At 41.4% G+C, this 119,096-nt stretch overlaps 5 protein-coding genes across 10 annotated transcripts; 3 read left to right on the plus strand and 2 right to left on the minus strand.

Moving 5' to 3' along the window:
- Window positions 1-59,972: 59,972 nt before the first annotated feature.
- Window positions 59,973-87,428, minus strand: spag9a (sperm associated antigen 9a). Of its 5 annotated transcripts, none has more exons than XM_061699920.1 (31): window positions 86,779-87,428; window positions 82,026-82,146; window positions 79,461-79,531; window positions 79,265-79,353; window positions 78,979-79,132; window positions 77,395-77,481; window positions 75,097-75,232; window positions 74,908-75,001; window positions 74,697-74,818; window positions 73,313-73,327; window positions 73,019-73,076; window positions 72,726-72,878; window positions 72,561-72,612; window positions 72,316-72,446; window positions 72,134-72,190; window positions 69,655-69,819; window positions 69,265-69,394; window positions 69,016-69,105; window positions 68,822-68,938; window positions 68,540-68,717; window positions 67,579-67,794; window positions 67,276-67,480; window positions 66,846-66,950; window positions 66,657-66,737; window positions 66,475-66,542; window positions 66,210-66,358; window positions 65,948-66,119; window positions 65,744-65,857; window positions 65,098-65,274; window positions 63,487-63,624; window positions 59,973-62,567 (listed from the first exon to the last, which is right to left on the minus strand). In XM_061699920.1, the coding sequence occupies exons 1-31, from the start codon at window positions 87,076-87,078 to the stop codon at window positions 62,449-62,451; spliced, it is 3,864 nt and encodes a 1,287-aa protein (XP_061555904.1). In that variant the 5' UTR covers window positions 87,079-87,428; the 3' UTR covers window positions 59,973-62,448. The 5 variants fall into 5 exon arrangements, with proteins under 5 accessions (XP_061555904.1, XP_061555902.1, XP_061555903.1 ...); XM_061699918.1 differs by having other exon boundaries at window positions 67,276-67,489; XM_061699919.1 differs by lacking the exon at window positions 73,313-73,327 and adding an exon at window positions 73,844-73,855 and having other exon boundaries at window positions 67,276-67,489.
- A 577-nt stretch (window positions 87,429-88,005) lies between these two features.
- Window positions 88,006-94,731, minus strand: LOC133415425 (LITAF domain-containing protein-like). 2 transcript variants are annotated; one of them, XM_061701476.1, is made up of 5 exons: window positions 94,564-94,731; window positions 92,955-93,105; window positions 90,574-90,588; window positions 88,476-88,620; window positions 88,006-88,375 (listed from the first exon to the last, which is right to left on the minus strand). In XM_061701476.1, the coding sequence occupies exons 2-5, from the start codon at window positions 93,088-93,090 to the stop codon at window positions 88,270-88,272; spliced, it is 402 nt and encodes a 133-aa protein (XP_061557460.1). In that variant the 5' UTR covers window positions 93,091-93,105; window positions 94,564-94,731; the 3' UTR covers window positions 88,006-88,269. The 2 variants fall into 2 exon arrangements, with proteins under 2 accessions (XP_061557460.1, XP_061557461.1); XM_061701477.1 differs by having other exon boundaries at window positions 94,560-94,731.
- Window positions 94,732-97,695: 2,964 nt separating this feature from the next.
- On the plus strand, window positions 97,696-100,286 carry LOC133415019 (myeloid-associated differentiation marker homolog). The gene is made up of 2 exons (XM_061700804.1): window positions 97,696-98,113; window positions 99,412-100,286. The coding sequence occupies exons 1-2, from the start codon at window positions 97,847-97,849 to the stop codon at window positions 100,003-100,005; spliced, it is 861 nt and encodes a 286-aa protein (XP_061556788.1). The 5' UTR covers window positions 97,696-97,846; the 3' UTR covers window positions 100,006-100,286.
- Window positions 100,287-102,611: 2,325 nt separating this feature from the next.
- LOC133415419 (myeloid-associated differentiation marker-like) lies at window positions 102,612-103,463 on the plus strand. The gene has a single exon (XM_061701466.1). It carries the CDS (start codon window positions 102,612-102,614, stop codon window positions 103,461-103,463), a length of 852 nt encoding a protein of 283 aa, XP_061557450.1.
- Window positions 103,464-109,611: 6,148 nt separating this feature from the next.
- On the plus strand, window positions 109,612-116,905 carry LOC133415316 (somatostatin receptor type 5-like). The gene is given in 5 exon segments (XM_061701281.1): window positions 109,612-109,845; window positions 112,712-113,436; window positions 113,513-113,851; window positions 113,853-113,936; window positions 115,384-116,905. Coding segments are annotated over 4 exon segments (1,182 nt in total). The 5' UTR covers window positions 109,612-109,845; window positions 112,712-112,752; the 3' UTR covers window positions 115,459-116,905.
- The last annotated feature ends 2,191 nt before the right edge of the window (window positions 116,906-119,096 follow it).

Below are 119,096 nucleotides of genomic sequence, written 5' to 3' on the forward strand. Positions count from 1 at the left end.
TATGTTGGCAAATTTGAGGTAGCCGGCCTCCATACATAGATACATAAATACATACATACATACATATCCATACATACATACATACATACAGTACATACAGTGGATGCTCGGGGTCTTGACTATTATTATTTTATTTCCCAGTACAGACCAACAAAGAGACTGTTCTTTATTGGGAATGAAATTGATTCCTAATGTAACCTTGTCTCTTCTTTCCCACAGATTTGTATGAACGACACCACTGTAACTTTGTTGTAAACCATGTTTTCTATAACTTCCTTTTAAATCTATTTATTTGTCAATTGCTATGCCTAATTTGGAACAGGCTGCGTGAGAGTTTTTTTGTGGTCACCGTTGTTTTTCTGCTTGCCGACGGGCAGGGTGGACTTTCAGACATTCTTCGAGCACTTAGTTGTGTCGAGCATAGTCATGTGCTAGTCGTAAAGCTGTAAATACGTGCGAAAAGTCTCCCATGGAAAGCGCAGCGTGGCTCACAGATGATAGATCAGGCAGTAGCTGAGCACAGAGCGAGAGATTAGAAGGTTTGACGAAGCCCCGTGCATTCAGATTAGAGTGGAAGTTAACACTTGGAGCACTCTGCGGCTTGTTTAGACTGTAAACAGCTCAGCCAAACTAATATATGGTGTGTCCTTTAGGGTCAAAGTCATAGCCGCCAGTTTACATTCTATGTGTGATTCTTGTGCTTTTTTTATGCACTACACAATCTGTGTGTGTGCATACCTGTGGTATTTACAGTTATAAAATACAGACATCACCGGACAGAGAAAGGTCAGCAGCCATAACGAAGCATGCTAAAACCGCTATATTGTTTTAGGGTGTAATCCCCAAACATATCCTCTAGTCCAGTGCCATTTCTGTCACATGCTTACCAAGGAGTAGAGAACGCCTCACAACGCACAGATGGGAGATTAGTATGTGTGTGTGTTTTTATTTATTTATTTATTTTAAAATAGATTTCCACGTAAGGAACACCAGCCGCACTAGAAAAGAGAAACACATGATTACGTTGAAAGATAATATTACAAAGCAAGATGTTTGCACTGAACACAGCGGCTGTACTGCTTCATTGTTGACCTCTGACAAACGCACAGGCTCCACTTATAGGTCTAGATAACTGTGAGTTGCCAAGAACAAAATTAATATGGGCTGATTGACAGCGTGTTTTTGAAACACTATTTAAAGACTTGTTTGTCTACACTGTGTTATCAAGCAAGCAGACGATGAGCAGCTGACACACATGCAAGATTCTCACCAACTGCCCTGCCTGCCGCTTCCCATGTTTGCCTGCCCTCCTCCCTTTCCTCCAATCCTCTCTTTGCGCCGCCTCGCCCTCCCTCGCAGCTCAAACGGAGAGCCTTTGACGTCACGGCGTGTTATTACTTAACACAAGTCAGCACAGCGCCCCCGGGCACCACGTAATACACAGATGCCTGGCTTCCCCTTTGAAGAGTAAATGAGTTAGAGGCTGGAATGAGGAAAGGGAATGCTGCTAGTATATGACAAACCCTCAGATTGGAACTCTTATTTTGCCACCGTGACGCAAACATCAAGGCATTTACATTTATGTGAGATGCAAATAGCTCATATTAAACATGTTGACAGCAAAGTTTTTCTATTTGTTGACAACTGGTGGAAAAGCCAAACCAAATGAAAAGCATAGTAGTGTATTGAAATTATATCATCAGTTAAAACATATACATATATTCATACCTTACAATAGTGTTTCCCAACCTTTATGGAGCCAAGGACATATTTTACAATGGAAAAATCTCATAGCACACATACACATATCTACTACTACTACTATTACTAATACTACTACTACTATTACTGGCAGCAATATGAACCTATACATATGTATATATACATGGATACATACACACATACATATATACATGCACTCCCATGTCATGCGTAAATAATTTTATGTTATTTTTCTCAACTGCTGCACAAGTATGCACACTCATCTTCAGCACCTATTGAGGCTGTTACATAATTCATCCAATGGGAGGCCCCTTGGCCAACATCAATAGATCCATCTGCTAAGAAGGGGAAAAAGGAAGTAGAAATGTATACATGTAAAATAAAGAAATCTACGCCAGAACGTGGATTGTGGAATTCTTCTGGAAAACTACAACAGCAATGTGCTTCAGGTTACACACAAACAAGACGAGCAAGACAGGACAGGTGGGCTCGTCACATGAGCGCTTCATTCTACACTTGGCTTGATTGTGTTGCTCCCCCATTAGTCCCAGTCAAACCCACCACTCGGTGTGACCGTGATTTATAAAAGTCCAAAGAGACACAGAGCTTGTCAATTGCAGAGCCGTGCTTGGAGGCACATCCGCACACACAAACACACACAAGTCAACTCCACTACAAACCTTTTTGCACACAAACTGTCTCCAGTGACAAAAACGCCTCCTCCTGTGCCTCAAGGACATAGAGAATCAATTTGGTAATGAGTAATAGATGGTAGATGGAAAGATGAGAGAATGTATATTTGATGATCTTTCCATGTCAATGGCAGGACCAATCACTATGCTGAAGACCCAACATTTGTCATTCCACCATAAAAACAGCAAATCATATCATACATATGGTTTAAAAAGAAGCATAATTAGTCCCACTTGTGGGAAATGTTTCTTTCTACTCGGGATGAGTCTTGACACTTCACGTTTGCGATCAAAATGGTAAACAAGCCCAAAGCATTGCAAGAGGACAATGTCTCATCAATTTCTCGCTGTAGTTTACTGCAGCTCATGCAGGACAGGGTGGCAAATGGTGTTGATCTTTGCAAAACAAAAACAATATTGTTGCTTTAAAGTAATGCATTTAAAATAGCTACAGGAAAAGAAAACAGGAAACAGATAAGGACTGAGGACATTATGAGAGGAGACTGTGAAGAAAGAGATTCACTTTAAAAGGAAACTCACTTAAACTGCTGATGCAGTTGTTGTGCTTATTTCATTATTTGGAACACTTCTATTAATTTGTAACAGTCCTAATCTCAGCACATGTTTGCTTTTATGATGGCAGTATTAAAATGGTATTCCCATAAAAACATGACTTTATTCCTATATAATTATGACTTTATTCTTGTAAGATTATCAATCAGAATATTCCACCACACTGTAAAAAAGAACCTATAGAATTTACCCAACAAATTGAGGGTAACAATTTGAAACAATTTTAATTGGGTAAATTCAAACCACATTTTGGGTGAAAAATACCATGTTTAAATAGCTATAAAGTACTGACAAAACTTGGATCTAGTTTACCGCACATTTGTGATTACATTCCAGCCAGAGTGGCCGAGTTGGTGGGGGGGTTCATGTGGGGAGTACGTGATCACCACATTATAGCTTGTATACTTTGTGTTCCTCAACATCCATGCTCTCTCATAGTATATTTATTTCACTGATCTAAGTCTGCCTATCTTGGCAGTGAAAAGACTTGCAGAGAGTCTCCATTGACCAACCAGTGGGATGTCTGCACAGACAGCTTCCACATTTTGTCAGCATGGCCGAGAAATCACTGCTTTCCATATTTCCATACAATCCACAGCTATAGCCAGCTAACCTTAGCCAACAAACTCACAATACAAGCAGGAACAAATCTAAGTAATGCTCAACGTTTAGCTAAGCTTGTTTTACCATCTAGTGCCTTTGTTGTTTGTTTGCTTTTGTGCTGGTTCGCGAGCTAACAACCAATCAGAGTGATCAATTGTTACTGGCGGGCGACGGCATTTTCCATACTGAATCCGGAGAAAACGCAGCGGACGGAATGTGCGAGCCACACGTAAAAACTGCCACGACGGCTCATTCATTTACTGCTAAAAAAAAAACCGCACAGGCTCACCTGAGTACTTGTATTAGTAGTGTAGGTGAAATGTACCCTATACTTTAGATGACGTTAGATGATTTCACAGTGCAAGTGGCCCACATAGACGAAAGGATCCAGCAAATGTGGCATGAGGAAATCTACACCTGCACATCCCAGCCGGGTTTATTCACACCTGTATGCAGAGTTGATTGTTTGTGGTCGGTTCTCTTTGAGTGGTCAGTGCAGTGTGAACGAGTCCTCCAGAGACATTCAGAGGTGTCTGAGAAGCAATAGTGTGTTCGTTGAAAGAGAGCGGTGTTGTAAGAATGTTAATGGCGTGTAGGAAGGGGAAGCTCAGAGGTATAAAGAACAGCTGTCGGTAAATTAAGAGGGGGAAAAGACTAAGAGTTAAAGGACACTTTTTTTCTTGAGGGCGGGAGTTGACCGGACAGGAAAAAATATAACTTAAAATTCTGTTCATCAGTAGAGAGTAAACGGTATTTTATTCCAAAGGACACATCTAACTGTTTCAAAAAAAAAAAAGGGTTTGAGTTTGTTTCATAGCACATTGAATCCTTTTGCACTGTTGAGCAGTCATGTAGATTTAGTTTGAGTTTAAATATACTGTACATCATGAACTTACTGTACATTATCATGAAAGTGAGAAAGAAATGGGTAAATCCCTTGTTTGTGCAGTTTTCATCTTTGTTGAAAATAGATTTATCACCTATCTGGGCTCCAGCCCACCAGCGACCCAGCTGACAAAAAGGACTATAGAATATGGATGGATGGATGTATAAATGTGTGTATATGTATACACTGTGTACTATGTATAGACTCTAACCATAGGTGTAAATGCAAGTGGTTGTTTGTCTATACAGTTTGTGACAGTCCTGCAATAGTCAGCTGGGTCAGCTGGGATAGGCTGTAGCTCACCTGCGACCCAAATAAGGACAAGCAATACACATCAGAGATGGATGAATAAAACACGCATTGCCAGACTACTTTCGTCATTGTATTAATTAATCAAATAAATAAATAAATAGGTTTGCTTGCAGTGACGGTTCTAGGTGGGGATAGGATGTGACTGGACTAGTCAGTCAAAAATTACCCCCCTTGCCCTCGGTTGACGATTGTAGACCCGCCTCCTGAAAAAGACCCTTGACCCACTCTGAATTCTTGAAATAAGTCACACATTCCTGGTTGTTCCGTATAGTTTTGTGTCCAACTTTTGCATTATCACTACATCAGACTTTTATTTCAGTGAACTAAAACCTTCAGTGTTTATATTATCCGTGTCCAAGTCACCCAGCAAAAGACAGTTATACTGCTGTTTAACCTTATTAAAATACCGGTATTATACTTCGTCTAATATCAGTAGTTGCTAGTTCTTATCATGACCTAGATAAGCGCTCACAAGGAAAGGTTGGAAAATTACCCTGAAAATAGCTTCAAGCTCACAGAGTAAGAAAAATAAAGCAGAATCAGCAGCATGGAGAGCACTTAGTATCATCAGTAGAAAAGTGTTATTGGTGCTTTGGTGGGGTTGGCTGCAAAGTCTGACCTACTCATCATAATTCCAATTAGAAGTGACCCAGTGAAGACACAATTAAGATTCACAGAGAGAAATTAAAAGCAAACAGCAGCCGAAAAGGCCAGATGAAAAATGAGAGGACAGATAGGTGGAGACAGCAGAGGAGGAGGATGGAGGAAAGAAAAGGAACTAAATAACCTGCGATGTTTAACAGATGGCGGCAGATTCCTTTGTCCTTTGGAGAAGAAAAAAATCCTCTGGCTAACTTGTCCATTGGCATTTCCAAACACAGATACGCACACATTCAGACCTCCTGACTAATTGCATCCAGCTGCACTGAACCCACATGTGTACTCTATTGGATGTCTAATTTAGAACTGAATCCACCACCATTCAGTAGATAATCTCATCCTTATTCAAAAGAGATTAATTCTCTCTAAACTACAAATGCAGTATTTGCTTGACATGCTGTGGTTTTGTCTACCCCTCGTGATTGTCACAGGCAACCGGCTGCATTTCATCCTTAACAGTCATCATTTAGATATTTGAACGATATGACGTCACTGAGTTTACCAGCACACAACTACAACATATACTGTTCACTCAGTGTGCTTGCTACCGAAATGCACGATAGCAACAAAAATGAAGGAAGGATGACGGATGGCTGGATAGACGAGGATGCAAGGATCGATGGAGGATACACAGGTGCATGTTGAGTGGTTATGTGTGCATAACAAGCTGTGTAACATCCATGCTGTAAAAAACAAACAAACAACAACAACAACAAAAAAAACAACATCAGAATCAACATACAGTGAATAGAAAGACGGAAAGGTTGTAGGGTCATAAAACATTTGCATGAATGCACACGTCCAATGAACATGTCTGTTGCTCACGCAGATAACCACTGTTTCACAGGTTCATATTCCACATCCACATCACCAGCAGAGTGAGTGAAAACTTCCTTTGCTCCTCCTGCACATGACCTGAATCAGAATCACATAGCCTTACACATTGATAAGAATATGAATACAGTTGACCTTTGCCTTCTATTGATGATGTCATCGGTAGCTCTCCTTTACTGAAATATGAGACATGCTGTTCTGACAGGAGAAACAGTCTCATATAAAATACTTCAGAGCGATGCTTGAGTAAAAGTACACGTATCTGAACAGAAAATAACTTTAGTTGAAGTTTAAGTGACCTTTTAGAGTATTACTTGAGTAAAAGTCCGAAAACATCTTAAATTTGCTCTACTTAAAGGGAGTGTAATGGGAAAAATAAATCTTTTAAATTTTACACACCACAGAGAAGAGAGTTTTTAACAAGCCTGCCAAAATTTGAATGAATAAAAAAAATCGTCAAGTATATAAAATAAGACTCCAAAATCGAGAAAACCAGAGGCCCCCCCTCCCATTTGCAGGACTGTGTGGGCGTGTACCAAGTGTCTGTAGTCACCTACAGGCTGAAAAATGTGTGCGGCTGTTTTCAATAAACAGTTAAGTGCCTTGTCTCTATTATATGGGGACCCACACAATGAGCGAGGCACTGACGTATTGAACGACCCAGTCGCGGTTGAGCGAGCTCGTTAGTGCGTTAACTCACTTGCTTGTTAGCTCATGGGCTAGCGAACGTAATAAAGAGTTACCTTTGCATGAAGTGTCTTCTCTCACGCGCGGCGTACAGAGCGAGCAGTGGGATATTGGACAACCCCGATGCCGGCATGCTAGCTGATACTAGCTACGTAGCTAGTAGCAGCTAGTGGTCCTCACAGCTCGGCATCAAGGCTGTCCAATACACCATCGTAACTACAACACAGACACAGTAGCCCAAATAACATGTAACACTTCAGGGAAGATGCATTTTTCAAGTTGTAGGCATAAGCTTGATGGCTAACTCCACATGGAGTGGTAGAAATGGGCCAAGCTATTATTAATAACTAACTCTCAATTGTGCCAAAGACGGTGCTCGGTACTGATATAGTGGGGGAGGGCCGACTCATGCTGGGGAATGGTTGCGTCAGCGCGCGCTGTTTTAGCCCCGCTCAAAAAAATCCAGACCACTGAGACGATGAAAAACTGTTTAATGCTATAGCTCAAACACTCTAAAATATTGCTGCTGGAAAGGATTATGGGTAACATCTCCTTTTCTTTCGGTCTGGAGTAACCAATGCTAAAGGTGCCTAAAAAGTTGTATTGAGGCAGCTTCTCTTAGCATTTTTAGAATTCAGAATTCATAAAATTTTTCCTCCAAGTACTTCCGTGTCATCCCCCTTGGACAGTAAAGGAAAGGAAAACCTATGCAAAAACCACAATGCGAAGAACCCAGAGACACACACTACTTGTGTGCCAATATAAAGACTTCCTGATCACTGATCTCCACTTAACGGTCTCCCTACCACCTCAGTACAGGCAGAACTAGTCTTCCTGTTTGTGCGTCGCAGTTCAGGCATTTCATCAACTAACAATTGCTTCGGATTATATTTTGTAACGAGTAACAGAGATGGTTAGGGCGAATGTATTGCAATAAAAGTATACATTTTCTTTAGAAACTGTAACGGAGTAAATGTTGCCATAAATATGAATAATGAAATTGAAAGTACAGTAACATTATTTATAGTCTGTGGCATCATAAGACTAATGAGAACACATTGTTTCACAGTGCCAATGTTCAGTGGCACTGTTGTAGTATGTGTTCCCTGAGCCAAGCAATAAGAAAATGTTTGTGCAATGAATCATGTCTAAATTATGATATGTATCAGGTTCTGTTTTTAGAGTAACAAAAACATCTCAATTATTCATAAATGTTTTTTCCTAGATAGATTGTACAAGGACGACGATCCTAAGTGAGGTGGATTTTCATATCTGAAAGTATCCGACTTTTTACACAAGCCTTCATCTCTGGCTACAAACACTTTGCCCTACAGTGCATCTACGCGAATCAGACACCATGTACCACATTCACAGTCCATAAACCGGCTGCTCTGCTGTAAGGTTTCCAGACATCCTGTCTCAGTACAGTTGGTGTGAATATAGGTGTTTGTGTGTGGCAGACCTCCTGCTACCTTATCGGCGAGTCATGTGCAAACATAGTAACACACACACAGACAGATACTGGTAACAGAGTCCTTACAGCTAACTGCTCCATACCTGTTTTGGAAACAGATATGGTATCATGAAGGACTTGATGCATAGCTAAAATGAGTTCAGCACATTATCCTTCTTTATTTAGAGTCTGTCTTGCAGAGCGTGCGAGGTGAGCCAATATCACATTGCCGCAGTCCACTGGTCACGTTTGAGAATGAGGCTCCAAGATTGTGACAGGTAGGAGCTTGATTCATTGTTGTTGGAGGTGGCAGGATGGTATTCTCTTACAGCTATTGTAATATTTTTAAATCTAAGAAATAGATTGAAATGGCAGCATGGTGAAATAGTGGTGAGTTCGTCTGCCACACAGTGCTGAGGTTCGGTGTTCGATAACTGTGTCTGACCTTCCTGTGTAGAGTTTCCATGTTCTCCCAGTTTTTGTGTGTGTGTGTTTTTTCCCGGTATGCCAGCTTCCTCCCGCATTCCAAAAACATGCATGTTAGGTTCTTTGAAGACTAATTTGCCCATAGCAGTGAATGTGAGTGTGAATGAGTTGTTTGTCGATACGCATGTAGCCTGTGATTGGCAGGACACCAGTCCTGAGCGTACCCCTCCTCTCACCCCAAAGTCAACTGGGATAGGCTCCAGCCCACATGCAACCTCATGAGGATAAGCGGCACACAAAACAGATGGATGAAATTGAAATAACAACAACTGCTGCAGTTCTGTGGAGTCTGTAGTTTGATACTTATCCATTTAAGGCAATAAGATGCTGAATAATCAACAGTATCTAATTGTCCTAACTTGAGTAATGTCATATTCAGCATATGCGATAACCATGATGTGGAGTGCAAATCTTTTCGAACTTCTGCTCACTGGAATTTTTCTCCTCTTTCAATCAGTTTTTGTAGGCTCACTTTTAATGTGTCCGAAACAAACAAAAATCACTCGTTCGACACTAGTTCTGAACAAAATGTGTCCATTCATCGTAGTCGTTGTAGTTTTGTATGTTTGTCCGTATTTTTTTTAAGGTAGCAGGATACCTCCTGTTTCAGGGAGGACGACGAATAGACGGACAGCGTCAATGCTGTCTTTGCCGAATTAAAAGTGTTCCAACAATTGTTTTGTATTACTCTTTCAGTGACTTCCTCCTTCTAATAAAAATGTCCATATTTGACTGATTGATTAAAGATCAATTGTTGCCATTTTGAGGGTTCTGGCTGAATTTTTCATCAATTTAGGGTGACGCATGTCCAAATACCATCAATCCATCCATCCATTTTCCTTTTTGGCTTGACGTCATAGGTGAGCTGGAGCCAGACAATCAGCGAGAGCCGAGTTACACCTTGGACTAGTCGCAAGCCAAATATAGACAAACGCTCACATTCACATCATAGCGTCTTCAAAGAATTTAACATGTATGTTTTTGGAATGATGGAGGAAGACAAAATACACAGAAAAATCCCACACAGGCACAGGGGGAACATGTACACTACTCGACCTCAGAGCTGTGAGGCAGACGTGCTAACCACTATTTCACCGCGCTGCCTCACATTTACACAGTTAAACCCAAAATTCCACTGTGATGCCCGTGACGCAAACTGTGAAAATAAATTCTTGTATCCGCACCTTTATCCAGATCCTCATCAAAATATTGTGTTCCTACTGAGCTAACCTTCAACAAAGTTTAATGAAAGTTGGTTTTGTATTTTTTATTTGCATAACTTTATCTGTCCTATTGTTTTTACAATCTTTTACTATGCCAAAATGACTCCTGTGGTAAAGGTAATGGAATCAACATAATCAGTGGTGGCCCAACACCTTTTCACAGTCCTATAAAGGGGATCACTTCAACATGGTCTTCGAGGCAAACGCTGAGTTGTTGATGACCATGCAAATTTAGCAAATAACTGGAGGCCCAAAACAGATCAACCCTTTCACGTGCCTCATGAAATGCATCTTCAATCCCACTTTGTTGACTTCACTTTAACACTTCAGAGTGTCTCCCAAACCGAAGCAATCCCATTTTCCTCAACGTGCTGCTTCATCTTTTCACGGCCCATGAAGAGGAAGTACCCAGCTGCTGCTCTTCACACTTATTTATTGGAAGCTGGTGTCTATGTTTGACTTCAGACACCTTGAAGGGCGCTGCATACCTCACCCAACCAATGTTCTTTGATTCTTCATGAAACGCAAACGGCTTTCCCCAAATATCTACCGTGTCAGTGGGACAGCCGTGTCCCGTCTATTCTCCCCTGACCTTTGACTCACTACACTTATTTAATCACACACACACACCAATCATCTTTTGACATAATGGTGCCAGGGATTGTATATTTGGACTGGCAATGACTGGCGGAGGGAGGACTCGGGCAGCGCGTGACGAGGTCTTGGAGAATTCAGAGAAATTTAAGGAGAGTCACGCACACACCTATTTGAGGGACAATAAACAGTGGACATTTGGAAAGATTCACACACTCTCACCAGAGGTGATAAAGAGCATCATGTTCTTGCATTATCAGGATAAAGGGGAAAGTGGAAGGCCAGACACAAACAACATTTCATTTCATTTTGTTTCAAGGAAAGCTGTTGTGGAATTAGGCTTTAATGACACTTATGGAAATAGTGGTAAACACATCTGCCTCACAGTTCCGAGCATCGGGGTTCAAATCTCACCTCAGGCTCTCGTGTCTGGACTTTTCAATGTTCTCCCTGTGCTTGCGTGGGCTTTCTCTGAGTACTCCGATTTCATTCCACATCCCCAAAATATGCATGTATAGGTTCATTGAAGACTCTAAATTGTCCCTCGGTGTGAATGTGAGCGTGAAAGCTTGCTTGTTTGTATGTGTATCAATATAGTATCGTTTATTCCCAGTTATTCAAGATACCTGGCATAACATATGACTCGAAATAATACACAAACTCGGAAAACACCCACCCACAGTGTACGTCACATAATGTCTGTAATATGAGCTGTTCATGATAACTTCCACTATGCAAAATAGAAATAAACTGTAAAATTGCAAATATTCCACACTCAAAAAAGTCCATACTCAGTCACGAATAGGCACATGCGCACGCACGTGTCATATAATCAATGCGATGGCTCCTGTCGCCAGTTATTAATGATAACCAGAACATTGAGTAATGAAGTCACGGCGCATGTAAATGGGATAGAGCCTACATGGATTTTTATAGAGGAGTGTGGGCGCAGGCCAGCTGAGGACAGGAGAGGCAGGTTAAAGCTACGCCAAGTCCGGCATGGTTCGAATGGCTTAGTATAAGTAATATAGCACTGAGATGTGTTACGTATTGGGTGGCAGAGAAAGGACAAAACAAAAATAATTGTCATTTCATTTTACATGCAGCACATCCACTTACTGTTTTAAGTAGAAATACTACATTGCTGCACTTCAGTAGATTTTTCAGGTATCTGTACTTCGTTGAGCATTTATTTGTCTGATTATTTTTCTCAGAAACCGCAACTGCTTTGCGGTCTGAAACATGCTATTTATGCTATAGTACTAATTTCCTCTTGTCAAGCCGTCCACCTTTGGCAATGGATTTGAAACTAGGAAGCACACTAACTCTTCGCGGCTCACGAAATTGACTCCCCTATGATGAGTATTGTACTTCAACGATGTCACCATTACCAAGCACACCGGCATGGTAAGTTTAGATAAAGTGTGACACTTTCAAACATTTTCAAACTTTTTTTAAATATATATTTACAATAACTTTGTACTGTACTGGGTGTTTTAGGACACACAAGAATCCTACAAAACAATAATTTTGTACTGTACAGTAATATGTGTGCACATGGCCTAAAAAAAGAAGTGCTTCAATTTTTACGGAAAATTGACTATATTTGACGACCCCTTATCCAATCCAGATTTTAGTTCTGCCATGTCAATCTAATTCCATTGCAACATGCTGCCAATTTTTTTGTCTTGAGTTTGTTGTCACATTTCTGTCGGGCCAATTATACATTACTCGTGCACTCACTGTAGTAGTCTCGCCACGCTGCACTATTTGCATATATGTTGTTGACCAATACTGGCCACTCATGCCAGAGTAGCATCTGCACCACTTGCACACTGACTGAGGAATATCTGAAACATTTGCACAATCAACATTGTCCCAGATTATCGCACGACTCGTCACTTTAAACTGCATACACTCCTTGAAGTCTCAGCGCCCTTTGCACAATGGTCATTGCACCGGACTATTGCTATATATTGCTATTGCTTTTTGCACAATTGTCAAAACAATAAAAAATAAATAAATAATTTGTACCGGCATTACCAGATAATTAGCAAACCTTTTATTGCTCAGTGACTGTTTTTGTCAATGTCTTTATGTCTCAAAAAGTGTTCTCTGTCAATTGACTGTCTGTTGTCGTACGAGAGCGGCTCCAACTGCATGAGACAAATTCCTTGTTTGTTTTTTAACATACTTAGCAAAATAAAGATGATTCTGATTCTGGTTCTGATTCTGATTCTGATAAGAACATTTGCATCATGTGTAATTTACATTCCATCTTCAGCCGGCATCAGATTGATGAACAGGAATAGGGTGCTATGACTGACAACAGCCTCCCTCAGTATTACATCCGCATATATCAATTTCATAAAGCGTCACCTTCTGTCACACTGCAACTGTTGTTTGCTTTCACATAAGTGAAAGTCCCAGCGAGCGCACAGGCCTTCAGTCACAATCACCATGGGAACAACAACAATAATGTCGTATGGGGACAACGAGTGATGAGCAGACAAGGAGGTATGTAAGAGAGGAAAGGTTTTATTTAAGAAGGCAATAGCACTCTTACTATTTCCTTTGGGGGCAGGGGGTTGTTTGGTCACTGCTCAATGAAAACTACGTATGTCAATTTTCCATTTGTTTTTTTAATATATGTTTACACCTATGCAAATAATTGTTGTATTAGATATTGACAGTTAATAGAATTTGAATTCATAAGTCATGGCCAATTGTGGCACACAAATATTTAATGTTCCCAGTGGCCTGAAATGTAGTGAACTGTGGGATTTGGGCCATTCCCTCCATATTCAAGTCTTATTAAGTTTTGTCACAGTCCAAGGTATCTGTAACGGGCTGTGGAAGGACGGGGTTGCTGAGTCCCGCAGGCTCAAAGGCGCCCTTCGTTTCGGCCACGCCGGGTAGCTTTGGAGCATGTTTGTGCCCCTATAGAGTATTATTATTATAGCATGGTATAGCATAATAATAATGTAATTATAATGCATTTTAATGTTGCGCTCACCTGTTTTATTCTGACCCAGTAGGATTCCTCATCCACACTGTGACTGCTGTCGCAAATGTTTTGAGAATTGAAATGCTGGGCATTCACCGCAATCGTGGCCTTTCACGTCTGACCATTTCCCACCCCGGTTTGTCTCACGACCATCCAGTTCTATGGTGACCTGAACCGGGAACAGAGTGTAAACGTAGCTTTAGCATGCAACTAATGTGCAGTTTATGTTTGGAAAGTCTTCATGTGTTGAGTGTTAAAAGTAAAGGCAAACTGTAATTTCAATGCAGATTTTCTGCCAAAATAAAAACAACAACAAAAAATCGATTTGGCAAGAAACATTAATTATTAAGGAGACACTTTATTTGCTTTATTTTTCTGGATCTGGCACCTGGGCCTTTGTGTTGTACCTGGTGAGCTTGAAATCTACTTTTTAAAACTACAACAGTCACTCCGGGAGACATTCCTTCGCCTTCTTCCCCAGATATCCACAAAGATCCTTGAACTGTTATTTGGTCTGAGTCCAACAAATGAAGGCCAAGCTTCATCTAGAATTGCAAATATATGACTCAGTCGAGAGTAACCCTCAACAGTAGCCAACATCCCCAATCCACCTCCAACCAAATCGGATGAAAATATGATGGCAGGTTTCTAGATAATATGCAAATGATGATCCTTTTGTTGTTTTTAAATCTGGACTGCAGTTGGATTTTCCTTTTTTTTTTTTTGCAAGTTATAAAAAAAATGCGTGCATAAATCTCTTTATAGAGTTGCAAGTACAGATGGGATGGAATTAATTAATACCTCACTTATGACTGTCCACCAGAGCCCTGAAAGTGCTTGCTCATCATATCACATCCCTGTGTGGACCTGCTGGCGTTGATCAACTTCTCACTCACACACATTTGCTTATTATGTAAGGGCAAAGGTTTATTTTTAGAGAGCGCTATAAGAGGGCACGCCCGCTCCACCCCAAAGCTTTCACTGAATGTTCTGGAAACATAATGGGAGAGAAGGCCAACATCTGGATGACAGTGGGTTCACCATTAATGGTGGGAAACAGTCAAGGAAAACATTAGTATGGTCTACTCTCATGGTCACCTTGACACATTGTCATGAGAGCCAATACAAGAGCTACATCAATTCTACTTTTACAAAGTAGACTGATAAGTGATCGCTCTGTAATGTCTTTTTGGTTCCCCTCAGTCTGCCCAATTTCACCATAATAACTTAGTTTATTATTTAGTTTGAAACTCCAATTTCAATTAATGAAAATTGTAATGTACTGGTGTCATTCTTTTAAAGTACAGAGGTACCTTACGAGTGCCCCAACTAACGAGGTTTTCGTATTACGAGACATCGCTTGGTCAATATTTTTTCTCTGTGTTGCAAGCCAAAATATTTGTTACCAAAAAGTTACAGTAATTCGCTATATGCGGAACATCACGTGACTAAACCTGGACAACAGAACAGCTGACTTCCTGTGTATGCTGTGCTGAAAAGCATAACTACACTTTGTTTACATGGTTCTTTGAAGCTGGACTTTCTAAAATTTTGTTTTCTGTACAGCTGGTGTCTTTCAACAAACGTTAGATACCATTTATTTATACAAATGTGATATGACATATGTAAACACAAAGCCAAAACACTATTGTCAACTTTCTTGGCTCTGTGGTGATATCTTGCATTAAAAAAATACATTTTAGACATTTCAAATGCTCCCTCCTCGTTCCAATTCATCCCTTCCCGCATCTGCAGTTGAGTAAATAAAGAAACTCGGGCTACTATTTGCATTATCCAAATCAGACGAATTCACTGACGAAATGACTCAATTGCAACATCAGCAACACATCACCCAAAACAAGTTTACATCCTAATTTTTTTGTTTGTTTCCTTGTTTGTTTATATGCAAAGCCAAGCACTACAGAGCAGTCATTCAGAGTGCAGGTCACAGTGACTGCACAAGTGTGTTAAGTCATTGTGACAAACATAACCAGGTTATCAATATTTTTGCCACAATAGTCTGTAACTTGACGTGTAGAAAAACAAACTGGTGAGAGGTAGTGAACCTTTCAAAGAGTTAAAGCAACAGTAATGAATAATTGTTTGTGATGGAGTGTAAATTACTTTAAAGTAATTGAGATTTTGTCAAGCAACAGCAAAATACTTACACAATGAATCTGTGTTAACATACCATCATGAAGTAAACATTGGGGCGGCAGTAGCTCATTTGGAAAGACTTGAGCTTCAGAGCCGGAGGGTCATAGGTTAAAGTCCCGCTGCAGACAAAAACATGAAAATAGCAACTATTTTGCCGGAGATGCTAGTCTGCTTACTGTCGAGGTACGCTTGAGCCCTCGAGCAGGGCACCGTCGCCCGAGTTGAAGCGGTGCGACATTATTGTGCGGACTTTTTCCTCACATGCCTGTAAGCGTGTGATCTGGTTCTCTGTGTGGTGTGCAACATACAATCTATATACAGAGAAATGTCATTTTAATTTCGCCTTGAGGGATTCTAATCAATTATATTTGATTAAAACATTAAAATTCAATTAGGTTTTTTTCTAGGCTGGTCCACCAATATTGTAGCCAATCAAAGTAGGTGATCTCTCGCCATGGCAACGACAGCAGCAATATTCTCCTTATTATAATCTATACAACACAAGTTATTTTAAATAAGTGTTGCTTTCGGCCAGGAGAGGAAAAGCCATTAGAGACGAGGAAAGCATGAGGGAGTCAATATGAACACGCACGGAGGCAGAAAATTGAGGTGATGCCCAGCCAAGGGACACGTGAACACAGTCCAGTAATTAAAAACGTTTGGATTAGAACTACAGTATATATAAACTCTTCCAGCTAATAGCTGTTTCTGTCTCAGTGTATTGTGCTTGGGTACAACAAAACAGCTCCCAAAAATCAGTATGGCCAAAATACAATAAAGATTCCAAAAAAGTGAAGAAAACAGTTTGTGTATCCATACTGTCATTCTGACCTTACAGCCCCCTCCAGTGTGGTTCAGTCTCACCCCCTTGTCGAATGGCAGCCTGAATGCCAGACCTGCCCCTCCCCTTACTGCACCGCTCAATAGCCTCCTTGTTTAGAGCTAATGTCCTAGAAGTGAGACAACATTTTAAAACGTGCCCCTTTGTGCATGAGCATGCGGAGATGCGTGTGGAAGTCAGCTCATCCATAACTGCATAACAGGGAAGCAAAAGCCGATGGAGGAGGCGAGGTCACTGGTGAACGCAGAGCATTCATACAAATATGGAAAAGCATTAGCAGCAGCAGAGATTGGATGAGGAAAATGAGAGGGGGAGCCAGTGGAAAAATCATTAAGCGAGCTCGGAGGGTTGTTTCACATCAGATTTTTACTGGCAAAGAAGTCAGGGGGCTCCACTTAAAAGACAAATGGAGGTCTGAAAAATACCCTGGATGTTTGTTTTTTTGTTTGTTTTTTAATACTGTATACTATTTAATGACTAGCTGGCAAATGTATTGGTTCGTGATTGACACAAAATAGGGTAGGCATGGTCATTTCTTGTATATCTGCATCATCGCTGCATTTGGGACACCTACACAAAGGACAAAAGTATTTAGGCACACCTCTTAATGAAGCTAATTAATCAAACAGGGGTTGGACTAGGCTAGAGGTAGCATGGTCCATTGGTTAGAATTCCTGCCTCACGGTTTTAGGATCTGGGTTTGAATCTCTGCTCCAGCATTCCTGGTTGCATGATCCCCATGTTCTTGCATGGGTTAGCTTCATGTTCATTCCAAAAACATTGGAAAAATCGTCCATAGGTGTGAGTCCAAGTGGTTGTTTGTCTTCATGTGCCCTGAAATTGGTTGCTGACCAATCCAGGGTGTACCCCACCTCTTGCCCAAAGACAGCTGGGATAATCTCCAGATCACCTACAACCCTATTGAGAATTAGTGGGATAGAAATTGGATGGATGGATGGGATGGAATTGGAAGTTTAGGGGGAAGAGCCAAACAAAATTATTATTAAGGTACAGAAATCTATCGCGCCAATACATAATAGCCACGTTTTATTTGATTTAACTCACCCAGAGTACGTGGATATTGGATGTATGTGCTTTCCCATAAGCTGGGAAAGTTGGGACAGCATACACGGAATAGTACTCCGAGAGAAGCCAGCACCAATTGTCACAGCTAAAATGACCCTTCTCATGTCCAACATTAGTGATTTTGCTCACAAATGCTGTTCTGGATGAACTATTTTTATTTTATTTTTTTCCATTTTTACTTCCTAGTACATCGAACAGAATTGTACAGTTTTAGTTCATGTAGAGTCCAATCAAAACACTGTATGCCCTACAGATGAACATGTTGTTTAATAAAGGGTGTATCACAACCTTGGGATTGTAATAAATTATATGAGCTGTCAGACTGAATGTCCAGTTCAGAGAAGGCCTCAAGCTGCAACATGAGGAGCCCATTAATGACGCTGCACCCTCAAGGACGATGGACGGCTGCGGGAATGTGGCTCACCTCCAGTTTGTTCCACACACAAAAAAAGAAGAGATACAATCAATAGAAAACTGAGCTTTATTGCTAAAAATATGCTCTGAGAGGCGAGCAGCTGAGAGTTGACTTATGAGGACTGGAAATTGGGGGAAAACAAAGGGGGGGTTAACGATAAAGGTAGCGTTTACTGAACTGACAGCACAAGCTCACATTTCCGATGGACCGCGGATGAGTTTACAACTCAGTATCCACAGGCAACACATGGAAGCCTTGATGCACCGCTGAAACATGAAACTCAAAATTTCCTTGTGGCAGTGTCAGATAAACTGTTAGCCTCAATACTGCTTTCCAGTCTAATTGAATCAGAGACTATTTATGGAGAAACACACACTCGCAGACATTATAGCTGCGGAGCTGAGACATACTTTATGCCAGGTTTACATTGAGCCTCATATTCAAATTAGAATTGTGTTAGAAGCCAAAACAAAATGAAAATGCTCTATATAATTACCTCAATCGGAATAAACAGGCCGAATCTGAATGGAATTTCGTTTCATTTCAGATTCTCTGATATTGTTTCTGCCAAACCGATCAGAAGTGCATTTTCGACACGTGAACTGTGTCTGCGCATACTCTGTCTTGACGTAAATGAGCGGCGACGTAATTGTTTACACACACACTGCAACTACTTGTAACTTGTTTTTAGCAAGTTGTTGGTGAATAAAAGTGTCCAAAAAATTGCAACCACTGTGCTAAATAGACGACTGAGCTCCATTTTGATTACGTGACGTTTCCATCGATCTGCACGTGTCACACATCTTTAAAACGGCTGTTCCAATTAAACGTGTCACATATGTCTCATGTCACACATCTATCTATCTATCTATCTATCTATCTATCTATCTAGCTATCTATCTATCTATCTATCTATCTATCTATCTATATCTAACATGACTGTCGAGAGCAGACATAATGTAACTGTGACTCCATACTTGGACGATGTACTGTAAATCTTACTCAGAATTATGAATGGAGGACTTACACTAATGTCAATAGGTTGTCGTTATCCAACAACAACTTGGACTTGCCAGGTGTTAACAACACCATGATAGTCCTCACGTACAGTCTCTATGTTGAGTTACATTAGCAGGTCGAAGTGAGCTATACCATTTTTTTTAAGTCTTCAGAAATACAAAATAAATCACTTGGCCATTTAGAATCAATGTAATGTAAACTGCAGAACAGCCATTATTGTGTTTTGCCTTCATGCCGGTCTCACAGAGCAGTGATTCTCAATTAGTGGGACACGAATCCATTTTGGGGTGGTCACGGACAGCTAGTAAAAATTATAAGGGTTCCTCAGTTTTATAACGGTACCGACATACGACATTCCAAGGTTCCAGACGGCGTAAGAATACGTTTTAGATGTATGGCATATAAATGTTTTCATAAATATATTTACTGTAATCATGACTATGCTGTTAGCATAGGATACTGATAGACTACGGCGTGTTTCGACTTTCATACAAGGTGGGTAGTCACCATAGGGGCAGTGTAATATTTAACCTCAGTCCGAGGTCAGAGTTCTACAGAAAATAACATTATTTTGACAGGCATGCATCAAAAACGTTATCGTTTGGGATGTAAACACAACTTCCAGTGGCATTTTGACAGCCTCTCGGATAAAAGATGCCATTGGTGTTATTATAGTATTATGTTTTTGTTGTAGTTGCCTTGGTCTGCATCCTTTGTTTCCTAAAAAGAAAAAAAAACTTTTGATGTTGCACTTTTCTAAAAAGATCATGCCACGATATTCAATTTTGTACAAGCAGTTTTCATATTTTGATCATCAGTTTCTTAATCAGGTTTTTATTGTTCTTATCGCCAATTTAAGTTGGTCGCGACTTCGTGACAATAGAAAACTGCGGGTCCCGGTGTGACAAGAGTTGAGAACCAATGCCGTACCTGTAACTGGATGGACACCAAAGTAGAAAGGGAGATGGTCCGAAAACAGACAACGGCTGGTAGAGGTGGAAAAATGTTGAGTCACGATTGCCCTCTAGGAATTCTGAACATATAATCGATATACCCGAGAAGGCTTCAGGCAGCAGATTGCAACTGGGGCCAGTAAGATTCTGCTGTACCATGCACATCTCCTTTCAGGTTGACACAGAGGAGAGAAAGCCTTTATCATTGCATTCACGTTATTTTTGGTGCATTTTTTTTTTTTTTTTACTGTCAAGCCAACATTTGTTACACACGCGAAAGCCGATTTAAAAAAACATGAAAGGCTGCATAAAACACAAAGAGGCATCACAAGATGAAAAGAAATGAAATTATGTTTGCATGCAAAATGATTGTTTCCTTGGTGTGATATGATGCAGGCTTTCACTATCTTAGAGACACTGGTTCTCTTCGTGAAATGTTGGTTTCCATGGTTCCAATTTGACACAAAGGCACTGTGAAATGGCTCACATAAAAATGTGTGTAGAACGTGTGGCAATTTGTACACATTTGAGGAGCATATATGAACGTAATTGAGAACGGGCTCATTCTGGGGTCAAAGATCGGTTTGCAAACGACATTTTCATTCAAGAGTGTCAGATTTTTTTTAGGGACTTCCAGGACAAACCTGTCTGAACACATTATATACGGGCCCTCCTAAACGGATAAACTGAATTTGTCAACCGGTTCAGTGAGGTCACGGCCGCCATTCCTGACAGGCACGCCGCAGCTGCGTGAGAACACGAGGTGCGTTCAGGGACACTGCACAAGACACTAGATGGGAGTGCATGTGTTCTTCAGTGCTGCTTTTGTCATACAATTGAAAAAATTGATCCATCCATCCATTTTCTGAGCCGCTTCTCCTCACTAGGGTCGCGGGCGTGCTGGAGCCTATCCCAGCTGTCATCGGGCAGGAGGAGGGGTACACCCTGAACTGGTTGCCAACCAATAGCAGGGCACATACAAACAAACAACCATTCGCACTCACAGTCACACCTACGGGCAATTTAGAGTCTCCAATTAATGCATGTTTTTGGGATGTGGGTGGAAACCGGAGTGCCCGGAGAAAACCCACGCAGGCACAGAACATGCAAACTCCACACAGGCGGGGCCGGGGATTGAACCCGGGTCCTCAGAACTGTGAGGCTGACGCTCGAACCAGTCGTCCACCGTGCCCACGTAAAAATTGATCACTAGGAAAATGATTATTTGTATCAAAATGCTTTTGTTAAAACTAGGATCACACTGTCATAATATTGAATTTATTTTGTTTTGTAAAATAAGAATAGATAAAATAAAATATTTTTTTAATATAGTCAGCCAGTCATGAGAGAATTGCAAAGTTATCAATGTCCTTTCACCATTGTTTCTGTCATACTGTGTTGCGTGTTTTTGTTTGCACATTAAGGACAAAAGTCGTGTTTTTGTTTTAATTCCTCTTTTTAAAAAAGACCTTTCAAGCAACACATTTTTCCTCATGTTTTTCAGATTGTGGGGGGATCGCTGCAGCTGGCTAATAGTGTCGACTGAATGGGTGGAAACAATGGGAAAATGATGTTATGTTATGTTATGTTATGTTATGTTATGTTATGTTATGCCAGTATGTTAAGGGGACTAGTTCGTCAGCAACATATTGAGAAAAACAAAAAAGAACTATGAACAAGTTGATTTTTGGAATAATCAACTGAGCAACATTTGGAATTATTAACTATGAACTGACCTCGTTCTTTTTTGGAACGGTGAACTGAACTTTGAACTGGTTCACGTAGAAAATAAACTTTCCCAACGCTGTTGTCACCTCAGACAGGAATGTCCAGATTCAGCTCCTGCACGCTCAAGCGTGGTACACGGCCCTGACCCCAGAACACTCGGAAGAAGTGGACTTGAGCATGGTACACTTACGCGGTACATCCTGCAAACTGCTTTCTGCCAATATAATGTAATAATCATAATCATAATAATATCATAAGTACAACAACTCAAATCAATCCACAAAGTCAAAGCCCACTATGCGCACGCACAGATATGCAACGTAAACATGTCGTTGCGTGATACCCGCCAACAGAACGTCTCGAAATAAGTCACAAAGTCAGGAAATTTGCTGTAATACAATGTTGTATCATGACATACAAAAAGGTGATTAGACACAACTGAGTAGCAGGAGACAGGAAAGCGATGTGTAACCGTGCACATCCGAGACAACTGACCCAGTGTGAGCGAAGCCTCAAAGTAACATTACTCTCAGTAAATACAAAATTGATTTTAATAACAAAAGTCAGGAATTTGCAGAAGCCAATTTGTACAATTTGCTGATCTAAATTAGGATTGTTGTTAATTCTAGTTTCCAGTGCGCTGAAAATGCAACAAACGTGTTTGTGTCACATACTGCACTTTTCACTCACTTCCTCCAGTCATGTCGCAACTTAGCTCATTTGTGACCTATAATGTCAAATTGTATGAGGCCTCGCTTGAGGGCAACATGAAGTGCCAGCTTGAGTGTTTACGATGCAAATAAGTCTGTGTGCATGCTGCTCTCTTCGGGGTTTCAGAGGCGTACTCTTAGCGCATGAGAATACAGCACAGCGTTGGCAAGCTAATATGTTAAAGAGTAGAGCAGCCTGAAATGAGAGTTAACAAAGCAGACGAGACACATTAAGTAGGAACATTAAGTCATCCACTGAATTATTGCAAAAAAAAAAAAAAGAACACATCTGTGTCTGAGTCGGGCCACCCTGCACCCCACATCCTGTCTCCTGAAATATTCTGTGTGCGAAAGATGCCAATGTGTTCTGTTTGGATAAGAAGTTACTTGCTTCCTCATTCACACTGCAGAGAATTACAATTAGAGTTGGATTTGATAGCTTCCTCACGTTCTGATTAGGAGCCCAGCGTTGGCTACTTGAGGGTATCTTTGAGGAGGTAAAGCAAATGTTGGCAAAGATTCATTTTGGACTTTATAATGAATTCCCAACTCTGCTGCTGCTGGAAACTTGGAGCCCTGAGGGGTTAATCTGCATCTGCCTATCTTCGTTTGTCCTGCCTGCTGAATTAAAAGTGTTCCAAAAGGTTGAGGTTCTTTTTGTTTTTGTATTACTTTTTCCAGACTTACTTCTTCTAATAGACTGCAGTTGCCATTTGGACGGTTCTGGCTGCATTTTTCATCAGTTTAGGGTGACTCATGTCCAACTACCATCCATCATCCATTCCTCCATTTTATAGGCAAATATAGTGCTGTGTATGTATAGTATATAGTAGTAGTAGTAGTAGTAGTAGTAGTAGTATTAGTAATAGTAGTGTGGTAGTGTTGTTGTGAAAACCAACATAAAAGTATACATGTTTTGCAGTGGCACCATTGTTTCCTTCCTGTTTATGCATAAGTCTTATAATCATGATTACTTTAATCTATATATATAATTGCTCGAAATGAACATAAGGACAAAAAAAATAAAAAATAAAAAATCATGTAATGTGTATCATGTGAAGATCGCAGTGTTCTTAGTGACTGTGTGTGTGCTCAGCAGTTGCTGTTATTGCCTAAACTATTAACAGCCATGCTTACTTAATGAATGATTAACAGTGTGAGCATGAGAGAGGTGTCAACACCCGAAGCAGATGTTCTGGGATATGATGCCGTGTGTACAAAATCCCAGAAATTTTTTCAAGGTCAAAGTGTTCTCTCTGCATTACAACCCCTTTTAATGTGAGAATCTATTAAAAAGTGAAATATAGTGCGTGAAACCCTCCAAGAGAGTCTGCCAAAAAGAGCAGCGTGTCACTGTAACTCTAGAAAAGAGGACGTGAAGGGTGCGCTGGTGTGAGAGTGAACAGAGTAATGTTTGTTTCTTGGTTTCAGATCTTTATTCGTGTGTGTTTACCTGCAGTAAAATATACACACTGACAGAACTGTAGCCGTGACGACCAGTGCCCCTGCCCCTAAAAAAGGTTGCTTGGTATTAATGTGTTGCTCACTATACTGGGTTGCCTGCCAAATTCTTATAAATAAATACACTGTCTGGCCTCAATGCTAACACAAACACATCCTGTTTTTACCTTTTTTGTGACAAAGATTACTCAATTCAGTCATGGGACATTTTATTATGTACAGCTGCACCTCCAATGAGATCCAATAGTTTTATCAAAAGTAAATATGACATTTCAGCGTAGTACTATGTTGTGCTGCAACATGCTGAGCACTAAAGTCGACTTGAAGAGATGCAGCAATTCACAGCAAGAAGAAGAGGACGTCACTTTAGTGCACGGTACCAGTTTTAATAGTCGTTCCCACAGAACAAAACATATGCCAGTGAGTATTGTTGGATGCTCTAGTCGTATGTGTTGCTGCTCCATGTGTGTCAACGTAGCAGTTTATTTTAAGGTTTATAATTATCATGACGTCCATGCTAATTTGCGTTAGCCAGTCTATAGCGTTTCACATTATATGTTAGCATTAAGCTAAGGGACTTCTGGTTAAGGTCCTTGGAGGGGGTGCTGGAGAGCCTTCCCGCTGGGGACTCCATCGTTCTGCTGGGGTACTTCAATGCTCACCATGTTCAAGCATAAGGGTGTCCACACGTGCACTTGGCACCAGGACACCAGTTCGGAGATGAGATCCTGCCCCAAGTGGAGGAGTTCAAGCATCTTGGGGTCTTGTTCACGAGTGAGGGAAGAATGGAACGGGAGATCGACAGGCGGATCGGTGCCGCGTCTGCAGTGGTAAAGAAGGAGCTAAGCCGAAAGGCGAAGCTCTCAATTTACCGGTCGATCTACGTTCCTACCCTCACATATGGTCACGAGCTGTGGGTCGTGAAGAACAAGATCCCGGATACTAGCGTCCGAAATTAGTTTTCTCCGCAGGGTGTCCGGGCTCTCCCTTGGAGATAGGGTGAGAAGCTCGGTCATCCGGGAGGATCTCAGAGTAGAGCCGCTGCTCCTCCACATCGAGAGGAGCCAGATGAGGTGGCTGGGGCATCTGATTCGGCTGCCTCCCGGACGCCTCCCTGGTGAGGTGTTCTGGGGACGTCCCACCGGGACGAGACCCCGGGGACTACCCAGGACACGCTGGAGAGACTACGTCTTTCGGCTGGCCTGGGTATGCCTCGGGATCCCCCCGGAAGAGCTAGATGAAGTGGCTGGGGAGAGGGAAGTCTGGGCGACCTCGGATAAGCAGTAGAAAATGGATCGATGGACTTCTGGTGTTGATGTTTTGGTTGAACATTTGCTATTTAAAATATATAATGTTTAATTCTCCTTTATTTTATGTGTCAGTTTTACAGTAGACTTCAACTGGGGGTGGCAAATGCTGTAAACAGCTAGAAGCAAGCACGCTTTCCCTCTTATTTGGACAACTGTGCGAGCAACTTTTCTTTTTGGTTCCTCAAAGTGATGTTATATGATAGTCTCCAATGTACTAACAGTGAGATAATGAGAACAGGCACCAAGGAATACTTTCAAAAGTGTGTTTTAATAATTTTTTCATAATTATTTTTCAAATGGGCTCTCTATATCGTAGATTTACAACTATGCACAATAAATTAAATAAGTTCACTCTATACCACATGAAACACCAGACAGTGGCAATCAAAATGGAGTGTTATCTATTAACCGTTTTGATACAGCAGGTGTACCTCATAACCAGTGGCTGTATTAACAGTATCTGAGTCATCCTCATTTCTGTACTGTCAACTGTGTCAACACGGATAATGCAATGTGACTCTAAAATCATTCACAGCGTGTGTATGACGATCGGCAGAATGTGGTGAGAAAGCGTCACCCTGCAATAAGTGACTATAGTCTTTGGACCGGGCTGTTCTTTGTTAGCCCACCTATGTACAGCATACTGTAGCTGTTTGGGGAGGAAGCACTCTGGGTCTGTTGCTGGGTAGAAGCACATCTCCACCCCACACTGTGATTGGCCGATGCCTCTTGAAGGCTCCACCTCTTGCAATTCTCTGTGCTGGCCCATCTGTCACAAACAGGCTTGGAAAGTAGGCCTGCAAAAAAGGCTAAATGACCAGGTGTGTGTGATTTGTCGGTGGCTAATACGATAGAATACGAGCCAACATACAAGTTCTGTGGAAGTTTTCAAAGTCATATTAGTTTTTCTTTCTTTGCTCTTTTCGTCTCTGTAAAAGTTGGCTGAACCATTAAAGAGTTTCCCCTGAGGACAGACACTTGTTCTCAATAGTAAGGATGGCTAGGCGGATTCTGTCTTCCAATAAAAAGCACCTGGAAATTACAATTCCCTCAGAAATTGAATATGCTGAAAGATACTGGAGTCGAACAGAAAAACTAATGCGGGGGGGGGGCGTCGGGGGCATATGGGGGTGATGTAGCTACCCCTGGAATAGCAATAGCATCTTCGTAACACTCCCAAGAAATTTGTCATTCATCCATTGTTTTTATTTGCTATTCTTATTGGGAATGCTAACTACTGTGAAAACCTGCACTCAATGAAAACACATTGTAAATGTGGTGAAGCCAGTTGAGGAGAGTGGTGACACAAGGTAGCAGCCAAAGTCGGTCACACAAAGTCATCCCATCGGTACCCGTGGATTCTCGTGAGACCTAAAGAGTCTCCAGTATTTGTCTGAGGTCACTGGTGAATGTCCAGGTCTTGTAGACAAGAAACAAGAATGAAACACCAGGACTCTATAAAGATTTGGACCACCATCCTAGGATGTAACTATCTGGAATACCAAACACTCTGGTTTAGGGACTCCATTACTCCCAATGCTCAGCTCAGATGTCTGTTAACTTCCTGAGCACAGTCACCAGAAGAGTGGATGTCCCTGCCAAAGTAAGTGAACTTATCCAGAAAGTTATTGAATGTCTGAAATATCTGGATTTTTGGTCTACACCAAGGCGCAAACCCGAAACAGGTTCTCCAGTGCAACAACAAAGACAAAGACACCACAATTGCCTCTGCATCATTGGCAAAGTTAACATTTGCGATTTTTGGAAGTACACACTGTAGGAGTAAATCACACTGTTTCTTCGTGTCATTGCTGCTCCAGTGTAGGAGTCGGTCATGCACGTTTCTGTTACAGCCTGCCCAAAGAAATACAAAAAGAATATTCTTCTCAAGAATAAAATCTAACAAAAGCAATTCCCTAATCATTTAATCACCTGACCTGTGCCGAAATCTGTTGCAAATCATGTCTTGTTTCCAAAAATATTGGTGCTCCCATTCCTTGTCTTGATGACTTACAACGCTCCAAGAACTAAAAAATTAGTAGCCAAAACCCTCTTGGACTCCCTTGGACTCACCCTTGAGACCACCTTTTCTAAGTCCTTCCCTGGTGAGTGTCAGGTGAAATTCACTGTGGCAAAGGGGTAAGACCTCACCTTTAAATATAACTTTTCTCAGCAGATTTTGTGTCCCGATATACCAGGAAAAGTGCAGGTTGAACATATTCGGGCGATCTTTTGAGCTGTGTCATGACCCAGCACAGCCAGCTGGAATAGAGACATTAAAGCCGGTATTAGTTACACCGCCGCTTGACACATCCAAATGCTCCGTGACAGGTGTAAAATGTGAAATGTGGGAGCGATTCCGGGGCATGGATCAAGCACTATCAGCTTCAGCGCTAACAGCCCGAGTCGGCAAGAACTGGAGCGCATCCAGTTGTGGGATTGCGCAACGTAACCTTCCCTCAAAGTGCACGGCTCTATGTACGGGACCTTCTGGAACGAGATGACTGCACCCTCTGCCTCGTGCCATCTGCCCGTCCAACATGATACCCTGCCGCCCATCCAGCCTCAAACGAGCTCCGTTTCATCCTAATTCCCCCATCTCTGTCTCTAATTAGTTGGCATGGATGTCTGTGTTGTATCACAGAAAACTGGAGGCTGTTTGTTGATGCCATCCCAAATTCTGATACCACAAAATCAGGACATTTTGATTCAAAGAGCTGATAATCCTGTTACACCATGCCATAAACAGTCAATCTTTCTTTTCCGAAGACTCGTTTTAACTACACTTTCCTCATGGACATGCTAGTTCAGGTCAGGACACAATGATATACACTGAACAAGACCACACAAGCCACGTTCACACTTCCTGTTCACACAAACGCACACAGAACTTAGCCTCTACAGAGCCAAGCCTCTTTGCGATGGGTTGGAGTCAGGAAGGCCACCTGTCTGTAAAACCTATGGAAATTAGCCTCATGCAAATGAAGGAAGAATGAAGAAAAAAACAAGAGGAAGAAGTAATTATAGTCGTCGGCGTCGTTGTCATAGTTGTTGTTGTTGTTCTGTGTGAAAACCCAGCAATTTCCAGCCTTTGGGGGTAGTATCAGAATCTCTTATTGATCATTATTGGTTCCATTTCCAGAGTCATATATTTGTGAAGCAGGATTACATTAGATTTAAGTAACACAAGCATTGTCTCTGATTACACCAAGATAGGATTGGCTATATGAAGAGAAACAAGCACAGGGTTCCTTCTAATTACAGTTACTACATTCAGTGTGTTGGTTATTTTTAATAATTGGGTTTTATTTGTTTCCATGCCAGTCCAAATGTCCAGTGCAAAAATTTTGGGAACTGCTGCTGTCCTGGGTTATCGAAAGATATAAAGGGAACTAAACTTTTTTTTTTTTTAAATAAGCAAAAATACATTGTATGTGCCAGCACTAGTCACAACATTGTTTCTAATTAATATTGCATTTGTGGAATAAGAATTAAACGGAATAATTCATCAATGTAAGGGGGCCGCCATGTTTGGCAAAATCATTATCAGCTGCAGACAGGAAGTGATGTCGCAGCTGCTGTTGTGCCTTGCCTGCTGCTATCCAATTGTGTCAGCTGACAGAGTTTGAGAGTGATGGATTTAATCATTAAATCCTGTGTACACATGGCTGAGATGGAGAACATGCAGCGGCCATCAGAGGAAGTTCAGTGAAGAGAGAGCAAAAGCGTTGCACATCATCAACTTCTTGACGTGAAATAGAGCCGCAAAAAGAAATCCAGATTGGCTCACAACTCTGTAAGTACATGTAGATGATAAGGTTTTTTGAACATGTTTTATTATCTAGCTTTTGTACATGTAATGAAATTGAATATGTAGCTGGTCGTTGCTGTTTAGTTCTGGTTTTATTGTTATGTAAAGGGCAGGAATGAGCTGATAAACATTCACATTCTTGTAAATTTGCACTCTCTCGAGAGTGGGAAAAAAACCTAAACAAGGTGACCCACATAAGCGAGTAGATGCAGTTTTAAACTTATTTTTTAGAATAAATACTTTGTAGGTTTAATTAAAGAGCAGCCTATGAGGAAGATTTCCACATTTAACAACAGTTTTGACATCTTGGGTTTAGTTCCCCTTTAAGCGTTTTACCTTTCACTCAGATTCGAGAACGAAATGTAATGTACTTACTTAGTGGTTAGACTTCAGTATTTTTGAATATGATAGCAATGCAGCAATGTTTCTTCAAACTGGTTAAAAATTGACTTTTTTTTAGAGGACAAAAAAAACTTGCTAGTGCTGCTACCTTTAACATGTAACATGTTACTTACTATATTTAAGAGAGATGAGAGCACCTGTTGATTTTGTGAGAAAAATCTCATTGTTTCTCAGCGTACTTTACAGTCTTGTCTTGACTTGGTCATAATCAGAGTGCAAACCTCATTTTGCCACATATTGGCTGCTAGCGTTCACATGGATAAACATGCTAATCCTCATTTTGCTGTTAGGGAAATCTCAGCAAGCAGACGGGTTGCCAAACAAGACTGCATAAATGGAAGTTGCTCCCTGCTGATGCATCTTCTGTCTCTCTCTGTCGCCCTAATGGCTGACGGCCAAAGTGCTCAGCATCACTTGGCCTTGCTCAGGCACTCCCACCTCCTCAACACAAGTATATGCACGCAGCTAAAATGACACACACACACAGGATGCAATATAAATAACTTCACCTGGAGGGCGACCTTCTGGTTGGCATCTGGGCAACAAAAGCCAAAATGTGAAAGTGTCTGAAGCACCATGGACGAGATGCAATCGTTCTCAGTTAAAGACAGAGTCAGGAAGCTTGCACAGCTCTAACCAAATGCATCACCTTTATCAGTGTAATGCAGAGTGAAGCATGCGATGAGGACACACAGATAACACAGCAGTCACGACGAGAAAAGAAATTGCAGACGACAGTGCGTTGTCGCCCCGAGAATCCATTGCTGCTTGGTAGTCAGAAAAATCAGCTGAAAGCTCAAACAAATACAGAACAGACATGCATCCAGATGAACTTTGACCTCAGGCTTCTTTTAGTGGATAGTATCAGTATAGTGGGCCCATCCCTCTGACAAATAACCACTTAACAGTTGGATGGACATTTGTTACAATCTATGCCTGATGGAAAATTATGACGCACAGTTAAACCCGCGCTACATGGCAGTTCATTTTCACACCCCTGCTGTACCTGTACCTGTACCTACCTCAAATATTAAGTCATCATTTTTACGGGACTATGGACAGGCAAGTCCAAATTTAGATTTGCTCGTCTTTAATGTAGTACCACATTATGCCACAAATCGCTGGGCAGCACTGAGCTCTACTGGATGTAGATGCAGTATAATTAAGAGAAGAAAAGAAGAAGTTTAGCAGGTCCCCTACTAGCAGAAAGAATAGATGTGTGAGAGTAATCTTCTACTGCATCATTTGGTTGAACATTTTGGTGTTTGAATATAATATGTTTAATTTGCTTTACATCTGTCCATTTTCTGAGTCGCTTCTCCTCACTTGGGTCGTGGGCGTGCTGGAGCCTATCCCAGCTGTCATCGGGCAGGAGGCGGGGTACACCCTGAACTGGTTGCTAGCCAATCGCAGGGCACATAGGAACAAACAACCATTCGCACTCACAGTCATGCCTACGGACAATTTAGAGTCTCCAATTCATGCATGTTTTTGGGATGTGGGAGGAAACCAGAGTACCCGGAGAAAACCCATGCAGGCACAGGGAGAACATGCAAACTCCACACAGGCGGGGCCGGGGATCGAACCCGGATCCTCAGAACTGTGAGGCTGATGCTCTAACCAGTCATCCACCGTGCCGCCTTAATTTACTTTTGTTTTACATATTGCTGCTCTGTTTTTTTTTTTTTTAAAGTAGCAGTTTTTTTTTTATGGTTGACAATAACCATAACATCAATGCTAATTTCCATCAGCCCATCAGTGGCGTTGCAGATTTTATGTTAGCATTAAGCTAGATGAGTTTTGGTAGGTCGTTTGTTTAAATGCAAACTCCACACAGAAACTTCAGAACTGAAGTGGATGAAATAATCCAGTCCACAGCCTCATCATTATCCTATGTACAACGTTGCTTTATAAGCCAAAGGCAACTAAATCTGAGCTTCTCCTTGCATATAATAATGTGGAAAACAGCAGAGAAAAACATCAGGGGAATTCTCAGCTATCCACTATGAGCTGGGTCAAAGATGTGGAAAAGTCCACAGCTTTACCAGGGCAGCTAAGGGACGGGTCACTGCTGTCTTATCAGAGGTCAGAGCGGGCTGTCCATGTTCCGTGACCACACGAGTACTTTTTGGCTCCCCCCTCCCATGAGCACCTGGCAGCACGTCCACCCACTTTGCCCTCCATCTGCCGCCAATCTTAAGGCAAGGAAACTCGGAAAACACACGTAGACGGATGTCGGGATCGGAAAAAAAGTAGAGTGGGGAAAATTAAACAGAGTTGCCGCTTTCGATGAACAGGGGGGAAAGAAACAGGGCAAATGATAAAAATATTCCCAGGAAAAACAATCATTTCAGCTATAGGTTTGCAGTTGGGGCTACGTGAGCCGCCCTCTTCGTGTCCAAACACAACTGACCTGAATCAATATTATTAGCAAACTATTTCCTCATGCGTGAAAATGTCAGAAAAAAAAAAAAAAAAAAACATTCAGGCCAGAAGTCACAGGCTGTTAGAATATTGATTGGCTTTGCCTTTTTTTTAATATTAATTCAGATTAAAACACCTTTGTTGTCTGATGGCAATCTGTCATTTTTGTGGCTTTTTTCCATTTTGTAAGGTTGCTGGGCTCCAGATCAGCTTGCGTTGACCTGCTGTAATTAAAAATCTTACATACATGTGTGTCACTGCTGGTGTAGTGGTACACTCGCCTGACTTTGGTGCGGGCAGCGTGGGTTCAGTTCCCACTCAGTGACGGTGTGAATGTGCCCTGTGACTGACCGGCGACCAGTTCAGGGTGTAGTCCACCTTTTGCCCGAAGTCAGCTGGGATAGGCTCCAGCGTCCCGCGACCCTAACCAGGATAAGCGGTGTTGAAAATGGATGGATGGACATACACGTGTGTGTATGTGCGTGAGCGTGTGTGTGTTCGTGCGTGCGCATATGTGCATCTACTGATAAACCAGTGCAACATGGGTTTTTGGTGTCCTTACAAGCTTACCAACAGGAAAGTCCACACAAAGAGGGAACATTTTTCAAATCCCTCAGTGGTTCTCAACTGTTGTCATCATGGGACGCACATTTTCGTATTATCACCAAATTGTGACCCACTTTTAGAGAAGTTAGGAGCAATAAAGAAAATTCATTATTAAACAATGGCCTTTGAAAACATAGTAATGATTTTTTTTTTCTTTCCGCACAGTTTATTAAAAAACTGAGGACATGACAACATGACAATCTAAAATGCACAATGAATATAATAACATAGCAAAACTGCACAAAATACAGCCATAGAATTTCACTTTAAAGTCCACTACCCAAGTAATAACGTTTTTCCACCCATACCTGTAAAAATAGTTATTTTTCCGAATAAAAGACAAGACCACACTTGGATGTACTTCAAATATTTCAGTGGACAGACGGGTTCTCCTTTTAAGATGCAGTTAATCAATATAGAATGACAGGTGTCAACTGATAGCCTAGTAAATGTTTGTGTGTGTGTGTGTGTGTGCGTGTGTGTATGTGTGTGTGTGTTTGCTAAAGTACAACGTGACGCCTGTGTGTGAACCTTACGGTGTGTTTTGCTGTGTTGTTCACTGCTGTGATGGGTTAAAAGCAGTCTTCTTCTTCTGTAAGAGACACAATCTAGCAATTAGCATGTAAAACAGGTGATGTCTGCTGCAGGCCTACATAACACGTCCACACTCTCATATTCTGCAGGAGCCATACACATGTTAATGGCCTTACAAATACACAAAAAAACACAGCCCACACTTCAAGGGATTTAGAATGAACCACCAGAATCTCAAAACACACAAAGAAAATCTCTTCTTTTTTTTTTTTTGCATTGTGAATTCATTATTTCATTTGTTCATTCAACTCCAAGAGGTCATGTTGTGTGTAAATGCATGTAGAAATGTAAATTCATGACAATAAAGGAATCTTATTTTAGTTTAGCCAAATTCAGTGACACTGATCTACAAAAAAAAAAAAAAAAACTCATATTACACTATTTTATTTTGTTGATTATAGGCAAAAATTGTTTGTGGAGGATCAACCAAATTGTGGAGAAACTACTTGATTTTATGATGAAACTATTAAGTAGTTAGTCTTTTGTTGTTGTTTTTTTACAGTAATTTGCAGTTCCCGTATCATGGAGCTCCTTTGATGGGTGCAAAGGGGAACATGCCATTTAAAAGGGACATATTATTGAGAATTGACTTTTTAATTGCTTGTATACACATAGTCTCCGGGGTGCATTCACACCCATCAGGTGTGAAATTAAGCTAATTTCAGCAAGACTAGAACTAGTGTAGCAATTCAGTATATATTCACTACTCTTGATCCTTGGGGTGTTTTGACAAAAGGATGTCACAGGCATGTTATTGAAACACCTAAGAACTGTTTTAAAATGACAAAAAATGCATTATATTTCTCGTTTATTATTAAAAACAATATTCAATTCAGATTCAAAATCAGTCCATCTTGGCTGTTTCTAAACAATAAGATGCAGCCCTCTTGTCTTGGTTGCAAAAATCCGTTCAAAGGCACTCTCCACCACCCAAGCAAAAGAACGAGTGTGGGCTAGTCGTCATAAAACACGAGCGCAAAACCGATGAGCGGCCAGAGTAAATAGTCCAGTGGATCATTGAACATCAGAAACAGTCAAAATCAACTAAAGGTCAGAGGGTTCAAAATTGAAAATATCGCCAGAAAATATTCAAATGACCTCGCTGATCTTTCCATTGTATGCTGTACAGCATTTGTTTCACAGTTAGGGGTACACTCCCTGACCAACATATTGGGTACACTTGCACAATCGAAATAAATAAAGCTAAATTATTTGCACAGGAATTATCCATCCATCTGTCCATGCATTTTCAATAGCGCCCATTCGCATCAGGGTTAGATGAGCTGGAGCTTATCCCAGCTGACTTTGGGCGAGAGGCGGGGACTGGACTGGGCGTCAGCTAGTCGCAGGGCACGTAGAGTCAAACAAGCGATGGATAGTTTCGAGTCTTCAATTAACCTGCATGCATGTTTTTTAAATGTGTGAGGAAGGCGGAGTATTCTGAAAAAAGACACGCACGCAAGCACAGGGTTTTGATGAGTACAATTAGTAGAACATAATGTTTATTCTTGTGGTTTTAGTTGGGTGCCATGTGGCTTTACTCTGCATGAAACTGAGATATCGCTGAAATTGTAGCTATTATTTAGTCCTGATCAGTGTTGCCCTATTCGCACAAGATGATGGCAGTGAGCTGAGCTTAGCTGTCCAAATACAAGGCATGTGAAAATCTTACAAATATTCTTTGCATTGTAGACTGTAGATCTGGTCAGTACATGTACAGAAGCCACTAATTTCATCCGCTGTAACACGTTGTGAGCTCCAGTGGGTGACAGCAGGGAAGCAGAATGATGGAGTAGCTGGATGTGAACAAGCGTGGACATAGATCACATCCCCATGCTGTCCGCACTCCAACTCTGATTCATATTCCAGCCATAAAGCAGCCGAGGGCATTTTCAGACAGCAGCGGTATAAATCCCACTGCCACTGCGCTCATGGAAATAAAAAGCGTTTCGTGCGCAACACAATTCATCAAACGGTCCTGAGCAATCTTTTTACACGTCTGTTTCTATTTGGAAGTGAAACACTCACCAAAGATTTCAGTTTCAGGCACTATGTAACGTGTAATGTTTTTACAGTGACATCCAGTCGGGGTGGCGTGCGACGCTTTGCTCCACCGTGACGACGAGCCGACACGCTGACCTTCATGTTATTAGGGTGTGTCCATGCAATCTTTTAGCCTCGCAGGACAGCATCGTAAAGCATACACAGGCCTGACACCGCAGAGTGAGAGAGTTATGAGCCGCCTTAAAAACGAGTAAAAAAATAAAATAATAAAAAAAAAAAAAAATAGATCTAAGCATGAGCTCGGGTCCACATAATGTATGTGCATCTGGCTCCTCTCAATGCGGAGGAGCAGCGGCTATAATCTGAGCCCCTCTCAGATGACCAAACTTTTCACCCTATCTCTAAGGGAGAGCCCGGACACCCTGTGGAGGAAACTCATTTCGGCCGCTTGTATCCGCGATCTGGTTCTTTCAGTCACGACCCACAGCTCATGACCATAGGTGAGGGTAGGAAAGTAGATCAACTGGTAAATCGAGAGCTTCGCCTTTCGGCTTAGCTCCTTCTTCACCACAACGGACCGATACAAAGCCCGGATCAGTGCATACACTGCACCGATCCGCCTGTCGATCTCCCGTTCCATTCTTCCCTCACTCGTGAACAAGATACTTGAACTCCTCCACTTGCGGCAGAATCTCATCTCGACCTGGAGAGGGCACGCCACCCTTTTCCGACTGAGGACCATGGTCTCAGATTTGGAGGTGCTGATTCTCATTCCAGCCGCTTCACACTCTGCTGTGAACTGCTCCAGTGAGAGGTGGTGATCACGGCCTAATGAAGCCAACAGAACCACATCATCTGCAAAATGCAGAGATGCAATACTGAGGCCACCAAACCGGGGCCCCTCTACGCCTCAGCAGCGCTTTGAAATTCTGTCCACAAAAGTTCTGAACAGAATCGGTGACAAAGGGCAGCCTTGGCGGAGTCCAACCCTTACTGGAAACGAGTCCGACTTACTGCCGGATATGCGGACCAAACTCTGACACCGGTCGTACAGGGTCCGAAAAGCCCATATCAGGGGGTTCGGTACCCCATACTCCCGAAGCACCCCCCACAGGATCCCCCGAGGGATACGGTCGAACCCCTTCTCCAAGTCCACAAAACACATGTAGACTGGTTGGGCGAACTCCCATGCACCCTCGAGGATCCTGCCGAGGGTGTAGAGCTGGGCCACTGTTCCAAGGCCAGGACAAAAACCACACTGCTCCTCCTGAATCTGAGATTCGACTTCCCGACGGACCCTCCTCTCCAGCACCCCTGAATAGACCCAGCCAGGGAGGCTGAGGAGTGTGATCCCCCTGTAGTTGGAACACACCCTCCGGTCCCCCTTCTTAAAGAGGGGGACGACCACCCCAGAAGCACTGTTCCCGATGTCCACGCGATGTTGCAGAGGCGTGTCAACCAGGACGGCCCCACAACATTCAGAGCCTTTAGGAACTCTGGGCGAATCTCATCCACCCCCGTGGCCTTGTCGGTGACCTCAACCCCAGAGATAGGAGAGCCTGCCTCAGATAACCCAGACTCTGCTTCCTCATGGGAAGGCGTGCCGGTGGAATTGAGGAGGTCTTCGAAGTATTCTCCCCACCGGCTCACAATGTCCCGAGTCGAGGTCAAGCAGCGTCCCATCCCCACTATACACAGTGTTGATGGTGCACTGCCTCCCCCTCCTGAGACGCCGGATGGTGGACCAGAATTTCCTCGAAGCCGTCCGGAAGTTTTTCTCCATGGCCTCCCCAAACTCGTACCATACCCGAGTTTTTGCTTCATTCAGCGACCACCAAAGCTGCATTCCGCTTGGCCAGCCGGTACCCATCAGCTGCCTCAGGAGTCCCATAGGCCAAAAAGGCCCGACAGGAGTCCTTCTTCAGCTTGACGGCATCCCTCAACGTTGGTGTCCACCAACGGGTTCGGGGATTGCCGCCACGACAGGCACTGACCACCTTACAGCCACAGCTCCAGTCGGCCGCCTCAGCAATGGAGGCGCGGAACATGGTCCACTCAGACTCAATGTCCCCCGCCTCTCCCGGAACATGAGCATAGTTCTGTCGGAGGTGGGAATTGACAGGGGATTCTGCCAGTCGTTCCCAGCAGACCCTCACAATACGCTTGGGCCTGCCACGTCGGACCAGCATCTTCCCCCACCATCGGAGCCAACTCACCACCAGGTGGTGATCAGTTGACAGCTCTGCCCCTCTCTTCATCCAAGTGTCCAAGACATGCGGCCGCAAGTCCGGTGACACGACCACAAAGTCGATCATTGAACTGCGACCTAGGGTGTCCTGGTGCCAAGTGCACGCGTGGACACCCTTGTGCTTGAACATGCTGTTTGTTATGGACAATCCGGTAATGAGCACAGAAGTCCAATAACAGAACACCGCTAAGGTTCTGATCGGAGGGGCCGTTCCTCCCAATCACGCCCTTCCAGGTCTCACTGTCATTGCCCATGTGAGCATTGAAGTCCCCCAGCAGAACGATAGAACCCCCAGCGGGAGCGCTCTCCAGCACCCCCTCCAAGGACTCCAATAAGGGTGGGTACTTTGAACTGCTGTTTGGTGCATAGGCACAAACAACAGTCAGGATTCGTGCCCCCACCCGAACGTGAAGGGAGGCTACCCTCTCGTCCACCGGGGTGAACCCCAACGTAGAGGCGCTGAGCTGGGTGGCAATAAGTATACCCACACCTGCTTGGCGCCTCTCACCGTGGGCATCTCCAGAGGGGAAGAGAGTCCAACCCCTCTCGAGAGGACTGGTACCAGAGCCAGAGCTGTGTGTGGAGGCGAGTCCGACAATATCTAGTCGGAACTTCTCAATCTCACACACCAGCTCAGGCTCCTTCCATGCCAGAGAGGTGACATTCCACGTCCCAAGAGTCAGCTTCTGTAGCCGGGGATCGGATCACCAAGGTCCCTGCCTTTGGCCACCGCCCAGCTCGCACTGCACCCGACCCCTATGGCCCCTCCCACAGGTGATGAGCCCATGGGAAGGAGGACCCGCGTTACCCTTCCGGGCTGTACCCAGCCGGGCCCCATGGGTGCAGGCCCGGCCACCAGGCGCTCGCCTTCGAGCCCCACTCCAGGCCTGGCTCCAGATGGGGGCCCCAGTGACGCGCGTCCGGGCAAGGGAAACCGAGAGCCATTCATATTTTTCATCACAAGGGTCTTTTAGCCGTGCTTTGTCTGGTCCCTCACCAAGGACCTGTTTGCCATGGGTGACCCTACCAGGGGCGTGAATCCCCAGACAACTTAGCTCCTAAGATCATTGGGACACACAAACCCCTCCACCACGATAAGGTGATGGCTTCCAGGAGGTGTTGTCCTGATATCTTTCCCCAAAAGATTGTCTCATTCCTAGGGGAAGAGTCGGCACGAATGAGTCATTTTGCCATCAGGTGAACGACCAGTTGGTATGCAAGACGCTCATTCACCACACCCGCCATCCCTGGCGACAACAACAACAACCCGATTATAACCACCCCCAGGGGCCGCACCCACTAGAGAAGTAAGTAGGGGGACTTCAAATCTAAAATTTAGAACTGAAGAAGCCTTTTGGTTCCAGTTGCCTCAATTCAACCTTTGCAGATTATGACCTGGATGACTGAAAATCTACAGACATATTCTCTTGACATACAGTACATGCTGCAAAAAGGCCCCAAAAAGGCAAGGAAACAGCAAAACACACATGCAGAGTAGAGTGAAAGTTAAATAAGTCACACAATACTCTTACATCAGCCATCCAAGAGTGTTTCTTCAGTGAGGAAAACATGTTGTGTTTCCTGTTCCCAGGCACTTGTGTCTTAACCTAGTTACGAGTTTTATACAAGTCCCCACAGCGCATCAATTCCCAAATACCTAATACGATTCCAAAACTATTTAATTTGTGTTTTCATCAGCTATTCCTGGCTGCAAAATGCTCATTAAAAAGAGTTTAAGTTTATTTTAGACCACTGCCTGCTTTCTTAAGCAACACCAAGAAGGTATAATCACAAGTAATTGGGCAGAATTAAGAGGGCAACCTAGCAGTGACCCTGTGTGTTTACTTCAGCAGCAGACCTACTTAAAGCAGCCAATCAGCAAACAGGCCTGAGGAAACCAATGCTCTTTTGGAGGTTAATCAGCATACTAGTTGACTGCAAATGTCAAAGCCTTTTTGTGCGGGTCTTAAGATTTATTTTTGAAATGACAGTTGTGGCTTCGCGGCGTCCTCCTTGCATTCCTTCAATCTTCGGCCAAGGAAGGCTGCATGATGGAGTGGAAGAAATAGCCTCACAGCAACAATAGCTATGATAAACAGTCCTTTCACTTCCGATTCCACACTTTCACTTTCACAGTCACGGTGTGACTATTTGCCATTTTGAGATCCTGCTGCTTTCCCTTAAACAGGTTTATAAACGGAAATAAATGGAAAAGGAACTCGGGTAGAAATGAGACTCGAGAGGATAATGCTTAGGATTAATTAGGAGTGCGAGTGAAAGAAGAAAGGAAGAAATGAAGAGAGGAATCCACCTTTTACTCTGCAGCTGATCACTGCTAATCTGAGGATAGAGTTTAGTTAGCTGCTAATAGGTCTTAATTTTGACACCTCCCTGGGTGGAATGACTCCAACTACTCTGAAACCAATCTATCAGCTGACAACTCGGACTTTTAATTACATTGGTCCCTTTACAAATGAACCAAAGCGCTCTGGCAATTATAATACTGGATAAGCACGTTTTAGCAAATATGCATAATCCAAAATCCTGTGGTTATGTATTAAAAACATGTTTTTAATAGAAATAAAAGCTCAACCATTGTGGTCTGTTGATACTGGGCTTAAATCATGCACACTTCAGTGCTTGACCAAATTTTATAGTCGAAATAGTAGCTGATCTGTGATTCACGCTAGTACCTACCCTTCACGAATTTTAACAGGCCCTTCACTTCTAAGAAATATTGACAGCAGAGTCAATACAGAGTGTAAAATTAATGGCTGTGAAGTGGGGGGAGCCAATTGAGGGGTCTGAGATGGAATGCCCTTGTTTCACGTGCAGAGTGACAGATTTAAATTACGGCAATTCCAGGGGTGAACATTGAAGGTCACATGCCATTAGGATTTATTCAGTCCTGAATCTAATCTACACCATTTTTTTAACTGTGGGAATAAACATTCCACACTGGCCCATCAAATAATGAGTTGAATGAATACCTTTCATGTACCCATCCAAAGCATGAACATACACAATATGTGCAATGAACAGAAATATTGTCACTGGCGGGCAAAACCCCCGGATGTCGAAATATGGTTAGTGTCATATTTTTCCCAAATCAATTCTATTCATTCATCCCCACATCATCGAACATTTTTATGCATTACTATCTAATTTAAAGTGTTTAAAATATCCTGAGACCAAATCTATGAACTCTTTTGGACACTTCAACTCAATGGAAAGTGTCGTAAAACTCTAACCTTTCCTCACTCTGCGGGAGCCGTGCAGCATTATGTCCCCCTCAAGATTGAAAGTCTGGATCTTTATGAAGACAATAAAGACTAGAAATGTGTTAGGTCAGATACATTTCAGAAAGCCTGTTTTGTTAAAATGGATAGCTGCAATGCTTTGGTGCAGAAGGAAGCACGTCAGCCACAAATCCGTATATGGGCGTTCCAATTTATTTCCACTTAGTACAATGCTTAGTCAGCTCATCATTTTATTTATTGCATCAATCATGGCTCATTCTTATGCTGCCTGCCAAAATACACACAACACTTATTAATGCCAACACCAATGACAGTATGGCTCTGCAAACATCTTCTTGTTCCCTTTACATTCCGTGTCTGTCATGTACTTCAAAGGTGAGTTTAGTATCATTGTTCATGGTTTTACTTTTATGACATCGAGAAATGTTTCAATGTCACTTAAAACATTGCCTCTGCTGTTGAAAGCTGTTCCTATTAGCGACTTGCTTTAAATAAAGTCTCAAAAGGTAAGTCGTTCTCTTGCTCCCTTTTCCCTCCTTTGTCCACCAACAAAAATAACTCCTTATTGGCGTTGTATAAGCTGGAACTAACTTTGGTACCGACTAAGTGACCTTAATCCTCTCCCCCTCTGGTTCACTGTCCCACTCGGCAGAGGAGGTCTTCAGAATCTTTACTGTCACACCAAGCAGCAATCCGACATATTCTTAGCTCCGTGGCTAGTTGGGGCCGTTGTGATTATCCTCGCTATTCATACCCAACCCAACTATTAAGAGCCGCTAAAGCTCCTGTCAAGGATGTGACAGGACAAATTATCTGGACAACAAATGTACCTTGGTGAAGCAGTGTTGGCCGAGTCCCTTCCAGCTTGTCAAATATTACCAATTAGTCTTTACTATCATTTGAAAGACATTTTATTTAAATATTATTGTATCTGAATTGCAGTGCACTACGTTGCTCCTCACTTTTGGGTAGCTGACAAAAACTAAGGCGGAATTAAAAGGTATGGCCTTTAACTTGACACATTTGGTGGCCTTTAACAAGATGGCAATGCCAAAACAATAAATTACTTTTTCAGGTACATCTGAATAAATTAGAATATAGTAGAAAAATCCATTTCAGCAGTCATACCCTGCCTAATTTCTACATAGAAAAATCATTTACATTTTCTTATGCAATGTACTAGCTTCTAGTGATGGTGAATTTTGGGTTTTCATTTACTGTGTGTGGGGCATCTCTATGAAAAAAGTTTCACTTTTTGAATTGAACTACTTAACTAAATGAAGCTTTTGACACTAATATAATTTATTGAAATTTATCTGTATACATTTAAGTTACTTTTACTTTTACTTTTTCCACAAATTAATTCAAATTAATCACTTGGTTTCTAGGGGGGAATGATAAAGCCAAATAAAAACCTGATAATATATTAAACTTCATTCAATTAAAACTTTTTCTTCTTTTTTTTTGTCTATTAGACATCTGGCCCTGAAATAAAGTAATGCTACCTCAATGGTGGATGCCTATTTTGTACAATAATGCATCAACATTGAGTGAAAGGCCATAAAATGACAATACCATCCAACATGCAGGAAGGCAAGACTTGCACAGAAACCAGAAACAGAAAGTCCAGCAAGAGGAACAATGCAATGTCTGCCCGACTCGCAGATGACTTTAAAATAGCAGCGGGACCATTTTTCTCCAAGTTGCAAATAGAGATAAACATTATGAAAATTTCAGATCGGGATTATAGTGACCAAAAGTTGTCGTTATTATAACTGCATAAACAATAATGTAATAAATCCAAAACCAAGCATTACGAGATGATTATCTTGGATTTCGTTTTCATCTGCATCAAAATATGCTCACATCGTAGGTGAAAAAAATATCACTGCCATCTGGACTGCCTTTAGCCATCTTTTGTATCACCGTAACATTATCGCAGCTTCGTCTTTCTCTGTTTGTGTGCTGTTTCCTTTCTTTTAGACACTGGATGGGAGAAAGCGAAATATAATTAATACTCTCAGAGATGCCTAATACAGTAGTAACGATAATAAAATCGGTAATAATAACCGTTGGAAATATTTCTAAGGTTTGATGCTGTCCTGTCGTCGCAAGGGTTACGGCGAGCTGGAGCGCATCTCTGCTGACAAACAGCCATTTTCTCACTTTTAGACCTACTGTATGGACAATTTAAAGTAGTCAGTGAACCGAACATGCATGTTTTTAGAATGTAGGAGGAAGCTGGAGTGCCCGGAGAAAACGTATGCAAGCGCAACTGAGATCATGCAAACTGCACACTGGAAGGCCAGAGCCAAGATTCAAACACTGAACCTCAGAACTGTGAGGCAGACGTACTAACCAGCAGGTCAGTAAATACTGTGTTAACAGCATAAGTATGTGTGTTATGCATCATTTTATGTAATAATAAAGCTGTGTTAGGAACTCGTGGATTTTTCATGTGACAAAGTGAACAGCAGGGAAACTTGGACGTGGGCTGAAGATTACAAATACCAGCACTGAGATATTTAAAATATGTAGCGATACGACAAAGGATCCGTGATCTCGTCAGAGCCTGCTGGCTTGTGTGACAGGACTATCTGATGGCAGAAGACGTTTGCCTTTATTTCTCTTAGAGTTGCAAAGCTGTTTTGTGTTTAATGACTTTGTGGGAAGTCAAACCACAGTACAGTGATTGTATAGGTTCTCTGACATCCAGGTCGCAGTAATCCACAAACGTTATATGGCAGACGACTGGACTTCTTGGCTGTTGAAGACCAGTTTTAATCCTGGGTGGATTGGTCAGTGCCATAAATACAGTATGAAGCCATTCTGATTAAAGGTGAAACAGCTTCAAGAAGTCCAGTTGCTGTCTAATCAACTTTAGTGGATAACCACAGTAGAACACACTGATTTAAAAAGAAAGAAAAGGGGAGAAAAAAAATTAAAAGCGCACCGCAAATTGCATCATCATAATTAATTGTGCTATTCTTTTTCGACAGTACAGCACTGTAGTCTTTGAAACATAATCCTTGCAAATTTGTACGAGTAGCAAATGAAAATGTAGAAACACAGATTTGAGGTTTGACATCAGCGACTCCAAGCATGTAATATTTATATTCAATGAGAGTAACGTTGTAATCTTAACAGAATACAGTCGGATTTTTTTTACCAAGAATATTTAAAATATTTTTAGTGTTTTCTTTTTTAAATCTTATGAGAATAAAAGTGTGTGAAGAGCAGAAGAAAAAGTGTTAATATTACATGATTAATTAAGGTGAAGTGACTTTTTATCTCGGAAAAAAAGCTTTTTATTAAAAAAAGGTTTTATCTCAAAAAGTATGACTATTAATCTTGAAAAAAGAAAAATTTTACCTTGAAAAAAAAGTATGACTTTTTATCCCAAAAATATGACTTGTTTTCATAAGATTAGGTTGTCTCTCAAAAAATAGGACTTTATTCTCTCTAGAAAATACAAATTAATCTCATTCCTGGAAAATATAAATTAATCTGAAACAATGCACACTTTATCTTGGAATAATACAACTACATAATTAAATACTAAGTAAATAATACTGAATACAAAAATACAACAATGTGACTTATTGTCTCAAAACAAATATTTTTTTCCTAAAATAAATTGTGACTTTATTCTCATGAGATGACAACTTTGTTAAAACAGAAATATGTATTATTTTATTTTATATATATATATATATATATATATATATATATATATATATATATATATATATATATATATATATATATATTAAAATACGTTTTATTTTGAAAAAATATGACTCATGAAAACATTGCAACTTTTTCTTGGAAAGAAAATCTGACATTATTCTCATAAATTTATGAATTGATTCTTCTAGTACATACATTTTTGTAATAGTCCTTCATAAAACTTGGCAGTCATTCAAGTAATGAGGATTCTCGATCAATAGTCTGTCAACACTTCAAGAAGATAAATTGATGTGTGTCAGCAATCGACGTCACAATCGTCCCGCCATCAACCACCCTACTGATGAAGACGGAAGAAAGAAAGTGCGGTTTTGTTTTATTCCGATGCATTTAAAAAGAACAAAAAGAGAGAAGCGACAAGAGAGGACAGATCTTTGCTTGTCAGGAAGTGCTGGCGTTACATCCAAGCTCACGCATCCTTCGGGTATGGCTGTACACTTCGTACATGATCTAACTCGGGAGGAAACTGAATCCAATTATTCTTCCATATTTGGCGCAGCTCCTGATCTGTCATTGTGCTCTATTGATTTCCAGTCCATCATACATCTTTTCTTTGCAATCCTATTAAAACACCTTATGCCCTCGTAAAGACCAAGGCAATATGTCACGTAAAACAGAGAGGCTCCCGCTATCAACCGTGCGAGTATACACTTCTCAAATGTACTGGACGAGTTGCTCCTAGAGAAAAAAACAATTCTTGCAAGGAATTCCAGAAGTCAGACAGCTCCACCACTAAAAGTCAACCTTGGCCAAAGATTAATAAATGTAATCCATTTCTGTCCTCCCCTGTGCACCTCTGTCGGCGAAAGACACCAGAGCATGCCAACAGAAAAAAAAGTCAGAGTTGATTTGGTTTATCAGTTATGACATATATGTTATTTGTGGGGGGCTACGAAGCAGACCTTCCCTTCCGGGCAGCACGTTGTGGAATTAGCCCAAAAAGAGTTTAGGAGGATTCATCTGCACAGTTTTTAGGCGAAATATAATTATTGAGTGCTATGTTACGTTCAAATCCTCAATTTCTCAACCCTTTAAAATGATAACCTATAACAGTAAGTGCCCAAATGAAGATAAATAAGAGTATCTATGTATCACTGAGTCACAAATTTAATAAAATGGCTAATAGGGAAGCAGAATTGGTATTTTTACATGTTGCGAGCTCGTGACATATACAACTTCTGGTGCATTTTTCGAAATCAACTCATCTGTAAGGCATTTATTTTTGAGAGCAATGTTGTAAGATGAGTCTAACATCAAGTGTTCTGGGATCATAGTTTTGGGTATACATGTATTTAGGGTTTAAACTATAAATATAGCCAATCACATTTTTTACGGGGAGGGGGTGCCTACTAATTGCATATTTTTACTGTTCGCTGCTAGTCTTGATCACTTCCCGTGAAAAGCAAGGGTTCCCTGTACATATAAAAGCCCACTAGGTGACAGTATTTCTTAGGCGTCGTCAGAGGGGAAGTAGTTTTACTTTATTTTAACAATAATAACACCTTTGTTAAGCATGTTAAAATGTGCCTGTTAATAATGGATGATGGCAACAGTCTGAGCCTGAAACAAATTCATCCGATTTGGAAGTCAACTAGTAAAACAGAACGGATAGTTTGTTGCACCGTTAGCTTCCACTGTAGAAATAAAATACGATGAAGATAAAGCAAGTGACTACCATGTGGTATGAAACGATAGCTGGCACAACGGAAGCAGTCTCATTGCGTCGGATGACCTATTTATCCAGTTTTCAAAACCATCGGGCATCTCAGTGATGCTATTCAAGGAGCAGTGGGGAAAAGCTGATAACGGATTATTAGTATTATCAGTATAAAGAACATCATCTTCTCTGTCGGCATTAAAAAAAAAAAGTCATTTCAGTACTTTCTCGGCAGCCAGCTACAACACTCCTTGCAGTGTGTGTGTGTGTTCATATTTTGCCAAGAATCTGTTTATACTATTGTACTTTATTTTGAGGACACACATGCATTTTGGGCCTGTAATTGGATGAATGGATGGATGGACAAAACAAAACCTTATTTTATTTTTACATGCACAAACACAGTATATACTCAAATCTTAGTGTTGCTAATGCTGGGGGTTGTCCTAGTCACACATCTTTGACAGAGGAGGTGTAAAAAAATAAAATAAAAATTAAAAAGTGGAGGAGCTGCAACGCAATGAAGAACAGAAGTAACAGTGAATTATAATCTTCTAAATTCTTATGTCTAGTTACTGATCATACAGTAAGTTTAGACCGACTTTCTGCCACCAAACTGTCACGCCGCCAGGCGCATCTCCGAGCGCACACCCTCGCTGCGCCAAAAGGCCCAACTTGGCACAGGCAGGCCTGCCAAATTGGCAAACGCGCAGCAAGGCTTGCGTTTGCATGAAAATCGAGATACGCCGGTGTTTGGGGCTCCGCAGCAGTTCCGCTGCCTACGAAAATGGAGCTCTTAGTGTCGTAGTAACACTCTCTTATGAATAAGTCATGCTACGTTAATATAGTCATTACAAACATTCTTTCAGGAGCATTAATTACTTGGGGTTTTTCGCTATTTGCGAATAATAGGGGTTTACTTTCCTCCATCGCAAGACGTCTATTATACTTCAAATGGCTCAACTTGCACCACCAATCAATGAACCCTACAGACAGTCTGATACCCTTTTAGTAAATATAAGTACCAAAATATGTATGTCAAGGTGTAAACATGTCAGCGCTGTCGATATGCTTCTACGATCACATCGTGCAAGACGACAAAGGTGCCTGTGTGGTTTCCCTTTCTGCGTGTTGTGGGCTCATGTGTCTGTGATCAAATGTTAGTGATGAAATATATCAACACTTTTTCTTTTTACATGTACTTTACCGAGAATGTTTTGTATTTTAGGGTTGATCAAAACCGCAATGTATAACAAGTAACTAAAATATTACACCAACATAGTGTAGTGTCGCTTTAAATGGTGCTTGTAAGTGTGGTGCATGCTAAATGAAGCAGTTACAGTATATGGTTAAGCGTAATCTTTTTTTTCCCCCATTCTCACAAAGAACACAGAGTGTATGTGGAAAAATTCACATAATTACTCAACACTGTCATGTCGTCTTATTAATTATTATGAACACAAAGCTACTACACTCTAAAGGAAAAACTTGAAAAGAACGGTGACAGTGTCAGCATAAGGACATTTTAAGTGTATTTTCTCATTCGGGTCGCGATTGACTCTTTCCCAGCTGACGTTGGGCAAGAAGCGGGCTACACCCTGGACTGGTCGACAACGAATCGCAGGACACGTACGGTAGAGTCCAAAAACCATTCACGTTCGCACTCACTGAATGGTCAGTTTAGCGGTGAAAACTCCACACAGGAAGGCTGGAATTTAGATTTGTACCCCGAACCTTAGAACTGCGAGACAGAGCTAGCGACTAGGCTACCATGCTGCCCAGCATATTTATTTAGAAAATAAGAATTGCACGGGTAGTATAATAAACTGCAAAGGTTAAGTCGCATTTAGGCATGACGCGAGACGTAAGCATGCGAGACCTCGGTTGACAGACCAACAAAGGATTAATCTACCTTTTGCTGCTTCTTTGGCTCTTCTGTTTGTGTCTTATATTTGCCAGACATTTCAAAAGACGGAGTCCTGTCTGCAATGTCTCCAACTATTTTGTCGGAGAGCAAAATGCAGTCAATCAATTGTGCTTCATTATTTTAAAAGGAAGAAACATATCAGCTGAGGGTTTTCTGAACAAGAGAGGGCCAATGCCAGAGATCTGAATCTAGAAACATATTCACAACGTAATAGCTTTTGTGAGCAAAAGCAAGAAAGGAGCGGTCGTCATTATCACACAGCGCACCCTCCGACACTTTGCGTTACCTTGACATCATAATCACAAGGGACCTGGTAACAGTCAGTCGCTTATCTCACTATGGCGCCTGCAAGGACGCACATCACGTGCGGAAGGCTGAACATAAGATGATGGACTGCACTCTCCTTCACGCTGACATCACCATGAACCTCTTTGATTGCGCAAACACAACACTGGGCTGCAGGAGGCCAGGCCAATACAAACCAGAGTCAACACATCAACTCGGCATTGTGTCACTATTGTGATTAGTGATAAAAGGGCAGAGTCCGTTCATGCGTCTGTCATATCTTTACTTTAATGAATTACTTATTTTTCTGATGACTTTATACTTTTACTTACCACGTTTGAAAACAAGTACTTTCTATCTATACTTTCTATTCCTTACTTTGTCTGAATAAGCTTGTATTTTATTTTATTTTTTTAATCCATGACAACACCACATAAATAAGACGTGCATGGAGAGAGGTCAAGTCAACCTCGGTTGAGATCTTGATGTATTGACATCTGATCTTGGGTTCTTGCAAGGGTGGGGTAAAAAAAAAAAAAAAACCAGGTACAGCAGCAACATGTATGAAGTTGAACTTGGGAGCATTAACAATGACAGCAACAGATTCAGAGAAGCAAAATATTTCCTTTCCATTGCCTTATTTGAGAAAATTCTTCCCAGAATTCTCAAATTCTACCCTGAAATCGTCATACATGTAAAGTGTATTTTTTCAGTTGTTATAATTAATTGCTAGCAGAGCTATGTGAGCATGTTGAGTTGAGCCAACACTAGCTAGCTCTTGAATAACGGGTCATGTAACATGATTTTTTTCTTCTTCTCAATACGTTAACAAAGACTTGGCACAATGGGGAGGAAAACATTTCCCACTGTTCCAAGTTATCAAAACGAGTACATTCTTGCATATAATTAACAATAAAAATGAATTTTTACTTTTTACTTTGGTACTTAAGTTTTAGAGTCTGTACTTTTTTGTTTTAGATAAGTACAGGAAGTGAATCCGTTGTTCAACTTTTTTTTGTGGCCTTGTGATACAAGTTTAATTTGTTCGGTGAGCTTGGTCGTAACTTAAAACAGTTGTTTCTCAAATCATATTTCCTCACTGAAATTAATGGAAATACCATTAATCTGTTACACCCTCACCCCTCAAAACTGTTTTTAAATAGCACTTTACAGGATGTATACTTCATAAAAACATACAGTAATGACATAATTAAATTCAATGTAGTTTTTGCCACGATTTTTGCTTCATTTCAATGGACATTGTGCTGCTCCTTCTGGTGTGCACACCATGGCTAGCTGGGGGCTGCATAACACAATCATATGGATATATATATGAAGGAGACGGTCACAATTGCTCAGTAAGCCACAGTAGTATTAGCTGTTCTTTGCAGAGGGTAAAGAATATAAGCCTGTGAGTATTATTATATTGTCAGTACTTTTGTCACCTCTGCTAAATGTGCACAAAGCCGCCACAACATTAAATAGGCGTTGCAAAATCAGATGCAGACACAGCTCTTGTATTTGATTTCAACAAAAGGTGCATGTGTACCTAACGGTGCGGCCAGGAAGCGCACGCCACAAAAAAGATGGTGGCCACAAAAGGGGACCGCCGTAAATAGAATTCAAGCCGGAGGCCGCGTTCAAGGACAGATGCTAAATTAGTTGCTCTTATAAAGGAACACATTTGCATTTTAATGAGCCATCTCTTGGCTATGACTCAGGGAGGAGATTGGACGAGGTCCTTTCACATTCCATTTCTCGTGTGGCCATGCAGCAGAAACATATATATGAGCCATACTTCAAAAGCAGGAGAAATGTTTGACAGAGATGCACTTAAAGACGGTACTTTGTGGGTGCTGCTATATTGAAATGTAAATAAGATAGCAAGTTGCTGATGCTGGCTTTTTCATGTATTCTTTTACTTCATAGACACTTGAATCTCCATACTATTTAGTGTTTCTTTGAGTTGATCTGCTCAAATGCTTACCTTTTGTTGCCCGAATTCAGGGGTGTCAAACTAATTTTTGTCTCGGCCCGCATTGTAGTTATGATTTCCCCCAGAGGGCTGTTAGAACAGTTAAATGTTTAATCACCAAATCATATTATTACCATTACACAACAAATTGAGGGATAACTCGTTTTGAAATCAGAAGACAAGGATAATAGTTTGTTCAAGTATTGTTTAAGTTACTGTAGAAGAAGGGTTTGGTAACAGAAAAATGCAATATCTCAACATTATTGTTTATTATTATGACAATTTGGAATTTGGGTACAGATTTTTGCAAAAATCACAGAAGTTGACGAAGCATGATTTGCTTTCGCGGGCCACATAAAATGATGTGGCGTGCCACATCTGGCCCCCGGGCCTTGAGTTTGACATCGTGCCCTAATTGATCCATCATTGGTACAGAAGCCTATACAGTTGTACCTTGACTTACAAGTTTAATTATTTTTGTGACCACACTCAGACTAAGACTAGTATCGTAAATCATCTTTCAACATTGAAACGCATGGAAATGCTTTTAATCCATTCCAGCCCCCCAAAACACCAACTTTTTTTGGTTACCTGTTTTTAAATAAGACAAATGGGACTTTACATTAGAGTACTTTATAAAAACATACAGTCATAACATAATTGAATAGAATGTAAAGAATTAACCATCATGTTTTCACGCATTAATTCAATATCGGGGAAGAACAAAAGCAACACTGAAATACAATAAAAGAAGAACACAGAACACAAACAAAACAAAACAAAACAAATCTATCAGTTTAATATTTATTTGCACCAAAAATCTGACACATATGCAGCATGCCTATAAATGTTCATGAAAATTGCTGACTTTTTTTTGCATAGTTTAAGGTAAATTCTAGAAAGAATAATAATGTAAAACAATAACAGAAATACGGTCTAATTAAAACTTTGTGGAACGTTAAAGGTCAGTTGCGACGGTGCACAACATTTTTAGTTGTTGCGTATTGTATGCTGTACATGCTAATCATCAATTCTGTACAATTCAATTCAGTCAATTTAAAATAGACTCTATCTACCGCATTCAGCCAACATTATTGCTTTTATAATTGCATTTGGACGTTTTCATAATTAATATCATTTTATAGGCATTTACTTTTTCCTTTATCTCTGCACTGCGGCCCACTTCATTCCATTTCTTTCCCCCTTTGATGCGCTGTATGTGTTTAGACTTGACAAGAATGACTCTTAATACCAGTAGTTTGATAGTCTTTGACTTTTATATTGCCAGGTATCAAAATAACCGCTCTGTTTGGAAAAGAAACTTTATGATTGGTCGTGGATAAAATTATGAATCTCGCTTTCAAAGAATGTAGAGTCTTGCATCGCATTGAGGTATAAAAATATCTTGAATTTATCGAGTCAGTCGATTCCTATTTACATGGGAGATTATATAAAAACCAAGCTGATTCACAGCCGGAGTGACTGAAAGCCAAAAGTGTCTCTTCAGAGAGGAAAAACCGCTGCAAGCCCCATGAATCATGAACGTGAAAAGCTCATCCAGCTGTCCATCCACTTTGAGAGCAAAAAAAAAAAAAGAAAAGAAAGAAAAAAGAGATGACAGGAAGCGAGGGAGAGCAACAACAGCAGAAGGCCTACGTCATCAGCGAAAGAGTAGCGAGGCCCTGGGGAAATGAGGGGATAAATAAAAGAGTGCAGTGAGGTGCACGGGTAATGTTACAATGCGTCTCTCTGCTGCTTGTGGCCTTGCCGCCTGTCATGCGATGCGCTTCTGGCCAGTGATGTCACCCAGACTGCAGAGAAGCTCCATCGCACATCCCATAATAGACACATTCACACAAACGAGAACGCAAAGGGCACAGGGGAACACACGCATCCCTCATACACCGAATCAATTAAAAAAAACATGCGTGTGTTTTAATATGCTCCTCATCAATATGGAACCTATCAATATTCAAATTGACACTCGTCAGCCTCTACGATAGGAACAACAGCACAATCTAATGAGATCCAATTCAAGAGCGAAAGCATACATTCTGCCTGTATAAATGTTATAGTGCCTAATTTTGGTTGATGCTATCAGAGACGTACAACAATTTTTGGGATTCACACTTTGAAGTGTCTAATGTTTTCAAGTAACTAAATGCTAGCTTATTTTTCCAAAATGTACTCTCGTTCTTGGCAGTAAAATGTATTTTCAATTCCATCCGTTTCATTATACAGAAGTGACTAATCCCCGTCAAACAACGAACAAACTGCAAGCTACTAGCTCCACATTTTAGGTATTGAACCTCTTTAATTGGTACCAATGAATTGTGCAGTATGGATAAGTAAATGGAAATGCCAAAAAATAAATCAAAAATACTCATGATGTAGTTACATTTGAAGGGCAACAGGGTGTTGTCACATGCGGTGCAGTTCTACGTGAACGCTAATTATAACCACAATGGAAAATATGTTGTTTAATTAGAATGGCACTCATAGAGGCTGAACAATCGTAATTTGAATCAGCCACAAATGACGTGCCTTCATATACATTCACTCACCTCCTGCATATGTCAGACTATTGTCATGAAGATATTGATAAGATACATGAAGGAAAATGCAGGGGGGTGGGGAAAGTGCCCTGGCGAAGTTTTTAAAAAAAAAAGGACAACAAATTATTATTAGCTCCAATACAATAACAGTAATAGGTTGGCCTGTAACTCACCCGACACAAACGTTTTGCATAACCTTGAAACCAAAGACCAAGGAACTAGATGCCTCTATAACAACAAAAACTGAACATTATCCCTGTAGAGGCAGAACATTTGATACAACTCTTGGATTGCATCTAGCTTGTTCAAGTGTACCTAATGTTTTGGCTGAAGCTGTTGAATGAGCATAGAAACACAAAATAATGCCTTAAAAATAGGAAGTGAAGGAAGAGATCATCCATAAAGAAGTCTCAGCCTGCTCATGGTGTCACATTATTTGTCCCCGCTTTCAACCCCAGTTCAGCCCTCTCAGCACTTTAGCCAGGTGCTATAAATAGACACACCGCCGCCATGGCACCATATTATCTCTCTCCCAACCGCCGTTTACTGTGGAGTAACAAAGATTTAGGTTAGTTATGTGACTTGTCCTGCAGGCTTTTTTTAATTTGCTCAATGGCGTCCTCAGCATGCGGCAAGAATCCCACCACGCTTTGTTGTACTGGCTCGGAAACTGCTTAGGCCAGCCCGTCACGGTGAAATAGTGCACGCCTCCACGCGGTACCAAGGGCACTCTCACCGGGACTAAAGGCGGCTTTTAAAATCACATGTGATCATGCACACAAACCAAGGAAACGGGAACACAGACACACGTGTACACAATTTGAAGCCTGTCCTCTTTTTCCCAGAGTTATGTCATTAATTTGAAACCTTGAAAATGTAGTCTTTCCTCTATCTCCCTTTTGCCAGATGTCTCTCCTGAATTAAAAATTCCTGTGTGCCGATGCCACAAAAGAAGCTGTTGTCTTCCCTACAAAACCCTCCCTACAAACAGCTGAGACAAGATGGTGCATATATGCATTCGTTCATTCATGTATGTGTGGCAAACCAACTACAACAGCACTCAGCGGAGTGCAGACCTCTGCCAGGGTGGATAAAAATCTCTATGTGTGCGTTCACATAGCTGCAGCTGGTTGTCTCATTAACATAATTAGATGCATATTGTTAGCAGAGCAACAGTGAAAATTGCTTTCAATGCAAAGAATCATGGCCAGTGAGTATCTGGTGCATGGGCGGGCAATTATTTTTTGAAAGAGAACGATTGTCGAGGGCCACTCCAACATGATCATATAAAGATGAATTGATAATAATCTTTTTATCATGCAGTAAATTGTATTGTCTTAATAAGCTGTTATTTGTGTAGCCATAATATGTTATGATTAGGAAATTTAAAAATAAAAACTTAAAAAGTACAACCCCAATTCCAATGGAGTTGGTATGTTGTGTTAAACAAAAATAAAAACAAATCCAATGATTTGCAAATCATGTTCAACCTTTATTTAATTGAATACACTACAAAGACAAGATATTTAATGTTCAAACTGATAAACTTTATTGTTTATAGCAAATAATCATTAGCTTGGAATTTTGTGGCTGCAACACGTTCAAAAAAGCTGGGAGAGGGTCATGTTTACACTGTGTTACATCACCTTTTCTTTTAACAACATTCAATAAACATTTGGGAACTGAGGACACTAATTGTTGAAGCTTTGTAGTTGGAATTCTTTCCCATTCTTGCTTGATGTACAGCTTCAGCTGTTCAACAGTCCGGGGTCTCCGTTGTCATATTTTACGCTTCATAATGACAGGTGTGGACTGCAGGCAGGCCATTCTAGTACCCGCACCCTTTTACTACGAACCCGTGTTGTTGTAACACGTGTAGAATGTGGTTTGCCATTGTCTTGCTGAAAAAGACGCTGCTTGGATGGCAGCACATGTTGCTCCAAAACTTGTATGTACCTTTCAGCATTAATGGTGCCTTCACAGATGTGTAATTCCCATGCCGTTGGCACTAACAATGCCCCATACCATCACAGATGCTGGCTTTTGAACTTTGCGTCCATAACAGTCCGGATGGTTCTTTTCCTGTTTGGCCCAGAAGACACGATGTCCACAATTTCCAAAACACAATTTGAAATGTGGACTCATCGGACCATAGAACACTTTTCCACTTTGCATCAGTCCATCTTCGATGAGCTCTGGTCCAGAGAAGCCGGCGGCGTTTCTGGGTGTTGTTGTTAAATGGCTTTTGATTTGTATTTACTGACATTGGTTTTCTGAAGTGTTCCTGAGCCCATGTTGTGATATCCTTTACACATTGATGTTGGTTTTTGATACAATGCCGCCTGAGAGATCGAAGGTCACGGGCATTCAATGTTGGTTTACGGCCTTGCCGCTTACATGCAGTGACTTCTCCAGATTCTCTGAACCTTTTGATATTATGGACCGTAAATTATGAAATCCCTAAATTCCTTGCAATGGTACGTTGAGGAACATCGTCCTTAAACTGTTCGACTATTTTCTCACGCACTTGTTCACAAAGAGGTGAACCTCGCCCCGTCTTTGCTTGTGAATGACTGAGCAATTCAGGGAAGCTCCTTTTATACCCAATCATGTCACCCACCTGTTTCCAATTATCCTGTTCACCTGTGAGATGTTCCAAACAGGTGTTTGATGAGCATTCCTCTTTTTTGCCTTTTGTCTTTTTTTTTTTCTTTTCTACACGTTAACATTACATACACCACTACAATACATTACAACATCACGATTTAATCAACATTTAAAAAATAATAAGTAAACATGTCTACAGAGTCCATCATTTTTCTCTATTTTTAGTGTGCTGGCATTATGAGCACAAAGCACTGACTCATATTAGCCATTCTTAGTTAGGACTGCCAAATCATTACCAGGGCCAATTCCTCTCTTCCCTCCACCGTGCAGGAAATGAGAATGTTGCTAACATGGGGACCACAGCTGGTGTTGGCACTATTCGTTTGGTCGAAAAACCAAATAGATGCGAGAATGGTTGGGAAAAGTCAATTAATACAGCGACAATATTTCTAAGTTGGCAACACTGAAGACAACAAGACAAGCTCTTGTTCGCTTGCACTGCCAAAACATGTGCACATCAAAATAAAAGCAGCGCATACTTTACGTTATATTTTGACTTCACAAAGGCTGTGAGAGACAGTGTGGGACTGCTGACGGGCCGGATGTGGACCACGGGCCCTACTTTGCCCAGGCCTACGCTGGTGTCTGATGTCGAAGGGCTGGAAAAATTCCCAGGTGGCCCTTATTAACGGGACAGCGAGCCGGGGAAATGAAAGGCAAGGCGAGCTTATTTGTATAGCACCGTTCATACATTCATGGTGGGTTACAGAAGCTTAGAAATAATAATTAAAAAGAAGATGAATATCAAGGCAAAATCTCAACATAAAAGCAGGAGAAATGAAGGATCTCAATCGAATCCATTGCAGTTGACTTTACCTCTCGCTATTCGTCTTTTTTTTTATGTTGTGTCGACATCCATCCGCTGAGGTCGAACAAAGTCCTGAGCCTGTTTTGACAAAGAAGTAGGAGGTACTGTATAGGTATCGGTTTCAAATGTACAGAGTAAAAGTAAAAAGTTGCCAAGAAAAAAAAAAAATAATCCAAAATCAAAAGTATTTGTACTTGATTGGATCCCACCGCTGATGGAAATCTGAATGAAAATAGAGTATTTCCTCCGTGGTGGAGGTAATAGAATTTGTGCGCCCATGAGCATGTGAGTGTCCCCCACGCTCACAATGCTGATGCAGATGTATGCAAACACACACACACAAACAAACATGCACACTTCCTGTTTACCAAGACGACAAAGCAGATGTCTCCTCATCTCTGCCATATTTTTCACTTTGTCATCTGGCGAGCCGCTCCTATTTTCTTCTTCTTTTCTCTCCTTTAGACTTGATAGGCTTTCACCATTCCCCACCAGCCAAGCAAATAAGTCCAAACAAGACTAAAAGGGTTGCTTTTAGTGAGGTGTTTTCAAATGAGAGCCATATTGATGTTATAAAGACAGTTGTTGTTGTAAAATGCTCCTGGCCTTGGCTTCCCTCCCATGAATGGCTTTGTTTTGCTCATAACAGATACAGGTGATACCTTCTGCATAGTACAGGACAACTATACAATCCCAAATAAAGGGACATATAAGCATAACTATAATGATGTATGAAGGACGGACACAGAGGATGCTGCCGTGGATGTTATGTAACGGCACAACTTGCATATTTTACTTGTATCTGCGCTCATCATATGCATCATAAAACATCAGTTTGAATACGAAGTGGATTTTTGCTACTAATCCCCAAAGGGAAGCAGCTTTGAAATCTGTTCTCATTTTTCCTTCTATTGCAACTGCAGCATGTCAGCTGTAAATCACTACAATCCTGGCATGTTGTGTTCTCAGAATCCCCTGGATGGGCGACATCACACTCTGTGACGTCAGAAGCGTCAGTGTGTGCGTGCGTGTGTGTGTGTGTGTGTGTGTGTGTGTGTGTATCAGCCCCCGCATGGCTTAAGTAGGGGTGGGTGTGTGATGAGGGGCTAGAGGGAACGCGAGGAGGCGGAAGATGTACGCTGTGATGTAATTTCATATATATATATATATATATATATATATATATATATATATATATATATATATATATATATATATAGTCTGAGCAGCACCGCCCCCTATCGATTCAATCCGGTATTGCACGAACACTAATGAATTCTCGGGAGCTTCCTCATCAACAAACACTCCTAAACCTAAAGTAATTTAGGTTACGAACAAATGCCACCGACACAATAGGTGGCAAAATTACTCATACTCTGTACTTAAGTACATAGTGCACATACTTGTTTAAAAAAAAAACGACTGGTAAAAGCAGGTGTAGATTCAACTCTTGTACTTAGAAAATGTGAAGAAAGTACAAACTGAAATGTATTCAAGTGCAAAAAAGTAAAAAGTAAATGATTTTTTTTTTTTTTTTTTTTTTTTACTACTGTCAATTATACAGAATACTCGGATAACTACAACAGGAAGAAAAAACCTCTCAGCACACAAAATAATTTCCCGCTTGTATAAATTTACACCATAAAAGTCAATTTTGACAAAGAATGGGGTAGAAAGTACACTTTTCAAATTTAAGGGCATAAAAGTAAAAAGTCTACCCAAAAATAAATACTCAAGTATAGATACTGAGAAAAAATAAATAAATCTACTTAATACTTTACAGTAACAAAGTATTTGTTCTTCATTACTTCCCACCACTGTATCCTAAAGAGGCACCAATTATATATGATTAAAAAAAATTATGAAACATAAGTGTAAATGTATTTACTCTGCAACTAGCCACCATTTTAGCCCCCATTGAAGAAAGACAAAATGCTGGTCATATTGTCACTGGAAACAGAGTTGTTGTTTTTAAGGAGCTTTAACCCCATAATGACAAGGTGGATAGCAAGTTCAGGGGCACGTGCAACCTGTTCGATGTTATCATGAAAATAGAATATACTACATGATCAAAATGACTCATTTTATCAAATAACTTGCTGTGGACAATAAACCTATTTTTTAAAGTTGATTTAGTATCATTTAACCACTTGTTACGCACACTGTAGTTAGCAAAACCCAGTGGAAACCAAAATGGTATAACATGAAGGAAACACATTTTAAACCAGACATTGTACTATAAGTGTGTAAATGTTTGGCCACTTATTTAAAAAAAAAAAAAAAACTCAGATTTTCATTGCTGCTACATTTACACGATGACTGGGTGATTCTGATGAGGTCACCAAAGTGATGCTGACCATCTCCGAAAAGTCATAAAACTGGCAAATATGCACCAGTGGAAGGGGGGGGGGGGTATCCTGGTCCTCTTGTCGAACTTGATGGCTCTTTAGAAACCTTGGTTTCCTTTTTAGTTTGGGTTCCTACTATTTAAGCCAATAGTGGAGTGACTTTCTAACACATCTCACAACCGAGGGAGGGGGGAGGTGGGGGGGTCTCAGGGGAGGTACGTGCCTCTTCACTTTTTACGCAGTGTCTTTTTTTTTTTTTAAACCAAAGAGCCCCTATGTGTGCGGCAAAAAGTGCCCTCAAAATGTTCCATCAGCACACCCACGTTTGGATTTAGGAGAAAAAAAACTTCCAAAAGCAATCCCCGTCAATGATTTGTTTCAGTGGAGCAAAAAGTGCCCCAAAAGTACTGTGCCCCCCGCCCCACTTTCCAAGTCCTTCCGCCGCCCCTTTCTCACATTTGACTCTATATGTCTCGCTACCGCACGGTTGCCGACTGGTTTCCTCCCACATCCCAAAAACATGCATTAACTGGAGACTCTAAATTGCCCGTAGGTGTGACTGTGAGTGCGAATGGTTGTTTGTTTGTATGTGCCCTGCGATTGGCTGGCAACCAGTTCAGGGTGTACCCCCCCTCCTGCCCGATGACAGCTAGGATAGGCTCCAGCACGCCCGCGACCCTAGTGAGGAGAAGTGGCTCAGAAAATGGATGGATGGATGTCTCGCTACCAATTAGACACACTTTTAACCATTCAATCTATTGAAAAAAATTTAATGAAAAGGGATTCACAAAGAGATGGGGGGAAAACAGCAGGACCTTGGTGAAATTGAGTTTAATAGATTGTTAAAAATAAGGCTATGATGTTCATTTAGCAAACACTGACCAGGAGGTGAACTATTATGGCATCCAGAGATTTTTGTTTTCCAGATGAAAATACACGCACACGTATGGACGGACAAATGTGTTTTGCATCCAAACTTACATGCACACTTCCTCACTCAAGCCCATGGGCGTGCACGCGCACACACACACACACATACATATGGACGGACAAATGTGTTTTGCACTACAAACTAACATGCACACGCACGCGCGCACACACCTATCCTACCCAAAATGGTGGCACTAAAGAGCCAATAACATTGTAGTGATGTTTTAAAAAACATGCATAGCTTAGTACATTGATGTCAAAACCATTTGTTACTGTTTGAAAAATGTGATCGTGTGACTTGCTTTTTAAAAAAAAAAAAAAAAAAAAAAAAAAATCTGTTACTGCTTTAAAATTAACAATCATGTAAACTCATAGCACTGCATTATCCACAATAGTCTGTTTTGATAAAAAGTTACATTCGGAAGCAAGGTAGGCTCTGTTACAAAGCAAATAAATATTGGAATGGTAAAAACACAAAATAATGCCATCATTTCAAAGGACGAAGAGCAGACTTGGCCTGACCTTTTCAGACATCAAAACAATTCTTGCAAGCATTTTACAGTCATCATCACATACTTCGAAATTTGAGAGATGGATATGAAACAATGCCCAAAGCAGACATACAACAATAATTCCCCTACAGAGGGAATGCGGCACATTAGTCTCTTTCGTGATGTGTGCATTTCCACTATAAGGTGCCACATTCAAATATTACATTTGGCGAAAAAGTCCGATTCAAGTTGATTTGACACAAACAAGCACTCCTTTTAGTTATTCAAGACTGTTTCATTAGATTATTAAATTCCTTTTCACGCTCTTCCTTCAGCCATCATTTGGTTATTGGGATGACACCTTGCTACACCTTATTTTGCACGCAGAGCAGTGGTGTGTACTGTTTGTTTGGCCAAGCAAATAATCTATCATCTATCAGAATAAAGTGCCTGTGAAACAGGAACAGCAAGCACCAAGATTGTGGCACTTTTCCTCTTGCCCAAAAGAAAATGTACGCTGGTTAACTAATAAGTCCACTACCCAAACAGCCCACATGTAAATCCATGAGCAAATAAAATAAAAAAGAAAACTAAAATGGAGTAATCAACAGCCTTACTCTACAACGACAGTGAATAAAAAGAACATTTAACATCAGAGAGTTGACATTTTGTGCACCACTGCTGCGCTTCTAACTTGGAATCTAACTTAACTGCAGTATTAATGACCTTTATATCTCAGGAGACGTTTTGTGAGTATATTCCAATTTAGAAGATATATTTCATGGTGACACACAGCCTAGATGGTGTGATTTATTGTAGGACAATTTTCACAAAGCAGTACAATTTGGTCCTAACCTACTGTCAAAAGTGGTGCCAAAATCTGTTATATACCAAATTTGGTACGCTTCCACAGGGTATCAATTGCAGCATTAGTTAAAAGGTGGAGTTCAGGGGTTCCCAAACTGTTTGTTTGGTTTTTTCTCTCTGAAGACCCCCCAATAATCCTTATGTCAATTAAACATACTGTAACTACCTGGTGTACCCTTAGATGCAATGGGAATTATTTTGAATTTAAACATCCATCCATCCATTATCTGAGCCGCTTATCCCCACAAGGGTCGCGGGCGTGCTGCAGCCTATCCCAGCTATCATCGGGCAGGAGGCGGGGTACACCCTGAACTGGTTGCCAGCCAATCGCAGGGCACATATAAACAAACCACCATTCACACTCACATTCAGACCTACGGGCAATTTAGAGTCTCCAGTTAATGCATGTTTTTGGGATGTGGGAGGAAACCGGAGTGCCTGGAGAAAACCCACGCAGGCACGGGGAGAACATGCAAACTCCACACAGGCGGGGCTCGGGATTGAACCCCGGTCCTCAGAACTGTGAGGCAGAACCTCTAACCAGTCGTCCACCGTGCCGCCACAAAATTTTAACATTTCAATCTAATTATTCTTATTTACAAGATTAGTCAGTGGATTTAACACCACTTAATGTAGAGTATTTAAATATTTATTCATCGTTGGTAGCTATAGGCTGCGTGCCAAGTGACTGATGACACAATCATATGAGAACTTTAAACCGCCTCAGAGCTAATGTAGGGAGGAGTGAAGGGTTTATTATGTTTGTTTTATTGGCATGCCGGTCCTCATTATGCAGGTTTGTACTTTTTACAAACTGATATAATAATTTATTGCAATTTATTTCATGGACCCCAAGCTACGGCTCACCAAGCACAGTTTGAGAACCCCTAAGCTAAATGCACTACTGTCAGTGGACTGAGTTGTAAAGACACACACACACACACACACACACACACACCTGAGCTCTCACACAGAGATTTGTGGTATACAAATGTCAAAAGTCTTAACATGTATAATATGAAATAATAGGTCAGATCAAACAAGAAGTTCCTTCTCCCTTTCTTTCCATGTCTGCAGGAACGTCTTGCGCGTCCTCCAGCGTGACGTCCACAGTTGACCTCATCAAAACGTCCAACCCTGTCATAGCTGTGTGCAACAGCGTTTCCAACCTGCAGCCCCAACGAAGGGAGTTCTTGGACGTATTGCTTAACTTAGTGAACGTCCATACTGATTTTAGGAATAAACTGTACAAAAAAATACTGATAAAAAATAATTGTTGTTGTTTGTTTTTTTTTTTTTTTTTTTTTTTTTTTTTTTTTTACAAAGTAGTGAATGACTCAAGAATGCTATCCAATTAAAAAACTTGAAGTTGCGCATGCGGGCTGTGGTGTGGTAGAAGGGCAATGGATGTCGGGACAGTGGCGTTTTCTCAATCAAGAGAGGTCGCCACCTGCCAGACGATGAGGTGACTTCGCTCAGCCTTGGTCGGCGCCGACTGCTGGCCCGACGTCGGCTCGGACGTGCCGTCCAGCTCTCCGCTTTCGTCACCTGAGGTGTCAGATGGCCAGTGAGACAAAAAAGTTGGGATCCACGCACATGCAGCGGGGTGGGAGGAAGATTCTTTAAAACAGTGCCTGTCACCTTCCAACCCGCATTTTTCTATGCTCGGTAAGTTGCGACCCACTTTTATAGAAGTTAAGAACAATAAAGAACATGTATTGTTTGAAAATAACCTTATTTGTAATCATTTTTAACACATCATTACACATGGACTGTGGTAGTAGGTAATATTGCATGATTCCTTCTGTGACTGGCTCCAAGTCAGCCCTTTGATCATCCAGAAGCTCCAAAATGATATAGCTGAATAGGCGATATGTTGTGATAAATTTAGTTTCTGGCATTTAAAAACTGTTTACACGAGCGGAAAAGATCTGTTCTCCCCGTCGCCTCTCATTTTGCCACCGCCTCCTCCTCACCACATAAACGCAGTCATTAATGCAGGCATTTAAAGACGCAAAATCGCCCACTGCATTTCACCTCAGGTTTGATAAATCACATTACGTGTGCTGAAGGAAATCAATTTGCATACACTCCTCTCAAATCGCACAAAATGAACTGGGCTGCAATGTTGGCCGTTTCGCAGACACTATCCTGAGTGAGCCCGGTCAGTCGATGAGCTGCTGCATCTGTTTGCGTGAGCAACCAAGTTTGCCTCCGTTTTAGCTTGCGCAAACCTTGAGTAAATTAGCCCCTAAGTGTCTTATCCTGGCCAATGCCAAGGTGTCTGATTAAGTTTGGTTTCAGGCGGATTAATGCTTTGGAAAGCATTTTTTTTGCACCGAGAGTAACAAAACGATCACAGAGACTATTCTCCAAGCGCTACCCTTGACATCAAGCCAAAAAAAAAAAATCCTACTGAGTTCAATGTTTCATACTATAATTTACAACTGAAAAACATTGTGCTTACCCATTCTGAAGTCAATGTAGCCCTCTCCTCCACTCATCACCAGGTACGTTTTGGGCTCCGACGCGGCTGTGTCTGAGGATTCAGACGGAGGATCATCAGAGCCCGAATCGGCACTTCCAGGAGGTGGCATAGCCTGACCTGTGAAGAATAAAAGACAAATAAGGAACGCTCAGATGATCATGATAAGAAATGAGGGAGAAGCTCACTGGAGACTTCAGACGTAGAACTGCATCTCTATTTAAAATCCACGAAGGAAGCAGTATCAAAACCTCTACAATTAAGTCCCGCCATATCACACGTCATCATTCACAACCCTGCTCCATGACTGATTTTTAAGCAATTGTGTTTTTACAGTTGGTACAGTATCAGTACCATGTTGTGCCGCAACATGGTGTGTAGCACTGCAGTCTCCTGAAAGAAATGCAGCATCATTAACAGCAAGAAGAGGACACCCCTTCAGAGTATTACAGTACCAGGTTTTGACGTTTTAATATCCGTTGTTCCCACAGAGAGAATATATGCATGCGAGTGGAGTTGGATGCTCTGTTTGTGATAAAGTAGCTGTTGTTGAAGGTTTATAATTACCGTAAATAAGCTAATTTACATTAGCCGGTCTACGGCGTTTCATATTATGTTAGCAATGAGCTAACAGACTTTTGTTAGACCAAATTGTATGATTTAGTTGAACATTTTAGTGGTTAAATACACAATGTCCTATGTCGGTTTTACAGTAAACTACAACTGAACGTGAGAAAAAAAGCAGCTTGAAGCAAGCCAGCTTCTATTTTTGGGAGAACTATGTGAGTGAGAAAGGTGCTAGGTGCTAAGAAATACGTTAGAAAGTGTGTTTCAATAAGTTTAAGTGTGTTTTAATAAGTAAAATGTGTTAAAAGCTGGGGGGTGGTACAACTATATAAAACAATAATATTTTGTAAAGTCTCTTTTATTGTGGCTCTGGAATTTAGACATGCAACAATGAATCGATTCATCAACAGCGAATCAAATTAATCGACAACTATTTTGATAATCCTTTAGAGATGTTCTTTAACCTTTTCAAATTCTCAGAATTTCAGCCTCTTAAAGCCACCAAATATTCTTGCATTTCTGATCTTTACGAAAGCGAACTGATTATCTTTGTGTTTAACCAAAATAAGACATTTGCAAACACCTGCTTTTACTTTGTTTGATCAAGATTTTTGCCCATTTTCTTATCAACATGTTTGCCTATCTTCTAACATTACAGACTAAACCAGAAACCAGGTAATATTCAGTTTATGTTTTTCTGCATTGTCAGTTTTAAATAATGTCCTGTTTTTAAATAAAGGGATGGAATTTAAAAGATGTTTTTTTTGATCGATTTATCCATTCATCTAAAAAAAGAATACACAGATTCATCAATTTTTTTAATTATTGATAGTTGCAGCCCGACTGTAATATATTCCCCACAATAAACAGGGGTTCACTGTATTCTGTTTATAAAGGCAAGATTTAATACAGCTTTTGTACTGGATCTCATTGATTGAGCAGACAATGTGTGTCCAGATTGTGCCACTGACAAGTGTCACATGCTGTAATTAAATTTGTCCAGTCTTCTCAGCACTTGAAACTCACCTGGCACAGTAACAAAGAATTTGACAGCATCTCGATGTCCATGGAAACAGAGCTGGGCGTGGGCCATGGAGCAGTACGGCACGAAGCTAGCTGGCAGGGCGCCCTCTGCACCGTCGTCACTATAAACCCGTACAGCACCGCCAGGCCAATTTGGCACCGTTGCTGAAGTCTTGTTGGCTGCAGGATTAGAGAATACTTGTTAAACTACGTATTATTGATCTATCTTACCCCAAAAGTGGATGACGGGGAAAACGTGTGACGCACAAAATTCAAGACACCGGAACAAACATGTTTTTTTGCTTTGCACAGTGAAATGTTGCTCGTGTTGTTTTTAGACAAACATCCAGAGGATTCTGAATTTGACGGTTGAACGCACAGTGTGTCTGCAAACCCAGTATCCATGGCAACCCAGTCATCTTGTATGCAAGGAGCCTCGGCAGCAACAATTGTTGCATTTAGAGCAGCCCGACACAGGATGTATGCTTAGTGTGTCGTTCACTTTGTTTTAAAGGAGAGAAGTAAATGAGACTGCATCACATGCGGGGACAGGAGCAGAACATAATGCAATATGTGTTCAGTTGTTTCCATCATTTAATCTACACAATGTACGTTTCAATGGTAAGAGAATGTGAGTGACATTCTTTACCTTCAGACAGCGGGATGGAAATTATGACGCCATTTCCAGTCCCCACCCAGAGTCGGCTGCAGGACACCACCAAAGCTGTGATTCTCACAAAAGAGAAACCCAGTTTACCAGTGCCTGAAAAGTAAATCGACATTTTACTTATATTATTTCCAATGGGTGGGGGAACTTTGTTTGATTACCAGGGAAGGTGAGGGGTAGTTATACCGAGCATCTTGCTGACATAGGGCTCGATGTCCACGTCCTGGAGGTGCTGGAAGGTGTGCGCATGAAACAATCGAAGTGTGGAATCCAGTCGGATGGACACCCAGATGCCATCTCCAACCCAGGCCAGCTGTCGAACCTGACTCTCCTTGCGTGGGTGCGCGTCGAACGACTTCTACTCAACCGTTGCGAATCCAAATGTGACATTTGCAGTTATTTATGTGACATGCTTTTTTCCGACAATGAATATGCAGTGTCACGTTACCTCTATCCTCATGGCTTTGGGCTGGATGACATAGATCTTGTTCCTGTAGCCACACCACACCTTGTCGTGGACTATGGTCATGCAGCGGATTGAGTGGTGGGGTCGTCCCAGATCCAACAGGTGGTAGTTGGTAAGGTCCCACTGCCCATCTGCATGGGACATTCAAAATGCAGGCTAATGATCCACTAGATACGGTCTTAAATAAATGACCATGATCAAAATGGTGACAGATTCAACTCAAAATTTCATATAAAAACAGACTCACCAATGCCTCTGTGAAAAATTGCTAATGTTCCATCTGCCAGTGCTACCAGGACTCTGCCTTTAACATGCCTATATCAAATGAAGACACCTTTTATACGTTTAAAACCCAATACTGTTTTTATATTACACTTAGAAAACATTTGGTTGTATCCTGTACGTATGTGTGTGCAGCTGTATACTTACACAATGCTGAGGATGGAGTCTTTAAGTTTGATGGCATGAAGACACTTCCTCCATCGCGCCACGGACGAGTGGACATACAGACTGGAGGAAGACAAGAAAGTTCAGATTCTCGTATGGTACAGCAACTAGGGATTCTTTGGCATCAGTTAACATTTAGCACCCTCTACTGGATGTGAGGTTTCTGCTCACCATCCATTCTGAGCTCCCAGCCACATGGTGGGGAGGTCACTGCTGATCCTCTTGACTTCCAGAGCTGAGGGGTCAGAGTCTTCTGGCAAGGACGTCACAGAGCCGCTGGATCACAAAGAGCAGAGAAATCATTAAAACAGTGGAGATAGATTTTGTGTCCAGGATAAGGCAATTTTCTATTCCAATCTCATCTATTTCTAATACTTGTAAAAAATACCTTTTACATTTTTTAGTTTTGGGGGGGCAGAAGGTCATTTTGTAAGGAATTGACCATAAGAATTTGAGATAAAAGGGACCTGTGTATAGATAGGATCCTGATTGTGCATGTTTAGGTATGAGGTGCATTTCTAAATGTAAACATTCAAGGATTGCTCTTTTTCCATTTTGACACCATAGTTGCAGAAGCCCTGCTCCAGAATAGATCCGTCACCTTTGTACGTAGGTAGGTGAGGTCTCATCAGGCCTAACCCCCAGTGGGTCAGTGAAAACATGCTCTGTGTAGATTCCAGGCTGATTTTGCTCAGGTCCATGGTCCTCCTCTCCTTCTTCGCTCCCGCCAGCATTTGCCTCTGTCGCCTCTGTCGCCTCTTCAGCAGTGGGAACTTCCGCTCGGCTTGTCTGCCTGGACAGCTCAGCTGTGGACACTGAGTATATTATTATTTGTACATTTGGAATAATGTCACACGACCCCTTATATGCAGTTATGACCCTAAAGACTGTAATTGCAAAGTACCAGAGCCAGGGACGGCGCTGTGTTCCGCTGGCTGGTCGAGGCCACCTATGCTGGCTGTCTGGGGGATGGCGGTGGTCCCCTCAGCTGCCAGGGTACCATCGCTGCCTGTTGAGCCCACACTGGCCACGCTGCCGGCCAGTGAGACCACGTCACCCTGGTTTGCATCCATGTCTTGAGGTACTTCCTCACCGGCTGGATAATCGGACTCTGACACACCTGAAAATGAATGTTGACAATGTTCACAGTGCTGAGTGACTTATTTATTTAAAAAAAAACATATGGCTATAGACAAGTACAGTGGTGCCTTGAAATACAAGTGCATTTATTTAACACTTTAACTAGACCATCATGATGCCCGAAGCTCTTTACAGATGCTCACCCATTCACGCACGCATTCATACACCAATGGACGGCTGCTGCCATGAAAGGCATATTGTTTTAAATACACAAGGTGTGATTCTCTTTGTTTTATGTTTAGTTTTACAGGTAATTTCAACTGGGAGTGGCAAAAAAAAAACAGCTTGAAGGCGCTTTTTTTAAGAATTGTTCACTAATTTTATCAACCCAAGTGCTACTTGTTGTGAAGGGTGTTGAATCACTGCCACCATACAGCGCTTATATCAAGTCTAAGCTCGCAAGTCAAACCAAGAAAAGAAAAAAAAAAACATTGTCGCATGACAGCTCTTATCTCCAAAAACTTGTAAATCAAGTCACCCGTATAGCAAGTAATCCACTAGGTATACCCACGTGTTTATGATATATTATTCATATATACTGTAAAGGTTGTTCAACAGAGCAATCAAGTTGTAATCATAAAGGTATTAAGTGTCTAGTGTTTTTCAAAAACGTTGTCGTCATCACCAGTACTGAACTAGTAGTACTTTGTACGAGGAAGAAAAATCCATATCGGTTTTGCCCACAATAAAAAAACAGAAATAAACACTAAGAAACTAAGATCTACCTGGCACACTGGCAATGCAAACGACGTGGGTGTTGCAGGCATAGAAGCTGTCAACAAGGTCAGACGGTTGAGCAGCATCCACCACAAAGACCTTGGTGGAGGAGTGGGTGCTGGTGCACACCCACACCCGACTAGACAATTCATCCTGAAGGATCAACTCGTCAACTTTCTCCTGATCCTGACAGGGTAGAGAAAAAAATTATTATAGGAATTTATTGGACCTACCGGGAGGGAAACACAAACACTGTTGAGAGGAACTAATCTTTAAATCCTCACTCTGACCTTGTTTTCTTGTTCCAAATGGTCCAGGCTACTCTGAGATCCCTTCATCTGCTTTGCAAGCTCAGAGGGGTGTGACGTCCTCCCCCCAAAGAGGTTGACGCCAGCAGCACACCAAAGCTGGGGGGCGGAGGGGAATGTGCTCATACATCAGCACAGTTTTACATATTTTAGTTTGGGTGTTCTGATATATTCACCTTCAAAGAAGCATCTTTCTGTTCCAAAGGTCTCAAATACACGGGCACAGGCAGGTTAATTTTGTTCTCCGTTTGTCCACCATTTGGCCCCTGTCACAGTGTAACATAAAAGTTGAAGGACACATGCAGTTGAAATTAAATAAACAGCATCTTCACAACACAATCACATGAAACATTACCAACAGCACAGATTTGCAATTAGACAACACCTTCTTATTGAGTTCCCTTTCATCCCTGTTGACATCCTACCTTGAACTTGCTTGGCAGACTCCAGCCATGTGCAGTGACTCGACCATCCTCTTTCTGCATGTGAGCTTTCACCTGTCTGTACTGGGCTCGCTTCTGCTCTTTGCGTGACGGTGAACTGCACTGGTCTTTTCTATATTATTGGGAAAGGGCTCAGATGTATTTCAGTATTCATGGGAGTGGAAGAAACCTTAAGAAGCTACACTTCTACAAAACTGTACAGCTCAGTCCAGCATGCCACATCACATGACAGCATTGTAAAAATAAAGAAACTTCTTATTTTAGTATCCTTCACAACTGAAAGAGCAAAAACTGTGTGAAATGAAAAGTATTGTTTTGTGGGGAAACGGGCCAAAATAATTGTCACAAAAATGGCCAGAGTGCATTACTTACTCTTCATTGAGGAAGTCGAATGTTTTGGACTTCTCTGTGGGGAACTGGGAGAATGTGCTGCTTCGCTTCACCATGCTGCCTGGAGTGTTGTATTTTACGTGGGACTGGGGCTCCATCTTCTTTATGGCAGGGGTACTGGAGGAGGAGCTAAAAAGTCTGCTGAAGCTGCAGGCAGGGAAGTCACACAGCCAAGAGGGAAATGGAGCCACCAAGAGTGAAGAGTGCAGGAAAGAGCAACAGGGTGTCACCCAACAACCAAACAGCCACCAGTGATCATTGTCAATGTACTACAGCAAAGCATGCTGGGAGTATGAGACAACCATTGATAAACAATAACAAATGTGAACTTAGATTTTGTTGTTACTGAAACCAAGTACATAATTGATCATTTCAGAGACCTATTTTAAAACACGTCAAGTATATATAATATATTATTATTACACACACACACATTTTTAACTCTCTGCCATAATTTCTACAATCCGTATAAAAACAAAAGCCAAATTATTCAGGACACTGAGCAGGCATGACGTTGGCTCATGCGGCCAAACTTTATATATACTAGACTTTACGCCGATCTGATCGGTGTTATCGGTATCGGTCGATGATTAGCAATTTATGCTGATCGGCTGATCGGCTTTCATGTCATAAATCGCCGATCCGATCAATGACGTCATTGATAGGCTCCGCGTCTTCGTTGCGTATGAATCCAAAAGCTAGTTTATTTTTAGCCTTGTCACGTGTCTTGTTGCGCAGTACTGCAACTATCTGACGGCCAATAAAGTTTTTTCAATCTTGTGGTTGAAAAAACACGTCGTCGGTGTGGGACTATTTTGCGGTGTCTCAGACAAACAACACGTAAATTACTTGCAGTCTGGGCGCAACTCAAGTACGTCGTGGGGAACATCATCTAAATGCTTCAACACAACAAATTTGATTGGGCACATGAAGAATGTACGAGGAGCATGCCGCGTTCAAGCAATGCAGCGTGGTGGGGGGGGAAGTGTCAGACGGACTCAAACTCTGGACAACACCCGTCCATATAGCTGGGACTGAGAAATGTTTGACTAAGTCATTATTAAGCACAGTATTTATTAAAGTTTAATTGCAATAAAGTAATTTAATTGCAGTAAGTTTGCACCCATTATTTCTGTCATGTAATGTTGATTTGACCTAAACTTATGTCAGTGGCCAATCCTTGAATGCCCCCTAGAGGTCATTGGTGTTTTAACTTTGTAATTTGAGCTGGGACGGTGGGCTCCAGCACGCCCGCAACCCTTGTGAGGATAAGCTGTACAGAAAATGGATGGATGGATGGATACAGTATACAGTACACAAGTATATACAATAAATGAACAAGTCATGTAAATAGACACATCGCTCCATCTTATGATCGGATCGGTGATCGGTTATCGTTTTCTTTTTAAACTTGATCAAGGATCGGCCCCAAAAATCCTGATCGTATGAAGCCTAATATATACACATTGTAGCATCACTAATAATTCATGTCAATTAACACTGTGCTTCCTAATAACTCACTTTTAATTGCCCTGGCCTCTTTTATGAGAAAAAAACAACTCTGCAGTTAAAAAAAAATATATATAATTAAAAAAATATATAAGAATATGTAATTCTTACATGAATACCACCCATCCATTAATTTTCCCTTATCGCTTATCCTCACTAGGGTCGTGGGCGTGCTGGAGCCTATCTCAGCTGACTCTGGGCGAGAGGCCGGGTACACCCTGAACTGGTCGCCAGCCAATCACATAAACAAACAGCCACTCACAGTCACACCTACAGGCAGTTTAGAGTTTTCAATTAACCTATCATGCATTTTTGGGGAGATGTGGAAGGAAACCAGAGTAACTTGAGAAAAACCCACACAGGCACGGGGAGAACATCCAAACTCCACAGAGGGGGAGGCCGGATTTGAACCTGGGTCCTCAGAACTGTGAGGCAGATGTGCTCACCAGTCGGATACCGTGCCACACATAAATACCAGGATAAATCAATTTGCAGCAGAAGAAGACTATCTAATATTGTAGCACAACATACTGTAGCTCACTCAAATCATTTCCCATACATGGAGTGTTTAAAGTTCTCTCCTTTGAGTAAACAGAGTAGGAAAAACACCAAAATGGAAAATAGCAGGCAGGAGATAGGACAAACCAGGGGATAAGGAATGCAATGTGAGCAGTTTCTCATGGAAAAACTGATGGAGTTGCATAACGAGACAATATTGTGGATGATGACGCATCAAAGTTAGTAACAAGGGGGCAGTTCTGTTTCAAAAGGTAGGCAGGGGACACTTTAGGTTTGACTGGGAGATTATGTACCGAACCACTTTTACCTAATGCTGCCAATTCAAAAGCATATCCCGAAAAAGATAGGAGAAAAATGTAGTCCAGTAATTGCAGAGAAAAAAGGACTAAAAAATGGAATTGCTGTGTAAAGTCAATACAGTAAATTGACTCACAACTGCCAGATGCTGGATTTCTTCTTCTCTGTAAGAGCAGGATTTTCCCTAGAGGCCCTGAAGAGGACAAAACATTATCACCTTTGAGTATGAGCATGTAAAAGGAGGAGAACCATCTTCAATAGTTTATTATGCAATCGTCAAACTTCTTTGTTTTGTCCTTACAGCACTCGTCTCCCTACCGGATCATCTCTGTCCACCGCACAGCTTCCTGTAGCTCCATCAGTCTCTCTTTGTACTGGTTCCTTTCCATCAACACTCGGGCCATTTCCACCCTGGTGAAGCGTTTCCTCTGGGCTGTAGGTACGTCGCTCTGTGGCAGCAATTACAACCGCATACGAGCGTTTAGAGATGCTTTAATGTCTTAAGTCCAAGCTTTATCTTCACAACGGACCAACAAAAGTGTCGACACAAACACATCACTCACATCTTCCTCTTCTTTTGTTTTCTGTAGCACCTCCTCCATCTCGAGTCGCGCTCTGTAAATCATCATTAAAATTTGAGAAGGATGAACTATATGAACAGCAAATGTAACTGGTTAGGTTGTCGTAAAAAAGTCTGACAATCATAAATGCCGCTTGCGGGGGCTTACTTTTTGAGTTCCTCCTCCAACTCTCGGTTTTTGTCCTCCATCTTTGTCTTGGCCTGCTGCACGGCCTCCAGCTCGCCCTGAAGCATCTCCTTCTCACACGTCAGCTCATCCACTTTCAATATCAAGTCTTTATTCACCACGTTCAGGGCATTCCTGCAGCAGACAGTTATAGTCGACAAATGGTTTCAGCAGAGCACAGGACTGAATCAGTAATTGGGCTTCAAACAGAACAAGACACATGGTCTCAGCTAACAACTGTACAACATATTATAATGTTTTAATTAAGAACTTACTTTCTCTCAAGCAGTTGGGAGTTCTCCTGGATGAGATTTTCCACCTCCCGGCCCATACCTGACAAAAAGAACGGGGCACGTTTGAATTGTATTTCTTTTACACAATTTCACAGCAAGCTCAGTTACTATTCTAGCACTACATATTCAAAGAAAACACATTAAGACTAAAAAATAATTGCCATTTGTCATTATAAGCTTTCACATAACTAGAAGCAGCAAACACACAAGCTCGCACACACAGCACGCATCACATGACTGGCAGGTAAAGGATGGATAGAGCAGGTGAGGTCTTACCAATCAAACTAAGGTCTGAGAAAACCATGCAATCCCAGCCAGGCGGAAAGAATAAGGAGAGAGGGGAAAAAAAGAAATGCAGATATTGTGTGAGACACTGGAATGATTGAAATGATGACGTTTAGCTGTTGAGTCCACAAGCAAATATAAATATATGCTGCTGGGTCTGTATATGGCTACTTTACATTTGGATCAGTACAGCAATCAGAGGGAAGGAACAAAAATTAAAAGATTTTGAAGCTGTAAAAAGAAAAGTTAGACCATCTTTTTATGATTCATCACTATAAAAAGTGATTCAAAGGAAACCGAACACTTCCATGCATCGAACTAAACGTCAGATTGGCTTGAATAAGTCAATCAAAATTTGACAGCCGAGAAGCGCTAAACCTAAGACAGCTGCTGTATGAAATACATACATAATAATGAGTACAACACTGTGAGCTGCTGCTGTGGTGCATATGCAGAAGGTGAGGTTTGAGGACAGAACAAATACAATGGTTGGCTAGGGAAAGGTTTCGAGGTTATACACACCCGAGTACTCCACTGGGATTATGGACAAAAGCAGGGGGATGAGACATGGAGGAAAAAGAGAGGTGACGTTAACACAGGGAGACGGCTAACTGTGCTACTAACTCCTGGACCAATGCCAGCGGTGAAAAAAAACTGCAGCAAACAGCAGGTGCTGCTGTGAATTTCAAACTAATTGTACAATTGCGATATTAGCTCAGCTAAGTCATGTTATAATGTGGAAATATTGGAGGTTTTTCTAGTAAGTAAACCTGTACAATCTATTAACAATATTACAAAGTCTGCCTTTAAAAATATAATAGTACGTTTTGAAAGGTACCTAACAATGTTTATAAATAATGCAGCGGGATTTGGTCGGGTAAAAATTCATGGCATCATAGATGGATGTGTTTTTTGGCTATTATTTTTAAGATTGATTCTACAAGCACAATGACATACAACATAAGTGAACACTTGGCCTTTATTTTTTTACATTTATGACACACCTTTATTGTATTCAGTTTGATTGTACCTACTGAAGTACCTGGTGAGAGAACACAGCTGCAATATTCAAATGAATATTAATAAAATGTTGTACTGTCCCATCCCATTACAACTTTTTATATATGTGTGTGTGTGTGTATAACATTCTATGTAAATGTGTATACAACATTCTGCTTCCATGATTAAAAAAAAATGTCTGCATGAGCAAGAGACGACAAACAGTGTAGATGCTCAAATTCTTTATGTAAAAATGAATATTTCATATAATTAATTTACCGTAATTTGCACGCAATTACACTTAAGCACAGTCTGACAAGTTTACAGCAACACAATGTCAAAGCTTCCTACCAATCAGCATCAAGTTGTAACTCACCCAGCAGGTCGGCACCTTCATCCACATCCCCGATGAGCCCTGTGCCTGCAGACGACAGCTCTTCAAACAGAGAGTCTGTGTTGCGGTCAAACGCCATATTCTCAATCCCTTTGGTCGGAGTACTAGGAAAATTATCAAAGAAGGAAGAGAATTTTTGCTGTCCGATAAAAATGTTTTTCAGTGAATCTGAATTGGATGTTGTTTGTACTACCTGCATCCCTTGTAGCCAGTCAGATCCATGTCCAGCTCAGGTGTGGACTCAATTATGTCCTGCACGTCTGAGCTGTCTTCATTATCAGGTAACCCTAAACGAGTCACAATTCATAAAAAGATAAACCTACATTGGTAACTGTGTAAAAATTTAAAAGAACAATTTTGTCACAAAGAAAAGGTATTTTACCAACTGATACAGATCTGGTCCCTGGTGCAGCTTGCACCTCTGTGCTCTTACTGTTCCCATCTTCCCTCCCAACTTCTGAGGCAGTAGTGGACATCGGAGTGGCCGACTTAGAGCCAGTGAAGTCCGACATCTCATCCTGTAAAGGCGGGAATTTTATTAACGCCAAATTAAGAAGATATCGCCAAATGGCACGGTCGAGATGACCCACGAGCATCTCAGATGTACCAGTTCCTAAAACAAGACGCTCTAATAGACAGAAACTATTAACGCACTAGACACTACAGTGGAAAAGAAAAGACAATGTTATGAAGTGCATAACATGCAGCACAAGACACAAACACACATTTTTTTATCTTGTTATTTGGTGGAGCAGCAATTATGTCAAAATAACATTTGTGGAAGGATATGGGATGGGTCTCGGGAAAACTAAAACTTTAATGTTATGGTATGTAGCTAGAGGATCCACATCAGGACTGTTTAACTCTGGTGAAGATCTGCTTGCTACTGAGTACCAATCTGGTTTTGATAACGGCTTGGGATGGCTATTTGCAACTGGTTGAACTTGACTGCTGATAATGACATCGACTGATGAGGGAACAAGCCCAATAAAATGTTTAAATGTGAGAAATGATTTGAAAATGATTTGTCTGTTTGTTAAAAGGAAGACCATTGGAACCACATTAAGGAAGGTTTACATTATGCACCCGGCGGCCACGGCAATCACATTTCACGGCCTCTTGGACAAAACGAGACAGATAAGATACCGCATGGGCCAGGATGAGCAAACATGAGGTGCCGCGACTGCCGTGGATGGCGGCCCAGGTTTTTAAACTGTCCAAAAACAATTGCCACGGCAGTCACGGTGCGGTGCTTGTCGGCCGTAGTAAAACGAGGCGAACACCAAAGAAGGTGACAGTGCGAAATAGGCGGCAACAAAACTTGGGAGGTGGTCCGAAATGGGACAGGAAGCATATGTACCTCCCCGGCATCTCGGGGGCCTTTCCAGTTGTGTCATATTCAACCACATTTGGTGACACTTTGTCCCATTTTGCCACAGTTCTCACCAAGGTTGGGTGTCTGGTAGCCGTCACATTTATCACTGCGCATCCCGGCGTGAGACGGTTTATAGGCCCAATGCGATACGGCCCGTTGCATTTTACTACAGTCTGACACGGCGCACACGATCTGGGAGGAGGTAGGCCGGGCCCAGCGGAAGAGCTTCTTTCAAGTTTGCTATGGCCACAAACATGCTCCAAAGCTGCTCGGCATCTACAGTTCATCTATGGAAAGTCTAGAAGATGAAAAATTTGAGGGACACTATCAGAACGGGAACCTACTGGCATTCGTGGTAGACTAGATCTGTTCTAGGCCTCCAAGACTCAGCAGCCACTTCGCCCGACGGCCCATCACTCATAACATGATAGACCGTGTGAAAACCTAGGAAGAGTTGAATAGGGAGGAAAAAAAATTGCCCAAATCCCAGGCCGCACTACATTTCTTGCGCTGCCGAGGCCACCGGGAACATAATGTAAACCAAGCATGAGACAACACCACAAAGGACTTAAAATCACAATGTTTTTAAAGAGGAAAGGTTCAGTCATATGAAAGACGTAAGAGATGATTTACAGGATCACAAGTGTAAAACGGCTTCCAGCGGGAGTACTTAAATTGCAACATAAGCCAGAGTAAAGCCTTCTGTTGATTATGTAAACTTCGGTTATTGAGGTCAATAGAGCAGAAAAAACATTCAGTTTTTACACTACTTAAAAGACAAAACACAACCAAGGTATACTCAGTTCAGCACACAGCACAAACAAAGACACACAAGATCCAAAACAGCATATATCCACCACTAAAATGAGTATAATAGGAGTAGTTATATACCACTAATATTATACACAACCTTCAAAAAATAAATTAAGCTTTTCTATTTTCAAATTAGTGATGTCATTACTGACTAACCTGCAAAAACAAAGCAAAATACAAAAAGGCAAAAATAAATGCAGTAAATGAACATGCAACTTTAGTTGAAATGAAGAAACAAATCGCACCCAGATGCAACCACATTGTTCTCGACTTTGTCAGATAAACAATTTGCATATTTCCAATGCCAAATTTCCCAGCCAAACGCACAACGTGTTTGCATGGGGCACAATCGAGAACATTTGATCCGTGAAGCGATGCTGCCTAAAAGCACAAAGAGTCTACGATTAGCCAACACGCACACACACAAAGTGGCGCCCGCAGAAGATGCGGGGCGTGTCTCCGCTACCCACCACCCGACATTCATTCAACTACCTTGCAGTCGTCAGCCAGTGAACTCCCCCAAGTAGAGTCTCGCGCACTCTTACCCCCCCTTTCCTTTGGGGGGCTGGCAAAGTCCTGCTGCTTGGGGGGAGAGTAAGATTGAAGCTCAATGTGTGCGTTCAGCAGAAATGCAAACACCCCAAAGCAAGTTTGCATGTCTGTCAAGTGAAAGAGCGCGTTTTTGCTGCAAGTACAAGGCAGAATAGGCATACAGTGGCGCCTTGACTTATGACTTTAATTTGTTGCGTGACCATGCTCATAACTCAAATCACTTGTATCGCAAATCAACTTTTCCCAGTGAAATGAATGGAAATGTTATCAATCTGCTCCAGACCCATCAAAAAAGCACCACCATTTTTGTTTTATTTTTAAGACAGAAAAAGATCACTTCATTTTTAAATATACATAAAAACATAATAATAGATAATGTAAATAAATATTTATGGAAGGAAATTAAGCTGAAAGTCAAACACACAAGTTGGTATATTTGTATGTTGTGCCTTTAAATGGGGTGGCTTCAGGACACTGGGAGAACAAAAGGGATATAAGTAAATCAAGGGACTGTTTCCGTACCATTGGTACAAATGTCACATATTGTCAGCTCAAAAAATTATATTCCTAAAATTGCACTTTTATTGAATTTTGTCACTTAAAAATGGTGGATTTGAAATTTAAAAAAAAAAACATGACTATCATATATTTTTGGCATTAAAATGTGATTGAGTTTAAATAATTACAAAGCCTACTAATTTGTTTACAAATTTTAATTCAAACAAAAGGTCATTTCTGACAAATGTCTATATTTTTAGTTTCACATTAAATTGTGTAAGTTTCCTTTGTCCCATGTATCAGGCAAATATGACCAAACAGGTTTTAAATGAACTTACAGGTCTTTATGTAACCCATATTGTTATCGTTAATAACATCTCAATTGTCCAGCAGCATAATCTCTCTGTCATAACAACTTAATATATCCTTGTTGAAGTATCAGAACTTGTCTGCATATCAAAGCTCACTGTGGTTCAAAAGGCCAAGGCGCAACAAGGAGTGTACTGCTGCGCTGATTACATAAGGGACTATTATATTCCGGCGAGTATGCCTCTCCATCAGTGGTTGGCTGCCAGCCATATAGAGGCATAACTCCCATCATGCACTGCAACAGAGCGGATGTCCCAGTTGTAATGAAAATGCAGAAGAATGGGATGAAATAACCTTGCCCCAACTCCTAACAGTTCATTTAGGGCATCTCCCAGACTGAAAATGACATTTGCGCATCACTGTGCTTTATTCACTCATGAGACTGCTTTGCATATTCATGGACGCTTTCAAAAAGGATGTCTGAAAATAGAGAGGTCTTTGTCAGGAGCCTACTAAAACACATGAGCATGCGCACGTCTTATCAAAGGCTCTCTATTTTTTAGGTGACCCAAAGCCAAACCTCTACAAGAAGAGGAATAGCCGGAATGTGTTGTACGCACAGCCGTGCGGGTATGGAATCAATTGACTTCAATATAAGGTTTGTTCTCGGAGTACAAATGGCTGCGGAAATGTGTGCATGTCATCCATGGCACCCACCTGGAGGCTGCTGGTGGACCGAGTTTGTGAGTTTGCATCGGTGAACCTCCAGGCCTCTGCGCTTGGTGTCACTGCACGGGTCTGGGAATCCGGAATTAGCAAAGACCCACCGCCGGATGTTGGAAAGATACCCAAAGAAAGAGGACGCTCTCTCCTGCAGAGAAGTGGAGGAGAAGAGGGGCTTTCCTTATCAGGCCAAGTGGCAGGATGTTTGATATAAACACATTCTGATTAAAAAAAAATAGATAAAACTGAATTGTGAGTGAACATAAAAACGCTTACTTACCGGACTCGGCCGATACCGCTCGGCTCCGACGTCTCACCAGTCTGCTGCATTTTGATCCGCTCAACATGCTCCATATAATTATGGATCATCTGAAAGGGTCAGAGCAAACGACACAGAAATCAAGTTAGGAATGCCATTGAAAGATGTTTTTTTTTTCTATTTTCCCCCATCCTCCTTCCTTTCCCACTTACTGTACCTCTGTGTGCCTCTGATGGAGGGAGTTGTATTCCTTCTTGAGGTCCACCTCTCGCTCTTCTAACCTTCCGACTACAAAAAGGACATAAACCTTGTTAGCCTACTTGGATCATGGATGACAGTGCATCCGTAAAGTATTGACATCATTTAAATTTTTCCACATTTTGTTATGGTAAAACCTTATTCCAAAATTGAATACAAAACACAAACTTCTGACGATGGTAACATGAAAATCCAACCAGATGGCGCTTGAGCACTACTACAAAGACGAATGAGCGAAACTGATGAATATAGGTGTGCCAAGCTTGTAGCATCATTTCCAAAAAGAGGGTAGAATTGCTCCAAAGGTGCAACAAAGTACTGAGCAAAGGCTGTAAATACTTTCAGTGTGTACATGTGATTCCTTAGTTTTTAATTTTAATTAAATTAGCACAAAATATATATATATATATATATATATATATATATATATATAGGCGGACGGTAGCCGACTGGTTAGAGCGTCTGCCTCACAGTTCTGAGGACCGGGGTTCAATACCCAGCCCCGCCTGTGTGGAGTTTGCATGTTCTCCCCGTGCCTGCGTGGGTTTTCTCCGGGCACTCCGGTTTCCTCCCACATCCCAAAAACATGCATGGTAGGTTAATTGACAACTCTAAATTGCCCGTAGGTGTGAATGTGAGTGCGAATGGTTGTTTGTTTGTATGTGCCCTGCGATTGGCTGGCAACCAGTTCAGGGTGTCCCCCGCCTCCTGCCCGATGATAGCTGGGATAGGCTCCAGTACGCCCGCGACCCTAGTGAGGAGAAGCGGCTCAGGAAATGGATGGATGGATGGATGGATGGATATATATATATATATATTCCACCATTGATATTATGTTCTCCCCATTGTGTGTGGGTTTTCTCCATGTATTCTGGCTTCCTCCGACATTCCAAAACCATGCATCTTGGGTTAATTGAAGACTCTAACTTGTCCTAAATTGTCCTTGTCTTAAGGTGTGAACGTGAGTGTGATTGGTTGTTTGTCTATACAGTACAGTATGTGCCCTGCGATTGGCTGGCAACCAGTCCAGGATTTACAATGCCTCTTGCCCAAAGTCAGCTGGAATAGGCTCCCGCTCACCTGCAACCCTTATGAGGATAAGCGGTACAGAAAATGGACAGATGAATAAAACGTGGAAATAGTGAAGTGCTGTGAATACCTTCCGAGTGCATTGTTTTCTGTACAATCCCACTCAAGTAGTGACACCTGCTTTAATAGATGCCATTTCCCAATTAAGATCTGAGTGTGTCATCCACTTGAAAAAATAAATATACCACAACCACCTCAAATAGACTCCTCATTTTATCCTTAAGGGAAAAAAATAGGTGATGGCATGAGCTAGGTTATTCTCTTAACTATGGCATTTCCATCATGGTAGACAGCTTTACACAGCACACACTGCTTGTAGAGCAGACATGGCATCTGTAAAGCTGACGTTTACGGTGGTGTTTAAAGAGAAAGTGCTGCAGTATGCAATGAACATTGCCTTCAGAGTGACAGAGGTGGTAATACAATAATAAACATATACATTTATTCTAACACAATATATTGTAATATATATTATCTGAATTACATATCCTTATTTAGCTGTGAAAATTCTAAAATGTTTTGTAATATTATAAAAATACATGGATTTTCTTTGTGTTGATCCTCTTCAAAAAAAAAGTGACAAAAATTACCTAATCCAATAAGCGCATGCCAGATTTACCCAAAGCTTTATGGAGATGGGCTGCATAACGAAACCTGTTAGTAGGACAGCATTAAGCATGACACAGCAGAGTTAATTTTGTGCTGCTATCATGACTCATCAAATTCAAGGAGACCCATCATGGATTGAAGAGCTACATACAAAGGAGAGGGTCTGTATGAAATCATTTGGTGTGTATGCAAATACATGGTGAAGTATTTATGAGAGGAGATAACGCATCTCAGAGGCACTCGCTTCATCTTGAGCTGTGATTGTTGAGAGAGATTCAAGCAACAGCTATGACTCAGCAATTAAAATGGATACATTGTTGCTGTATTATAAATCATTTACCACCTTTCACTTACAGAAGCAAAGGGGCCATTTCTGTTTTATTTCTAAGAGCAAACTTAACACTGAGTTACTGTCTATTGGTCTACAAGTACCTCATCTAACTCAAATTTGCCATACAGGAAAGGAGGCTTTCATTTTCCTCGCGATGTGAATCAAGGGTGTGAGAACACTTTCCTTAATCCACCAACAAGAAAGGCAGTGAACGATTCTGTCATGCATTAGGATAGGAATAACATAAATCTTATAATCCAATTACACTGGCTCCTCGAAATGTGCAAGAAAGTCGGTGTCTGTGTGTGTGTGTGTGTGTGTGTGTGTGTGTGTGTGTGCTTCTATGGGCGTCTGTGTGCTCACGTGTAAAAATGAGGAATAGCTATTTCTTTAAAATATAAATTATTGGTGTTAATTATACCAAATAAAGAATTATGTCGTGAATTCAATAAAAAGAAGGCATTTGTGCATCTGAGTGCGCATACTGGTGCTTACTCTGGTCAGTGTGGTTCTTGATCTTGAGTTCAAGTTGCCGTGAGTGGGACTCCATTCTGTCCACATGGTTCTGCAGGTCCTTTTTCTCCTGCTCGTGCGTGTCCTCAAACTCAATGAACTTCTACTCACAGACACAGACAGGCAGCAGGATTAGACTCCATGCAACGCATCAGGTGACTCATTTTTGAACTTCTGGTGACCAGTTTCTCTTTGTTAACAAGTGGTCCCACAATAATAGCCAAATTGTATGAGCATGTAAGAAAGCACTATATCCCACTTGAACTGGACTACTCACGCTGAAAAAAATTTAGCTACACCACCCTCAACACTCACAGCATGTGTGCCAGACATATACTGCACTAAATGTTATAATTACCTACTATTTCAACACGAGTGGGCTAAGAAAAAAAAATCCAAGAAATCATAATTGTCGGTTTACAACTATTTTCTTTGCTTTTGCAAAAATCCTACTCATATCTTATGGAAACAGACTTGCGTGCGTCACACATCTTGCAGAATACATGTTGCAGGGTGCAAGGCATTTTACACATTTACAAATGGAAAATAACCACAAGATTATGTCAACATTTTATGTTGTTTGCTGATAAGCGATATACAGTAAGTGGCGAGAGGTTTTTTTTTGTTTTTTTTTTTTGTTTTTTTTTTTAATAACCCCAATCACATTTTCTAGAACAGATTAAACATTAAAGACTTCTAGTAAAAGACAACAAATGAATCAGCACTTGGGCCAAAGTGCAATGATCAGAAACTGAGATTTATTTGTCAAAAAAGCTGACTTTGTATGACTATTTCTTCCACTTCCAAAATAAATAAGAAAACCAGGCAAACGTTGATTATTTGTACTATCTGTGCCTGCTAAGTGACACCAGATGGACCTGAATTGACAAATGAAATCGATACCAAGTTACAGAACAGGAAGTGAAAGATTTAAATACAGTAAGTGAATACATAGCTGGAAGTGTCATTCTTAACAGATAAAATGTGACCACACTCCCACAATATTGGTCCGTCCACCACACCACTATTTAAAAATTCAAGACAGAAAAAGTTGTGATGAGGGGGATGTTCCCTTTCTGTTGCTTCTGTACAAAAAAATCACATGACCTGGAAGTAATATCCTGCCTCTCCAAACTACGGTTGTAGTCATTGGACCCCCGCACCCTCCTTTTCCTCTTCCGTTACAATGCCATGTGTCACATATGCAGATGTACTGTATTTCAATATTGACTGCTCAAGCTGCACTTTTAAACAACGGTGACCATGTCTGGCTGTCACACTGCTTCAGTGCCATTGTTGCTCTGGTTCAAAAGCCCCGAGTCAAAACGTTAGCTGTGGCAGAAGGTCTGAGTCTCACTATATCACTTGTCATGTGGGGAAGTGAGCCAGCAGGAGCGTATTCTCACATTCGAGCCAAAGCACAAGATTTCTGAATGATCAGAAAACTGTCCCTGTACGACCGGAGTCAGAGTTTGGTCCGCATGTCCGGCAGTAAGTCGGACTCGTTTCTGGTGAGGGTTGGACTCCGCCAAGGCTGCCCTTTGTCAGCGATTCTGTTCATAACTTTTATGGACAGAATTTCTAGGCGCAGCCGAGGCGTAGAGGGGGTCCGCTTTGGTGGCCTTAGTATTGCATCTCTGCTTTTTGCAGATGATGGGGTTCTGTTGGCTACATCAAGCCGTGACCTCCAACTCTCACTGGAGCAGTTCGCAGCTGAGTGTGAAGCGGCTGGGATGAGAATCAGCACCTCCAAATCTGAGACCATGGACCTCAGTCGGAAAAGGGTGGCGTGCCCTCTCCGGATCGGGGATGAGATCCTGCCCCAAGTGGAGGAGTTCAAGTATCTTGGGGTCTTGTTCACGAGCGAGGGAAGAATGGAACAGGAGATCGACAGGCGGATCGGTGCAGCGTCCGCAGTGATGCGGACTTTGTATCGATCCGTTGTGGTAAAGAAGGAGCTAAGCCGAAAGGCGAAGCTCTCGATTTACCGGTCGATCTACCTTCCTACCCTCACCTATGGTCACGAGCTGTGGGTCGTGACCGAAAGAACAAGATCGCGGATACAAGCAGCCGAAATGAGTTTCCTCCACAGGGTGTCCGGGCTCTCCCTTAGAGATAGGGTGAGAAGCTCGGTCATCCGGGAGGGGCTCAGAGTAGAGCCGCTGCTACTCCACATCGAGAGGAGCCAGATGAGGTGGCTGGGGCATCTGATTCGGATGCCTCCCGGACATTTTTCTATGGTGGACATTCCTTCACATCCTCTCCACTTGACTCTGCAGCTGCAGAGTGAAGCTCTTTCGCCAGCAGACTTATTCAGCTTCGCTGCAGGAAACAACAGTTTCGAGGAACATCTTTTAAACCGCAAACTATTCACGTGCCTGCGTGGGTTTTCTCCGGGCACTCCGGTTTCCTCCCACATCCCAAAAACATGCATTAATTGGAGACTCTAAATTGCCCGTAGGCATGACAGTGAGTGTGAATGGTTCTTTGTTTCTATGTGCCCTGCGATTGGCTGTCAACCAGTTCAGGGTGTACCCCGCCTCCTGCCCGATGACAGCTGGGATAGGCTCCAGCACGCCCGCGACCCTAGTGAGGAGAAGCGGCTCAGAAAATGGATGGATGGATATTAACATACATCCCTGACTATACACTGTTTATACTATTATACATATTATTCAAGCCTCTTAATTTGTACTCATTGTTGAAATATGACTTCAGTTTGCATGTGTGTAATGTCATACATACATACTTTGTATATTAACAGTTTTTTCATACACTACTTTATACAGAATACAGTGGTTGCATCATAATTCATCAATATGTAATTACATATCACTGTTAATAGTGTACTCCCTCTTTGCACGAACTGTATACATACTGCTGTAGCATAAATGGGCATTACTTACCACAGACTAACAGACAAGACCTTAATCTTCTGTCTCATTCTTCCTAATTAGATTGGATTTATTTTAATTCCTCTCAAATGCTCCTCTCGTATTAGTTTTTTTCACATTGTTGGTTGCTCATACCATCCATCCATCCATCCATCCATTTTCTGAGCCGCTTCTCCTCACTAGGGTCGCGGGCGTGCTGGAGCCTATCCCAGCTATCATCGGCAGGAGGCGGGGTACACCCTGTACTGGTTGCCAGCCAATCGCAGGGCACATATAAACATACAACCAACACCTACAGGCAATTTAGAGTCTCCAATTAATGCATGTTTTGGGGATGTGGGAGGAAACCGGAGTGCCCGGAGAAAACCCACGCAAGGACAGGGAGAACATGCAAACTCCACACAGGCGGGGCCGGGATTTGAACCCTGGTCCTCAGAACTGTGAGGTTGACGCTCTAACCAGTCGGCCACCGTGCCGCCGGTTGCTCATACATTAGTGCATATTTGTAAATATTGCTGCTGTGACAATGTAATTTACGTCACAGGAGGAATAAAGTATCTCACTAAAAAGAAAAAAATAGCTACAGTATTTACAGAATATCGAAGTTGCTTCAAATTATCCATCCATCCATCCATTTTCTGAGCCGCTTCTCCTCACTAGGGTCGCAGGCGTGCTGGAGCCTACCCCAGCTGTCATCGGGCAGGAGGCGGGGGACACCCTGAACTGGTTGCCAGCCAATCGCAGGGCACATACAAACAAACAACCATTCGCACTCACATTCACACCTACGGGCAATTTAGAGTCTCCAATTAATGCATGTTTTTAGGAAGGAAATAACTCGTACATACACTTGCTTCAAATTAATGTAGGAAAAAAGTTTCACAGCTTGTTAGGTATCAGGAGAAATAAAGCAAAAGCTAAACTTTATTTGAATAATGTCATTGGCATATGTTTCTATGATTCTGAAAATGTGGTGCCACTAGTGGTACGTGGACACTCTCTAATATACGTGAAAGAATCACAGAATTTAATACAAATAAAATGTACAACATTTAAACATGCAATACAATCAAACATATTAGACTGATGCCTGTAGCTGTGCATACATCCTCTTCAGACTTTTGTTTAATCCAGCACAGTATTTTATTTTTGTTTTTTTGCTTTTCCTATATTTAGTAATGCATTATATTTGAAATACTGTGCAAGTGCATCTGTTGTATTTAACTTTACATTGTACAGTGTATTTGGCGCGCTAAGCATTTGTCGAGGTGTTACTGAAGGTGTGAAAGGTTTGAGAAACAGCCGCTTTATCTAATCAGCCAAGTGGGGGATCGATTCGAATGGGAAAGTTGATTTTGGTGAGGTTCTTACATGGCCGTATCGCCTTGCCCTAATTCAAATAACACTGAATGGAAGTTGACTTATCAGCCTCTTTGCCACCCTTGGGTGCAACTCATAAGTGGGGGTCCTCTCAGTGATGGCCTAAAGTGCTGAGTCACAGCAGTCCAGGTCTCACAGGGGGGCTCTGACGTGGTGCGTTCACTGACTTACTTGAACGTGAGAAGCGATTAACAGGTGCATTTGTTGGACGCGTGGTTATATTATTGTGGAGAAGTGCCACGCGACGCACACTTTATATAGTGAGCACGTTAGCACTGTGACATTAGCATGACACTGTTTTGTTTACATGTGCGAACATTGCAAGCAAGTGAGCTTGATGCCAGTCAAGTGCATTTCATGGCACAAGCTAACGAAGGCTAGCAGAGTATTTTTTTTGCTGTGTTTTGTTTTTTGTTTTTTTTCTCGAATTTGTGTCTCCGTTACTCCTTGTTGCTGCTCACCTCCTCTGCGTGTTTCCTCAGCGCTTTCTCGCGCTCGTACTGGGTGATGAGCTGCTCGTTGTCCTCTTTGAGCAGCTCCAGCTCCACTTCGTGCTCCTGGTTCTCCGCGAACACCGAGTCGAGGTTTTCGAGGACGGCCACCACCAGCGGCATGAGCTCCTTCACCACGTCCTCGTCGTACTTCCCGATGAGCCTCTCGAACTCGCGGTAGATGGAGTTAGCCAGGCCCGATACCCGCTCAGACATCATCGCTGATGTCCCCGGGTCGTCCTGGTACACAACTCCGTCTTCCAGCTCCATCTTTTTGTTGTTTTTGTTTAGTCCTCTCCGTTTTATCCAAAACAGGAATGTTTGTTATGTCAGTTTTCCCAGCCACTATGAACACATTTACCCGCTTCTTGGAATAAGTGGACACGCCGAGAACATTACTCGACCGGACCAGACCGGACCCGTTACGATGCAGGAGACGACGTGGAGCTCTTCCTCTTTTTTTTCCTTTTTTTCCCCTCTTTTCCCATGGTGCCTTCAGAAGCTACTCCAGAAGCTCCGCTTTTCCAAAACCCAAAAAGGGAACAAACGAACCGCATACGCTATAGGCCGTATGCAAACGCTGGAAACATCAGATCATCTGCCTACAAAATGATACATTACTTTTAGTTTCGTTTAGGTGTCACTTATTAGAAATAGGTGTGACTCATATTGGAATTATGTAGCATTTTGAGAATGGAACATTTTAGGAGTCGAGCGCTATATCCGAAAAAAAATGGGTTCTACTCCTTAAATATATTTATATTTTTCAAATTTGCTTATACGTATGGTCGTTTACGTTGCGCATGCTATTTTCTGAGGTCAGTGAATGCACCATTAAAACAACTGAGTTGTTGACGAGATCACGCAATGACGTCACGGCAATGTCAGTAATAGACTTATCTCAATTATACATATATTCTTTGTTATTTATTTGAAGTCTGGCAATGTATATTAGTTTATTTAAATTCTGACATAATGTTTTTTCTTTACGATGATGTAACTGAACTGGAATGTCCGTTTGTTTGGCTAATTTTTGGTGTGTTTTACATTCATTGTAATACTGACAAAATATGTTGTGTTGTCAACATGAAGAAGTTATGTCAGTTATGGATATTTTGCAGTATAGCAACTTCGTTGAGCACAAGTGAGTGTTTTTATTCTGTACTGTTTTCAGTTTAAGAAATGTGGAAACCTTGGTCATTTATAATTGCATGTGTGTTTATTTTTGTTTATAGAACATAATAACATTGTTAAAATTGTCTTCTTGAGAGACAATGCACATATCATTGAATGAATATTCCTTACATGTTTTTCCACTGACTGATTAATAATGTATTCATGTCATCTGCCATGTCACATACAGACATCACACTACACAGAAGACCTTAGCCCTTACTTTGTCAAATACATTCACTGCTTGAAAATGTCATGATGAGCATCGAATGCCCAATCTGGAGCGATTTATAGTCGCTTGTAAACGTAGATGACTTTGTGGCAGGTTGGACAGTGATGTTCCACATCTTTGCAGGAGTCCATACAGAATGGTATACAGCAGCAGAGAAAACATCTGATGCAGGAAACAAAAAAGTCGTGTTTAGTAGGGAAAAGCAAGAACATAAGCCGTTATCTTTTGGCAGTGTTAGCTTTTGTGTGTTTTCTCTCTTTACCCAAAGATGGCGAGGCCTCCGCAGATGGCCCAGGTCATCAGGCCTGCCGTGCGCTCTAGCTGGGTGACCACTGTCTGCTGACAGTGGGGGCACATGGCATGTCCAGGGGCATCTTCCAGGGCAGGTGTTACTACCATGTGAGTCACTGAAGTTGAAGAAAATACCACACAATTCGACATTTCCTTTTTTGTTTTTGACACAGTGCCATTGTAAGACAACTGAGAAAGAATATCATGAAATCATACTTTTAAAAAGTGTGTGAACCCTTAGGAATTTCTTAAATTTCTGCATAAATTGTTCATAAAATGTTTATGATCTTTATCTAAATCACACGAATAAGCAAACAGTCTGCTTAAAGTAAAATGATGCAAACAATTGAAGTATATGGTTTCATATTTTTATTGAAAATAATGTAAACATTCACAGGACAGGGAGGAAAAAGGACGTCAACATCTAGGCTACGACTTCTCCAAGAGCTAATCAGTCAGGTGTGAGCCAACCTGACGTCCAATCAATGAATTAAGATTAGAGATCTGATTTAAAGCTGCTTTGGGCACTATAAAACACCTACCAGTTTGTAATTGTCTCTTGTCAAGAAGCACTGCTTGATTTGTACCATGCCTAACTCAAAAGAAGCTTTCTGAAGACCTCTGATTAAGAATTGTTGACTTGTATAAAGCTGGAAAGGTTACAAAAGCATCTCTAAAAGTCTTGATTTTCATCAGTCCGCAGTTAGACACATTTTCTCTAAATTGACAAAGTTCAGAGGCTGTTGCCTCTTTTTCAAGGAGGGGCCCTGTAGTGCAATTTTGGTGGAGGGGGGGTCGGGGGGGGGGGGGTAAAAGGTGTCTTTTCCTCAGTAAAAGACATAATATTATGAGAATAAAGTTGTTTAAAAAATACCGTTGTCGTAACATTATAACATTTCTCTTGAAAAAAGGCAACTTTTTAAAATTCTTGTGGAAGTTAGGTGTATCACGTGTTGGTTATGTTAAGATGATAAGAGTTTTTTTTTTAGAATGCCTCTCTAAATGGTCCCTGGACTCCAATAATTAGACAACCTGAAGCCCTGTTTTGGTTTGCATGGATAAGAACTGATATTTATAGAATTGATCCATCCATCCATTTTCTGAGCCGCTTCTCCTCACAAGGGTCGCGGGCGTGCTGGAGCCTATCCCAGCTATCATCGGGCAGGAGGCGGGGTACAGCCTGAACTGGTTGCCAGCCAATCGCAGGGCACATATAGACAAACAACCATTTGCACACACAGTCACACCTACGGGCAATTTAGAGTCTTCAATTAACCTACCATGCATGTTTTTGGGATGTGGGAGAACATGCAAACTCCACACAGGCGGGGACGGGATTTGAACCCATGTTCTCAGAACTGTGAGGCAGACGCTCGAACCAGTCCTCCACCGTGCCGCCTATTTATAGAATTATTTGAAAAAATAAATAAGTTATTAAAACACTGGAAATAAAATAAAAATAGATGTAAGTAGTTTGAGGATGATAATAATTCTCATGTATTTATTTAAACCCTCAAAGCAAGCCACTGAAATTGTGAATTCATCCTTTACTAGAATGTCATAGATTGTACAGCACCGGTTATGTGGTATCAGTCTACAAACCTGTTGGTCACCATCAATCATGCAAGTCTGAACATATCGGCGTATTTTCTATATGGGTTGGTTGGTTCGAACATTAATACGAAGGATACTTGCCACATGTGGTGTTCCCAACAGTGTGCTTGGAGAGTAATTTTAATTTCTCTGTGACTAAAAGCACCTCCTCAATGTGATTGTACACCATGAGGACGACAAACTAAAGTTTCGTTGTGATGCACACGGGCTGCAAATGGAGTATACTTCACAGCAGTTTGCAAGCACGCTCATGTCATTTGCATTGCCCATAAGAACTGACAAATAGTGAAGGTAATCGATTTGGTTAGTCAGTACTGCCAATGATATTTAAATATGTGTGCTGTTGTGATCAGTGTGAGAAATGGCAACCCCCCACAAAATAATAATAATAATACTAATAATACATGCATGGGCATTTACATGGACCAGTGCAGCTTTGTGAAATATTAGCTCACCTGTGGTAGATGTTACTGGGTCCAAAGTGGGAGCAGCACATGGCAGATGAAAAAACAAGCAAACAACACAGCAGGTCCGTTAATTTAATTCAACACAATTTTTCTTGCATACAATACATAAGCGTAGTATAACTTAATGTGTTTTATTGTGTAACTGGTCTGGGTGTGAACATGGGTGTTTATTGCATAAAGTATAACATGTAAATCAGATAAGGGTGTGGGAGTGTGATGCAGGAAAGCTCCCAGCAGGGTGCATGTGGAGGCGACAAAGAACATATGTTGGAGACGACAATGGGTGCGGAGGGTTACTGTAAACTTTGAGAAGCAAGACTGTGGAGACGGCGTCTGAAGCCACCGGCAAATGGCCATCGTTCTGCATAGCGACGATGACGTCAGTGGACCATGGACCAATCAGACGACAATTCCATACTTCCAGTTTGAGACATTGTATAAATCTGGGGGAGGAACAGTTAACTTTGTTCAGTCTGCGCTGTCTCTGCTGAGGCTAGGATAAGCATAGCTGCTGACCCAATCAGATTGCAGCCTCTTTGAGTTGCCATGTCAATATAATCTCCCCAGGGCCTTCAGTAGTGCTGGCCAACACAACCTGCTGCTGCTGAGGGGGTGATGCTGTTGAACTTTTTATTTATTTTTTCCATCCATCCATCCATTTTCTACCGCTTATCCGAGGTCGGGTAGCGCGGGCAGTAGCTTTAGCAGGGAGGCCCAGATTTCCCTCTCCCCAGCCACTTCATCCAGCTCTTCCGGAGGGATCCAGAGGCGTTTGCAGGCCAGCCGAAGGACGTAGTCTCTCCGGCGTGTCCTGGGTCGTCCACAGGGTCTCCTCCCGGTGGGACGTGCCCGGAACACCTCACCAGGGAAGCGTCCGGGAGGCATCCGAATCAGATGCCCCAGCCACCTCATCTGGGTCCTCTCGATGTGGAGTAGCAGCGGCTCTACTCTGAGATCCTCCCGGATGACCGAGCTTTTCACCCTACCTCTAAGGGAGAGCCCGGACGCCCTGTGGAGGAAACTCATTTCGGCCGCTTGTATCCGGGATCTCGTTCTTTCAGTCACGACCCACAGCTCGTGACCATAGGTGAGGGTAGGAATGTAGCTCGACCGGTAAATCGAGAGCTTCGCCTTTCGGCTTAGCTCCTTCTTCACCACAGCGGACCGATACAAAGTCCGCATCACTGCAGACGCTGCACCGATCCGCCTGTCGATCTCCCGTTCCCACCCTTGAGGACTTGCACGCTGCCAGAACTAAGACAAGAGCGTGCAAAATCCTCTCGGACCCTCCACATCCCGGTCACCGGCTCTTCCAGCTCTTTCGCTCAGGTAGGCGCTACCGATCAATGCAAACTAGAACTAGCAGACATTCCAACAGCTTCATCCCTCTTGCAATCAACTTCTTAAACAGCTAACCTACAATTCCATTACAACATGCTGGCAATTTTTTGACTTGGGTTTGTTGTCACATTTCTGTGGGGCCAATTATGTATGACTCGTGCACTCACTGTAGTAGTCTCGCCACACAGCACTATTTGCATATCTGTTGTTGACCAATACTGGCCACTCATGCCAGAGTAGCATCTGCTCCATTTGCACACTGATTGAGGAGTATCTGCAACATTCGCACAATCAACATTGTCCCAGATGATTCGTCTCGGCGCCCTTTGCACAATGGTCATTGCACTGGACTATTGCAATATCAGTCTTTCGAACTGAGGACTCTGCATCTTTTTGCACAATTGTCAAAAAAAATAATAAAAAATAATAATGTACCAGATAACTAGAAACCCTTTATTGCTCAGTGACTGTTTTCTGTCAATGTTTTTATGTCTCAAAAGTGTTCTCTGTCAATTGACTGTCTGTTGTCGTACTAGAGCGGCTCCAACTACCGCAGACAAATTCCTTGTGTGTTTTTTGGACATACTTGGCAAATAAAGATGATTCTGATGCTGATTCTGATGATTTTTTTTTTGGGGGGGGCAACTTCGTCTAAAATATTTGCCCCCACACAGAGTGGCACTTTGCCTAAAATAGGAGCACTGCTCCGAAAAGAGAGAGCGCCCTGCATGTTCCGCCACCTCTGATTAAAATTAATTAAAACATATAGGTTAGGGATGGGCACAGCTATGGATTATTGTAAAATTAGTTTTTAATTAATTGAGGCTTGAAAAAATAATGCAAAATCGAGTCCACTATTTGGCTACTTTGCTGTCTAAAGAAGACCAACAGCTGTAGGAAGTTAAGACAGTAAGCAGTCTTCTGCACAGTACGACACTGGTGTGGAAAAAGGAGTTCAGAACCAGATTCAGATTCTGCCACTCACTGTAATAATAAACAGAAATTTTAGACAGGTGGCATCAACAGACCTCCTTGGTATCCAATCGGTTGGGGTACTGCATTAGGGGATGGGTACAAGCCAGGCGGGGGCGCTGCAACTCCATAGTTCATGGGAGGGCCAGGGTAGGGTGCAGCTGATTCTTGTCCGGGGTATCCTTGTTCCATCTTCGGGAGTCTTTACTAGATGGGAAATATAAAGAGGTTTTTAGCAAAGTGGAGAGTAAACAATCAGATGAATGACAGAAACCTTGGAAGGGCCGTTTCAGTAGAGATGAATTGTGTGGCTGTTTTCCCAAGTGCTGTGGCCACCACCCAGGGAACAAAAGCATACATGAATGCCTGTTTGTCTCTACCTGTATCAGACTTAGCAGGAGTGGTTTAGCTGATAGATGTATAGTCAATATTTGCAGTTCTGGTTATTGTACTGCCAATTCAAAGGAAAATGCCAAGACAACCTAAACAGACAACTTTCCCATAAGTCACATGCAGTATTTGTTGTTATTGTGTGATGGTTGACATTGCTCAGTGTTGTGCTCACTGACCATTTGTCTTTCATCCTAAATAGGCTGGGAAGTAAGACGTAAGCGAAAATAGATAGCATCGTGGCGATCCTTTCGCTTTTTCCTTTTTGTTGATATTGTGTGTCCATGGAGCGTGTGCCGTACAGCCATGCTGATACTTTTTCCAGAATATGACTCATTCTATATTTCACAACTGTAGTTCTTCTAAACACAGCCAACCTTGTCTCGTAAAAGACACTTTGACCCTTTGTAAAAATCCCCCTTAATTATCATTAATTCAACTGTTAATAACTCACATACGTAATCTGGGAACTTTCCAACCGTGTGAACCTGTTGAATCAGTTTAGGAACTAGAGACCTGTGTGTATAGTTACTCAAAGTTTACTACAGGGGAAGCAATTTGACATTTCAAGGGAGTTTTCAGTTCTACATTGTGGTACGTCTTCTTAGCAATGTAGCCCAACGAAGCCCCTTGATGTAATGTGGGCATTTCATGTTTTATGGTGCACTTTTTAAAAGTTAAAATGAGTTGCATGCAAGATTTCCTATTGTGACCAAATAAATGCAGTGCTCAGAGAGTCCATGGACCAGGAATCACGGAGCCACAGCACTTTACTTCAGCTTGTCAATAATGGTGGCTTATGCTTAAAAGCTGCGATCATGCACCGGTCCAGATCCCGTTGTGGTCCAACCGTTGCTCATTGTGTATTCCCAGTCAGTCCCTGCCAGCCATGCTGTCTCACCATAAATCCATACTAAATCGTTTAGGGAAGCAGAAGCCACTCAAGCATTCTTGTTCACCAGTCTTGCACGAGTGCCTCACCCTGTTTTGTACAAACCAGTATTGAGACTTGTTTTGACTTTTTATCTTTTCAACTGACTTTACGTAATGCCCAAATAAGAATACAATTGAACAGCAAATACAATAATCAAATTGAACAGGAAATAAAATCTTAAAATTGCACTTGGTGTCAGCTGTAATTGGGTGTGAAATAATGGCAATATATTGGAAAAATCAACGTTCAAATGTTATACTAATACACCAGGCTTGCATAACATAATAGCAACAGCTGCTCTAAATTTCTTTGAATATGTGATAAAAATATGATTTACCTACCTGTGGCTTTTCACCGGCAAAAAGAGAGAAGAACCTTCCTTACTGGATCTGCTTGAGTCCGAATGAGTTAGGAGAAGAGAGAACAAAATCAATATGCGAGAGGCGATAGAACTAGCAGTTCACCACATAGATAAGTCCATAGAGGATGTATTAGCTCATGTGTTTCAATACCTCAACTTTGCCAAAAAGCCCTCCCATCGTCTCCACCCAGACTCCCATGTGACTGGATACGTCAAAGAAAACAAAATACAAATAGACTGTGAATGTGTGTTTGTGTGAATACAGTTGCAATCAATCAGGAACTCAATGACTAGCAGTGAGCAGGAGGTTGTTTGTTTGTTTTTTTTGTTTGTTTTTGTTGTTGTTGTTTTTTTGTATTTGAAGTTGACATTAGTTGAACTTGGTCAGTATCATTTTTAGTCCAAAATCATGAAATACAATCGCTATGAATATTTACATCATGGTAAATTCATACTGTATGTACTTTTGTACTGACTGATATTTACACAAGCTATACCAGTACTAATGTTATGATTTGAAAATAATGTCATCGAGTGTCTACTTCAGGGCTAAAAGCAATTCCTCTTTCCTGATAGCTCATTTGTTTCTGTGTGCAGCAGATAACAGCGCACCACACTGGAATGCCCAACAGTGTTTTATATTACATATGTAAGTACATCATCATGTGCATGTAAGTAAATCACACTGGTTAACTGTGACAAATTCTGATAGTGCTTGTGATGTATCAGTTTTCTTAAAAAAAAAAAAAAAAATTGAAACTATCGTAATCTGCCATATTTCTCAAGAACATTCCTCGGACACGCGCATTTTGCAACACATGACAGAAGACCTCATGACAGTCAGTTTGGGACCAGGGAGAGGTCACACGAGTGAGTCCTGTGAGAACCATTTGTCAATGCATCAGGCGTGTGGAACTTCATAGCAATGTACATGCATTACAGACCAAAATACTCAAATAGGCACAAATTGTTCCAAAAATTATGCAGGCAAGGAAACTGTTAATAAATACTGTAATAATGAATGATAATTAATTAATAATGAATAACAGTTGAACTTCCAAACTTGAACACAATCCAGTCCGTAATGGCGGTCGACTTCGAAGTTAAAATGAAACTATTTTCTCCGCTGGGTAAGATTTAAAGTGAATGACTGTAATTTGTTGTATTCTTAAACTGCCACCATCATAAAGCGATACTTGACCTCGTGGCATTATTAAATGAATAAATAAAAATATAAATGCATCGCTGGAGTTATGTTGTGTCTGTTTGTTGGCATAGGCTTCGGCATAGGCTTCGTGTTTTTTTTTTTTTCGTTGTTTTAGCAAAATGTACTATTCATGTCATTAATGTTAACATCATTGTAATAATGCTTCTCTGGTCATATTCATGCTAGTCATTAGCCATTATTATTTTGGCAATATGCTATAAGTACAGTAAACATTTGTTTGATAAAGTGTATTTATGTGTGTTATTCATGTTTAAGAAGACAATGCCATTTCTGGAGAAATTACATTTGAATGCTGAAAAGCAGATGCTGTGGACATGTAGACTGGTATGACTTCATGGAGAAACGTGGAAGGAGGTCATTTTGTAAAATATGTCTTAATTTGGGACTTTTGTTGTGGAAATTTAGGAAACCTTGCAAATAGAAATAGTTCCTAAGTTGTCCTGAATGAGTTATATCACACACACACGAAAAAAAAGAAAAGAAAAAGAAAAACACACATGTTTAGGGAGCATCGTGTGACACGATGAAGGTTTAAATTGTCGTTTTGTTTAGTATCTATTCGCCTGAAATTTTTGGGTTGACCTCCTCATTGTACCACTTTCAGTGTGTTCAACTTTGCAGGTTTCGCTGCATGTTCTGACTTTGATTGTTCAGGCTTTAATTTGTATAACCACTAGAGGGCAGCATAATCATAACAACAAAAGCTACATTTTGAACGCCACTTTTTGTTGATGAAATTCTCTAAAGTTCTGCCTTGACCACGATAATAAATAATGTTCAGTGTTGACTGACACTGCACAGGGGTTTTAAATTGTGCAATTTACTTAAAGGGTTCCAAAAGTATTTATTTAGTACAAATAATGTATTTTTACTCATCTATCCATGCCAGCAACATATCATAGTGACTGATAGAAATGTAATGGTCTTCCATCAGATGATGATGTAAAATGCGCCTTGGCTCAGTAAAGGTTGGGAAACTCTGCAAATGACCACCGGCTGCCAGTTGTCGTGTGTCTAAAAGTGTGTTAATGTGTTCATTCATCGCATTCAAACATTAATTGAACTCGTGATAGGCAGCCTAAATAGTGTCAGTTTTCTCTCAACAGCCAAAAGTGAGAGCAGCATCATTTTATCTCATTGTACTCTTTTCAGTCCTGTTGACTTCCCCGGAGAGCACCAGGAAATCTGAAACCATCACCACGCTTATTAGATCAAAACATTACGCCTGCTAAATGTGTATTATTGCATTATTGATCCAACTGTTGCAGATGCACCAGTAAGGCAGGGAGATTACAGTTCACAGTGGAAACGAAAGAGAGAGAAGGATCAGGTGTCAGATGATGTTTCTCCTTAGTTTTTTCTTTTTTTAATATCTGTGCTTTAGTTTTTACATGCCATATATGGGTGCTTATACATGAGGTGGAAGGTGGATTACTTACAGAGAAACACCGGAAAGAAGAACCGAAAGAGGTAAAAGGGGTGTGTCTTCCTCATTTACAAGAAACTAGAAAAAGGAAACAGTGTCAGGGTCACAAAGAGATAAGAACAAATCAGTTTCTTACAGTGGTAAGGAAAATGTCAGTTATTTATCAAAGCTGCATATACAAAGTGTACAGCTTATATCGATTTTTAACTACAGAGCCTGTGGTTACGTAAACTCCCTTCCTGTCTAATACTGATGTTCGTTCTCAATGCTTTCTGTAAAACATTTACAGTTATTAATGGGCCAACATGCCACAAAAATGAACAAAAAGAAACCTGTGAGCTGTGTCATACTGGGTGGGAAACAATAAAAAACATTTAAAAAAAGGGCAACTTTTTATTGGCAGAACCTGGACTGCGGTGATAAGCAAACAGAGGTGATAACCGCCCATGCAAGAGAAACATGTTCACATTGTCTCTGTGTGGCTGCAGATGTTGGCGCAGCACCAGCAGGATGAGAGCTTGTCACTGAGGCTTGTGTAGTCAAATACTTGTAGGCTTATCTAGCAAATTGGACAGGAGATCATTGGATATTTATCACAGAAAAGCAGCTATGGTGACTCTTGACATCAGGGCGCTGACGACGCCCGTGGGCATCGTGCGGATTGTGGAGGTGATCCTAACCTGCATCTCCTTCAGCCTGGCGGCATCGGTGGCCAGCTCAAAGGACTCCTTCTGGACATTGTGCTTGTTCAGCTGGTGTTTCTGCTTCGTCGTCACCATCCTCATACTCTTACTGGAGTTCCTTAGTCTCGGCTCCAAGCTGCCAATTTCCTGGGATGACTTCACCACTGCCTTTGCCATGTTGGCCACGCTCATGGTAGAGGTCCTTTTTTTTCCCCCTGCATGTGTTATTCATATCTGTTTTTATCACCAGTGGAGCCTGCTGGTCACTTGTTGCATGCTACTGGTCAGGTATGCAGTAGTATAGTAACACTACTATCGACTATCAATTTGACCACAAAATTCAACCTTAATACAAGTTTAGTCCAACGTAAGGTCTAGAATGTGTTGTCCAATGTAAGGTCTAGAATGTGTTGTCCAACCAATAATACCTCTTAAACACATCTTTAGTTTATGTCAGTGATACCTGAGCAGGGTGTCGGGGAACACTAGTGTGCCTGGAAATTCACCAATTTCACCTAATTTGCCCGAAAAAGATCATTTATTAATTAGAAATACATCTTTGTTCATTTATCTGTCCCAGTGATGTATAGCGACAGGCAGAACAATTATTTGCTGTTCTATTCGATGCAAGAACATATAATAAACCTGCGTTTCCTGGTTGTTGCCATTCATACGACAGAATAACTCCTGGCTTCCTGCAAGTATATAAGCATTGTGTTCAAGGAGTTTTCACACTTTTACATTTGAGACATGATCATTATTATTTCAGTATTCATATTTTTTGGGACGTTTTTGCGTGGTTTGTGGTGTGCCATGAGATTTTTTTTTTTTTTTTTTTTTAAATGTAAAATGGCTGCCTTGGCCCAGTAAAGGTTGGGGGGGAAACTGGTTTAGGTGACATTGAAAATAATGATTGATTTTGTGGGGCTTCCTCTCTAGGTTTGAACTCCTTTTTATTTAAAACAAATTTCCAGTATGGCAATTATACTGCGTTGCAGATAATGATTTGACTATCCAAAAAATACTGCTTGATTCTCGTAGCATTACGAGTTTTTTACTCCTGCGCAAAACATTTCCAGCCATAAAGCTGCATTGGTTGACAAGCGGACGAAGGTGACAACGGTACAAGAAAAGTGTGAAGACACTCCCTACAGACGCAACCCTTAAAACTGCATAGTAGCTAGCTAGCGTGCCATTCTCTCATAATTCAGTGACCAGTGAATGCTGAATATCCAGTAAAGACCTTGAGCAAATCAACGTGATGACATCATTAAAAAAAAAAAAAAAAAAAAAAAAAAAAAAGCATTTGAGAAAATAAAACTGCTTTGACACTATTAAGCGCTAACACAACTCGAAAAGGCTGTTCCGCCAATGGTCCTACCATGCTCATCACAAACCATTGTACTATCGAAATGATTTGAGAGCTGTTATTTTAACATACATTTACAACATACAGTGTTTACTGATTTTGAAATGTTTTCTTTTTTTCAGGTGCTGAGCGCATCCATCATTTTCGCCAACTACTTCACTTGCTCTTCATGTTCCACACTGATCGCCGCTTGTGTGACTTCCTTTCTGGCCTTCATCTTGTACGCCACCGAGGTTGGCTTGACCCGGGCCAGAGCCGGAGAAATCAGTGGATTTCTTTCCACAGTCCCAGGTCTCCTGAAGGTGCTCGAGGCCTACGTGGCCTGCATCATCTTCGTGTGCTTGCAGTATGTCCCGTACGAATATTTCCCAGGGCTCCAGTGGTGTGTGGCCGTCTACTCCATTTGCTTCATTTTCGCGCTCCTCGTCATCATTTTTACCATCGGCCGACTTCTGTCCCTCTTTCCAGCACCTTTTGACAAAGTTCTTATTGTGTGCAACGTGTTGGCTGTTTTGATGTACATCACTGCTATGGTCATATGGCCCTATTACAGTTTAAAGGATAATCCCAGACCAAGCACCTGCAATCAGTTTCCACATTTGTGTCCGTGGAATTTGTTGGTGGTCATCACTTTTATGACCTGTTTCAACCTTATTGCTTACATCGTTGATACATTTTATTCCTTCCGGCTGGTCTTCTTCATGAGTAGAACCTAATGTCTAGTTTTTACTTCAAGATTGGAAACATGTAATACACAGCCTACTGTGTACCACATGTGAAACAATTCCTGGGAATGTCAAGTGAATTATATGAAGTCCAAAACTATCTAATTTCGAGTGATGTCCAATTCACATATCTTGACATATTGTCCATTTTTTGATGCAGTGTTGTTACCTGTTGGCGCTTTCACTTTATGCCACAAACTCATTCATTGATGTGCTATGAATGTTAGCATGATGTGACATATGCTTCAAATGAATAAAAAGATTTTTGTGCACGTGTCAAATTAGCCGACTGTTTAAGCACATCAGTTAATCATGACAGGCATGACTCTTATTTATGAAATGGTTAAACATAACGCGACCCACCCTTCACCTTTCAAAGTCTGCTTGCGTGGGTGTGTCGCGGGTTTGCATACCATGAAGCAAACATGGCAGCCATGGATTTCGCCACTCCAGTCTCAATAGGAGGGAGCTGTAAAAACAATACATTTTTGTTGAGTTGCCTCGCTTTTTACAATACATTTGAACACTTCAAAGATGTACAGATTTTATTTAGTGTATATTCAGGCTTGCAATAAGGTCAGTCAGTATGGAGAAGGAAAGCAGTAGTTTGTGAGGCAAAACTATCACGTCAACATCCAAACATGGTAGTATTATGGCATGTATGGCTCTCCATATATGTCACATTTAGACATATATGGAGACTACAAAACCGAGAGGTTAGATCAACAATGATGACCCGAAACATACTGTGAAAGCAACTCAAGATTTTGAAGGTTTTGAAGGCAAAGAAATCAAATAGTCTTCAATGGCAAAGTCAGTGGCCTGATCTCAACCGGATAAAGTTTTGACTTGCTGAAGATAAACAGTGAAGGCAGCAAAAATCACAAAAACAACAGGAAGTGAAAGTAGCTGCTGTAAAGGCCTGGAAAACTTTTGTTATTATTATTATTTATATAACCTTTATTTATTCAGGTAAGGCCATTGACCATAAACCGGCAGAGTAAAACACAGCAAAATAAAAGTAAATGCAAATACATAGGCGACAAAGTGTAGAGTTTAATACAGTTCCATAATACATTACATTACATCCATCCATTTTCAACACCGCTTATCCTGGTTAGGGTCACGGGGCGCTGGAGCCTATCCCAGCTGAATTCGGGCGAAAGGCGGACTACACCCTGAACTGGTCGCCAGTCAGTCGCAGGTCACACATAGACACGGACAACCATTCGCACTCACATTCACACCGTCACTGAGTGGGAACTGAACCCACGCTGCCTGCACCAAAGGCAGGCGAGTGTACCACTACACCATCAGTGACTTCCCCATTACATTACAGCAAAGGTGAATTAAAGGTTCGAAACACAGGTGCAGCGATCATGTGCAGTATCCCCCACTAACTTTTGAAATGGTTATACTGGAATGAACGAGGGGAGTTTTGTTATTTGTTGCAGTGAGGACTTTGGGAGCGAAGAAGTTACTAAATCTGTTGAAACAGAGAGTGCGGGTGGTGGTATGGATGGTGAGCAGAGAGCAAAGATTGGGCGGGGTCTTGGCAGTGAGTGTTTTATAGAGAAACATGCGAACCAGCGAATTTGTCTTCATGAGAGTGAAGAAGGCCAATCAACCAGCGAGTAGAGTTCACAATGGTGCACTGTTAGACATTTCATAGGGTCTTTACAGTAACTGTAAAATGTAATTTTGCCATTAGATTGCTGGCAACCTGAATGACAGTAGCCTACTGACAGCAATGTTGTCAGTAAGTTACTGATGATGCAGCGCCTTTAAGATCTTCCAGCTAAACCATGACATCATTGCTAGAGCCTGAATTTTTTCAAACCTGATCTAACCTTTTAGTAGTGAAAACAATGGACACAAATATTACTTGGGTTAGCTCACCCATCAAAGGGGAGCCTTTAATCCCCATTGAATGAGTCTTAATATTGACAAATCAATTACACACCGGTATCTGTCTCCAATTAGCCTTAGTGACACGACATCAATACCTCGCCATTAATAATTCATATTTGATCCTTTTGTATTATTAATTAGGGACTACATTTAGGGTATCACAAAGTTGGTAGCCGACCATGAAAATACACAGTACTGTTATTTTCTTGTGATCCAGCCATAATACAGGCAGAAGCTGCAAATATTTAGCACAGGTCCGCACTGTCCTGAGTGCAATTCGAGTTGTTCGTGTGAATGCTTTCCTCTCAGCATTCGCACAATCCAGGTTGAGATAGGAGTCATTTTTCATGTTCAGGAGCACACAGACCAACTATGTTTAAGATAAGCCTCTGATTGAGGCGACAAGAGCAAAGTCCAGTGTGAGTGTATCTCGATGTGGGCTTGATAACAATCAGCGCAGGTCCAATCAGCTAAAGGCCATAAAGTGCACAGTCAAGCCAAGGTTGCTGTGTTTGACTACACACCCTGACTTTTGGTTTTAAATTACATACATCGTGTTTCTTGTCGACAAGGATTTCTTCACCAGGATCTCCTTTGGTGGGCATTCCAGAGCAAAGACAGGAAATAAGTAGAGAAGATTTGTGAGAGGACAATTTTTGAGGTCTAAGCTATTTGCCGGACCAGCCATGATCCACCTTGACGTTCACTCTCTCACCCAGCCGGTGGGCATCGTGCGGTTGATGGCCATCATCTTCACATGTATATCTTTTAGCCTGGTGGCATCGGTTGGGTACTTCCCCTCTTCGTTCTGGGCCTGGTGCATGTTCACCTGGTGCTTCTGCTTCTTTTTCACCCTCTTAATCGTCATCCTGGAGGTCACCACCTTGAGCACCAAGTTGCCTTTTGCCTGGGATGACTTCACAACTGCCTTCGCCTTGCTGGCAAGCCTCATGTGCCTGACGGCCTGCGTCATCTACCCGACATTTTTCACCTGCAATATCTGCTACCGACAGATCGGCGCTTCTTTGGTGGCCTGTGCGTGTAGCGTGTTGTACGTTCTCGAGGTGAGCCTAACACGGCGTCGGCCGAGCGGGCAAATCCGTGGATTCCTCACCACGTGGCCCGGTATAATGAAGATGCTGGAAACTTTCTTCGCCTGTCTCATCTTCACATCTCTTGAGAAAAGTCAGTACGCCAACACCCCCGAACTGCAGTGGTGTGTGGCCGTGTACTCTTTGTGCTTCATCTTAGCCATGCTCATCATCCTGCTCACTGTTGGACAGGTGACCTCGCTACTCCCATTCTTTGAGAAGATAGTTATCGTCTATGACATTTTAGCAGCAGTGATGTACATGACAGCTATGGTTATCTGGCCACTTTATAGTTTCCGAAACAATCGGAGACCGATACACTGCGGCTACTTGTGTTCATGGGATAAACTGGGGATGGTCACTTTCATGACAATTCTCAACTTCTGTGTTTACATCGTGGACTCCGTCTACTCTATATGGCTCGTGTTTTGTTTCAGCAGGGAGTGAAGCTGTTGTTAAAAACTGAAAAATGGTGCCCGGTGTTTGACTCATTGTGTACACACAACTTTTAGATAAGGTATTATATAGTACAGTAGAATGTGTGTTGTCTCTTTTAAGAATTCTATGTTAATGTATGTTCAAAGAGCTGGAGTACAGTTAATGATTAAAACTGTATTACAGCCTTCAGTTGAGAAATAAATAGCCCATAGAACTTTGGATCCTGATACAATGAAAGGGATCAAACAGCGCAGGTAATAATCTTCCGCTTTTCACGTCACTTTATTACCATTATAAACCACTATATTACCATGATTATGGGTGTGACATTATATTACAATTTTCCTTTTCTGGTTTCAAGAAAGAGCAACAGAAGGCAATATAAGTACACCCTACACCCTAAGACAGTAACAGATGTGTTAGAAAGCCTTCAAATGTATTTCAGAATTCATAATTTTATCAGCAACTTTTACTAGATTTTTCAACGTGCAGATACAAAAAATTTAATTTTCTTAACGAATTCATTTGGCAGATTTAGCAATGTTGAAATAAATTGAAAACACTACTAAAATATTCAAATTCAAAAGAATTCCATAATTAGTCTTTCTTTTCAGAGAGCTATACTACAGCACTCGTTTAGTGTGTGGACCCCTAGTGGTCCGTGGTGTAATTGCAAGGGGTCCGTGAAAATAAAATACCTTTTTAAAAAGAGCACGTGACATTTATAGAGATGGGATGTTTTTGCTCAAGTGTGAGTGAGACCTGGAGCTACCAAAACTACAGAGGGCACAGGACGTTTTTCTTCCCTCTCTGGTTCCATCTGTTTCAATTCATGCAATTTTAATAAGGTGTCTCACCCCCATTTGCAATGTTGAAGTCAGGGGGTCCTCAGGGGCAGTTGCAGGGCGTCCTGGACCCTAAACTGTTGAGAGCCACTGCTCTATCGGTTCTAGTTTTGTCTGCTTTTAGATTGAGGTCGAGAAACGTTTTACATTTGTCAAACTATTGCAAATGACAATGTGTGAAGTGCCTGCAAAGTCTTACAAGTTAGAAGATAAATATATGACTTGTGATTCCAGTGGACTGAAATATAGTTAGCCATTCAACTTTGCTAACAACTAAAAAAACATTTTTAAAAAAACATCCTATTTCCACTCCATGTTCACAATATAGGTGGTCATTCCCCCATCCTGCATCTCTTCTACAAGGGGTCAGAACCATTTCATGAGGCTTTTTTAAAATTAATATTTTGGGGAGCATTGCCACACCACATTCGATGCTGCCTTGTACGGCTCCACATAGGGCCATAGTCTCCCGTCCGTGCTTTGCTTGCACGCTGTCAAGGTGCGCCGATTCTCCCGCAAAAGACTTCTGACATTCTCCCCCCCCCCCCCCCCGAATATGTGCGCAACCGCCCATGACTCATCGAAGTCTCAGGGAGGGAGGCCACATCTGGCAAGTGGAGTTTCCCGGAGAAGTGTTTTTGCCATAGAAATCCATTTGGAAAATATGTATACTTTAAATGTAAAATTAACCCCCATAGCAGATATGATTCTTGGAAGGAGCATCTGTATTTGTATTCTCTAATGTCTATTAAATAAATACTGTACAATATATGCAGGACAGTACAAATTTCGAGGATGCTTTATGACTGGATGGAACCGGCAGACATAGAAAGGCACTTTAAAGAAAGAGGGTCTTGGAGCCAGATGAGGCAATAATTCCCAAGGGGAAGATAAAAACATTTAAATAATGTTCACTCTATTTTGCTATGGGTTCAGGTCATTTCCACTGCCATCCTGTTGTGGGCATAGCAAGTTAATTAGTCAAGAAACCAGATTCCATCATGATTGACAACAGAATAGAACCCCAACATAAAAAAAGAGTACATTTATATATATATATATATATATATATATATATATATATATATATCAGATCCTCAGACTCATCCTCAAGCTTTTCTGCTACCTTGCAACACAATCTCTGGAGTGGCATTTAAGTGAACCTGGGTCAAATGGAACAACTGAAGCGAGGATTCTTTTTTTTCTTTCACTTTTTCTTCTTGTAGTCTTGTAGTCTGCCAGTGAGGCATGTTGAAGTCAATAGTCTTTGTAGGCTAGAGAGATCCGCTGTGATTTGGATTGCACAAGGGACCCTCTGATGTCACGCTCTAAGTTATATGGAGGATGATGGATTTAACACGGAACTCCACTATGGCAGAAAGATACTAAATGTCAATGAAATCAAATGACATTCGTCACATGCTGTGATCTGAAGACTCGGATGACGAGGTCGGGCCAGGCTTGCTGAAATGATCGCCACTGATGTGTTTTGCCGCTCTCTTGATCTTTATGGTAAATGAGAGGAATTTCCATGACAGTTCCATGTAATAGGCCAACTATGATCAAAAATAAATAAAGCAACAAAAATAAATCGGCAGCCTGGGCAGTTGGTCAAATATTTGCAGCCTGTAGCACACCTGGCTCCACGATGCATTATTGAGCCTCAGGGCCACCATACTGTAGTTGCAGCCCATGTTTGACAACATCAAAGTCAACTAAACAAGAATATGTTTTGTTTTTTTGTTTTTTAAGTAACAGTGCTACAGGAGAACCTCTACTATAAAACACTTTAAACCTCAATAATTTTGGAGTGCCACCTAATTATTAACCCTCCATGAGGCTTTGATTTTTGTGTTGGCTTTTTGTAAAACAAGGAGGTTGTCAAGAAAAAGAAAGAAGAACGTGAGACAAGAAGAATATCATCAATCAGACGTTTCCGTGAAGTCGGCGTTTTCTTTTAAAGCAGGGGTGTCAAACTCATTTTTGTCACGTTATGACTGTGAACCCATATAAAATATTGTCTCATATAATCACATATTCACAACAAATTGATGGATAACTAGTTTTAAAATCAGAAGCCAATAAAAAAAAATTTCAACTTTTATTACAGGTGGCACGGTGTAGAGTTTCCCGCCTGTGTAGAGTTTGCATGTTCTCCCCGTGCCTGCGTGGGTTTTCTCCGGGCACTCCGGTTTCCTCCCACATCCCAAAAACGTGCATTAATTGGAGATTCTGAATTGCCCGTAGGCATGACTGTGAGTGCGAATGGTTGTTTGCTTCTATGTGCCCTGCGATTGGCTGGCAACCAGTTCGGGGTGTACCCCGCCTCCTGCCCGATGATAGCTGGGATAGGCTCCAGCACGCCCGCGACCCTACTGAGGAGAAGCGGCTCAGAAAATGAATGGATGAATATTATTACATTTATTTCAAAAAGGTGATTGGTGACATAAAATGCAACAACATTATAAGACACCGATTTTGGTATTTTCACAAGAAACATGAAGTCGACACACATGATTTGCTTTTGCTTTTTTTTTTTTTTTTTTGGGCCACATAATATGATGTTGCGGGCCGGATCTGGCCCCCGGGCCACCGTTTGACACCTGTGTTTTAAAGTGCCATTAAATTAATCGTGTGGATGACTGAGAAGAAGTGTTGCATTTTTAAGTCATATTTAGTTTTTACTTCCTATTTTGTTTGTGTTGGCTTGACACGACTTTCAGTGGGAGTCGGTATGAACCATCGAGTCTACCGTTCGATCTCCCAAGCTAAGCTCCTTACCGAAATGACGGGCAAATGATCTGTTTTTCTTTTTTCTTTTTCAGCTTCACACTACTACAGACTCCATCTATAATGAGGATGCCCTTTAGGGCTATTAATGCCAAGTTACATCAGCCCTGCTTCCATTGAAACTTGGCTTTTGTGTTGTGTTGTAATTATGGTCTTTTAAAATCATAACAATGACCTTTACTTGTAGCACATCACCAGGCCAATCAGCACAGATTTTCCACCCCAGAGCAACCTGCCAAAATGCATATCCAAACACATTTTTGTCACACAGGTCCACTACCATGGCATTCGATAATGAAGAGAATGATAGGGCATCCCCAAGGGCACCTTATTCAGCAGGGGAAGTGACACCTCTGCAGCAATTAGGCCCAACAACCATATTTTGGCATTTGGGTCACAGTGGGTTTCCAGCCTGCCATCAATCTACTACCATTTGTTACAACTTTGCAAAAACTTGCAACAAACACATCACCTCACTTTTTTCTTTCTTTTTTTTTTTACTTTTTCAATCATTTCTGGTCCAATTGAGCTTGTCCTGTTTTGAAGCCGGTGATTCAACTGAGTCTCAACCCCCTCTGGAGCCTTGTGAGGATGTTGTGAAAGTGTGAGGGGGTAGGGGAAATCAATAAAAGCTTACAAATGGCATTGTGGTTATCCTTCCTTTTCAGTGCCCACAAGCAAAACAAATGAAGTTGATTGAATGAGGCACTCACTGGATTCTTGTAAAACCCCTGAATATATTATTTTGTTTATTACTGTTTGTGTGTTTTCCATCATTAATTATGAAGGGTGAAGTCCACCCTGGATTACAGTAATCCCCAGTCAATCCATGGCTATAAATAACAATAATCCTTCTGTTATAAAAATTATTGAATGAAGGAAAAGTGTCATACCAGAGCGATGATCCTGAACTCAGCAGGCAGCACGGTTAAAATCACACTGACACCATGACCTCTGCAAGAGATAAATGCTATTTCAATGTCTTGCACTAGAAGAGGCTAATAAAAAAAATAATAATAATAGTGCCAAATTAGGTCATCTTGGCTCTTGGAGCTCCCAAATTGACTTGTCTAAAGCCCTTCCAACAATTTATTAAAATTGTGAGCATGTATGTACTGTATTCTTTTGTAGCCAAAATGACACATGTATCGGAGTGCAGGTGTTCTAAAAAATTTTCTTTAAAATGTGTAGGTATCGTGAAGCTAATTATTAAACTGGTGATAGAAAGTGGTAAAGGCAGTCTAAGTCTATTGCAGCAATTTATTTCAGAATTGGGAACACACTGTTTTTAAGGTCACATGCATTCAAATTTATAGAAGCGGTCAAACGTAAAACTGCATTATTCATGTACAACACGGGAAATAATTCACTTCCTGGCAACATTCGAAAAATGTTTTTGACAAGGAGTGGGGTTATGAGTTTAGCGGTAAATTGAATTTGAAGGGGAAAAAATTAAAAGTTTTTGTGTACAGGGTTGTGGAGTGGACTGGGTAAGGAACTGAAACAGAGCAAATATTATTTGATTTTAAAAAATGACAAAAAGAAGCAATCTTTGAAGGGTGTATGGAAGAGGAAAACTTCTTTTGGGCTATGTGTTGTCATTTTTTTGTAAAACTAGGGGGTTACGATTTGAATACACTTGGATTGCTATTCCTTTTATGGAGGAAACAAAGTAGGCAAACATTTGTACATATGCGTTGTACTTAATTGTTAACATTGGAATAATTCGGCAACTGACAGAAGAAATTTAATATTATATGGAGGTATGGGTATATAACGTTTTACTTCTTTCGATTCATTTTCGACACCTACATTTATTATACCGTTACCTTATCTTATTTAAATATTTCGTTTAGAAATAAACTCAATCATTAATTCATTCAGTCGTTCATTTAACTATTGGCTTTAAATTGCATTCCTGCGAAGAGCTTAGATGAGCTGAGTGAATATATCTCTTTGAGAGTTTCCCGCACCCGTTGGCCGAGATATAATCCAAATGAGCCATGTCATCACCCACTATGTGCTGTTCAGCAATACACATGCGTGCGGGGCCAGTTTCTATACACAGCTGTGTGTTTACTTACAACCTGGTCCCAACTTGGGACCAGCCAAACAGGTCCTTTCAAACGACGTCAGCAAATGACCATTGTGAACAAAACACCATACGTACAGTATGCTTCCGATGGAAAATACAGAAACAAAAATCCAAATTGCAGTCATCTTCCTAAACCTTTCACCACACTCGTCAAAATCTTATCCCTCCAACCAAAGCAGCCGCAACGTTGCTCTCCATCACATCACACACGCACACACTCATAGTTACAGTTATTAATAGTATGTTTATTTCTAGACGTTGTATAAGCTACCTTGAAAAGCTACATGGAAATGTGCGCTTTTTTCACTGCTGGGCTCTGATGGTAGATACACCCACCCATGGGTGGGACTTTCACATCAGAAGGAGGTGTGACATTTTCCTCACATAAATACTGACCGGGCATCCATCCTTGACACGTTTCCAAACAAGGTGTCAGCGCGGGAGTGAAGCTTCCGACCCAACCCGCAGAAGGCAAACTTCACCGTCAAAGAACGTGCTGACGTCCACAAAGATGACTCTTCAAAGTGACGAGGAAACCGAGCTGGAAAGTTCTTCTTTCTGACCCTAAAAAAATTCCAACACATCGTTCGATGCTGAGAGAGCGCAGCATCACTCCGGACGATGGTGGTGCAGAGAAGATGAAACTCACGGGAAGAAACAGGTAGGATAAGTACCATCCTCACCACTCACTATACAACACAAACAGGAATAATTCTGCAGTAAGTCCAGTTCTATCAACGCTGCTTTATAATACTGTAACGGAAATTGTGGGATTTAATGTAGGGATTCCCAAACTACAGTGCGGACATGAGATTAACGGTGTTTAATTGTGATGCAGTATAATGATTATCCAAAATAATAAGATTAAATATGAACATTTCCTCAAATTAAATTTGTACCTAAAATGAACAATTGTAATGCAAATACAATTGCAATACCTATGTACTATGTTTTGTTTTTTCTTAGTGAGTACTCGGATGTTTAATGGGGTTTGTAGCTTTAAACGTTTGACAAAGGCTTCATTAATGTACCCCTTTGGGCTACATATTGGGTAGTTGTGTTTTTTCATAGCCAAGCTGTGAAAGTCCTGTGTCAAGCGTATAAAAGCAGTACATTTGCAATATACGAAATATCTGAAGTTGTTTTTGTGAGAATTCCCTATAGAAGTGTTGATTGCATTTAATTGGAATCTTTCGAGACAAACATGACCGCAGGCCAAATGAAGATGTAGTCATATGGACAATAATGCCCTAAAAATGACTAATTGCTAGCCCAACATGTCAAGCAGTACGTAGCCTGAAGCAAACGTGGTGTTTGTTTGCTCAACAACACACTGCGGGCTGCACGTCACGTCTCTTGTTTTGGAGCGCGGTTCACTGAATCTTTACATCAAACCAGTTACTGTATTTGTGCAACATGTTTCAACAGCCCCAGGCTGCAAGCTAGCACTTGTCAAATTAGTGTAGGTCCTACGTGGTGAGTATCAATGCAATTCAAGACCATTCCTTAAAGATTATGCCTGCACATACTCACAAAATAAGCATATTATTTTCAAATTCACACGGGCATCCGATATACTGTAAATATAGTAAATTAATGAAACTATGAAAACTTTAATATAAATATGACTGAGTAAAAAAAATTGCCATAATAATTTTTGGGTCAAAATTTCAAGACATGTTTACCCTACATATTTGTAATACCATGTACAGTACAAAGTGCAATAATCAAATTTTGCCAAAGTATTCAGAAGCTAATTAAAATCAGAGAGTTGTTATGGCTTGTCTATAAAAAATCCAAAGATGAGAACAAACATACATTTATGAACCTGAATTGGAAATGTGTGAAAAAATTTTTTTTTTTTAAATCTAGTATTTAAAAAAAATATAATAACTCGCATATAAACATGACAAACTGCAGAAATGTCAGAACTAGCTTGAGTGTGATGAAAATATAGATGTGTATAGATATGTATGCAGGAGTACAACGGGGCGGCACGGTGGACGACTGGTTAGAGCGTCAGCCTCACAGTTCTGAGGACCCGGGTGGGTTCAATCCCCGGCCCCGCCTGTGTGGAGTTTGCATGTTCTCCCCGTTTTCTCCGGGCACTCCGGTTTCCTCCCACATCCCAAAAACGTGCATTAATTGGAGACTCTAAATTGCCCGTAGGTGTGAATGTGAGTGCGAATGGTTGTTTGTTTGTATGTGCCCTGCGATTGGCTGGCAATCAGTTCAGAGTGTACCCCGGCTCCTGCCCGATGATAGCTGGGGTAGGCTCCAGCACGCCCGCGACCCTAGTGAGGAGAAGCGGCTCAGAAAATGGATGGATGGATGGATGTTATGTGTTTAAATGTTCAAAAAAATCAATCAATCAATCTGGCTCTACTTGCTTTTGTTGTTTTTCCATTGAGAAGAGCGGGTTTCTAATACCGGGTAAGCAAAGGTTCCAAGCATGCCCAACCGATACTGTATCGGTGACAAAAAACACTTAAAGACTTAAAGTGAATTTAGAGATTTCTAAATATATTCTACATGGTTGAAGATCATTTTTGAAAACATGAACGAGACCAAGACCAAGAACTATATAGTTTTGAATTGTGGAGATATTGCATTAAACTATTTTTCACAATTTTCCTGATATTTGGGCGTGGCTAAAACGGCACCGAGTGACGCAAAATTCTACCACTACAGCGTGCAGCTAGCTAGCAAGCTATGCTTACACCCCGAAAATGCATCTTCCTTGGATGCCACAATTTATAGAATATCTCGGTGTCAGAATTTAACTGTTAATGTACTTTGTGTTATTCAGGCTACCATAACACGGAAAAGCATTGTGTGTAACTAGCAGGACGTATGCGCTCAAATGTCTGTCATGTAAGTGTGAGCCACAGGCTGACTGACGTGTGCCGCTGTGTTTGATGAACGCTTGACTTTCGACCCACACATTGACACACAACACCAGGCGAGATGACGCCGCGGACTAGAGGCTAGCTTGCGAGCTAGCTGGTGGCTTGCGTCTCTCATCGTGGCGCAGAAGCCCCGCGACGACCCGGCGGGATATATTCCAGCCACTTGAGCCCTCAATCTGATATATTTTCACGGCTCAACCATGAAGGGATGTGTAGGCATAAGAAAGGTGTGTGGTCTCAGATTGACAGTTGACGGTTGAGCAGTGCGTGGTTTCAGCACATTCAGCGGACTTGCAAACAGCGTTTGGGAGCAGAGAGAATGGCTTGATTATTCACGATTTTGATGCCTCATTTTATATACTTGATTTTTTTTTTTAAATTGTTATCATTCAGATTTGTCAGCGTTGTTAACAACACTCTTTTCTGTGGTGTGACAAATTTAGAAGACATCACTTACCCAGATGTCAAGAAGTCAACATAGATGAGCCTTGTTCTCCTCCATGGTTGTTTGTTAGCACATGACTGATGCGCAGCATATGTCACAACAGTTTAAGCATATTGTACACAATGATTTCAAATTTGTGACCATCTTTTTTCTTCTTTTTTTTTCCTTATGAGCTGTCACCAACTATAATCCCTTTGGATAACCCGACGTAAAGATGGCCGAATACAATCTCACGTCAGTATCTGATGGAGTGGACATGTCTTTCCTCCAGACGCACACGACGGGCAACAATACCAGCAGCGTGTCCAATGCGACCGAGCCGCTGCACTTCCGTATGGTCACGGCGGTCGTCTACAGCGTCGTCTTCATTGTGGGTCTCCTGGGCAACTCACTGGCCATCTTCGTGGTGATCCGCTACGCCAAGATGAAGACAGTGACCAATATGTACATCCTCAATTTAGCTGTAGCGGACGAACTCTACATCCTAGGAATCCCCTTCCTAGCCACCAACAGCGTGCTTTACTCTTGGCCCTATGGAGATTTCTTCTGCAAAGTGTGCATGACCGCCGACGCCATGAGCCAGTTCATGTCAACCTTTTGCCTGACGTTGATGAGCATCGATCGGTACCTGGCGGTGGTTCATCCCATCCGCAGCGCACAGTGGAGGAGGCCGCAGGTGGCCAAGATTCTCAGCGGCATGCTGTGGCTTGTGTCTTTTCTGGTCGTGCTGCCCGTCACCATCTACTCGCATGTGCAGGAGGGACTCAACACCTGCAACATCACGTGGCCCGAGATGCAGAACTGGTGGTCTGTCGTCTTTATCCTCTACACATCCATCCTGGGGTTTTTTGGACCGTTGTTCGTCATCAGCATCTGCTACTTGCTCATCGTCATCAAGGTGCACATCTCACTGACTTTAGCCGGTGCTTCTCCATTAAGGTTTTAGTTAAATAATCTTCTTCATGTCTCTCCAGGTCAGGTCAGCAGGCGTGCGTGCAGGTGTGACCAAGCGGCGTAAGTCGGAGCGTAAGGTGACACGTATGGTGGTGATCATAGTCCTGGTCTTTGTGCTTTGTTGGATGCCCTTCTTCACTACCAACATTGTCAACCTGGTTCACATCATCCCAGAGAACAATGCCACAGCAGCGATCTACTTCTTTTTAGTCATCCTCACCTATGTGAACTCCTGCGCCAACCCAATCCTCTACGGCTTCCTCTCGGACAAATTCAGACAGAGCTTCCAAAAGGTGCTCTGTTTCCACAAACCCAACCTGGTTGCCACTGCAGACCGGAGGGAACGGCAACAGGCGGCACCCCAGGGACACACCAATAGACAACCACGATCTTCTTTCCACAGCCACGAATCCTAACCACAATGGAAACATGCAGAACATCCAGGTTGGATCTCGTGTTCTTTCCTCCTTTAGGAACAAATGCTACAGCAGTTGATATACCTGACAAGCCCTCACCGAACTAACCCATTAAAGCAGTTTGAATCTCGGCTCTGAGATTCCTGTGTGGAGTTTGCTGCTTGATTGCGTTTTTCTGCTGGTACTCGGGCTTCCTTCTACATTCCAAAAGCAGGCTACGTTCATTAAAGACTCTAAATTGTCTTTTGGTGGGTGCCTCTCGCCCAAAGTCAGCTGGGATAGGCTCCAGCTTACCTGCGGCCCTAATGAAGACAAGTGGTATTTAAAATGGGTGCATGAAAAATCCAAAAGCTATTTGTCAAGAAACATATAGCATCATGGGTCATAAGCAGCACAGTACAAATTGACAGTAAATTTGTAAAAACCTGCATTTAATCAATAGAATCTATTCCGTAATCAATTATTCCCATGGGAAATAAGCGAAACAGGGAAAAAAAAAAAATGATGCCAGGGTCCAACTATTGGCATTATCAATCTTTGCTAATTGTACAGGCAATGTTCTCTGTAACATTCTTAACGGTCTTCAGGTGTAAAAATAAGTCAACCACTGTTACGTTAAAATGGAAAAACAAATAGTTGGCTTACTCATCAGCTTTGATGGCAAGTGACGTGAAGACGAAAGATTACTGGAAGCTGAGTCGCTTCACATAAAGACTAGATGAATTCACTTTAGCATTTTTATACCGAGTAGCTGTAAGGAAAATAAATAAATAAATAAATACAAATACACACCACTTCCATGGGACAGTCCTTTCATTACGAACATCATCTTCAAGCATGAAAATGCACCACCTCAAAAGAAATTCATGCTGAAAATCTCCAAACAGTCACACAGATGTAAGAATTGTGAAGCTGCTGTCAAATAAAGGGTCCTATGTCAAAATGTAATTTGATTTATTGAAATAGCATTTGATTTCAGTAAATATGACCTCCTGATGCTGCAAATTCAACAAATTTACCATTTTCAGTTCCTTAAACCCTGTCAATTGTCCGTGAAACTGTTGTGTGTAATAATTTGGAAGTGTGTATTTTAAGTTTTTTATTTTAAAAAAAAAAAAAAAAAACTGCTATCATTGGGAGGTTTGTTTAAATACATTTGAATCAAATTCTGACGGTTGATGACTTGAAAATTACGCTGACTGTCATTTGTATCAACTATTTAGAAGAATCTGAGAAAAATATCATTTGGAAAATAATTTGGAACGCAGTGTACACCCTTTAAATGTTTAAAAGCCAAAGAAAATGCAAACTTGGTGTCAATACTTTAGATGCTGACTTTGCTGAAGTCTTGGGACGTTTGCTGAGGCCTTGTGAACTACAGATGTAGTTATCCCTAAAGTTTTGTAATGTGACGTTAAAGGCTTCACTGTATTGTAACCCCTGTGCGATTTTTATTTTTTATTTTTTTTTAACAGTGCTTCCAGATGGAGGCTCTTGAAAAACCTGACAACGAGCCTTTAACTGCCTTGAATCATCAGTCAGTGCCATGAGAGGGCGCACCACCGTTGCCCTGCCAAATGACGGTGGCACCATTTAGCCCTGGAACTCAGACTGTGATTTTCAACAAGAACGCTCATCGTGATAGAATTTGTTATTATTGTATTGATCAGAGATGCTGCATGGATTAAATTCAATGATGGAAAACCTCTGCAAAATACAAAACATGGTCATTTTAAAAATTCAATTTATCTTCAAAGAGTTAAAAATACATCACGTCCTTTTTTTTATATATATTTGTCGTTATATTTGCTGGAGGAGTCGATAAGGGGAATTAATCCATGACCAAGAGCAGTATTTTTGTTTGATGTTCATTTGTCGTAGTTTTACATGTTAAAGTTTTAGGGAAATATAAGTGTTTCCCCTCCTGCTAGAGCAATAGATAATGATACAGTGTCGCTACAAGATAACCACTATTTTTCGTCAAAATGAAACTCCTCAACTCACTTCAACATAGGTCCTTGGCACCAAGAGGCCACAAGATGGTGGAAAAGCATTATTTTTGTCAAAATGAAATGCCTCACTTCACTTCAACATAGATCCTTGGCACTAAGATCCCACAAGATGGTGGAAAAGTGCTATTTTTATGGAAATGAAACTCCTCAGGACACTTCAACATAGTTTTGATTAAAACTACGTTTGTGCCCTGCTCACGGCTTAGGTTATGACATTTTGTTTTTGTTTTGTCTTATTTTAAAGAGTACAACCTTTGGATTTAAAAAAAAAATATTCCCAAACAATGCAACTATTATTTAATCTCGTTAATGAATCCGTGCAAAAACAAAATTTCAAATATTCCACATTAAACTGTTTTTTTGGGGGGGGGGGGTTAATATCCAAAAGATGTAATAAAGGAGTTGTCATTCTCTTCCCTTTTTCCAGAGTATATGTGATGTCCTCCAATCCCTGTGTTGATCTGAAAACAACCAAAATATCAAAATGTCTTGTAACATTCTGTTATCACTTTTTGGTAGAATGGTTTTATTTTCATTTCCAAAGTGCATTTTCTATAATTTATCACATTGACGCTTTGGTTAATTGGTCTGACATTTTTGGCGATGTAAACTATTGTGTGATGAGCAAATTAATTATGCTGAATTTATTTTTGCATTTCATCACTTTTCTTTTTGAAGGGCCTGGACTGATTTCTTTTGCATTAAAGTCTTGTTAGAAAGAGTGCTGTAATATAACAATAAACTGTCACAGTTCATTCATAATGTTTCCTTTAAGAAATTCTTTACAAAAAAGAACCATGGAACACACATTCTGCCTTTCCTATTGTTCTGTTATTTTTTTCTCCATATTTAAAAAAAAAAAACTCCACTGTCTCCCTTTTACATCTCTCATGGCTGCTGTCCTTGTGAGAAGTTGTATGAGCGCATGAATGCAAATGTTTAAAATCCTTTTGACGGTGAAAGTATAAGTTGTTGAATGATTACAAGTGTAGAACAGGCAAGATGTTTCTCAAAAGCTTTATTAATAAAACAAATAAGGGCAACATGTGAATTTACTGCACCTCAGCGAACCCGGCTGTCAAACTCCCGAAGTTTGCAGATGACACCGCTGTCATCGGCCTCATCAAGGACGGTGACGAGTCTGCATATCGACAGGAAGCGGAGCGGCTGGAGCTGCGGTGCGGCCGACACAACCTGGAGCTGAACACGCTCAAGACGGTAGAGATGATCGTGGACTTCAGGAGGCATCCTTCGCCACAGCTGCCCCTCACGTTGTCCAGCTGCCTCGTGTCAACCGTCGAGACCTTCAAGTTCCCGGGAATTACAATCTCTCAGGACCTGAAGTGGGCGGTCAACATCAACTCCGTCCTCAAAAAGGCCCAGCAGAGGATGTACCTCCTGCGGCTTCTGAGAAAGCACGGCCTGCCACCGGAGCTGCTGAGACAGTTCTACACAGCGGTCATCGAATCGGTCCTGTGTTCTTCCATCACAGTCTGGTTTGGTGCTGCTACAAAAAAGGACAAACGCCGACTGCAACGGACAATCAAAACTGCTGAAAGGATTGTCGGTGCCCCCCTTACCCACCCTTGAGGACTTGCACGCTGCCAGAACTAAGACAAGGGCGGGCAAAATCCTCTCGGACCCTCCGCACCCCGGTCACCAGCTCTTCCAGCTCCTTCCCTCAGGTAGGCGCTACCGATCAATGCAAACTAGAACTAGTAGACATTCCAACAGCTTCTTCCCTCTTGCGATCAACTTCTTAAACACCTGACCTATAATTCCATTGCAACAAGCTGGCAATGTTTTGACTTGAGTTCGTTGTCACATTTCTGTGGGGCCAATTACGTATTTCTCGTGCACTCACTGTAGTTGTCTCGCCGTGCTGCACTATTTGCATATACTGGCCACTCATGCCAGAGTAGCATCTGCTCCATTTGCACACTGATTGAGGAGTATCTGTAACATTCGCACAACCGACATTGTCCCAGATGATCGCACTACTCGTCACTTTAAACCGCATACACTCCTTGAAGTCTCGGCGCCCTTTGCACAATGGTCATTGCACCGGACTATTGCAATATTAGTCTTTCGAACTGCTCTAAGTGCTCGAGGACTCTGCATCTTTTTGCACAATTGTTTTTTGTCAATGTCTTTATGTCTCCAAAGTGTTCTGTAAATTGACTGTCTGTTGTACTTGAGCGGCTCCAACTACCGGACACAAATTCCTTGTGTGTTTTGGACATACTTGGCAAATAAAGATGATTCCGATTCTGATTCTGATTCTGATTTATGGCTTTGCTTCAATCTATGACATAACCCCATATCATGAAGCACAATAATTCATAATGTGCGAGAATCCTGTCCCATAACAATTAATATTAAAGGGGCATTGTTTGGCCTAAAACCTTGACACATGACGATAGCACTCATTTCTTCCACTCCTAAGTTCGCTATAAAGGAAGTCTGCTCAAGGCAAAGTAACAGCTTGAGAGGCTGCTTTTTTTGGGTGATAATTGTAGCTGTTGTTGTTGTTATAAATACAGATTTATATATGCATGATATAAATACACTTGGTATAGAGTGGTGATGTGCTTTAATTTAATTTCAATGTCTAACCTTTAGTTTCTGCTTCCCTCTCGTGGTCACAGTGAAAACTGCAATATTCAATGGCACTATTATGTCAAACTTGTCTTTATCGTTGTTGGTCCAAAAAGTACAAAACTGGACGAGAAGTCAAAAATACAAGTAAGCAAATTGAATTGGAAAAAGTGTTTTCCCCCTACCTGATTTCTTTTTTTTTTTTCGCATGTTTGTCACATTTACATGTTTCCCATCATCAAACTAATTTAAAAGCTATGATGTTTTTCATCAATGTTGGGACGAGATGATACATCTCAAGGGGTTTATCCTGAGTACAGTTCGGTTGTATTGAACTTTTTAGTACAATACATTTGCATCAAATCTGATTGTTTTTAAAACGTTTATTGAGGTACATTTTATATTGAACTTTTATGTGCAATACATTTTAATTGAATCATTAGTTTAGTAGTAGATTGTATATTCCTATATTTAAGCGCAGTATTAATGTTCAAACTGCATGATGTTACAGTGACTTATAAGAATATTAAAAATACATTTTATGAATGAAATTTCTGTCTCGTGTTCGATGTGTTTGG

Source organism: Phycodurus eques, chromosome 16 (assembly GCF_024500275.1).
Source record: "Phycodurus eques isolate BA_2022a chromosome 16, UOR_Pequ_1.1, whole genome shotgun sequence".
NCBI classification, from domain to species: domain Eukaryota; kingdom Metazoa; phylum Chordata; class Actinopteri; order Syngnathiformes; family Syngnathidae; genus Phycodurus; species Phycodurus eques.

Coding starts and splice junctions, on each gene's coding strand:
- spag9a (XM_061699918.1), bottom strand. CDS start 87,078: ATGGAGCTGGAAGACGGAGTTGTGTACCAGGACGACCCGGGGACATCA. Junction 72,447..72,560: donor AAACAAAAGAAGAGGAAGAT/GTGAGTGATGTG, acceptor TTGCTGCCACAG/AGCGACGTACCTACAGCCCA. Junction 65,275..65,743: donor TTCCATCCCGCTGTCTGAAG/GTAAAGAATGTC, acceptor CTAATCCTGCAG/CCAACAAGACTTCAGCAACG.
- LOC133415425 (XM_061701476.1), bottom strand. CDS start 93,090: ATGGAACAAGGATACCCCGGACAAGAATCAGCTGCACCCTACCCTGGC. Junction 88,376..88,475: donor GGAGGCCTCGCCATCTTTGG/GTAAAGAGAGAA, acceptor TTCCTGCATCAG/ATGTTTTCTCTGCTGCTGTA.
- LOC133415019 (XM_061700804.1), top strand. CDS start 97,847: ATGGTGACTCTTGACATCAGGGCGCTGACGACGCCCGTGGGCATCGTG. Junction 98,114..99,411: donor CCATGTTGGCCACGCTCATG/GTAGAGGTCCTT, acceptor TCTTTTTTTCAG/GTGCTGAGCGCATCCATCAT.
- LOC133415419 (XM_061701466.1), top strand. CDS start 102,612: ATGATCCACCTTGACGTTCACTCTCTCACCCAGCCGGTGGGCATCGTG.